At 44.2% G+C, this 125,824-nt stretch overlaps 3 protein-coding genes across 8 annotated transcripts; 1 reads left to right on the forward strand and 2 right to left on the reverse strand.

The window, feature by feature from the left end:
- Window positions 1-1,705: 1,705 nt before the first annotated feature.
- Window positions 1,706-26,442, reverse strand: LOC119172181 (cytochrome P450 3A24). 2 transcript variants are annotated; one of them, XM_075893247.1, is made up of 14 exons: window positions 25,831-26,442; window positions 23,665-23,761; window positions 22,349-22,401; window positions 21,717-21,813; window positions 20,241-20,357; window positions 16,897-16,985; window positions 14,631-14,776; window positions 11,473-11,588; window positions 7,885-8,026; window positions 4,291-4,451; window positions 3,883-3,974; window positions 3,645-3,788; window positions 2,401-2,563; window positions 1,706-1,953 (listed from the first exon to the last, which is right to left on the reverse strand). In XM_075893247.1, exons 1-14 carry the CDS (start codon window positions 25,896-25,898, stop codon window positions 1,864-1,866), a joined length of 1,575 nt encoding a protein of 524 aa, XP_075749362.1. In that variant the 5' UTR covers window positions 25,899-26,442; the 3' UTR covers window positions 1,706-1,863. The 2 variants fall into 2 exon arrangements, with proteins under 2 accessions (XP_075749362.1, XP_075749363.1); XM_075893248.1 differs by lacking the exon at window positions 25,831-26,442 and adding an exon at window positions 23,829-24,038.
- A 5,045-nt stretch (window positions 26,443-31,487) lies between these two features.
- Window positions 31,488-67,416, reverse strand: LOC119172772 (cytochrome P450 3A24). Of its 2 annotated transcripts, XM_075893252.1 has the most exons (12): window positions 66,982-67,142; window positions 50,478-50,574; window positions 47,171-47,287; window positions 45,011-45,099; window positions 40,541-40,686; window positions 40,282-40,397; window positions 39,359-39,503; window positions 37,766-37,926; window positions 36,511-36,602; window positions 36,217-36,360; window positions 35,292-35,454; window positions 31,488-31,726 (listed from the first exon to the last, which is right to left on the reverse strand). In XM_075893252.1, the coding sequence occupies exons 3-12, from the start codon at window positions 47,252-47,254 to the stop codon at window positions 31,652-31,654; spliced, it is 1,215 nt and encodes a 404-aa protein (XP_075749367.1). In that variant the 5' UTR covers window positions 47,255-47,287; window positions 50,478-50,574; window positions 66,982-67,142; the 3' UTR covers window positions 31,488-31,651. The 2 variants fall into 2 exon arrangements, with proteins under 2 accessions (XP_075749367.1, XP_075749366.1); XM_075893251.1 differs by lacking the exon at window positions 50,478-50,574 and having other exon boundaries at window positions 66,982-67,416.
- Window positions 35,309-119,886, forward strand: LOC142814489 (uncharacterized). Of its 4 annotated transcripts, XM_075893254.1 has the most exons (11): window positions 35,309-35,411; window positions 36,493-36,560; window positions 90,963-91,061; window positions 93,288-93,407; window positions 94,866-95,033; window positions 95,825-95,923; window positions 100,507-102,820; window positions 103,519-103,572; window positions 104,319-104,354; window positions 116,580-116,677; window positions 119,229-119,347. In XM_075893254.1, exons 4-7 carry the CDS (start codon window positions 93,297-93,299, stop codon window positions 100,585-100,587), a joined length of 459 nt encoding a protein of 152 aa, XP_075749369.1. In that variant the 5' UTR covers window positions 35,309-35,411; window positions 36,493-36,560; window positions 90,963-91,061; window positions 93,288-93,296; the 3' UTR covers window positions 100,588-102,820; window positions 103,519-103,572; window positions 104,319-104,354; window positions 116,580-116,677; window positions 119,229-119,347. The 4 variants fall into 4 exon arrangements, with proteins under 4 accessions (XP_075749369.1, XP_075749368.1, XP_075749370.1 ...); XM_075893253.1 differs by lacking the exons at window positions 100,507-102,820; window positions 103,519-103,572; window positions 104,319-104,354; window positions 116,580-116,677; window positions 119,229-119,347 and having other exon boundaries at window positions 95,825-96,412; XM_075893255.1 differs by lacking the exons at window positions 35,309-35,411; window positions 36,493-36,560; window positions 90,963-91,061; ... (3 more) ...; window positions 116,580-116,677; window positions 119,229-119,347 and adding exons at window positions 107,742-107,777; window positions 108,411-108,440; window positions 109,490-111,695 and having other exon boundaries at window positions 99,817-102,820.
- Window positions 119,887-125,824: the final 5,938 nt, after the last annotated feature.

Consider the following 125,824-nt stretch of genomic DNA (forward strand, 5'->3'; position numbering starts at 1 on the left):
CACATTTTTTTTTTAAAGTTGCCCCTACAGGAAGCTAATTCAGAACAGAACTTGAAAAAGTGTCGGAAACGGGATTTCAAAGCTAGCACAACAGAAAGCTATTACGAAACAGGTTTGCTTTAAAACATAATTGATTAGCTTTCACAAGACATCTGAGGTTCACTGCATCACTATATCGTGGGGATGCTACAATAACTCACTGTAGCAGTGTACATAGTGTATTATTTGCAAGTTTTAATATTTTGTGTCAAATGTCATGGCTTTAACTTTCCTTTCAGTACAATAAAAGCTCATCAATTCATATTTCACGGTAATGAAAAAAAAAACCGCTGCGGTGAAACAAATGTCGAATCTTCGAAAATATTAGGAAAATAATAAATAAGTGTCTATACTGCATAGCTTCATTTTCATTTTCGAGAAGAATACGCTAAGTAGTTGCTGTGCATAAAACCTATGCAAAAGCCGCAGTTTTTGTCAATTGCGAGCTTGTCCACAATGTGAACGCAGGTCAAAACACCACATTGTGAGCTGAAACATGCTTTAGACCTTCGCTTTATCACGTACCAAACACGCGATTATGGATCACGATCACACCTTTCTGAAAGCTCCATGTCTTTTCTGATGTAGGCAAGCGGGGCCTTACTTCCTTCGCGTGACATGTTTGCGCCGCTTTTATTTGGCGCGCTTTGAGTATTGCTAGCATTAACCTGGTTGCGGCCAAATATGACCGAATCAACAAGAGTTTGATACCACCAAACAACGAATGTCCTGGCCGGGGCCAGAAAACTCGTTTGATTCATTCTGTTTCTGAATAGATGAAGTTGCAGTCGACGAGCTTTTACTGTATCGATGCGAGGACATCTCATGATATTTCCATCCAAAAATAATAAAGTTGTTTCCATCCACCTTATTCATGACAAGACTTTACGCCAATGTCTCCGATGTTTTTCTCGTCAATTTAGAAATGCAAGTTGTTTAATTTAGCTCACCATTTTTTATTTCGGCAATCAACGTAAAGGACAGCTTTTCTATTTGCTAGCTCAGGATGTATTCTAAAGTATTCTACCTTTTTGTATGCTAAGTAATTAACTCCTTGAATGTTGATTTGTTGTATGCGTAACAATAGACATCACCTGCAAACATCCGCATAAACAAGACAGCACCCATGTGGGTGCCGTCTACATTATGCGGCACCCAGACCCCTAGCCAAGAATTTTTTTCGGGGGGCGGTGTGGAGGGCATTTGTTGAAAGCATTGACAAATCCCTCTATTTCTATTATTTTTCATTGATGAAACAGCACCCTTCATCCAAATTTCAAAGAAAGCCCCCGCAACCACACCTGGCAACGGACTTAGCGGCACCACTACTTTTTTTGCTTGTCTTCTTTTTCTTTGACGCCTACCAAATTTGCGGAAGTTACCGTATCACTATGACTACGACTAGTTGCTTTTCTCAACCTATTTATTTATTTATTATTTATTTATTTATTTATTTATTTATTTATTTATTTATTGACAACACCTCATGATATGAATACACTGAAGAAGGTGCACGTAATCATAAAAGAAGATTTTAGCACACAATACACAAACAGAAAACACTCGTGTAATGGACAGTGCCAAGGTTCTTTTTTTTTTCCAAGGAATAATGGTGGTGTCCGCCGTCAGATGTGGTTTCAATGAAAGAGTTTCAAGTCCTAGAAAGTTCTGAGGCAACATTGTGTATTTACACAAATATCGTTATAAACGGAGCTAGGCCAGCTTTTAGAGCAGATTTGTATACTGGCCTTCACCCGCTGAAAGGCCGTTATTGTAGCATAGAAGCGCTCAAAACGTATCCACCACAGAGGAATGTGTCTTTCGTCAGGTGGAATTGTCCAACCTCTTCCGTATTCCTACGAAAGCACCCTCAATCCTCAGAGTGCCGAGGCTTTGTTTGATCTGCAGAGGAACCTGTAAATAAAGAAGGCGTTTAATGTAGAGTTTCATTGCATACTGTTTCTATTTCCTCGGTAAATATGAAAGATCTGGAATGGGTAGGGAAACGATGTCTAGTTTTAGCAAAAATCCGACAGGAATCACTTCATTTCATCTGGTCACTGCCGCTTGCAACCGTCTTGCGCTCCATGGCGCACCACAGCTGGAGCTATGCAACATGTCCAGTTAATCTTCAGCAGAAATTATGAATATTTATTGAATATTGAATAACATACACAAAGTGCTAAAAACAGGCACGCAATGCGTTATTGACAAACACTTGTTGCAAACGAAAGAAAACTAAAGGCATCCATACTCCTTACAAAGTACTTTTTAATTTACTTCCAACATATTGGGCTACATGCTGCCAAATAGTAGTAAAATTTGCTGGAAAATGGCACGAAAAAGAAAAATAATTATCACCTTTGTCTTATTGGTGGGCACAAATTGTACCACGTGTACAGAGTGCAGAAGGCACAGTTTGATTGACTGCAAAGCCAAGCGCATGCCAATGCAGTTTCTCGGCCCGGCTCCAAAAGGAAGGTATGTGTATGGACGAATAGATTCAACGTTGCAGTCATTAAACCTGCAAGCAGAGTATATAAACGGTAGTCAGGCGATCGGCTCTAAATAGTGTTAAACGAAAATTTTTTTCCGAATACTTTCACTTCTACGTTGTCACAAAAGCTGCTTTTTTTTCTATGTGAATCAGTTCAGCTCCAGTATCAAAGTGCATCGGCAATGCAAGGAAGGTGAGAACACCTCAGCAAATAAACAAAAATGGACCAAGATGATGAAAATAATTTTAACGTGCAGCACAGCAACGGCCGTTTCGTAGGCTAGAAATGACGGTAAAAATTATGAAAACGATTGTGAAACGTGGATGCTGGAAACTTGCAATAAACAGGCCAACTGCGAAAGCTTTCCTGAATCTAGGCATGTTTGACCTCGTTGCGAAACCACAAAAAATGTAAACTCTACTGTGGGATGCGAGAGACCTCAACTCCTGCGCCTAATTCTACCATCAGTATCCATTCATAAATAGAAGTTTCACTATACTGTTTGTGAACCCAAGCTCCTACCGAACTCTTAGTAAACAAACCATGTGCATTTACTTATCCTTCAATGTGGACACAACGCAGGCGAGTTGTCATATACATTCACGCAGTTGTTACATGTGTCCAATACGTCTTCCTTTCTTTTGTTTATTCTTTTTCACCGAGAGGTAGTGTGGCAAGTCACGCAAGTGCAGCTTGTTGACCTCCACATCGCTACTTTTTCTGTTCCCCTCCTCCTCCTTCTGAAAACATCCTGTTATGCGACAACGCATTGTTTATTTTCTCCGGTATGTCTGCTAAGACATACCGGAGAAAATCAAGGTCCAATCTCATCTTCTAATTTCGAATAGACACTTCTACATGTGACGTCATAATTTTCTAAATATATTTTTTGTAATTTGGCACCAAGTGCTCAACAAAATTTTCTAAAATGTGGTATGTTCCAGCTTCTTAGTCATTGTTTCACATTTTAGAAATTGACCTCTCTTCCGAAATCACTCTCTCATCTCGATGCTTACCCACTCAGAAAGCATTCAATCCTGGCTGAGCTTTTCTTCCCGATGTATTCTGTTTTTTCTATAAATTGATTAGTATGACACAGTATATTACCTATCTGGATTGAACTGTTCGGGTTCTGCAAACACTTCCGGGTCGTGGTGCATGGCGTAGATTGGCACAACCACAGAAGAGCCCTTCGGAATCCTGATGCCTGTGTCTGCTAAGACGTAGTCCTGGGAAGCGATGCGCTGAGTTCTGGAATTAGATACACAGGGGGCTTTCCAGAACAGAACTGCCCAATTAGACTGTTCTATTGCAAATGAATACAGTCGCGTGAGACCCTCGTCACCTTGGAACGGCGGGGAGCATGCGCAGCGCTTCTGACACGACGCAATGCAGGTACTTTAACTTGGAAACAACGTCAAGGCTTGGTTCCGGTCCCTGCTCGAAAGAAATGATGAATCAACTCGTGATTTTACAAAGTAATGACACCAAAGTTACCGGATGAAGAAACTTGATAACAAGATACCTGCATTTTTTTAATTTATTCTTTTTGTAGGCAAAGAACAAAATCTGCTGAACAGGAAGTGTTTACCAGGTACCACATAGATAATTCACGTCAAAAAGTGCATTTAGTAGCTACCCGCCATCTACACGATTGACTATATCGAAGCGTTTCGTTCATCCAACGTCTAATACAATCCATTTTTTTTACGAATTGCGATTTTTCGTTTCTGTGACGAATCTTCCAACTTACATGTATCTGGAAACATTCATCGGCTTCTCTTCTGAGCTTTTTTTGCACTTCCGAATTAAGCGCAAGGTAGTATATGGCACCGGCCAAAGTTGACGATGTCGTGTCTTGACCGGCAAGGAAAAACACCAAGCACTGTGCCAGGGCCTCATCTTCGGTGAGAGCTGCGTGAGAAAATACTGACATGATATAGCTGCCACGTACGTGTCACTTGAGCGGCATATATCTCCAAAAACTTGTGCATGACCTGCCACATCGTATCGAAAAAACGCAGAAATTCAGGGGAAGTTGAAGCTTCAAGTTGTGAAAAATTGCTATACTGGCAGTGTCGCTGAGGCCAAAATTTTGATGATGGGTCTGCTCTTAAAAAGACACTAAAAGGAAACGATCTGGTTTATATTATTAACTGTACTCTGAGAACTCTAGTGTCACGAGTTTGACTGTCATAAGCTTATTATTACCGGAGAAAATCAAGGTCCAATCTCATCTTCTAATTTCGAATAGACACTGCTACATGTGACGTCATAATTTTCTAAATATATTTTTTGTAATTTGGTGCCAAGTACTCAACAAAATTTTCTAAAATGTGGTATGTCATTTTTATGTCATCCACAGATAACAATGTACTTCATTTTTTTTACTGCAAACTGCATAAGACCAATTATAGCCGCTGTTTAAATCTGCGACGTCACGATGTTTGGTGCAGCAATCTCAAGCTGGTGTCTCCATCGCGAGTTTTCTTGTTTACACTTAGTATTGCGCTTGGGGATCGTGTGATTGTTCCTTACCGATACGTGAAAAGTCGTTTTTCTTTTTAGTCCCCTTAAACATGCAGTAAAGATGAAAACCGCTTGCCAGAACGTCTACTCCAGTTCAGTTTTTCATCTGCCACATCACACTGGCACTAAATAAAAATTGCAGTTAATAATAAAGATACAGTTATTAAGGGAACATTTTTCACAGAATTTATCACAGTCTATGTCAGTGTCATAGCTGCTGAGTGGAGGACCATTAGCAATGCATTTCGGGGCCATTACCTCAGCGTGCTACCAGATACCCCAACGTTCTGCACTCCTTCATTCCTAGCAAGCCACTTGTGAACAAACTTTTTTTTCTGTTTGCTCTAGTGATGTTCCATCTATCAATGTCAAATTTCTGGTACAGGTTTTCTAACTACCACGAAACGAGCCGGCCGATCAAAGACATTATTACGAACAATTTTACTGCAGTAACAATTATCTGGACACTCCCGGCTGGATTTTGTCGCCAGTGTCGGTGTCCCTCACCGTATATGTACACCCATCTATATATTTGAAAACGCAAGAAAGAAAACTAATTCAGAAAAAGGAATACGGCGCGCAGAATCTAATGTGGGACCTCTGAAGGGTGCATGCAAGGCCTAAACTACCGAGCCACAAAGGAACACCTCCTTCAACATTCAAACGGCAAGCTATTTATATTTACCACTTATTGCTGCTCACGGAAATACTGGTGGGAACTATCATGTTTTCAGAATTACCAGCAAGATAGCAAGATGGTGCAATGAGCACGCATCACACATCATCAAGACGCAGTGGCAGCGCTCTCATCCCCCACGCGTACTTTGCCCCGTAGAGAAGAAGCAGAGTGGACGTTAACGCGCGCGCTAATTTTGCGGTGGGGCAATTGTATGTCTTGGCTGGGCTTGAGCTTTCACCGTAACGATCATATTGCGGTTACCAGGCGCACAAATGTCACTGCAATCATTGCAGTCTCCGCTTACGAAAAGTAAACTTTTCAGACGCAGCGAAGTAACAACTGAGACGCTTATTCGTGTTCACCTGTAACTGTGACTACGTTTCGTGCTTCATTTGTGCGGGAGAAACGCGGGGCACGTTTTAATCTGCTGGCCATTTTGCACGTGAACCTTGAATTCGTTGCTATCGTGTTCATTGCTTCGCCTTCGTGTCAAGGCTGTGGTTTTTATGTCACTCCGTCAGAAATTCATCAAGAGCACTGCTCATGAGGTCGCATCAATTTTTGAAGAACTGTGCATGGAACCCACAGCCTGTGAACTCAGTCTTGCTCCGAGTCTTTTGCGCGTACGAGACAAAATCGGAACAGAACGCCACTGGGCTGGCTAAAGTACATTATCAAAGCGAAAAAAAACTGGCCCAAAAAGTGGCGCATACAGAGGGGGGACGGTGTGGGCTATCACCCCCCCCCCCATGTCTAGCTGTGTCGCCAGCCTCACCTCCTCTCTTCAGCGCTTTCCGACCACCTCCTATTGCCAAATACAATAAATGAGTCCGACCACTGTAAGCCCACATTAACAATACATTTGCTTTGATGGAGTATTGTGCTACTAAAAGAAAAGGTCTAACTGCACCCTTCTTTTCTGTGTTACTTCAAACTACCACCCTTCCCCCCTCCCCTAAAATTAGAGGCTGGATCCGCCCCTGGCTGCAAGGTAGCATTTGCGGGAGCGGAAAGGTTATGACACGTGGTGCTATTTTTATCCCGAGCACACAGAGGCCGAGAGTGCCGAGCACATTCTATATTCCAAATCAGGGTTGTCCAGCAGATAGCACTTGAACAGAACAGCTTCTTCTGGGAAACTGCGACAAATATACATTTGTTCACGACTTCAGAACAAAGAAAGTCAAAAAAGTGAACAATAAAAGGTTATCGTGTACATAGCCACATGCCAATAAGCAATACACAAGGGTTCCTCCAAGATATGGCCTTTCTGATAAGCCAACAGCAAGGTGGGCTGCTTTCCACCGTTTCTGCTGCAAATGGAATGTGCTTGGTAATCTCGCTATCAGCATGCTCCTGAACAGCAGCGCCATGTGTCACAATATTGCAGCTTCAACCCCCATTCAAATGTTCTGATCTTTTTCTGTTCAGAGCGTCCTTCTTACTTGTACGTAGGAGCATGTCTATGACTCTGCGGTACAGAGCACAGCCATGAGCAAGCGCCGTTTATCCTTTGACAATGTACTGTTTTAACAAATATAATATCCACATTTCGAATAAACACTCCACGGAGCACTTCCATGAATACGAGTTTGCATTGCTGGGCTGTTTGCGATTCTACCATTAAAATGACACAACCAGGAAAGACATAAATTACAGATCGCAATCAGTATGGCGACTACCTGTCAGCCCCAGAGCATGGATGTTTAATTTACAGTGTTGAAGATCAGCAGTTACTTAAAATGTATTTGGAAGTGTCATCTTGCTCTTCGTTGCTATTTTACAAGTATTTCCGGTAGATCTGTCAGTCGCCGCCTGCATTCACAATATAATAGATCTCGGTGAGAAAAAGAACAGCTTTTAGCCTAATCAGATAAAAGTAAATTTAATTTAAGAATTTGATAGACATCTACGTTTTTTTTTGTATGTATGAGTGTTAACTAAATCAAAATACTTTTGCGAACAGGTGGCACCGCTTAGCAACAGTAGAACGAACTGAAAACATAATAAATCCGTGCAAAACTTCTGCAGCAATTAATTCGCAGCTGTGTGCAGGTTCCTGCATTCATTGTTTTGCCATTACAGAGGCGTCAGAAAGTGTCACTAAATTAATTGATTGAGACGGACTTGCAGCCTTACCATTCGACAAGGACTTAGCTTCTGACTTCGCTTCGGATCCCATGTCGAACAACTTGCTCTCCGTGTCGAGTGAACTTGCAGCGGCTGTTGTGAAACGACCTTGCTTCGCTTCTATCATGAGTTGCAGAAAGTCTTCTATACGCTGAAATAATATGAGTACGGGTATTAAGAGTTTGTGGCGGTGAGATAAACTCGGCGCATTTGAGGTGCTTAAGTAGTTGGTTGTTCATAATGTTGAAGTATATACTGAACTATATTTAAGTCAGTAGTTTTTTGGTTTGTAATGTTGAAATGTATTGAAATATCTTATATATACGGTGAGGGTCAACAGTTTAGATACCACGAAAACAAATAATAAGCTTAATATTTCAGCTGATTATGCAGGCTGTATTGAATTTCTTTTTCTAGCCTATTATAAAAACACGCTAGAAGCATGTTTTCCACCGTTTCTACTGAATACAACCATAGATTGTCGGGAAATTGGAACTTTTCTGAGACTCATAGCGACTTCTAGACGTTTCTTTCCTGCTGTACGTTACAAACAGTGACATAAAAGTTACTAAAGTATATCTTTTTTAGCCCTCACTAAATAATGTAAAACATATACGCCTTAAGCATACTTCTTCGAAAGAGAGAGAATGAAATTTCATTTTGTTCACTGGCTCCTACACAAGGAGGGGAGTGACCACATACATTAGGTAGCCATAGGCCACGATTATATTCTCATTCTGTTCACCAGTTGTAGCTGGTCCTCTGCACTTACGCTTGTCAGCTGCACTTCTCACAAGTTAACTTTTCCATAGGAATGTGTTCTTCGAGTGATAAGCACTCTCATGCCAATTTCACTGTAGATGATTCTATTCATTATACTGGACCGTAACCACCTCAGAGAGAGAGAGAGAGATCAAAACATTCATTTTGAAACCAAAGTATGGGTGTGATGTCTAGGGTGAGCCTTTACTGAACTCCCCTAAAATGGTTAGCATATGGTCACAGGATTGTCCACGATGATGAGGTTTTTGTGACCAGTTTCACAACCCAGGCCTTCTAAGCAAGCATGTTCAAGCGTAGTGATTGGCGTTTTGGCATATTGGCTCTGGGGCAGTGCCAGTATGTGTAGAGTCGTTATGGAACTGCACACTTGGCAATTTAGTGTACTCGGCGCATGTTGTATTCTGTGCAATGTAACGTCATTAGGCAGACAGTGTGTTTGTGCTTCGCTTAAAAGCGAGGTTCCCTTTCTATAAAAAGCTTCAGGTAGTCTAGAAAGTTTTTTTTGGGCTATTCAGAGGGATTACCACCAGGGTGGTTTATTCAAATTGGGTAAAAGACGGGAGGACACACTCGAATCGTAAGTTCTATTCTGCTGTATTACGCTACAGGAAAACTAAAGATAGAAAGAAGGTCGTAGAAGAACTGGCAGGCATGCGTAAAATAAGTAGAGGGAGATAATGAATTGGGGAATTATTGCCCTAAACAGGCCACTGTGATGCGCAATTTTGATACTGCATTTTTACTTGTTGCGAAGGCAGTATATTGAGGTGTAATCCAGCCCGTGTCCTTCGTACAATGTGCCACTCTGCGAGAGATGGCAGTTGTAAATGAATAGCCTAAATAACCACTAAATTATTTCAGATAATTATTTTATTCTAAAAAAGTCACAGCTTTGCCGCAAAAGCAAAGCGAGGAACGCAATAGCAACAAAGTGAAAGGTCACGCGCAAAATTGTAAGCAGATCGAAATGTGCCCCGCGTTTCTCATGCACAAAGGACGCATTAAATGTACGCACAGATACAGAATAACTCTAATAAGCGTTTCAGTTGTTACTTCGCTGTGTCTGAAAAGCGTGCCCTTTTTTGTAAACAGAGGCTGTGCAACGATTGCAGTGACCTTTGTGCGTCTGGTAACTACAACAGAATCGTTCTGACAAAACTCAGAGGCTAGCCAAGACGTACGATTCTCCCCACTGTAAGATAAGGGCTCGCAATCGAGCGAGCACCCCCTCATTTTCTTGGCGGGCTAAAGTATGCGCGAGAGATGATAGCCACCGCGCGCTCACTGCGCCATTTCGCTGATATTGCTGAAAACACGATAGTCCATCCCCCCACCCCCACCCCATCGAGATGCCCGCCAACAGCGGTATCGTAATTACTCGAATCTAACGCGCACCTTTTTACCGGTTAAGCGAGTTCATAAATCGCATGCGCGTTAAAATCGAGTACGAAAAAAAAAATGAAAACGGTCATTCCCTAGCCATTGGCATTTTCAAAATGGCCGCCCCCTACGTGCGTCGGCATGGCGCGGCAGCCATTTCTGCCTATGTGTTTCCCATGTGCGGCACTTCGTACGTGTACTGTGAAGTTTGTCATCTTGTAGTGCATTAGCGTCGACGGCATGGAAGGGCAGACTCCAAAAACTCGAGTGCACCACGATGCCACTTTTAAAAGAAAAGTCATCACGTGTGCAGAAACGGACGGAAATCGGGCCACATCGCGGTCGTTCCGAGTTCCGGAAACGTGCGTGCGAGACTGGCAGAAACAAAAGCAGAAGATTGTGTAGGTGTTCTGTGAGATTGTCGACAGAAAAGCTTTACGCAAAGGCTTCAGTAGACCACAGCAAGGTCGGTTTTCGCAAATTGAAGAGCTGCTCGGCGAGTATGTGTTTGAGAAGCGAGTGGCCCCTGACGACAAAACTGCTCCAAGTGCGGGCTATGCAGTTAGCCTTAGAAAAAGGGCTAATGCGGAGCCAGTTGAAAGCGAGCAGGTGCTGGCTAACTAACTTTATGAAGAGGAAAGGATTTTCCCTCCGAAAGCGAACGGGCATATGCGAAACGCTTCTGGAGGAGTACGATGAAAAGCTTCACAGTTTTTAGAGGTTCGTCCTAAACTTGCAGCACAGCAAGGCTACTTGCTTGGGCAAATCGGGAATGCCAATCAGACGCCTCTTTACTTCGACATGCCTGCCACCACAACCCTCGAGAAGGAGGCGAAGCAAGTTCGCGTGCTGACATCGATCCACCGTAAAACTACAGTGACGGCAATGCTCTGTTACACGTCAGATGGGCACAAGCTTCCGCCGTACCTCATATTTAAATGGAAGACACTCCCGAAAGGAGTCGTTTTTTCAAGTGGTGTCATCGTGCGGGCCAACGAGAAAAATGGGTGCGCGTAGCAATCGATGTCTTGTTTTTCTTTTTTTTTTTTTTTTGTCGTGGAAACCGGGTGCCCGTTAGAATTGAGGGCACGGTAGAATCGAGTAAATACGGTAAGTGGTAGTTATGAATAGCTTGCCATTTGAACGTTGAAGGAGGTACCTCTCGGTGGCTCAGTGGTTAACGCCACGCATTCGGGTCACGGAAGTCCCCCGTTTGATTTCGCGCGTCGAAGTTTTTTTGCTGGGATTTTTTTCTTTTTTGTGTTTTCTTATATATAGATACGTATACATGTACAGTGCATGACATCGACGCCGGCATCCACGTCGACGCCGGAATACAGTTGAGAGTGTCCATATAATTTCTGTCGCAAAAAAAAAGAAATGGAGCATTGCCAACAATACAGAACATGTAGGTTGCTAAGATATGCAACTCACTCTGTTGTTTTTGTTTCTTTCATCCATAATTTGCTGGAACAACTCTCTGAAGTAATTGTAGCGCATGGTAGTCTTCACTTTAATGTTGAGGCTCTCAAGCAGGCCTGGGAAAAGCACTGGAATGAAGTTTAGTAGACTGTTAGTCATCAATCAAGTGTAATGTATGAAGGTATTCTCTTCCTTTAAAATTTTGTTTTTGTATGTCCTTCAGAACGCACTACAGTACGCTGTGGGCCACTCCCACATTGAAATATGGATATAATCGTAAAGTTATTTGTCTCTCAAACGTTTTCTGAAGTACTTACAAGTAATAATCAAATGACCTCACTATGACAGTTCATTTTATCACAAATATATTGCCGCAAAAAGCTTTTGCATCGTTCAAGTGCGATTCATTTTTCGCCCGGTTCAAGCGCGTTTTCTGTCATTTCGCCTCGGCAAGTGCGCCGGCAGCTGCACAGCAGGAAACGACAAACAAGTGAGGAGTTTGAGCTATTCTTGTTTAGTTCTTTCTTTGGATAGTCTTTCTTGGTATAATTCGACACAGAAATATTGGTCTGTGCGTGTATGTGTCTGTGTGTGTGTATTTTTGCTTATCTGTCTGTCAACTGTTTCCACCACCGAACGATAGTGTAACCTTATGCTGAATGATCACCCATCTCGGTTTCGTGGCTGTGTTCATGCTAGTGAAAATAAGACAGATTTAGTTGCATGTCTGCAGGAGCGGCACGGACGCAGCCTGCCATTGCAAATGGCCAGCAGGCTGCGTCCATACAGCTGCTATGGATGCGCAACTAAATCTGTCTATTGTGAATCAAAAAGAAAATCTTGCGCTGCAGTGGGTGCAACATCAATACGTGCACGTTGGGAGTGTCACTTCACTGCTAAAATACATAGATACATAATTTCATAGACTACAGTGCACAGAGCTTCATATTATTGTTGTATGAAACTCTATGCCACAGTGATTATTACGCAGCGCTAGCAATGTGACGCAATGAACGAAAAAGAGCGCTTCCATCGCTCCACTAAAGGTACATAGCGTTGCCATTTCAGTACCTTTGCGTTCCAGAAAAACTTTCCTGTTTCAAACTACTCCTACAGATGGCACGCAGTGTAGGGAGCCTTCATTTGCACATGTCTCTCGTTTTTTAGGGTCGTGACAAGTTCGATCATCATTGCTTTCGACACGCTAAAACGGCCGCCATACTTCAGAGGTCGCGATGTTGGTTTTCAGATGTTGCTCATTTACAGTGATGGTTGCATGGTTTCAACGAGAAGAGGGTGAATTTTTTTATATAGCAAGTTCTGAAAGGTGGAGAGTCGTTTTTCGAAGTTAGCTGCCTTTTGTACAACAGAAAAAAATCACAGCATATTCAAGGAGTGAACGATGATGAGTGGAGTGAATTGTCTGCCAGTCCGTGCTTCCGTCCATCCGTTTGTTATTGCTCCCATCCTTCAATACATCCGTCCGTGCGCCTGTCTAGCTGTCCATCCGTCCGTCTGTATGTCTGATTGTGCGGACAGCTTTTCCATCAGCTAGAGCAAGTAGGAAAGCAGAACAGTCTTCGAATGGTTTTGCTTTGCAGCGCGCAGCACCGTGGCATTTACACTGCAAAGTTATTGTAGGGACGCTTAGCGCGAGGATGGTGTCGTAGCAGAAGCTAGGTCTACGGTGTAGTCAAACGCAGCTCATACCGCAGCTTGCACACCCACTCCTACATGCAGCTGGTGCAGTGCAGCATAGCAAGAACGCTTGGCCACGGAACAAACTAGGCACTTGTTGTCATAAAAACAGGGACGTAAAACATTGTGTTTTAGCAGCTAACTGCAATATGATGGGTCAAAGGCTGACACCAACCTCAGAAACGCGGACGCGCGCACATGTCTCACCAAAGCAGTTCCTACTCGCCAATTTTCTCGCACAGAACATCAAACAAATCTTTGATTCTCCTTCTCCAGACAGAAGAGTATTGTCTTTTGGTGACCTTTGCCAGCAAAGCATGCAAATACGCAGCCTTCTATTCTTTCTTTGAATTCGTCGGCTCACATACTGTTTGACCACAAACGTGCTAATGTTGATACTGTGTACTTTCGGCACATTACAGAGCGCAGCGCTGGCATATGGCGACCATTGAGTTTCCTTAAATTAACTAAAGAGGACTCCGGCACTGCGATCGCTCAGCGGCCATGGGAATGATGGGTTGTACACCGCTTTGCCTAGTCTTTGTACTTGTGGGTGGCGGGTTGCACTTGTCGCTTTGATTATTGATGTGTTCCGATTTTGTTTTGAAAAAAAAGAAAGAACCGTCTTGAACATATAGTGACCCGATTTGAAATGGTAAGCCTAAAGGAACAAGGTGATGAATAGCAACCACTGACCATTTTCTGATTTTTGTTTCGTGTAAAAATAGCTCGAAGCCAAATGAAAGCACACAAAGCCAGAAGTACGAAGATGAGACAAATCCGTGGACTATCCATAATTCCCGAGCTCGCTGAAGTGCTGTACGTTGGAGCTACCATAGACGCTAGCGCCAAAGTTCCCTCTAGTGTATATTTAGGGAACTCTATGATGGCGACAACCTGTGACGACTGCGATAACTATGCAGCAAACGATTTCTCATATCAGCCAATGACGATGTCCACCAACTTATGACGTAGTCGGGCTTGACGAGAGAAGAGGGAGCGATTTGTAAGTGTCTTCAAAAAGTTATTGCAAATTCCTTGCCCTGCACAGCCTTGCATATAGGGTTCTCGTGCTCGTAGAAACCTCGAGTACTCATCAGCAGTGTTTTCTGACCACTTTCAAAAAGTGTCCAGAGCCTCTTTAAGCATAGCATACGGAGAAAGTAAACTGAAGGCGCTCCTACAAGAATGGAAGGCAAACTTAGTCGGTGAACTCCACTGAAGACACCATTGACAAGCTGCCTTTTGCGCTGCGAGAACAAGCGAGGAAATCTATATCACGCAGCAATATATAATCAGGAGATAAGGGAAGCTTTGTGATGTCAAGTGAAGGCAGCTTGAGTGTACGTATTATTTGTGAGTGTGTATGGGATCATAGTCATCATCCCACGTCTGGAGAAGCAAGCCAGGTGATAAACCAGGTGAACATCTCTTAGAAATGCGTTAAAAAATGTTGTCTGAAGGCTTCTTACTTGAAATTATCTGCGTAGGACTGAAGTCCATCTTGAATGCCTTCTCGGACGCCATCACAAACTGGTTAGCTGCGTTAGCTTGTGAATCAAGCTGGGTCCCGAAGGCACATCGAGCAATAACATCAAGTGCATAATGGCCGTAAAACCTGCGTGTGATCAGAAATATAAAAATGCTAACTGGAAACACGTGCCATCACGCTTTCAATTTTAACCCACAAATACACAACTCCGTATTTATATATCGCATATTTTATAATGCTGGAATAAAATTTCTACTGTTATTGAATATAGCTTTGATCATTGAAAGCTTTGGCATTTATTCTTGCAGTTTTCACCATTGAAGTCTTGCGTTTTAAACTAGCTAATATTATTCAAAAGAATTGCAGTTAGTCTACGCTCTTTTGCAGTATTTCTCAGTAAATGTCATTTGCAGTCACTTATTGATTTTTACCCGTATTTGTCAACACGCTGGTGGAAGATGATCAGAAAAGATGACAAATTTACGTAGTAACAGCATGATAGTTGGTTGACTGAAATTTTTGGTGATCAAGAAAGTGTGCAAACTAGACTATGCCCAAAGAGTGTGATCACAGACTATGCCCACAGACTGCACATAGACTATTATAACCCCAATAGTCTATATACGTACATAGTGCCTCTAATTAATTTTTCGTATCTGTGTGTGTATCTTGCACATTACCACCACAATGTTGGGATAGCCGGCTCTAACCTAGCCTACCATACCATATTGTTTGCCAAATATGAATAACAAAAAAAGTGTACAAGCAGGACCTGTATTTACAAAAAATGAAACTTATGACGAAGCTTTGCAAAGATGTTTAGCTATCATTCATCATCATCATCATCATAATCAGCCTGACTACGTCCCCTGCAGGACAAAGGCCTCTCCCGTGTTCCGCCAGTCAACTGGGTCCTGTGCTTGCTGCTGCCAATTTATACCCGCAAACTTCTTAATCTGCCCGTCTAACCTTCAGTCTCTCCCTAACCCACTTGCCTTCTCTAGGAATTTAGTTAGTTACCCTTAATGACCAGTGGTTATCCTTCCTACGTGCGACATGCCTGGCCAATGTTCATTTCCTCTTCTTGATTTCAACTATGATATCCTTAACCCCAGTTTGTTCCCTAATCCACTCTGCTCTCTTCTTGTTTCTTAAGGTTACACCTACCATTTTCTTTTAGATTTCTCGCTGCGTCGTCCTCAATTTAAGCTGAACCCTCTTTGTAAATCTCCAGGTTTCTGCTCCGTAGCTAAGTACCGGCAAGATGCAGCTGTTATATACCTTCCTCTTGAGAGATAGTGGCAATCTACCTGTCATGATTTGAGAGTGCTTGCCAAATGTGCTCCACCCGACCTTCTAGTTACTTCAGTCTCGTGGTTCTGCTCCACGGTTATTAGGTTAGGCATAATATGAATGTATCTTAGATCTCATTATTGTTGTTTAACAAAGATAACAAGCCGTTAAGGGCCGTTCCATGCGCTGGTTGCCCAGCCGCAACGCACATGCCAGGACAGCAGCCGCACCCAAGGAAGGGGGGGACAAATGAGCGAATGGGCGACTCTCTTTCACCCTCCACTTGGGCACGGCAGGTGTGCCGGCATGTGCGTTGCAGATAGGTGGCTAGCGCATGGAATGGCCCAAAGTGTGCATTTCTTTCTATCGTTATGTTAGACCTACTATGATCGAAAACGGCTACCAATGGCTAGCAGCAGTTGCGATCTCGACTGTTTTTTTTTTTTTTTTTTCAGTTCTTGCCCCCCAGTCTCAACATTCTGAAGGATTACAGGAGCATTGAACTTTAGATTTCTGAAGTTGATGCGTAAGACATAACGAGAAAAACCTGTATGCGTATGTATCGTTTAGTAGACCAATCAAAATGAAGCATTTATATGAAGGTTTGCTCGAAGTTGCAAGTGTGTAGCACATTGACAAACATTGTGAAGATAATTATAGTCTGAGATAAATATATATCACAGTGATAAGGTTGCAAAACTCAAGTGATGGCAGCGTCTGCATCTTCCTTGCCCTTTCCTCTCACTAACGCTAGCTACTAAGTTTTCGTGCACAAGCTACACAAAGCCTCAGAGTTCTTTCAAGTATTGAGGCTTAGAGATGCCATTGTGATTAACTTGCGCAAGTATGCGCACACATCATGCACTTTCTATGAGTATATTGATGGATGATGTAGCGGCTGTAGTGGGCTAGCTAGTTTTACACCCGCTTGGTGGTAATCGGATACTGCTTACCTTTTCATGTCGTCGTCCCTCGCCTCCTCTGCGGCTGCACTGAGGTGCTCGCAGGTGATCTTCACGCAATCTTGGATTAACGCATGCATCTGCATTAAGTATAGATAGGAAGTGCACTGCTCACAGAACTATTCTGCTGCTCGAGCTTCAAATATTTTATTGTGATGCTAGGTGCTTCTTGTTAGTAGAGCCACATTTCAAGCAGCCTGAGCAAGGTTGTGGGATGTATCTTTGTCCACTGCTAGAGCTGTATTTTCAAGCTTTGCGAGTCAGTTTGCAGCCATTTCCAGCGTAAAAATAGCGTGTGGCAGGGCTAGCTACTCTAGCTTCAATATTTTAATAAACATATCACTGTTCTTGAAATCAGTGTCCCTCACTCTGGGGCATCCAGCTTTCTCTTTCTTCACAATTAATAGAAGGTGCAGAAATTTCACAGGATTCAGTGATGTCTGAGTTACAGATACTTGTAGCGACAATTCATTCTATACCCTCGTTTTCCCATTCTGACTGATTATATTTGCTATAGGCAGCAAGCATTTGCTGGTAAAGTGGGTGTTTGGGCCAGTTGCTACGATATACTTCGTCTAAAAATGGTCTTCTTTTACTGTTCATCAGTCTTTGGCCCTCGTTTCATGTGAAGTAAAGCCTGCTTCCAGTCATTTTGTATGTACTAACATAGCGCTTTTTCGTCTTTCCTTAGCTTAAAGTTGCAGAGCAATGATGATACCATAACTGTGATGTATTTAAATGATACAGAGCAATATCGTACGCTCTATACTAATGCGTGACATAAACAAACCTAACCATATGACCTGGGACATCGTAAGCACATGTGCTCTCCACTTTACAAAGAATATAACGTAAACCACGCTTACACTCTTCTAATATCTTTTTGCATACTGCGTCAATTCAGCATGCTTGTTTCTGATGAGCTATGCAAAACACGCTCTTTTGACTAATGCTTCTGTGTAAGAGAGGACAATCTTTTGTACATATTACAAATCTCAAACATTCTCTACTATAATTTATGCATTTCCTGATTTTAGGAAAAGTGCATTTTGAACCAGAAGTTTCATTGGCACACTGAAAACAGATATTCAGAATTATTTTTTACTTACGAAACAGCAGTAAAGAGCGACGGCTTCGTAAACTTTCAAGTACTTACACTCAACATGTGTTATACTTGACCAGTAATTTCTCGTTCACAATAATGTACGATTATTGTACCCTTCATCAAAGATTACAGTGCACTTGTCACATGCATAAATTATCAGCAAGTGACGATTCGGTAGAATTGTACAACCTTGCGGGGGTATGCTAAACCAGCATTGATGACGGCTAGCTATGCATACACTAAATTTGTATCGCTTGTATTTCTGTCCCTCATCGTTTTATTACCCTTAATCTTGCAGACTTTGTAGCTTCAGAATTCTAAGCCAAAAAACTTGAGCCATGGTCATGAGTGTCGATGGCGCAGAAGGCAACAAAGTCATTGCTAGTGTGCAGGACAGCCTGAAAAAATCTCCTCAAAGCGTAATGTTTCCCTCCAAGTGCGCGTGCCATCTCTTTATCTCTTTCATGCTCTCGCTCTCCCACTCTGTTCCGTTTCATCTGCTTTCTGCCTTTGCCGTTTCATTTATGTCAACAAGAAATGGCAAACTAGAAATGTAGCTCACTAAAGAAAAATTGGCAAATCCCACGTACAGTGGGAATCGATGACATGCGAAGCACGAATGATAATTGAGAAATGTTGATATGTCACTTTAAAATCAGCATAACGTTACGAGGTGGAGGTAAATGATGCCGTACATGACTTCCATGTAATGCTTGTCATATTTAGATGTGTCGCTTACTTTTGTAATCTATTCACGTCACGTGATGCCAAATTTAGTATATGTGGAGCTAGCGAAATGGCCACGAGCACGCTATGTTGTCATGTTCTTACATCACACGCGTCTTAGGATTATCATGTTTGCACCAGTCATATATTTCGTCATTCAATGACGTCACATAACACCATATTTGGTATAGCTAGCAAAACAGCTGCGAGCGCATCATGAATGGCCCAATATACTCCAATGTAGCATTCACACGCACGCTCGCTGGTCACAGCGACACACCGACACGCGAGCCCTCTATAGTATGATGCCAGGCGCGACCAGCGTCCATCGCCGTGGCCCGACAGCAGCCGGCGCGAAATGCGACATGCTGCATTTCGAACCGACGCATTACCCAGACAACACTGCGTCTCCCTGTTTTCGTCACGGAGGGACACCGGACGCGCATGCGTCAAAGCATCACAGCGCAGTGCGTGCCATATATGGCAGGACCGGCGCCTGGCGTGGCAACGCCGGGGTGACGCGACGAAATGAACGCCGGTGAGCACAAAACCGTGTCACGTTGAAATATGTTGGCGCCTTGACTGTGGCATGTAGTCATGTTCTCACATGACAGCCATCTCATGATTATCATGAATGCACCGGTCACATACATTCACCATCCATTGGGGGCACGTAATACCAAATTTGGCATAAGTGAAGCTAGCAAAACGGCCGCGAGCGCATCATCAGCGTGACATGTAGTCATGTTGATACATGATACGCATGTCGTGATTATCATGTTTGGATGTGTCATTTACCTCTGTCGTCCGTTCGCATCGCATAATACCGAGTTTGGTACATGTGAAGCTAGCGAAACGGCCACGAGCGCATCATGAGCATAGCATGTTGTTACATGACACACATCTCATGATTATCATGTTTGCACAAGTCACATACCTTCGTCATCCATTCACGTACTGTAATAGCAAATTTGGTATATATGATGCTAGCGAAACGGCCACGAGCGCATCATGAGCGTGGCAGTAGTCATGTTGTTACATGACAAGCATGTCATGACTTTTATGTTAGGGTTTGTCGCTTGTGTTCGCTATGCAATCATGCCATACCATACCAGTTTTGCAACATGCCAAGTGAACAAAACCAGCGCAAGAGCTGCAGGACCATGAAATGTAAATCATGACATACATGTCATGATTTTGATGTTATGACTAGTCAAATATGTTCTTCATACAGTCATGTTATTCCATACCACGTTTGGTATTGACACCTCTATCGAAATGGCCAGGAGAGCTAAAAGTCGTAGGCGGCTAGACAGACAGACAGACAGACAGACAGACAGACAGACAGACATACAGACAGACAGACACAGACAGACAAACAGACAGACAGACAGATAGACAGATACGCTCAGTCGCCGAAGCTGGCTAAGAAATGCTTTGCATTTAAAATCCTGTCCATACTTGACTCTCATCTTTCTTCTTATATATGATAGAATCGACATACCTTTCGCAGTTTTCCCGTCGTGAATGCTGGGCTAGACGCTGGTCGTATTCTTCTCCAGCGATCCAGGCGGGCAAACACCATCATGTTATTAAGGATAGGGTCCGCGAAATTCATTTCCTGTGAGAGAGAAAAAATGCTCTCTAATAGCAAAGGGTTGGCATACATATTGTAAAGTTGTCGAACGCAGCTTTACAAAAAAGGCAGCGCAGTGAACTGTAACAACAGCAGCGAACTTTGGACCCTGGTTAAAGATTAACAAAGCATCCAAGCAGTTTAAAGCGGTGCTGTTTTGCAAAACCCCTTTAGTGTTTTGGGAGCAATAGGCACTGGGTTGTTACCGAGGAATGTGCCCGACTGACTCCACAGGATCAAGTTACGAAATGGTCTTTAGAAACAGTGGTGACCACTTGATTTTCTATGGCAGCCTCTGACACAACAAAGTTCTCAAACTCTAATGGTAGTGTCAGGTTATTAATAATATTTTCGCGTTTTGTTGCGGCTACTTTAACAAGATTCGGTTGAGATATCGGCAGTCATGTAGGCACTGCGTAATCAGTACGTCCATGAAGTATATATAAACACACTGCAATAAATCTGTAAAGGACCCACAGCCAGTCCTCCATGAAAAAAGCGACAGAATGCCAGTAAAGAATGGTGTAAGGCAGGGAGACACAATCTCTGCAATGCTATTCACCGTCTGTTTACAGGAGCTTTTAAGGACCCTATTTGAGAACACCACAAAAAAGTACTGTCCGCGAATAAGCAAGTCCACAGAACACGACAAAACAAAACATAAATATAAATCTACCGTAATAAGTTTCGAAAAATGGCAGCATATCCACAGAGTGAATGATGATCAGTGGGGCGAAGCTTCGGAGGGTTTTATCAGTAAACCGTGAATCTTCTGTATGTATGTATTGTGGGCATTTAGTATACCAATCCTCTTCATCTGTACATTATCATCATTATCATGTGTTGCTCATGCATCCTCATCGTTGTCATGTAGCATCATCATCTAGGTTCGTTCATCTCAGCCGTCGGCTGCCAGTTCTTCGGGCCTAATAAAGGTCTTCCAAACCAAGACTTCACAATATGTACGTATGTATGCATGTATGTATGTATGTATGTATGTATGTATGTATGTATGTATGTATGTATATATATATGTATGTATGTATGCATGTATGTATGTATGTATGCATGTCTGTTCGCACCTGCTGAGAGAGTCATGGAACTAAGCGGTCACGTACCAAGACAGACATGCATGTACAGAACCACAGCATAAGGAGCTTCGCCCCCAAAATTTGTCCAGCACCAGTTCTTTTGTGATCTTCTAACCAAGGTAAAAGCATGTTATGAACTTTATTAGCATCCCCCTAATTAAGTTTACCAAAACAGCTGGACAACTTGAAGCACCGTGACCGTTACATTCAAGACGAAGTAGTAATGAAGGGCTTATAAGTTCTCACTCCTCACCAATCTGTTTGGCAATAAATTGAAATCCTTGACGAGCACTTGCTTCACTAGTTCTGGCTCCGCTACCATCAGGGCTGGTTTGGTCCCTTCGAAGTACCTAAAAATAAAAGGTAAAGCATATAATGTATGTATCACATATAGTGTCCGCATACAGGAGTGCTAAAGTCGTCCAGACTCTCAGAAAGCGATAGCGGATGAAAAAAAACTATACTTCATTGTAACAGCCCTGCTAATAGTTGTTGATGCTTTTTGTTTACACATGGCAGACAAAGTACAACTTTCTTTTAGTGTCTGCACTGCGATGCTTACCAGCAGACAGGAGTGCCGTCTGCTGGTAGATGATCCTCCTGTCACAGATGCCAAACTGCTTTCACCACAGATGCCAAATTAGATTAATTCCGAAACGCATGTGTATTCACATTCGAATCGATTTTCCGTTACCAATACTAACTCAGCACAATGCGCTAGTGTTCATGCGTCACTGCACGTTGTACTGCCAAGCTCGATAGCCTCCATGCCCATTCTGACGCACGTGGGCAGTCGCGCAAGCTCAAATTAAGACTTACTGTCCAACGTCGTGGCATAGTATGGCGTCGTTGCACAACTATATGCGTAATGGAGACAACACTCACCCGAAAAGTCTCCCATATTTCTGGCACCTCTCTTGATCCGCCAAGCATAGTGGCTGCGTTGTTAAGAGAAACTTGATGCATTCGCATATTCTGCACAAATTGCTTCATTATAAACAAGCCTGTTAAAGCTGCAGCTGGTCGTACACGGACATAAAGAAAAAAAATGCCTGATGCGATTCATGTTATGTCACGTTGCGTAGGGCTGTAAAAGTTGCCAGTTAATTCATACGAGAACCAAGTTTCTTCAGCATCAAGTTTTTTTTTTTTTCAATCCTGGGACTAATTCTTTTCTTCAAGATGGCATAATGTAGTTTACAATACGGTCTCACATTGGGTGCTTTTATTTTTAATTCTGGGAATAGTACTTTTTTTCAAATGACATAATTTAGTGTAGACTACGACTTACCATTTGGTACTGATGTCACTTAAACAAATGTTTACATAGATACGTCAATATTATTATTTATTTTCCGGATTGGCAAGCACGATATAAAGAAGAGATTATAGATTAGTGTTGAATTAATCAATACACTTATATTTGATACGTGCAGTTGCAAATGATATGAGAAGAAGCCCTGAAATGACCTATACTAAAATTCATAGTGTCTATGCGTATTTGCCAAGCACAACAATGTCTGTAAACGTAAATGTTTAAGTGTAGCAGTAATGTACATCTTTCAAAAAAGAATGTAAGATTGGTCTCTGCACATGACGGGTCATCGTATCCGAAACAGAAACTCTGTTTCCCTTTCACATTGCCCATGTACTGCAGAAATGAGTTGTTCACATTGTTGGCTGCCATCTCACTCATAAAACAATCTTGAACATTTTAAACATACTGCACATAACTTTCCCTAAGGAATATGTGCCTAATATATTTTTAAGGCAAATCAAACATGTGGAAAAAAATTAAGACTGTTCCTCAATCGCAAGTAAGCAAGAGCTTTGCCACTGAGGTTTAAGCGTAAAAAAAGTCCAGGTTGATAAAAAAGATGTTTTGATAAGGACTCGTGTTCATATTTAATTTATTACTGATGGTTCTCGGAGCAGTGGTTCCATCCATGGGGAACTTTTAAATTACTTTTTCTCTTTTTAAATGATATGCTGGTGTTTTTACACTACGTTAACTTAAGCCCCGCAACAGTAGGACGTTACAGCAGATGGCATCGTATATACGGCTCACACAAAAAAAAAAGAATATATCTTTAACTGCCTCTTTTACTCATTTGAAACATTTCAGAATGTGTTCTCATATCTTCAACATTACTCCCTCAGGCGTAGTTTGGTCAGGTTACGTCGATATTTAAACCACTTACCTTCGTAAGTACTTTGATGAGAGGGCGGATTATCAGTGACAAGTTTTCATGCGGAACGTCCTGTTTGGCCCAGTAGTTGCGATTCCTTGTTATGTATCTGTATGCAGGAAAAGGAAAGATAACGAAAATAGAGTAATGTGTCGTATACATATCATGTGAGTTACCTGTTGTCAATACGAGAGGAGAACTTGAGACCTCTGTCGTTGCAAGAGGCATGTAGTGACACACACAGTTATAAAACCTGATGCATATTACTCAGCTGGCTCGGTCATCCTAAGCTCACTTCTAGCTTCGCTCATCAAAACACTTCTTCAATCACTCTCACATAGAGGAAACCCACATAAACATCAGTGTGTGCACGATCCGTGAAGAGTTTCACACAGCACAAAATATAAGTTTACGCTATTGGAGAAAACTTGCGACAACGTGCAGCTCGAACTCGTTCTACTGGTGGATTAATAAAAATAATTTCGGTAGGCTTATGTGCGAAAAGCACAATCTGATTAAGAGGCAGGTCGTAGCGGAAGGCTGTGCAAATTTTGGCAATCGGAATCACTTGCGGTGACGTCGCAAAGTACACGGGCATCTAGCCTTTAGCCTACATCGAAATGTAACCACGGGGTCGTGACGGAATCCACGACCTTTGAGTCACCGGCCGAGCGCCGTTGCTACGGTATCATTGCAGTGGACCCTACTGACGTATTTAGTATTGTTCACAAGTACCAATTGGATATTATAGCAAAATAGCCAATTTTATTTATTTATTGATCTATTGATTTTTTAACCTATAAGTACTGTGCTTGACGCCCATCGGAGCATCCCTCAAGTTTCTACAGTACAAAATAAAATTAAATTGAACCTGCAGTGGCTTGTTTATATAGAAAACAGATGGGTGAACTTTCACCTAATAAATAAGTGGTTTTACTTGAAAGCTTACTAAATTTGTTTGAATGGAAATTGTTGGTATGGCCTTATCAAGCCGTAATAATAATTAGCAGTCTAATAGCTTAAAAATAAACTTAGCAGCTGATGTAACATTTACATATAAATGCTTTGTATCTTATTCGAAGTGATGCATAACTCAGCTTGTTTGTAGAGCATTGTTTGAGTTTCAACTTATGGCAAGATCAAATCTTTTTCCCTTTCTCTGCTTCCGCAGCTCTGTTCTCATCGTGTTGTCCGTCTACAAAAAATAGCTGTATTGTATATTCTTAGTTTTATCAACAGACTTTTATAGGGCGACTAGCAAACAAAAAGAGATCGCAAATTGCGTGGGCACTTCTGTATCATGCTTCATAATTCGTGTATTGTTTAGGCATCTGAAATCGAAGTATGCCTGTATGCAAGCTGGGTTAATCAAGGTGTATACATGACTCAATACTGTTTGTTGAAAGCTATCTGCTGCTGGTGGATCGCACGGTGACGACACTTCAATGTTCCTCACATGAAATATACGTGCTTATAGCTTAACAAATAAATCCGTGAATTATAGACAACATTCAATAGACAACGCACTGCGATTGTGCCTTCGGACACACTCGTGCTATCGCACAATGAGTATTATCCGGCTCGACATAGAGTTCTATACATTTAAGCGCTTTACTAGCGATCCAAAGAGCCTGGCACAATGCACTACGTTGGTACTTACTTCTCGTTCACAGGAAAGAGAAGAGAGGCGCTTTTCACTGCTGTCACGATTACTGCTATTCCACTTATGAAACTAGCATTAATAATGAAAAATTAAATAAAGTTCGAGATAAAAACAAACGAAAGCTGTCGATAGTCGTTTTGATAATATCCCGATTTATATTCGTTCTACGAACGTAATTCAATTCACTATGCTTTCCGTAAGAGAATATAAACTTTGTCTCTTCCGCAGGAGCCTGTTTGATTGATTGAATTTGATTAAATTAGTTCCTGTCTAATTTGTCGATGTCCTTCGCGGAGGTTATCTTGAGTCACACTTCTGAAAAGAAAATTTTACTATTTTTCTTAGTTGCTTCACGAGTTCAGCGGTCAAACAACTTCTAGTCGATAACGTTCACACCACCTTATTCATAATTTTATTCATTTATAGTTTACGCTGAAAAGGTTCGCCGAAGCTATAGCGTGAGCAGTATCATGCCAGCACACTATCCAAACGATAGATAAAATGCTTATACTTACAAGTAAAGCAGCACGAAGGCCGTCACCAGAAAAACGACCCAATCCGGCAAGCCGAATAAGAACGCCATCTCCGCGAGACTGTGTTACGGGAACTAAATCCGTCCAAGGCTGAGGTAGAAATATGAGGCAGTTTGTAGATCAGCACCACACACACGTCGCGCTCAAGTTCGGGGGACCACGAAGGGAGAACACAACAGCGACGACCGTTATCCGTGCCATTGTTGAGGCTCGCTAATCACGCCCGTTTCCCGGCACTACAGATACCACTGCGTTCGCTCGGCTTCGTTGCACCGGCTCGCGTAATGCCGACACTGAATCCGAATGGCGCGCCGAGCGCACGCTTCGTCTCTCGGACGTATCTGAATGCGAGTCTCAAACACGGCGACAGTCAGTGGGATGGGAGCTGTGCGGGCTGCCAACGCAGCGCTCGACAACAGCTGAAACGGGCGCGGGCGCACGGGAACGAGAGTTGGGAGCAGCAAAGGCTGCGAAGTGATAGGTAACTCTAAGGGGTACAAGACCTAATTGGAGCTTCGAGAACGTTGCTCGTAACTGCGAAGACGCAGGGGATGAGTGCACACACAGAACACCTACCAGTTGTGCATAGAGAGAGAGAGAAAAAAAAACAGCAAAAGAAGCAGTCGGAAGAGGAGGAGAATGTTTTGTTCCTCCTCCAGCGTCAAAACAGGCTCCTTCTTTCAACGTAAGGCTGCAGGAAATTGTACCTCTTTCCCTGGACACTCTTTACCATCCGCTCAGCCTCCCTCTCCATCTATGAACTTGAAGGGCAAAAGCACCATAAACGGAAGCGGCTCATTTACTCTCCGCCCGCTGCACGTGGTGGTGCTGCCCGCTGTCGACGTGTTGCGTTTACGTGCACGAGTGCTCAAGGCCGCCGGTAGATCTGAAGGATCATGGCTGCTGCGTTGCCTCTGGCTCGTAGGTGACGGATATTTCACCGGTAGGCTTGCTGCTACAGCCTGGCCTCAGCATACTTGTCACGGAATCATCGTGACGAGTTTAGCACGTACACGGTTTTGAGGTAAATAAACGAAACTGTCATTCACGGCAGTGGCGTACGAACTCTTTCGCAGAGGGGAGCAAATCTATCTCACTCGTCAGCTGGGATATATATATATATATATATATATATATATATATATATATATATATATATATATATATATATATATATATATATATACACTTTAAAAATATGCCGGTACACGTAATTACGACGCCACCAAATGCATGCTGCTCACCGTTGCCTGGAGTTAGACTATTTTTTGTGTTCTCAAATATTGCTTAAATAGATCTGTTTGCAAAACGTCCAAATAGATAGTTTTGAACTTTATATCTGTTACGTAGTAGTGCTTTTCTGCTGATTGAAAATGCCCGCGAAATACAAATAAATACCACGTGACAAACCCGCTCGCGCGTCTGTACGCACGATATATATATATATATATATATATATATATATATATATATATATATATATCGTGCGTATATATATATATATATATATATATATATATATATATATATATATATATATATATATATATATATAAGGGAAAGAAGTGTATACCTAAGGGCTCGTTTTTCCGTGTTTTAACACAATATTAATGAGATATAACAGACAGTAATGCCAAGGAATGTACAGGGGAAGTTATTAGAACCAATGGAATGTAAATAAGAAGAAAGAAAAGTGGATGAAAAAATTACCAACTGTGAGCAGGAAACGAACCTACGACCTTCGAATTACGCGTTCGATGCTCTAACCACTGAGCTATCACAGCGGCCCTCCCTCCATCCACTTTTTTGGGTTTATCTGTGAATTTAGAAGTAGGAGCGACAGTCAGCGCCATCTATAAGCCAAACAACGAGTGTGAAAACACTCTTATGCGCATGTTTGGCGTCACGTAGCACGTGAACTTATTATGAGCGGGCAGCTGATTAATTGTCCCTCTTATACAACCTAAACACACCAAGTCTGCCAGTACGAGACCCTCGTTCAATGAAATAAGGGAAAGAAGTGTATACCTAAGGGCTCGTTTTTCCGTGTTTTAACACAATATTAATGAGATATAACAGACAGTAATGCCAAGGAATGTACAGGGGAAGTTATTAGAACCAATGGAATGTAAATAAGAAGAAAGAAGAAAGAAAAGTGGATGAAAAAATTACCAACTGTGAGCAACCGCTCACAGTTGGTAATTTTTTCATCCACTTTTCTTTCTTCTTATTTACATTCCATTGGTTCTAATAACTTCCCCTGTACATTCCTTGGCATTACTGTCTGTTATATCTCATTAATATATATATATATATATATATATATATATATATATATATATATATATATATATATATATATATATATATATATATATATATATATATATATATATATATATATATATATATATATATATATATATATTCGTAGATACCACGAAGTTTAATCACAGTTTAAGAGGCCGAGGAACGGCGCCCTTAGCTCCATTTCCGCGTTCCGCGTCAAATATGCGACGCTCATCTTGCTATTACGCCTCCTTCTCTGATTATGTTTTGGCGGTTAACATCAACAAATACCGCAACAGTTTGTTTCATAGATTTATCACGGATGTTAGTCATCGGGATGGAGATGTACCAAGTGTCAACGAGGATACATCCACGTTGAACGGGGCTATAGCTTCAAAATACCAAAACATACATTCGGCAAACCCTTCGTTTTCAATGTACAGTAAACATTTAGTTACCCCTGTAGAGGCGCCTTTTACTTTAGTGTTATATGCTGATTCCTCTGATGGAGGGATTAACCATGTTTTTTCAGGGAATCATTGCTGTTTTATTTTTTCATAAGTACAACATTTTCTTGCATATATTCAGGCATGTATGTATTATAATTTGCTTTATTTGCTAATAGCCTGAGCTTTCTATCTGGAGCATGCAAATAATAATCATATTGCTATTTTTATATTGCTGTTATTAACCTATTATCAACTTCTCAACCCTTTAAAAATGTATGACTCGAGGTATATAGGGGCATAGTACATTGTTTACACTCTATGTATTTGTATTAGAATTTCTCAACAAGCCCCCAGGTACCTGCATAAATATGCTAATACAAACGGTGTAAACAAATTTTTTCTTAAAAAAAATCTGGGTGATTATAAAATTAAAGTATCCCTCATTGCTTCCTTTCGAAATTGTCGTTAGCTGTATATGATTGGCGTAAACAGTCTTTGTCAGGCACAAAGCACCAGCTTGTTAGGCGAGGCAAGAAACAACACAAAAGTGACCCATCGTGTGGTGACCACTTATGCACGGCCACGTAAAAAATGAGAAAATAAACTATTATTGATACGGTTTATTGTTTGCCAATCGCTCTTCAGCATTTAAAACTTTCTGGGTGCCACAAAATCGTCTGCTTGTTGCATGACGTCACGAAGCCGGAGAGCATCTCCTTCTAAACGTAATTCAAGTAGACCAGCTGCCAATCACCTAAGCAGTGGCTACATATGGCAGCTGGTGAGATGAATTATGAGTTTAATAAATTATTTCCACTAGCAGCATAACGCTGTTAAGTAGTTTGTGCGCGTATACGTCTCTGGGAGCTCATACTTGCTCTATGTAATTTGAGCTGTAAAGGACAAATCAAGTAGAGTGAAAACAAACTAGCCCGACTCTTAACTGAGCCTCACGCTAGTTCACCTTCTCCCATGGTCCGGTGGGGCAAGCCTAAAAACTGAGCTTCCTACTGAGCTCGAGTTCACTGCTTTATTCGTGGCCACATTTCAAGCTGTCGCAATGACTCCAAGTTACCATAAGCAAGGCTTATCAGGTTTATCATAGACTAAAGCGGAAACAATTTTTGGCATTTCAGTACGAAAAAAAAAAACGATTGGTCAAACTCATCGGCTAGCAACTGCTCCGACAGAGCAGCGGTGATGATATATTTTTTTCGAGAAAAATTATTTTCCGGAAGCAGCAAATGCTTTGACCAGTTTATAAAAACTTTGCCCTTTCTCATACCTAACTGCATGAACAAGTCACAGCAGAATCAAGGCATGAAAATGTGATGTATTGTTATAGGGCTGGACCGTAAAGTGCCTACAAGTAAAATCATCACAGCGGAAATGTTGGCGAAATTTCGCAATGTTGTAACATTGCCTCGTAACAATTTCATTCTCCCCTAACAACATAAGTGAGTGATTACTGTTGCGACGGAAAACTTCGCCTTACTTGTTGGTTTTCCCAGCGTGCAGTCAAGAGTGACCACTGCCGAAATGGGGGGGGGGGGGGGGGAGTGAGGGCTGAGCTCCACCTTGCCCCCCCCCCCCCCCCTGGCTGATATGCCTATGATTCACGGCTTAGGCGATCACGGCAAACACGCTAACGTTCGGGCTCGAATTATCTAAAGGTGCTGAACACATCGGTAAAAAAACTTAAGGCGTGCATACATATATAGGTTATATGATTGATCGTAGTTAGCTCGCGTCGATCGCTCCACTCATATTAAAGGCAGGTGGCTTCTTTCAATGATCACTCACCTAGGCTGCAGCAATAATATAGACTGTCTTATTGACGAGCTAAAATATGGTAATAATAATTAGTTGTGACATAAAGCTTGTGGATATATTGGTTAACTAATTCGTGTTTGATTTTGTCACCCCGAACGTCACGCAACGTTCAGCCTAATTTGTCATTTTTTACCTCTTAGCTATTCCTTATTCGTGCATTCTTCTGACTATAAATTAGTTATCATTACCAGTTTACTACAAATTAACCTTGCTATAGCAGAGATGAACTGCCATTGTGTAGGGGCACCTAATGTTTATTATTAGTAGGCTGCAGTAAATACGCATATAAACTAGTGCGACTAAACTCTCAAATAATGAACGTGTCCAAGGCTACTTATGACATGTCGCTCTTCACTGCCGACGCCGGCCGCTGATATCAGAAAGAGTAGCTACTTATTACCACGACGTGTGTGTGACACCGCGACCCTGCTGAACTTCCGCTGGTCTTGGCTTCCTATGCACCCACCCGACGCCGTCTCTCGGAGTTTCCGATTCGCCACTGCGCTATGGCTGTTGAATAGGAAAGCTGAGCGCCTCAGTTCCTGAAAGAAGAGATGCATCGCAACAACAACAAAAAAAGAAGTTTCAGGCTTCCGTGTTGCTTTAGGACAATTGTGTTAACGTGTCACTGCAGTTCAGCGCACTAACGTCACTGCAGTTCAGCACACTAAGTTTTTTGTTTTTTTTTTCAGCACACGTCTTCGACGTCTTATCTAGCTGCTTTTCTTTGTGGAATCTAATTGCTACTCTATCGCACACAGAGTACAATTTGCGTCATACTGAACTTGCATAGGAGTTAAATTGACTCCCCAGAAAAGTGGACGTACAATGCAATCAACACAGTTACAAACTTTAGTTATGCCGTACCCTAAACTGTTTGGCAGCATGTCATGCCTCATTCTCCAGTTATCTTCTCCGCAGCACACTGCACAAAAACTGAATATCAAGGGCGCCAAGGCCTTGTTCCATGTATATGTGTATGGGGTCGATACACACATATACGATCGAGCGTGTACGTTATGCGCATTTGAAGTAAAAGTTCTAAATCAGAGAAGATTAAGAGGTATCTTGGTTGTCAGTCGATCATTTATTTCGTGCCAGAAAAGTGCAAGAATGATGTCAGTCTCTCGTTTGTTTATAGGAACATGGTGCATCCGCTGTTGTGTCTTGAGTGGGGGGGGGGGGGAGAATGTGAAAAAGAAAACGAATACAAGCGTCAAAACTCAGACGTCTCATCTTTTGATGATTCCGACGGTGACCTTCTTGGGTTTGAGGATTCCTATTCCTTTGACGAATTCAAGACGTTCCTAAGAAAAGGAGAAAATAAAAAGTTGAATAATTAGCAGCGCTCATATTGAACCTGTAGATTATCAATGTGTGGAAGCGGCGTCGGTACATTATGAACACATTGCGTAAACTCTATACTATGTGATATATTAAACACATTCTACTCTCGTTAACCCACATCTATCACAATCTAGCATGAAACCAATGGACAGTTAAAAACTTTTTTTTGCCAGTCAATTTGCCTAACAACGCACCGCATAAGTTTGAAAGGACACTTTAGGTTGGGAGAACGTTTTGGATCAGATTAGCATGCGACCGACTCCATTCGCAAAGTGTAGCAGTTGTAACAGCCATAGTAGATATTGGAGGTACCTCACTATATAACTTACACATATACTTCTTTTTTACACGGCGTAACAGAGTGTGGAAAAGTGACAACATTAATGAGGCCAGAAAAGATCCCTGCAACACTTTTTGAGCATGATCAGAAAACGTCGCTTATCGGTAGTCGAACAACCCAAGAACTCGCAAGCCAAGTATAATATAGCGCAGCACGCGTCCTGGACTTCATAATGAATTCTCAATAAGCTTAAAATTGTCTTTTCTTTACTCGACAAATAACGCTACGGGCTCAAAAATCACTGCGACACAGGCCAGCTATCAGCCATTGGCTGATTTGAGCATGGTGTGCTCAGTAATTGGTGGGGCCGCCGCGGGAGGCCGCGACTTGTCCACGCGTGCGCGCTCGATCACACTGACGAGCTGCGCAGTAAAAAAAAAAAAAAAAGAACAAAAAAAATGTCAAGGTCCCAAGACACGCATGACGTTTCTTTTTTTTCTTTCCGGTGCCCTTTTTTTTCTGCTTAGCTCCCAGCGCTTTCGTCGGGACGAGAAATTGCAATGGCAGCGTGCGAGAAATCTTTGTAACTCTGCTCGTACTGAACGGATTTAAAATTACTTTTTTGCGGTGGCAAATTCACGAAACAATAAGCTTCCTTGTTGAAATAATTCCATGACTATTTAAACAAAAGCGTTGCGGGGCCCCTTTAAGTCAGCGCTTCGCTATACTTGCCCGCCGGTGGAGGAAAGTGCGGTTTAAAAGCAAGAAGGTGGAGAGCAAGAACTGATAAAAAATAGATCGGTAGCCACACTTATGGGTGATCCTTGAAACAAGACACTCGCCTGGTTTATCTTTCTGCATTTCTTTCCTCTACCTCCTCCCGAGTCCGGCTTATTGTAAGAAGTATTCTCGTGGTACATCGAATCAACCCCATGTTGGGTTTTTCAAACGTGTAGATTACACGCATTTCCTGGAGACATGGGAGCGTACCACTACAGAAAGTGGACAACTGTTACAAAATCGTAACAGAGTTATAGAGCAAGTGATGGCTGGTTTGAGAACTACCCCGTCCCGATGTGCATCGGCGACTGTCCGGTGCAAGTGCACGATTTGCGCAACGCGCAAAATTATGACTATTTGTGCACTGCGTGAGCTTACATATATAAACAAATCGTAGATGCTTTTGCTTGTGTCTATACAAGAACAATACTCAGTGTAATGCCTTGAGATGGAAGTGCAGTTTTGTGAGAAAAACGGAGTGTTACCTCACGTTTTGTTCCAGCCATGTCCCATTACACTTTCATGCAACGTTCGTATACGCACAGGGTAGCCAGCCGTTCTGAGAACTGGCTAACCTCCCTGTCCTTCCTCTTTCAATCCTCCCTCTATCCTTCGTATACGCGTTTCTCCGTACAATACGTTGGTAGCATGTTATCTCAGGAGCTTCTTCCACTGGGGAGAAATTTCCTGCACCCCTCCTGATGGTGTGTTGGTTTGAGAGTTTAGCAGCTAAGCACGAGAAAGCCACGATGGCTGATGGCTTTTCGGTGAGTGACTTTATGCATAGGTGCCGGCGTCTTTGTATAAGTGGTGATGGGAAACTTTATTCATGCGAAGGTCCTAAAGAAGCACCCAGACCTGCGTGTCGCGAATGAGTCGTTCCCTCCGAATGTTCATGGTCGTGGCCGACATCGTCGTTCCAGAGCACTATTAAATAAAGTAAGAATAGGCTCTCTGCAGATGCGAGTACGATTACACTGTCAAGGACGTATTGACAGTAGGTCATGTGCGGCCTGTAGCTCCTGGGAATCACTTGACCATCTTATAGTGCACTTTCCAGCATTTTCTACGCAGCGGGCTTTGCTTGTTAAGGAATATTAATTCCTGAGACATAAGTACGCGACCATAGACGATTACCTCTTCTTGAGAGGTTGTGTTTCTCGATAGTACGTGCGTGCGTGTGTTTACTTAAGCTTGTGTAAACTTTCTTCGTTTCTTTTTTCGCTTTCCTCTTTTATTTCCTCTTTCTCCCTTCCTTCCTCCCGAAAGAGTAAGCAGGCGTTGTGCCTCTCGCCTAGGTGGCAGTTGTCAGACTGCTTTCTCCCTCTTTTTTCTGTTTCCTTGTTTAGTCATGTATCTAAATTAAGTAAATAAATAAATAAGGTGAACATTTAAGAAAAAATAAAAAAGTCACAGCTATGCCACGAAGGTGAAGCAATGAACGCGATAGCAACAAACTGGAAGGCCACGCACAAATGGCAAGCAGATCGAAACGTGCCCCGCGTTTCTCACGCCTTAAGAATGCACGAAACGTACTCATGGGCCCAGATTAGCGCAAATAAGCGTCTCAGTTGTTACTTCGCTGTGTCTGAAAAGCGCGCCCTTTTCGCAAACGGAGGCTGTGCAACGATTGCAGTGACATTTGTGCACCCGGTAGCTACAACAGAATTGTTCCGACGAAACTTAAAGGCCAGCCAAGACGTACAATTCTCCCCACTGCAAGATAAGGGTTGTCGATCGAGCTTACACACCCTTATTCTCTAGTATACGTGTGAGAGATGAGAGCCACCGCGCGCTCACTGCACCATCTTGCCGATAATGCTGAAAACACGATACCCCCCCCCCCCCCCCCCCCGAGATGTCCGCCAACAGCGTTAAGTGGTAGATATGAATAGCTTGCCGTTTGAACGAAGGAGGTATACCTCTCGGTGCTCAGTGGTTAACACCTCGCATTCACGACGCGGAGGTCCTGAGTTCGATACCGCACGCCGGAGTATTTTTTTTTCTGAGGTTTACTTTCTTTCCTTCGTTTTCATATATATAGATACGTATGCATATACGGTACATGACATCGACGCCGGTGGTGGAATCCAGCCGAGAATGTCCATATAATTTCTATTGCAATAAAAGAAGTTGTGTGGGAGTCTTTCAGGCTGCCGGTTGTGGTGTCCAGACCATAGTTGCGGCGTCCTCTGCCCAGCTCACCAGCCGATGTTGGAGCATGGCGCAGAATCTCTGGTACTTAAAACTAAACCATAGTCCCTCACAGTGGCGTTCTTTAGGATAATTGTGTAATTCCGACGCTTTTAAATTTGACGTTCAACGTTTAAAGGAAATATGCGGCATGAAACACACATACCGGAGTTTGCACGTGCCCTGCTCATCGAATGAGTTATCTTCCGCCAGTTATAGCGATGATTTAACGAGCTTTTGGAAGGTGTGATTTACAGTTAATTCATACTAACCTTTGCATTTTCAGCCGGTGCAAACTGCACAGTGTGCACAGAATGAAGAAGGCACAACTTCATGATCTGCAAAGCCATGCGCATGCCGATGCAGTTGCGAGGACCCGCTCCGAAAGGCAGGTAAGTGTAAGGTCGTATAGAAGCAGCGTTTTCTGGGCTGAATCTGAAAAAAATAAATGGAGGCTATGTATGCTACGAGTCTATCAAAGGGAGAGTCACAAAGTGGAGGAGGTTGACACGCGTACCGACGACCCATATAAACGCAGAGTATTCTACTTCAGTAAGGTCAGCCTTTTTGCAAAGGTCGTAAGTTTGTCCCCGCTGGCTGCGGCTTGCGTGTTGTTCACTTCAATTCAATTTTCATTTTCATCCCATACGACTATGCTTCACACAAAAAAAAATGTTACATTGGATTTCTTTGGTTTCCTTATGTGTTGTCCTCGTATGGCTATGTAGACCACTACAGCGCTATTTAATATATAGGCAGTTAGGTCTTTTCAGGAGCAGCCTGTCATCTTTTGATTTGCTTATCTTTGTCCGTGAGGTGAAGCGTTCGTCGTAAAGCACCTTTCACCATGGTGAGTCAATAACGGTGACAAAAACGAGTCGTTTTTTTTTTCATGGGTTTACGAAATATACGACACATCGGTTCGGTTCATATCGGACCTATACCCGATTATCGAGCGGTTCTGTGACACCTGCTGCCACCACTGCTTCAAGGCAGTTCTTCGAAACTTCTGTATAGGCTCATATTACCGGCACGTGTTTAGTCGCGTTTTTCTGTCTACATTAGCGTCTCTGTTCAGTCACATTCTTTTTTAAGCTTGTATAAAGAACCGCATATAAAATATTTAGTAGAGGCGTGCCCTTAACCCTTGTATCAGCTTTACGGCTGATGGTCTGTCATGCTTCGCACATCCGTTACCTCTCGGGAATGAATTTGTCAGGATCGGGAAAGAACTCTGGGTCATGGTGCATGGCGTAGATAGGAACCGTGACAATGCTCTCTTTGGGAACCCTGATTCCTGTGACACCCATAACGTAGTCCTTGGACGCAGTCCTGTCAAGTCTGAAAATGAAACGAACAATCAAAGTGAAATCAGGCATTACGGCACGTAAGGCGGAACGTATTTTCCACATATTTGACTGCGCTATTGTAAGAAAAAAGACGATGTTTCATTAGTTTTGCACATATTCGCAGGAAACGTAGGTAACCCACCGTGGAGCCGGCGGATACAGCCTCATGGTCTCCGAGACGACACAATTCAGGTAAGGCAGTCTAGAGATGACGTCGAAACTTGGATTCTGACCCTGCATGTATAAAAAGACACACAGTGAAGCGTCAATACTCACAGCCTGTCATACAGCCGCAAGGCTTTTATCAAGAAATGTACGGAAGGCTCGTTTTGGGCATTATGGTATTGCAGCAAGGTATGTGACCAGGCTATAGCGCGTATTCCATGGTGACTTGAACAGTGCGTGAGACCGGAGTAGATATCTAGGTCATTTAACCGGATGAACGTAAGGTTATTTGGGGAAGTAACTATAGATATACACTGGTTGCTTCGCTTGATGTCTTTTCGTTTTCATGGGGGGGGGGGGGGGGGATGGTTACTTTTGTGTTTCCTGGTTTACTTGCCAAGTCTGCCGTAATGCGCAAATGAATGAGGGGTGATCACGTGCGATGACCTGTTTTCTTTTTTTACGTGCTCCGTGTTAATACATTTCAGTTGCAAGTCAGCGCCTGTTGTAGTCGGTTCCTTGTCCGTTTGTGTCTCACGCGCTGTTCACGCCACCCGGTTGTGGTATTGCATGGTTTCTATCCATGAAGGAGATCCACGTTTGGAGGTCTAGTTTAGTCACATGCTCAAGCGCTCCAGCAAGGCACGTGTGTTATATTACTCACGAGCAGATGCGACCGCAGTTACACGTACAAATGAGCGCGCTCACGTGAGAACACGTGCACCCGCGGTCACGTGTCTGGAGCACGCGAGGAGCCGGTTTTCGCTCTGTGGGGCTAAACCTGGAGGCAGTCTCGGGCTCTGAGGTGCTGTATCAGAAGCATGTGTGGCCTAGCTGTCAGGCTGACCACGTCAGAGCCCGAAACTTCCTCGACGTTGTGCCCCGAGGTGCGAAAACTGGCTCCTCGCGCGATCTACACAAACGTGACCGCGGCTGTGTAGAGAGTATTGACATGTACAAGCCTACGCTCCAAAAAAAAAAAAAAAATGAGCATATGTGACTCTTTTCCGGTGTATCCCCGACGTGCCTCATATGGAACTCTCTTTAAAGACGCAGTTTGACGCTCTTTAGGGGTCACTATGCTCTCTCCTGAGAGTCATGTGACCCTCAAGGGAGTCGACGTGCCTCTCCGTGGGAAGTCGTGTACGTGGCACGTCAGGACTACACCCAAAAGGAGCCACACATACTCCTTTTTCTTTAGGATGTGCTACATATGTCTATATGCAACTCACATGGACTGTGAAGCATTCATCCGCCTCTATGCGAAGCTTTTCCTGAGCTTCGGGATTAAGCGCCAGTAGGTAGGCAGCGCAGGCGAGTACTGTTGAAAGGCCGTCGTGGGCGGCGACAAAGAACTGCACGCATTGAGCCAGCGCTTCGTCTTCGGACAATGCTGCGAAGCAAGTTTACGGTGTCTGAGAAACGGACATAAAACGCCACATAACGAAAGTTTTCAGTTATTTTACGCAACGGAAAGTTGTGAAAAAAAAGAAATAGTATTGTCGATTTGGTTTTGCGTATACAAACGTGATTGTACTCCGCGTTCACATTTCGTACGCCGTGATATCATTGGAAATAAATTAACTCCTAGAGTTGCAGGTACGTTGTATTGTGGATTCACTATCTTGCTCAGTGGCTCAGCTGTAAAAATATAAATAAAAATAGAGCAGGTGTGACTTTCCAACAAACGTTAGTTTGAATGTATGTGTCACTGTGATCTCTCTCTTTCACTTTTTTTGTCTTCAATTTTCACAGGACACTATTTTAATTCACTCATCAGTCATAAATGAGTATTTCAACGCTGATAAAAAGACTCTCTACTGTAATTTCCCAGATAAATGAAATTGTTTACGTTTATTCTGTACTTTAGACAAGATCAGCCTCTAAAACAGCAACCAACCCATGAAACGAATTTCGAACTCATTTTGTGCGTATAGTACCTGTCGGCATCAGTGTGGCTATTTTTATTTTACTTGTTGTTTGTTGTTGTTGTTGTTGTTGTTGTTGTTGTTGTTGTTGTTGTTGTTGTTGTTGTTGTTGTTGTTGTTGTTGTTGTTGTTGTTGCAACGGTCGTTTGTTTTGCACTCTCGGTGTAAAAACAGGTTTAGTGTGGTCTCTTATCAGATCATAAACGTACCGGCACGCAAATTATCGACCATAAAGTTAAACATTATGAGGCACGAGAACGTGCCGTAATACAGACCCGTAGACAGGGCACTCCCGTCATGCATGGTATAGTTCACCGGCTAAGGGCCTGCGTCGTCAAGATCGAAGACCCACGTGTGATTACTGGTCCGTACACGGTTATGTTTAGTTGGGGGCTAACATGAGTGCCCGGGAACTAAAATTTGTGTGCAATATACAACAATCGCGTGCGATCAGGCCTTATCCGTTGTTTCCAACTAAGATGAGTCCCCTGAACAGGTCCTGGCTTTGGCCCGTTAAATCCGGAATTTTTTAACGACACTCGACAACGCAACGCCGAATTTCCGCAGAATATCAGGGTGCTGATATAGCGGCCATTCAGTCGAAAAATATAAGTTTGCCAGTTACGAAGTTTGTCCTCCTCGGTAGCGGTGCGGTTACGGTACACGGCTGTCGGTCCGATGGTCCCGAATTCGATCCCCTCCGTGGTGGTCGCATTCTCGATGGAGGCAACATGCTAGAGGCGCTATGTTAGTGCACGTTGAAAAACACCGGATAGTCAAAATTTTCTAAGCCCCCCCCCCCCCCCCCTAAGATTGTCCCTCGTAATCACATCGGGATTTTGTGACGTGAATCCCCAGATATTATTATGCTGCGAATTTTCGGCATTGCGAACTCACCTCTTGTAACAAACTTTACGCTGTTCTTAACGTCAGAATCAAGGTCGAATATTTCCGTGCACTCTTTTCCGGGCGCAGTTTCCCCCGAGTCGATGAGAGTTCCTTCCTGGGCATCCATCATGAGTTGCAAGAAGTCTTCGTGGCGCTGAGAAAGAAATTTACGCTTTGTTTACAGTCATGTGACGTTAATTTTCTTCTGCGTTCTTTTTTTATTTTAGAACAAATCTGCACAAGTTGCACGTCACGTTGACTTAATAATGCAGGAATTTGAGTATTTTGAGCCTAATTTTTAAATTTCAACACACGCCCACATGAACGCACGTACACAATGTCGTCGTTGCAGTGTTCAGAGCTAATGAAATTCAGTAATATAGTAGCTCAGTTTTTTCACTAGACTAACTACTATGAGATCAAATTATCGCGAACCCATACTAACCAGATCTTGTAAAACTTGCAACTCAAGGCCTAAATACTGCCTATATCTGTGATTTTCGAAAGCGAACAACTCAATTAAGCACAACATTGAAATTAATTGATCGCCACGTTAAAACGAACAGATGTTAATGTACAGAAGTGTCTTATATTTACAGCACTAACAGACATTGTTAAAAAAAACTTATGCGAGCGCATGAACATTAGTCGATATACAAAAATTGTTGTAGGCCCGTGTGCTCAGATTTTGGTGCACGTTAAAGAACCCCAGGTGTTCGAAATTTCCAGAGCCCTCCACTACGGTGTCTCTCAGAATCATATGGTGGTTTTGGGACATTAAACCCCATATATCAATCAATCGATAAACAGAAGTGAAGGCTCAACCATACGAGAATAATTGGTGAATCAATGCGGTAATGTGGGCGCAAGGCATCGGATAACGCCGCGGCTCTTTCAAGGCGTGATTAAGCCACCCTGAAATGTATACTTACTCGCTGCTGCTGTCTTCTTTCTTTAATAATTGCTCTGCAGACCTCCTTGAAATACCGAAATGGTTCAGGGTTTAGAAGTTTAGCCCTCAACACTTTTACTAATCCCGGGCACAGGACTGAAAAATGGAAGCAAATGAAGCTAACTAAAGATGAAAGGGCGTAGCACATAAGTTTGGGCTTACATTTGAGATAGCTATAGATGCACTAACATTTCTTATTAGTAAACGTTAACACGCGTAGAGGATATATTTGCGCTTACCAAATAATATCACCGCCAAATTTATTCCGCCAGAGAATGCTTTCGAAGCATTTGTCACAAACTCGCTGTCTGCATCTGTGTGCGACTCAAGCTCGGTGCCGAATGCGCACTTCGCTATCACGTCCAGTGCGTAATGGCCATAAAACCTTAGAAAGAAAAAAAAACGTGATTTATTTTTATGCAACAGAATTCAAAATTGTAAAGCGCTCATGTAGCCGACAAACAAAATGCGTTTGTCATTGTACTGCATTGAATGGTGGACGCGTAACTTGGAACCTTCACTATAGTGAAACTTGCGGGTGGGTTTAAGTGTATATTTTTTCATTTTATTGTATCTGTACCTTCGCCTTCTTGTAGCAACGGAATGAACAGCCCCAAAGCAAACCGATAGGTTTGCAAACGACTGCTCCGACCTATATATTGAGTATTTCACCACCTTATTATTCTGTATTCATGAGTTGGAAAACTGAGCAATATCAATGGGGCAGCGCGCATGAAATGAAAACAAAATGGTATTTTTTTTACTGATTTGGTTGTATACGTCAGCAATGTGAGCACCTAATGTTGCCTGACGAATCAGAGGAGCTACCTGTCTTCTCAAAATGCAGTAAAACCAAGAATGCGGGCATATTAGGCCCTTAATTGAATCGAATGCCTTCCAATGACGACAGTAACATGAAGTTTGTGAAGAGGGTCCAACGATTAAAAGCAGGGTTCACATCCACAAAATAATTATCTATAGGAGAAATTTAGCAAGAAAAAAACACACAAGCCAACACAAGGACATCTTACGCATTATTATCGAGTGCGAGTGAGCGAACAGAAGGAGATTACAGGACGTTACGAACAAAAAAGTATCGTGAATTCGGCAACATACGTGAAAGCAGGTCATGCAACTATAACAGATGCGAAAAAAGACATCATGTGTACTAATTCATAACATCATTGCAAGTACCCGGTAAATGTTCACTCCCTCATACAGTTGCCACAGCAGACAGAGAGAGAGAAAATTGAGAGAAAGGCAGGGAGGTCAACCAGCATAGTAGAATTCGATTTGCTGCCCTGAACTAAGCGGAGAGGAAATGGGGGAGAAAGATGAAAAGGAAAGCGGAGAGGAAAATAGACGCACGAAAAAAAATTGACCCCGTATCTGCATGTCTCACTGCAAATGTAGTCAAAATTTGTGAGTCTTTCGTCTGGAGAGAGTGAACAAAACGTTTATTTGATGTTCTGCGCGAGAAAATTAGTGAATAAGATTCAGGTAAGCGCTGTGTGAGACTTGAGCGCCATCTGGCAGTAATCTTGGAAAATGAAAGGATGGCCTCCGATATAGCGAGCGCGTGGCGTACGCGCGCCTCTTGGAGGCCATAACTTGTAGAATGCAAGGTAGCTGGTAGGTGGCAGCACCGTATCGTCTTAGCAACTCATGAATCTAATTAGACTCTTTGAGCTAGAGCTTGCTAAGACGCGTGACAAGTCACCCCGGAAAAGAAGACACAAAACCAAAAGTTGGTGGGATGAGGAAGTTAAGAGAGCCGTAGCAAAACGCCAGGAAGCCTCTAGGGAACACAGACATGCTAAGCAGCGGGGTGAACCGACAGATGATGTTGAAAGAAAATGGGCAACCTTTCTAAGCTGTAGAAGGGATGCATCCCTTCTGATCAATGAAAAGATTAGAAGGAAGGGAGCTCAGTGGCTGGCAGAAGTACATAAAAAAGATAGAAAAGCAGCTGCGAAATTTTGGAACCATCTAAACTCCCTAAGAAATGAGACGAGCCTAGAGCAGAGTTTTATAACTACAGCCCAAGGTGCTAGGCTAGAAGGGGACGAAGCTATTGAATATATAAGAACAAAAGTGACAGAAAAATTTCAACAAAGAAGTACTTTATGCACCACAATAGATAAGGACGAATCAAGTGGTGCAATGGCTCCATTTTCACAACAAGAGTGGGAAAGGGCTGAGAAAAGGGTTCCTAGTAGTACATCAACAGGCCCAGACGGCATTCCAATTAGGCTGATAAAGACATTAGGTCCGAAGTCTAAGCAGGCTTTGAGAGAGGCAGTGAGCACAATAATAATCGATGGTGAAGTTCCCGATGGATGGAAACTTAGCAGGATGAGCATGATCTATAAAGGAAAGGGGGACAAAACTGACATAAACAACTACCGTCCTATAACAGTGACATCAGTGGTCTACAGGCTGGCGATGCAGATTATAAAGGAAAGACTGCAGGCGTGGATAGAGGATGAGGGGGTGCTGGGGGAACTGCAGAATGGGTTTCGGAAACATAGGAGGTTGGAAGACAATCTGTTCTCACTGACGCAGTGCATCGAAATAGCAGAAAAGGAACACAGGCCCCTGTGGCTAGCATTTTTGGATATCAAGGGAGCGTACGATAGCGTGGTTCAAGAGGAATTGTGGGGAATACTGGACACACTAGGCGTGGAACATGTAGTCACTAATCTTTTAAAGGGTATCTATAAAGGTAACAAGGTAGTTATAAAGTGGGAAAAACAGGTATCCAAGCCTGCAGAGGTAAAACGGGGGCTTAGGCAGGGGTGCCCCCTGTCACCCTTATTATTCATGATGTACCTACAAGGATTAGAGGCAAAATTAGAGGGAAGTGGACTGGGCTTCAACCTCTCTTTAGTCAAACAAGAAAAACTTATTGATCAGGCACTACCAGCATTAATGTACGCAGATGATATAGTGCTAATGGCCAACAACAAGGAAGATTTGCAGAGATTGATGGACATCTGCGGTAATGAGGGAGATAGGCTAGATTTTAGATTCAGTAAGGAAAAATCAGCAGTCATGATTTTCAATGACAACGAAGGTAGTGAGCTTAGAATACAGGAGGTCACGCTAGAAATAACAGATAAATACAAATACCTGGGCGTATGGATAAGCAATGGGACCGAGTATCTGAGGGAACACGAAATATACGTGACGACTAAAGGTAACAGGAATGCAGCAGTCATGAAAAATTGGGCACTGTGGAATTACAATAGGTATGATGTTGTGAGAGTAATATGGAAAGGGGTCATGGTTCCTGGGCTGACGTTCGGCAATGCGGTCTTGTGCATGAGATCAGAAGTTCAAGCAAGATTAGAAATTAAGCAACGTGGAATAGGTAGGCTTGCTTTAGGAGCTCACGGGAATACACCAAATCAGGGAGTACAAGGTGATATGGGATGGACATCATTTGAGGGCAGAGAAGCTAGCAGCAAGATAAAATTTGAGAAGCGATTGAGAGAAATGGGGGAAGAGCGTTGGGCTAGGAAGGTTTTCAGGTACTTGTACATGAAGAATGTCGATACAAAATGGAGGAAGCGAACCAGGAAGTTGACTGGTAAATACTTAGAAAACAGCAGGTGGCCAAACCAAAAAGAACTATCGGTTAAGAAGAAAGTGAAGGAAACGGAGACTGACATGTGGAGAATGGGCATGATTAAGAAGTCCGCACTAGAGGTCTATCGAACTTTTAAGCAGGAAATTGCCAAGGAAAGGATCTATGATAATACTCGGGGTAGTTCTCTACTGTTTGAGGCCAGAACGGGAGTACTGTGAACCAAGACATATCGGGCCAAATACGAAGGGGTAGACACAGTATGCAGTGCGTGTGAAGAGGAAGAAGAAACTGCCGAACACTTGATAATGTTCTGTAAAGGGCTTCACCCTATAGTTCAGGATGATGGCGCAGAGTTTTTCAAAGCACTGGGGTTTAGGGACCGGGAGGGCAAAATAAACTTTAAGCGGGTAGACTTAACTAGAAGGAGGTTATCTGATTGGTGGCTAAAGTCAAGGCACGAGTGAAAATTAAACTCTTCACTGCAAAGTACGAATCTTCAAACTCTTTTTTAAGGAAAAAAAATAAATATAGTTTTTGGTTCATTAGGTATTACGGCTTGGTGGCGCTAGCCACCGCCCGATCTAAAGGGTACAGCCATATCCATCCATCCATCCAGCCAGCAAACACCCGCCTTTTAGTGCGTAGCGTCGCATCTATGGCGCAGCGTAAAAATATGAACTTGTTGATATTGTGCCTCAGGTATGCACAATATTTAATTTTTAATCGACAGTGCGCACAAGTATGAAAGCAAAAACCAGATCAACATTCGCGGGCGTTGCGAAAGTGGTTGAACTTTAGCCTAGCTGAAGCGTTTGGTCGACAGAAAGGCAAGTCAAAAGACAGGCATCAATGTTTGCGTTGAATTATCCCAAGAAAGACTATCGTCTTCTGAAATTGACAATAGCGAAGGCGCTATGACCTATTTAGTATGCTACTGCGATGCGAAAATTCAATAAGGCCTTGAGTGAACTTCTGTGCGAAGGCAGATCGTGTCGGCATTCGAAAACTGACTATTCTGATAAGGGTCTGTCGTCAAGGTGGGCTAACGCAACAGTTTAAGTATGATATATGGTGTTTCAAGTTTTGCGAAATTCCACGAAGCTAACTTATCCTTTACCGCTTGACATCCACGTCTTTCTCCTTCTCAGCGACTTTCCTAAGGTGCTCTGATGTGGCTTTGGCACACCCCTGAATCAAGTCATTCATCTGAAAAATTAAAAATAAAAGGAGCGCTCAGAATTGGATTTGTTACTACTACGGACACTCATATTTAAAAAAAATGCCATTTAAATGCAGCATACAACTGCAACAGTTCAGCACTCTGCATTTCATCTTTCTTTTCGTAGTCGCTTAAGCAGCATATCAAAGTTGAGTACCTTAATGTTCACAACACCTCAAAGTTTAGCGTCCTTAGGATTCGAAGGTTTAAGTTCAGCATAAATCGACCGGTCTGTAATGGCATTGTTGTCCGCAGCTTTTCTTTCACCTATATAGCTTTTAAAATCAATAAGACTTATATGTGATTTCAAGGCGGTGACGTTAACGAGCTCGTTTCGATGTGATTTCGGTGTCGGCGTCAGCGGTTGTGCGCATAAATCGGCGTGATCTATGAGCCAAAATTTCAATATAGATGCAAATAAATAATTAATATAAATGTCCAAGTGAAAATTCAGCCGAGGCCTTCTGCATGGATAGCAGGCGGTCTAACTCGGAGCCACGCCAGTGCTTCTAGATGGACGAAATTCGCGGAGGCCTCCGCTATGCGGTGTCCCTCGTATAGCCTTAGCCGTGTTGTGAAATGTGGGATGTCAAACCATGAAAACTAACCTATAATATCAAATGTTCGGAGAACGGCGTGATATTTGTCATACTAGTTTGACTTAGGGTTACTTATAGATATAATTTAATAACCTCGGAAAAACGTAACGTTGATTTCACACTGAAAGCTGCACCTATTCTAGAATTTGAGGCTGTGTAAAAGAGCATTTCGTTAAGTCTTCGATAGTGTAACACGTGACATATAACTGCTGTAAACAAGAAGAAAAGAAAACGAAGAAACATTGTAGGGCAAGATGGTTGCCATTATACTCTATGCTGTGGCACTTTAAAGGATGTGCACGGCTTAATTGCGTGTACATAACAACCGTTGTTAATGCTTATGAATGACAAACAGCTTGCCTGAAGGGCCTGCAGGTATGGTATACGTATACCTTGTGTTGCTCGGGTTTTTTTTTGCTTTTTTTGTATTTTATTGCACTTACCAGACAGCACAGAAATATTGTAACCCTTCCTCTCTTTGAGTTTAGTTTGAGTTTATTCAGCCATGATGGGACAAGTAGATGAAGATACACTGTATACGTAGTTTGGTGCAAAGGAAAAAGTGCATTGAAGAGCTTGAGTGGCCTATTCACCCAGAAAACAAATCAAAATCACAAGATTACAATAATTAAAAAAATTACAGGTAGCGGAAGGCGACAACATAACAAGAACGCGCATGGGGCCCATGATGGCAATTGAAAAAAAAAACTCTGAAATACGTACAAAATATTCATAACAAAGGAATGTGTGAACGAATAAAAATATGCATAACTATCACAAAAATCAGCCAGTATTCATGAACAACACAATCAGCACGTTGAATTGAATACGTCCAAATTAACCCCCTCATCCCTGGATTTTCGTTTTGGTCAAATACATTTTGTGCTTGTTTTTTGTTGTTGTTAGGACTTCAGAAGACCAAAAATGATGGTGCAAGAATTTCTCGAATAATTAACATGGTGTCAAATAAGTTAACTAGGGCTCAGTGATTAGAAACAAAATTGGCAGCTTTATCTCTACTAATAATTAGTGTACACAAAAAGCGAATCAACGTCTTGTCAGCCTCATACTCATTAAAACAGCTTCGATACGACGTCCCGAAAATCACGCTTATCCGCCTCACCTTACACGCTTCGGCTTTACCGAAGACTTCACTCACGCTTTTTTTTTCTGTGGCTGCTACCTCTGCAAACGTGCCGAAATATGGATATCAATTGCAGTGGGGATCATCGAAGAACTACTTTCGCAAGAATGAGCACTATTGGTAACGTTTCCGAGATGGTAGGAGAAACGTTGTGAGGTGGTGTCAATTGACACCGCCAGAGCCGAAAGGGTTAACATGCGCTTCGATAGTGCGTGCTGCATTTCAGGGAAAAAAACGAGAAGCATTTCCAATGCTCTCTAGAGTTTGAAAATGTGCACTGACTCTGGAGTATGTCTTGAGGCCCTCCCCACTTACCCTGCGCATTTTCGCTGTCGTGAAGGCAGGACTTGACGAGGGCCTTATCTTTCTCCAGAGGTCGACGGGTGCTGTAGCCATCATGTTGTCCAGAATCGGATCGAAAAAGTCGATCAGCTGTAGCCAGATGAGAAAACATTGTTCCTCAGTAGTATACGTTTTCTTATTCTGGCAGTGATGTTCGTGTATACAGCCGTCAGCGCGCATATCTCGAACACTTTGGCGCGTGGCCTCGCCCCGCTTCGACTGACGCCGTCGCCGCCAAGCATTGGACACTGTGTGTTTGTCGTAGCCAACGACAGAGGGAGCGTGGGTCAATTTCACTAATAAATTCATGTTTCACTTTCGCGTGGCAAGTGAGTAGAATATCTTCACTTGCCAGGTCCATTTTAGGGACGTTTCACTCGTGGCCACATTGCCTCACGAGAGCCCATAAAATTTGTCATCGCATTTTTTACATAGGCGCGTGGCCTGTTGCACATAATGGTTCAGTGCAGGGATAAGAACACGTCAAGAAAATTCAAGGGCGCGCGTGAAAACGCAGTGCCTGGCAAAACGAGGGGCAAAAAACCTGCCAAGTTAGTGTACTCGACACGCTGGTCAGTAAGATGTGAAAGGAAATCGCGCAAGAGAAACTGAGCCAAGCTACATCCACAGCCGCTGGATGAACCTGCCTTTAGTATTGTATATGTATTTATTTATTCTTATACTAATTTTAAATGCTTTTTGTTTTGTTCCTTTTCATGAACTGTACGTACCCCTGAGCGTAGTTTTCTTCATGCACGTTAGAATTTCTGTTTAATGCACAAACAATGCCTGCTGTGCATTTGAATGTATATTAGGATATATTAGAATTGTCGTGAGAACGAACAATGTAACACATGAATGTCTTTTGTGTATGTATGATTTTTTTTCAGAAATAAAATTCTTTTAAACACACGGTGCACTCTCTCATCCAGTGGCTGTGCTATACATCTATCGTTACGGCAAACATACTGTGTCCAACACTTGGTGGCAAGGCGTCAGTCGAAGCAGCTCGAGCCCATGCAACGGAGCTTTCTAGTTGAGCGTGCTGATGGCTGTACACAAGATAACGTAACAATACCAATTTCATACATTACATACGGCTCCTTTGGACATGCCACATGTAATGCACATCGTGGTTTTTCTGCTGTTTTGATATATTCACCGTTGTGTTCATAGAAAACTGCGGATGCTTTAGAAGATGTGCCGACGAAGGCGGCCACAGAACGTAGTTTACGAGCATCTTTAACCTATGATTTAAATTTCAGCGACAGATAAACATTTCAATGCATGCATCCGGCCCTTCAGGTGCTCATTAGATTATGCGTACTACTCTCTGCATTAGCTCTCTTCTCCAAAAATTTTTGAAAAAATCCTGTAGGGGCCATTTTACATCACCTCACAATAATTCACGTTATCGTAACTAACGGATCAGCACACGCGCGCTTTGGTGACCGAGTTCTCTGCCTACGTTTCTGTGCAGCCCAAAAGGTGCTAGCACGTTAACACTATCATACAAGAATACCTAGTTTCATTACGCGTGGCTCGCATTGATGTATTGTTTATTTTTTATTTTATCCACCATTTTCCTTGCGAGCAAGAGCGTGTTGATTCATAAAATTAGTATTCATATAATAAATTACCCATTTCTGGTACAATAAAATTTCGGACAGATATAGCATTCTGACCAAGTAAGCTTTTAACGCAAGCCCACTGGTGCCCATGTGTTTTCAGGCACCTGGTCAAGGGGCCTAGCAAGCCAACACGAGACAGCTATACAAGCGGGTTAATACTACCTAACAGTATATGCTTGACTTGACCTACTTTTCTAGCGACCTCAGCTCTCATTTATTAATCAAGCAACGAAAGCTTTGAGAGTGCGGGAAAGTCGAAATGCGATGCAAACACTGAGACCTGTTCTCGAAATTTTGACTCTTTTCTAAAGAAATATTGTCTAAACTTTCTTCGTTTAAAACCAATACAGGACGCTGTCACATCATGTTGCACATCATCATAGGCCCTCCCCAAAGTTAATATGACTGAGAACGGCAAGTGCACCTACGCCAAAATTAATATTTTCTTTTTCTTTTTTTATATTTTTATGCTGAAGGGAGGGGGGTGGAGTGGGTATTGCGATTGATGCGTGATTCTGCGCAGCATATTCGTCCAAAACGTTTTTAACACAAGTTTATTCAATCTAGCTTTAGTATCACGTTCATGTTCACACTGAAATACATTCGCTAAGGCGATAGCGTTAGATAGCCCGTTCCGCAGAAATTCCGGCCTCATCGATTGATTGGTGTGTGGGGCTTAACGTCCCAGAACTACCATATGACTATGAGAGACGCCGTAGAGAAGGGCTCCAGAAATTTTGACCACCTGGAGTTCTTTAACGTACACCCAAATCTGAGCACACGGGCCTACAGCATTTTCGCCTCCATCAAAAATGCAGCTGTCACTGCCGGGATTCAATCCCGCGACCGGTGGGTCAGCAGACGAATATACCAGAGCCACATGACCATGGCGGTAGGTAGGGCAGAAAGCCCGGCGTCGGCGTCGTTGGTTGTGATTGAAAAAATTATTTTATGCGTGACGGAAAAATCGAGAACAGCGCAAATACCATATAATAAAATAATTTGAAGTCAGAGTGGGAATCGAACCCGGTTCGTCTGCGTGGAAAGCGGATAGTCTACCACACGGCCGCGAGTCTGCTCGTGAACATATTGAAAATAACTTCCAGTGCGTGGAAATGCGGTGAAAGTGACACGTGCTTCACAGACGCGTCCTGAATAATGCAACATAAAATATTTTCGTAAGAATGCGTGTTACAAGCACCCGTTGCAATCAGGCGTAAGAACATATGATTATCATAATGACTTCATAATTTAAAGATGGTAACCCACTACAAAACTTACACACGCTACGGCACCTGTTTCCTTAAAGCCCCGCAGTGTATGCATAGCAAGTTCGAAAAGGTTTCATGCACTAAGGGCTTGAATTACGTACTACAAACAGAAGATCGATATAGCGTTCAACTCCTAAAGGTGGCACTTTCGCCGTCGACCTTCCATAACGACCACATTCGCCGTCGACCTTCCCACATTCGCCGTCCACATTCCCACATAACGCCGTCGACCTTCCACATTCGACGGCGAATAACCCACATTCGCCGTCGACCTTCCATAACGAAAGTACAGTTAGGCCGAAAATAAGTAAAACGCGCCATTTTATGTTCACTAAGACAGAGATGTGCGAATCGTTTTGTTGGCGTAAAGCAACCTACCTTGAACAGAAAGCTGATCGCTGGCCCAAACAGCAGAGAAAACTTCTCGTGGATCAGGTTTTGTTTCTTCCAGTAGTTGCTGTTTCTTGCCGCATACCTGCCAGATTATTTGAAGATAACCGTATATAAGCTTATTCGTATAAAATGAAGAGTTAAACAGTATACTACCACTTTCAATGGAAGTTGTGCCAGTTCCAAACTAATATAGCCTTTCTTTACAACCCAAGTGCAACGACAAGGACGAAGTGCATTGATTCCATTGACACTCATTTCAGAGAAAATGCAATTAAATATGCAAGGCTATTCTGCACTTGAGTGTGTGTGCGTGTTGTAATGGCGAAGCATGATCGAGGCTTCTTCGTCCACTTTTGTGTCCTTCAGGAAGAAATGAGTGGATGTGAGACACCAAAAAAGGTTTAAGAAAAGACAAATATCAATCATAATTGTGACTTACCAGTATTGAATGCGTATATATATATATATATATATATATATATATATATATATATATATATTGTTTTAACAACTCGTCATTGTTCATTCCATAGAGATTGGGGAATTTTTTCCTCTGTCCTTAGTATTTTTTATCATTTTTATCTCTTTTTTTTCTTCTTTACTTTTACATCACTCTTACCCCAGCCCCAGTAGAGGGAAGAAAACCAAAATATTTCTCCGGGTCAACCTCCCTGCATTACATCTTACTTTTCTCTTTATTTCTCCCTCACAATCAAATGTAATGAACCTATGCGCTTCATGAAGGCCTCTTAGTTTGGTTTTTACTGCGTAGACTGAGTTTCCTTCTTTAGCAAATAGACTGAAATTTTGAACACCAAGGTGATGGCGCCAAAAAGGAATCCGCTGCGAGGAAAATTCGTAATGCCCCCGTTTTTACAATTCTTCGAAGCGGCGTCGACTTGACAGTGAATGCCCGTTCGCGCACGTGAACGTATCTTATACTTATCCGCATACTAGCGAAAATAGCTAGCACTGGGTTTATAGCGTACGCAAATTCTCACTGAATGTTGGTTAAGCGATGAGCAATGTCACCTAATATTGCCTAAAAAAGTTCATGGTGTGAAATGTTCCTGGGATGTGCTAAATTATTGCGAGTGTTCTACCGTGTCAGCTAAACGATGCTTATGGTAAGCTAGAATTTCTTTAATGCTAAGAGTTGCATAACTGTGGCTTATATCGGTTTGTATCACTTTTGGCTCACACCCACAGCTCTTCACTCACCACCCATCCACTGGGGAAATGGGCCGAAAATTCGGTAACTGGGATGCAATATTTAAAATGTAGAAAAGTGGGTGATTTTCTCCTCTTGTTGGACATCAGTATTTCTGGTAACAAATATTATTTGACAACAAAAAGTTGGAGGACGAGTTTATTTTGAGCGAATAATAAAAAAATTATTGATACTGCTACAGGGTTATATTCTATATGTTGTCGTAAAGGCCACTTCGTGATGATCTCGCATATTCCTATACAGCAAGGAGAGGTGATTCTGTATGTTTTTTTTTTCATAGTTGTCTTAGCACCAAATGACACTCTTGTTTTTTTTTTTCAATAACTTCCAGTTTATGTAAAAAAAAAGAATACCGTACCTTGAACTGTAGGGGCACGGCTAAAGACATATGCAGTGTAGATTAAGAAATGCTCCGTGCCAAGTCTGAAGACCTTGCTTCTTTTGTTTTCTTTCTGCTTCCTTTCTTTTTTCTCTTTTGTCTGTCTTTTTTGTATCCACCTATTTATATTTGACACTTTCTTTCTACCTTGTTTCCAACTTTCTTTCTCTTTTTTTATTTAATCATTTTTCTGTTTTTCTTTCTCTTCCAGCTGTTCTTAATTTCTAGTTCTTGATAATTGTTCAGCAAACTGGGAGCGCAGAAGTTTTCATTTCACTGAACAATAATGAATTACCAACTATCCCACCTTTACATCCTATTGCAATGCATTTCTAGTTCTTTTTTTCTCATTATTATATAGTATGTTCTACTCTCCATTTTTTCCAATTCCCTCCACCTCTGTTCTCCTGTCCACACTCTAGTTATACGTCACTATACAAGGCTATGATGAACGTTCGCCCCGCGTGCCTGGATAGCCGAGATTTCACCATGTTTTTTTTTTTTTTATACACAGTGTCCCGATTATCGTGCAGTGCAATTTAAAAGGGGAAAAAAGAATGGCGTTATGCGGAGGAAATCTAGCACATCTTTTCCCCAGAGCACTGCAGTAGCCGCTAATAATTTTTGTTAATGACAAATAATTATTAGTAATAATCATATTTGTAACTTAAAAAGCACTCACCTATTCATCTAAATGTCATTGAGGCCAATGTACACGTTTAAAACGACATCTGCTTGTGCTACTTGCAACAACACACTAATTGCATGCTATTTCTTTAGGGGCGAAGCTCCTTATGGCATGGCTTGTGCGTACCCCGTTGTCCTTGTGCGTAACAGCCGGTGACACATACCCGATAGAGTGGTTATGTGCCAGAGAAAATATTGGGTGTGTGCCACAAGGAAAGGAGAGAGACGATCGCGCGATTACAATCGCGATGAAAAGATGCGAGATGGTGGTACTTGGAATGTTCTCTAGATGGACGGACGGACGGATGGACGCATGGATGGACAGACAGGCAAGCAGACGGACGAATGGATGGACGCGCGGATGAATGAATGGATGCACGGACGAATGCAGAGACGGGCGCATGGACGGACGGATGAATGCACAGACGGACGGACGAATGAATGGACGCATGTACAGATGGACGGATGCAAGGATGGACGCACGGATGAACGGAAGCGCGGGCGGATTGACGGACTTTTCACCCCACTCATTGTCATTACTCTGTGGAATGAATGAATGAATGAATGAATGAATGAATGAATGAATGAATGAATTCATGAAAGAATGAATGAATAATAAAACTTTATTTCCGTATCCAGCATGTCCGTGGTCCGGGCTAGACCACTCAGGAAGGTACCAGGAGACCTTGTCTCCGTACAGCCTCTCTGGCCTGTTGGATAACCCATTTTTGGTCTTCGACCTCCGAGCTGAGCAGCACTAGCCGCCGCCACTCCCGGAGGGCAATGGGAGAACATGTTGATAAGTTGGGGCATTCCCATAATATATGTTTATAAGGTGTCCTTTCTGTTACACATAGTTTGTATTTATTGTCCGAGTATAAGCGGGGATTGCTCTTGTGGAGTTGCGAGGGTTTCGGTAGGATTTCGTCTGCAGCTGTCGGTATTCCGGTGCTTCTTGCCTGTTTAGACTCGGGTGAGGTGCAGGAAAGGCACGCCTTTCTTCTCTGTAGTGTTGCATGTATTTTGTGTAGCTTATGAATCGGTCTTTGTGTCTACGTCAGTGGTGCCAGGGATGATCACCGAGCGGTGCCATTGGGTTGCGTGGCGGGTTAATTCTCGTGACAACCCATGAGCCAGCTCGATATGCTGTGATTTTTTTCAGGGGCGAAGCTCCTTATAACGGCACCCGTTCGACCCCCGTAGTATGTAACAAGTATGACATTTTGACCTCCAAGGGGGTGCTGGTGAGAGACTTCTTCTGTGCGTTGTTGAACAATAAAAAATAGTGCTCAATGTACATGTCAATGGCTGCTAATGGGGAATGAGAGACAGGAGCATTCGGCTTTTAGTCAACGCGCACGCTGTGATCCCCATTAGCAGCCATTTGCATGTACATTGAGCACTATAGGACAAGAAAGGGTTGCTACATTATACTCGCTGGGTGTAACCTCCTTATTTTTAGACTGGTTTAGCGAGCGTTGAGCGGCAGGGCCATGAATACAATGAACTAGTATATACCATGAACTCGAGGTGGTTAAAGGTGGGAAGTGGACCCGAAGCGCAAGCCGTAAGAAAGTGTGCGTGTGCCACCTCTCGTTTAGTCCTTGGAATGTCCGCTGGATGGCGGTGCTTCTATATAGGGAATATATGATGAAAAGATGCGAGATGGTGGTACTTGGAGTGTTGAATAGATGGACGAACGGACACACAGACAGATGCATGGATGGACGCATGAACGGACGCAGGGGCGGCTGCATGGACGAACGCAGGGACGGACGCACGAACAGACGCATGCACGGACGGGCTGATGGACGCATGGACGGTCACACTGACGGACGCATGGACGGACGGAAGCAAGAACGAATGGACGGACGAATTCTTCGCCCCACTCTCCATCATTTACTCCGTGGATATGCTGCCATTTTTTTTTTCAGAGAGCAATTCAGTCAAGGGCGGCTTAGCTTTCGCTTGACTTGACGCTTTGCCTGACTGAAATCAACAGTACCTTCAACCAGTAGTCGGCCTTAGCCCAACACTAGTGTCCCACCACTCGTTGAAGACAACGCTTCTCCTTTATTCAATAAATAAAAAATAACAAAGACGAAATAACCATTAGGTTGTCTAAAAACCATGCCCAATCACGAAAAATTCACGTGATACCCCTCTGCTGTGCGACGCATTCCCTCGAGTTCCCCCCGTGGTAAGATGCTTGTGGCTTTTTGCGTCAGCGTCACATCTATGTTGCAGGGAGCTTAGCCCAGAGATGGTGGCGATGGCGATGGTGGTGTGCCGGTCTAAGGAGCTTCTCTCTTATAATCAAAGAAAAAGAAAAGAAGAACGCTGGGCACACATAGGGCACGCGTGGCTTCACACACCATCATGTGCGAGAGACGCAGAGTGGTCACTCTCCACGCCGCAGTTCAAAAGCAAAAGTCGCAGTTTCACCGCAAATGTGAAGCAATGAATGCAATGACAAATTGTAATGTTACACGAAGTGAAGCTGGCTTTCACTTTTGGACCCGATCTCATGAAATTCTACAAAACGCCAGAGTAAGAAAATTTCGCTGCTCCAGAGACACTTTTCACAGTCTTTTCTCTATTGATGACATAGCACCTAGAAGCACCCGCTGAAAGCCACCGAGATAGCGGTATAGCGCACGCTCCTAGGATGGCGACCACACTCCTAAAATCAATATTTACGGTTGCTCTTTGAGAAACCTGCCCCCGCCCCCCTCTCACGTTTTTTTTTTTTTCGTGCTCGTTAAAGACGAGCGGGGTGTTTCCTCTCTGCTTGAGCGTTCGACAGAATGGTCGGTCTAACAGGTGGGGGAATCTTATCGCTTGTGCCTAGCCAGAGATAAGAGATCGGCTTCCTTGTTTGATCTCTGTTTCAGCCGCAATCGTCACCCCCACTCGCGTGCTTGTGCCCGTGGGTAGAACGTACGATGCGCCGGTGGGTCGTATTAACTGGACATCAGAATACGGGACGTAACGGCGACGACAACGGTGACGGCGAAAACCCGTCGAGGCTGTCTGTATAATTGCTACCACAATAGCAAAAAGTGTCTAAGAGCATCGGATTCAGCATAGTCGAAATTGGCAGCTTGCTACTAAAACCCTGATGAAACATATGTTAGGGCTTGTTTTTCGTGTACCTCTTTTGCGAACGTACGTCTTTCTGCTGCAGCAGCATGGTGCAAGTGTGCTGCTTGTTTCTCCTCGAGTATCATTCCGATTTCTCATTATCGCACTGATTGCTTTGGCCTTGCGGCGATACCATAGGTCGGCGAACCCCCTCATGAGCCGACTCCTTCGGACTCACTCAGACTCAGATCGAGCCGTGAGTATGAGTCTGACTGAGTTAACGGGTAAGTAATGTTCTGTTGACATTGAGTCATATTCCGGAAAACGTCAGAAAAACTTAGGTGAGTCTGAGTAAGTACAAACCACAAGATATATTTTTTGGTGAGTCTGAGTGAGTTCCACTTACGTTAGCCGACCAATGGTCTTGTTTACTCGCCTTCAGCACTGCTATGAGCCTTACCTGTATTCGTGCTTACACTCGTGTCTACCCTCAAGTGTTCCAAAGCACTATCGTTTATGCACAATTTCAATATTTAAAAATCTGAGGTGAAAACTACGTGAGGTAGTGCCTTGTACCTGCCCCACCCCCCACCCCCCACCCACACCTACCCTTCCGGGGAAGTTCCTGATGAATATCTCCAGAGTTGTCATCTCTTTCAAGAAAAATGACCTTGCTGGCTTGGATCCACTCATAACTCTTATTCGCTGGTACTCTATCAGAAGGGGCCAAAAAGAGGATCGATTACGTGATATAAGTTGGTAAAGAGCATTCACATCGTGATCGAAAAAGCTGATTGTATACTTAGGGACTCATGAATCGACTCACTCAGACTTAGAATGAGCTTTGAGTCTGAGTCTGAGTAGTTCCGGAACAGTAAGTAATATTAGGGGCGAAGCTCCTTAAGGCGCGGGTCGTGCGTGTCCTGTATTTAGGAGCCAGCTCTAGTTTTAGTCCTTGGAATCTCCGCTGGTTGGCGATAATTGTATATCATGAATATATGATGAAAAGATGCGAGATAGCGTTACTAGGATTGTTCTAGATCGACGGACTTGCGGATGGACGGATGAATGGTCAGACAGACAAACCAACAGACACACAGATGGAGAGACACAGGCGGACAGGTGGATGGACAGATGGACACCCATACAGACAGAAGGACGGATGGACGGATGGACGGATGGACACACAGACAGATAGATGGACGGATGGATGGATGGACAAACAGCACGGAGAAATGGACGGAAGCATGGACGGACGGACACATTGACGGATAGATGGACGGATCCATGGATGGACAGACAGACGTAAGCACGGACGGACAGATGAACGGAAGCATGGACGGACGGATGGACGCAAGCACGGATGAACAGACGGACGAACTGACGGACTGATGGAAGCACGGACAGACGGAAGCTTCGCCCCACTCATCATCATTCACTCCATGGATATGCTGTGATTTTTTTTTGCGAGTTTGAATTAAGTCCGGCTGAAGAAAATTTTCGTGAGCGTCAGTCCGGCTGAGTCCGGCTCATGAAAAAGTTGGTGGGTCTGAGTCCGAGTGAGTCCAAAGCACAAAATATGTGTCATAAGTGAGTCGGAGTGACCTCCACAGTTTTGCCGAGCCATGGGCCGAACTGCGACGTTGTTCCACTGTCACAAAAGGTAGCTCTCCGATACGCTCCGCAAGCGATTCTTGTTGCCGAGGAGCAATGATTAAAAAAAACTGAGAACATGTAGTCGCCTTCTTCACATTGAAAATTAAAGTTCAACGCCGTAGAAAACAACTCCAGGCAATCACTAAGAGGCTTACTAAGGAAAAGATATGCTGAGCCACAATTACGCAGCGTAAGCAAGACGAAACTGGCTGCACCTTAGAGGCTACTTTTGGTGAAGGCCCTTTGCAGCGTGCGCGTGGAATATGTGCACATGTAAACGCTTTTTTCTATTCTGTCTGGTAACGTTGTAGTACCGAGTACTCTAAATCGTTAAGCCTTTTTTCTAAAAAACTTTGGATACGAAGAAAATACCAACAAGATGCTTATTTAGGGATGGCTTACTGCTCTCCCATAGTTGAGTACCAAGTTCTAAAAATCGTTAAACATTTTTTTAACTCACTCACAGGACTGCTCACGCTCTCCCATAGTAGAGTACCAAGTACTCTAAATCGTTCACCACTTTCAGGTGCGACGCTCCTTAAAGCGGCACCCATTCGTCCCTCGTCGTTGTGCGTAACCAGTCTTACGCTTCGACCTGCAAGGTGGTGCCGGTGGGAGATTTCTCCTGTGCGTTGCTGAACAATGAAAAATTCGCAGCGTGCGCGTTAGCTAAAAGCCGAATTCTCCTGTCTCTCATTCCCAATTAGCAGCCATTGGCATGTACATTGATCACTATCTGACAAGAAAGGGTTCCTAGGTTATACTCGCTGGGCGCAACCTCCTTAATTTTAAAAAGCTTAAACGAGCGTTGGGCCGCAGTGCCATGAATACAGTAAACTAGTATGTACCATAAACTCGAGGTGGTTAAAGGTGGGAAGTAGACAAAAAGCGCAAGCCGTAAGAAAGTGTGCGCGTGCCACCTCTAATTTAGTCCCTGGAATGTCCGATGGATGGCAATGCTTCTATATGCGGAATATATGATGAAAAGATGCGAGATGGTGGTACTTGGAGTGTTGACTAGATGGATGAACAGACACACAGACAGATGCATGGACGAACGCACGGATGGCTGCACGGATGGATGGACGGATGGACAGACGCAGGGGCGAATGCATGGGAGAACGCAGGGAAGGACGCAGGGATGGACGTGAGGACGTACGAACATACGCACGCACGGACGGGCGGATGGACGCACGAATGGTCACACAGACGTACGCGTGGACGAACGGAAGCAAGAACGAATGGACGAACAGATGCTTCGCCCCACTCTCCATCATTCACGCCGTAAATATGCTGCAATTTTTTTATAGACACTCTGGAATTACGAGTATTATGCCCACGGGACGACTATATCGTCGCCTATAGTAGAGTGCCAAGTACTCTAAATTATAAACCACTTTTAGGGGCGAAGCTTTTTAAAACGGCGCCCGTTCGTTTCTCGTCGTAGTAGGTAACATGTCTTACACTTTGACCTGCATGGTGGTGCCGGTGGGAGATTTCTCCTGTGCGTTGTTGAACAATAGAACATTCGCAGCATGTGTGTACTCAGATTTGGGTGCACATTAAAGAACCCCAGGTGGTCGAAATTTCCGGAGCCCTCCACTACGGCGTCTCTCATAATCATATGGTGGTTTTGGGACGTTAAACACTACATATCAATCAATCATTCGCAGCGTGCACGTTATTTAAAAGCCGAATTTTCCTGTTTCTCATTCCCCATTAGCAGCCATAGGCATGTACATTGAGCACTGACAAGAAAGGGTTGCTACATTATAATCGCTGGGAGTAACCTCTTTGGTTTTAGAAAGGTTTGGCGAGCGTTGGAACGTAGTGCCATGAATACAGTGAACTAGTATATATCATGAACTCGAGGTGGTTAAAGGTGGGAAGTAGACACGAAGCGCAACCGTAAGAAGGTGTGCCTGTGCCGCATCTTGTTTAGTCCTTGGAATGTCCTCTGGATGGCGATGTTTCTATATGCGGAATATACGATGAAAAGATGCGACATGGTGGTACTTGGAGTGTTGACTAGATGGACGAACGGCCACTCAGGTATATGCATGGACGGACGCAAGAATGGCTGCACGAACGGATGGACGCATGGACGGACGCAGGGGCGGATACATGGACGGACGCACGGATGGACGTGTGGACGCACGAACAGACGGACGCATGGACGGACGGACGCTTCGCCCCACTCTCCATCATTCACCCCGTAGATATGCTGCCATTTTTTTTCTAAACATGGTGTAATGACATAGAGAAAAAATATACTATATATAGAGTGGCCACTGGAGCCTTTTTGCGGCCCAGTAAGAAAGGGTCCGACCAACCGCTAGATGGCGTACCCATGCGCGCTTTATATCCTTTGTTAAGACTCGTAATAGCCTGCTGAGGAGGACATTGAATACCCAAGTTTGGAATCATTTTTTTTTTTTGCAAAAAAGAAACTTTAACCATTTAGCAATTTTTCATATCTGCCTTACATCATGCCCGTCTGAGGACATTTAATGCTTTACAACATAAAACACTAAGGTATTGCTAGAAAGTGTTGTATTTTTGCATTTGTTTTGCACAAGGAGGCACATTCATGTGCTTTAGATGTACTGTACATGTATTCCCTTTGCGAAAGCATGGGTGTGTAGTATACTGGTAAACACACTCACTTTCAGAGCATGAGGCTACGGGTCCAAGTCCCAGCGTCGGAAAGAAAAACTTTTGTTATTTTATTTATGCTGAAGACATTATCGTGTCTGACCAACCACTCGTGGCGCTGAACGCAGCGCAGTGGCTGGGTCACAGAGCCCCACGGGAGTGTCCGCTTTATAACGTGGCCTAATCATCACAGGACCGCTTTATACTCTCCCATGGTAGAATACCTCGTGCTCTGTATGATTATTAACTGCTTTTTCTAAACACGTCGTTTTAGGCTCTCCCATAATAATTTACTGAGTAATCTAAATGATTACATAATTTGATAAACATCAATGAATTGAACAGTTGAGTACGAAGTACTCGCAATAGTTCCACACTTTTTTAACATTTTCCCTCTATGTAACTTCACTTTATACCCATCGGTACAATGCGCTCCCATAGTTGAGTAGGAAGTACTTGAAGTTATTAAAGAATTTTTTTGAACACGTTTTCCAGGACTTCAACTACGCAAGGATTGACCCAAGAGTTACGCGCATCGTTCGGCAACGTGGTTATAGCTGATAGCGATCGCCTCAAAGAGCATCAGCGTCGTCATTGCAGTGAATCTTACTACAGGGACTTCGCGCTCGCGTGTCAAAGAAGGACGCTTCACTTTTAATCCAACCAAAATATTCGCATCGCCCACCTTGGATACAACTCATCCCCCGTTATGCGTCCAAGGCAACAGGAGCTCGTTGAACGATATGAAATAATTGTGTGCTATTGGCTGCATACAAGTGTGGCAGCTTAGGCTAGTTGGTATGACATGACGATAGTTATAGCGTGAGAACAGAACGACGACACAGAGACATGAAGGACACGAAGAACACGAGCGCTAACACCTTCCGGTCATTGCGACATAACAAGTACCGCAGGAAAGGGGGGTCCTGTAGAGAACTTCCCGGGAACATTCCGCATACCTGTTTCTATGCTGAACTCTGAATTAAGTCGATGACTGCATTTTCAGGGGGTTTGTAGATTTGGTGAGGCTGAATAATTTGAACGGTGCAGAGAACAGTACACGAACTCCCACTCGTTTTCCTATTTTCTTGAGCCTGTGTGATATCTGTTGTTTGTATTGAACCACGGCTATCCTTTCACGCGCTGTATCCGTGTTGCTCAGATCCTGCCGCTGCCTCTGCTCTTCCGCGTGTCCTTCTTGTCTCGGCGTCGTCATTCTGTTCTCGCGCTATAACTACTGTCATATCGGCTGCAGTTCAGCGCTGTAGACGTGCACCGTGTGCGCACCCTGAAGTGCTCAGGCACGCACGCAGAGCTCTGTCTCGTCCACTTGGCTCGCCTGACCACTCACTAAACCATACCACACCATGCATCTGCTGCTCCTACTTGTGACTTCCAGGCGTTCACTCAGCACTTTCAGTCAATGACCCAATCTGTTCAGTTATGCGGGACCCGTTTCTTCGCATCTCCTGCTCAAAGACTTAACACACGACTCCAGCATAGCATATGGCGTTCTCCCATGACCGCTATCGGATGACGAAGTGAAGGATGCGTTAGACGCAATGAAAAGAAAGGTTCAGCTCTCGGGCCTGAAGGGAGTTTTATGTGCAGTTCTGGCCTATCATTGGTCAATTTATGTCACTCGTCATTTGTAAGTGTCCCCGAGATCTTACCTTTCAAAGCTCTTTCCACAAAGGCCGTATTACATTAGTCCCTAAGAAAAAAAAAGAACAATGTCCATGCGACCACTCCCCTTCCTAATGCATATTAGAAGCCATTGGCCAACATCGTGCACCGAATCAGTCCATCTCTTCCATCATTAATCGCTCGCCACCAGGTTTGTACCATTCTGGGCTGAGAAACATGCACCCATGGACGGCTAACGCGCGACATATCTCAATAAATCACTGCCCGATGTGTCCAATGGATCTTGGTTTTATACATCAGGAGAAGGCTTATAATTTCATAAAACATGGCTACCTACTAAATGTTCTACATGTATTAGGATTCCCGGATATGTTAATTCATCTCGTTCGCGGCATATATACGAATTCAGAAAGTACCCTTTACGTAGATTCCCGTGAGAGTCAACCCTTTGAAATCTAATGAGGGGTCCGTGAAAAGTGTCCCTCTCCCCAGTTCTATTTATTCTTGCATTAGAATCCTTCTTAATAGCCTTAGAACGTGACCCACAGATTCTAGACTTGACGCTACCTGGTAAGACGCAAGTAAAGCTGACTGCATATGCAGATGATATTACTCCATATGTAAATAATTAACAGTCACTGCAATATGCCTTACTTTTCTTCATTTCGGCATGATCTCAGGTGCAATGTTAAACTTTTAGCAAGCTCAACGGTCGTAGCATCACGTCGCCTTTAGAGAGGTCTCCTAAGATTGCAATACTCAGCATCACTTTCAGTACACTTGGTGTGCATGACAGCATCTGGTGATGCATTGTACGAACTCTTCAAATGTAAACGCTGCCAAACACTTCTAGTTTCCCATCTTTGAACACTGGTACTTATTTGAATAGGTTTACCCAGAAAAATTTTGGTACCTTCTAAATGCGAAGCATTTCTCAGCGAACTTCGGCGACTTTGAGCGTATCTATCTATCTATCTATCTATCTATCTATCTATCTATCTATCTATCTATCTATCTATCTATCTATCTATCTATCTATCTATCTATCTATCTATCTATCTATCTATCTATCTATCTATCTATCTAATCTACGACTTCCAGCTCTCCTGACCATTTCGATAATGGTATCAATACCAAACTTGGTATGGCATAACATGACTGTATGATGAGCTTAAGTGGCTAGTCATAACATGAAAATCATGACATGTATGTCATGAATGTAATGATTTACATTTCATGGCCTTACTGCTTTTGCGGTGGTTTCGTTCACATGACATGTTGCAAAACTGGTATGGTAAGACAAGACTGCATGACGAGCACAAGCGACAGATTCTAACAAGAAAATCATAACATGCGTGTCATGTAACAACATGACTACATGCCACATTCATGATGCGCTCGTGGCCATTTCCTAGCTTCGCATATACCAAATTTGGTAACACGAGACATGAATGGATTACGAAGGCACGTGACTGGTGCAAACATGATAATCATGAGATGCGTGTCATGGTAAAAACATGACTACATGCCACACTCATGATGCGCTCGCGGCCGTTTCGCTAGCTTCACATATGCCAAATTTGATGTTACGTGACGCCAATGGACGACAAAGTTATATGACTGTTGTAGACATGATAATCATAACATGCATGTCATGTAACAACATGACAACATAGCACGCTCATTGTGCGCTCACGGCCGTTTCACTAGCTGTACATATACCGAATTTCATATAACGTGACGTGAATAGACAACGAAGGTAAATACGACCAAACATGATAATCATGGCATTCGTTTCATGCACGGCATAATTTACCTCCGCCTCGTAACATTGGGCTAATTTTAAAGTGGCATGTCAACAATCCCCACTCATGTTTCGCATATCATCGATTCCCACTGTACGTGGGATCTGCGAATTTTTTTTTATACTGTAAAACCCCCGATCAGCGTCTGCAAGAAAGTGCAAAGCTTCGTCAGTTCGTTTTTCTGTTCTGGAGAATTGTTATCTCGTCCGAATTTGGCTCCACCACGAGATCGAGGCGGATTTGCATCCCCGGCGTTTCTGTCGTGTATTCTGCCTTCGGCGTCCGCACTTTGCTGCTAATACGAAGCAGTGATGGTACGCCCGTTCACCACCTGAAACCATTACTACGTTTCATGGTGCCAGCTAGCCAAAAAAACCATGGTCGCAAATCAACTGAATTAACTTCTTTTTATCGGTCCCTTCCGGCACTTCACCGACGTCTGGAGGCTACGTGCTCAGAGATAGAGGTCATTGAATCCAAAATGCTGGACACAATGGCCGCCCTTATGTGACCCTGGGGGCCCCAGCATTGTCAATCTCTAATGAACCAACCATAGGAACGAATAACTGTAGCTGCGTTGCCAGACCATCTCCGTGACTTTGTTTGGCGGTTGGGCACGGGCTTGCTCCCCACTCGAGATCAGTTGCATCGTTGGCCAGTAGTGGGAATCTTTACGTGCCCTAACTGCACTGCGGTTGAAACCGTCATACGAACCTTGAATGCGTGGTGGCACGCGTCTCTTGGCACGCTGTTCATGCACGTTTCCGTGGACAGGGTGTAAGAACATTCGTGTCTAACGGCCGATTTTCGCGCGGGTGCTTCTCGACGCTTTTAATAGTTGCCGTCACGGATTTCGCGAGGCTGTTCAGCCTTTGGCAAAATAAATGCGAGGCCACGGCTGTGAGTTGCCGCCGGCGTTCTTTGTGGCCGATATTCGGAAGAATGAAACGAGATGTTCTCGTGTTTCTCTCAGAGGAGCTTTTTTCCAGTTGCTGCGGCATTTGGTTATGCCTCAATGCGGCAATGTTCCATACGAAAGGGTATTTTGCCACGCACTATATGATGCATTATAACGCATCATATATTGCGTGGCAGAAGCGTAGGATTGCGCCCGGCGTCAAAAGAAGTGAATTCAGCATCGGGTGTGCCTCTTAAAGGCCCACTCATTACAAAGCGCTCGGGCATTTAATGATAATGAGCAGCGAAACCATCAACAAAGCCAACAGTTGCGTAAGTTTGCGTGCTGCGCCTTACTGATGCGTAGTGCGCCCTTCGCTGATTCGCAAAAGGAACAATTATACGGCTCAGAGTGCGCTTAACACTGTGCTTGCAATAGGCATTCAATGGTACTTTGAAACAGCAAATGTTACGAGAGCAATCATTTGTTTCCTTACGGCACTTCTGAGACAAGCACCGAGAACCGAAGTAGGCTAGAGAAGTTCAGGAGGCCCGACTGCGCTAACGCAATCTATCCTTGAAGGCGAAGCTTAAGCATTCTCCAATTTTTTTTACAAGACCGAATGTATTCAAACTTTCCGTTGCTCTGGGAAAGCCCTTCAAGACGTGGTCATCCGCGTCGAGTCGTGTGTTTGGCGTCGGATCGTTTATTTTGTCGATACTTGCTCCATGCAGCTAAAATAATCCGCAAAAGCCTACAAAAGTCCATCCGGGAGCGCCACCTCACCGCTTCGTTGAAGTTTCTAGAGACTCACTTGTACAGGGCGCGTTCTCACCGTTCTTGAGTGGAACTGCAAAGTATTGGCACAGAACACAGACTAAATAGTCAGGGTGTTTAGCATCGTTAGCGCAGCACCAGAGCTAATATTGTTGTTCCGTCTGCTCGCTTGACATACGGCTAGGCACCGCCACGGTAGTCCTGTTTCAGTGTTAGGTGAGGCTCACCGAACACAGGTTACACCACCGTTTATTTCTTGCTCTCCGGGTAAAGAGCTAGTAAGAAGCAGAAAATTCGGCTAGAAGCGGATGGTTCGGGCTGTATGGAGGCTGCCATGCTGCTGTACGTCATCGTGGTTAGGGTGGCTATTACGGTCACCAGTGGGTAATCGCTGCAATGTTTTAGAAAATGTGAAGTGTATACGTGAAGGACCTGACGCGCCACATATCGCTTCAACGCGTCACGCAAGAAGCACCGCTACAACCTCTGTATCTCGTTCATAACGAAACATTTACGACCGGAACTTTATTATATGCTGCGCAAGGAGACCGCCTGTGTACTCCTCGTAACTTTAGCAGTGCTGCTGGTTGGTTTGGCGATAGAGTACGCTCACAGGACTGAAATTGCGTTACATCGCGTAACATCTATATAGTCACGTGACTAAAAATGACCTAGCATAACGTGCTAGGTTGTTGCATGGCTGAATTCACGTAACACGCAAAAACAAGCCACTGAGCTAGAACTCAAAAGATCAGGTAACATCTAGTCAAGGAGTTGAGTTCCTTAAAAACCCGTAACAAGTAGCCACTTAAATAAAACTCACAAGTGACTGTAAATCACGTACCACGTAACTAGTCACATCATTAGAACCGTAACGTCATGAAACTCAGGACGAAAAATCAGGTAACATCTAGTTACGTCACTGAAAAATCATGGAACAGACACCTGACTGAAATCATGCCAGTGACGTGCGCGTTAAGTACCACGTGACAGCGTGTCCCGTGACTAAAATCCCAACATAGAGTAACAGGCAGTCATGTGGCATATCTAACCAAGTCTAGCCATACATAGTACTACTAGCGAAAACCAAGCATCTCTAGTCAAAGTTGACATAATTAGCAAAACTAAGCTATAAAAAACGAGTTAAATAATGAAGCTAGTTAAATAATAAAGACCCATGGAGGAGACTAGTTATTAAAAAAAAGCGGCGAGCTACGCTGCCATAGGTCAAATGCTACATCCGCTGATTCTTCTAGCCTCGTTGTTCTTGGGCACTTCTTTTAAAAATAAATGAATTTTTAATAAAATCCTAGGGCAATCAGCCTCCGGTCGTTTTTGTTCACGAACTCTATGTCGAAGCAAAAAAAAAACGAATTAACTCTTTAATTATTGGCTTGAGGGCACTTGTTTATATGGGAAAGTAGTAGTGCGTCATGAAATATGGCATATTAATTATTGCTTTTTGAAATCATGAAAGTTTCACGTAATTTGAAACCTACGTAGTCGAAATTCAATGCCGATATCAAAACAGGCTGCGCATTGCCAGCACAGAAGTAGTCATTCTGCACCTCTCGTTGGCACGATGCCTCGTGGATCAGCCCATAGATGCATACGACAACACGACGTCGAAGCGTATGGTTATGAGGCTTTCGCCTTAAGAACATACTTACAGGTAAAGCAGAACACCGGCAGTCACAGCCAGAACCACCCACTCCGGCAGGTGTGCAAACTCCAATTTCCCGCTTTCAACGATGCTGCGCCTAGATATGCGAGTACACTTGCAGGTCGCGTGCGAAGAGCGTCGCTTACTAGCCGAGAGCACCCGAGGGCGCGAAAAGGAAAACCAACTTGCTTTCTCCTAACACTGCACAATAGCCTCTTTTCCAGAACGGCTTTCTCTCTTATCTCAAGTTGCTTGACACTTTAGTCTGTGTGTTAGTGTCACGGATAAACACGGGACAGAGAAAAGCAGTGAGGGAGAAAAGTTGCTACTGGTGATACTGGAGTGCGCCAGAAAACCATCAGGAGCTATGAGCCAGTTGGTGTGGCTATGAACTCTCCGCGCGCGACGCGGGTGCACGTCCTTGACGGAAAGGAGCGTGCAATATAGCGTCAGAGGAAGACGGCGAGCATCCTGTTTGACACAATCATGTTTTATTATTTTTATTTTTCTTCAAACCACGTGCCGCTGGGATTCGTACGTAACGCCCAGTATCGTGTTTACGTTCTCCCGAACGCATGTACAATGTGGCCTGTATTCAAGAGTTCGTTTCTCACCTTTACGGCGCTATTGATCGGTCCCTTGTCATGTACAAGGACCAGTAACATGAATCGCGTCATCTCTAGGTTGTGCGTGTGAATCCATGTGCCTTGTTTGCGTACACTTTTGTGCGCGCTCCGCCATAGAGAGAGAGGCCACTCTGCTGTGCCGCTTATGGTCAAGAGTGACTTTCACGGAGTCAAATTTGTTTCGGATAGGGATGGCCGACGCCACTGTTTACGACGCGGGCGTTACCGAAAAGACACTGCAACATATCTTATGTGACTGTCCTCAATACGCTCTACAGAGACAATCGCTCACCACTCCCTCATCTCGACAACAGAACAATGACACTAGAAACTATTTTTCAGTGTCATGCGCAAAAGTCATGGAGAACTCAAGCAACCAAGTCATTGTTAAAATTCCTAAGGACAACAGGCTCTTAATGAAGTCATATACAGCACAAGACTGCTGCGGCAGCGATGACGTTTGTGCGTGTGTGTGTGTGTGTGTGTGTGTGTGTGTGTGTGTGTGTGTGTGTGTGTGTGTGTGTGTGTGTGTGTGTGTGTGTGTGTGTTTCCCCTCTATTATTACTTTTCGTTCAATCTTCTTGATCCCTTCCCCAGTGGAGGCTAGCATACCATTTATGCCAAACTGGTTAACATTCCTTCCTTTCCTCAGCCTCACTTTGTTTCCATCCTTCCGTGGTACTTAAGGATGCCATACCAAAGAGCCCAAATCGCAACTCTAACTATTCAGAGTTGCGATTTCCACCCGTTAACTGTTAGTGCGCTGGTTTGAGCTTGGTTGAGAAGAAAAACGCTTGCATACGCACATACCCACGCATTCATCCATGCACACGTAGACACATCACAGAAGACACGCGTACGCACGTTCACATGCCAACTAACGTGAGCACATACATGCAAACATGCACTCAATACTTAGAAGCACTGGGTTCCGTTCAGGTTAAAATGTGTTGGTTTATACTTAAGAAAATTTCGTAATGCGGCGCTTGCTTTATTAAATGTCGATAAACATTGTTATACAAGACGAAAATGGTCATATGGCCTACGTCTACATTTTAGATCCACACACGGTGAAGACGGTCATGACTGCCCCCAGAACCACGCAAAAGCTCTGTGAATAAAAGAGGAGAGACAGAAAAACATTAGATATTCAAATATTGCACTAATGCTTGTCATCGTTGCCCAAAACGCGACCATGGGAATTGAGAATATCAAAATAAGTTGTACTGTACGCATATTCGACCAAACGTTTAAAAGCCAGAGAGTATTATTTAAGGTTTACGTAAGGCACTATTTTCTCTAATAATAAGCAAATATATCTAATCAAACCCTACCCGAAACAATATGTTAATGCGCTGAGCTCATTTTTCATGCTGTAATGGGCCTGGTGACGTTCCCGTGATTAACGAAAGTAGCGTTGTTATAGGCCGAGCTTTAAAAGGAAGCTTAAACCTGGCTAAATACGCCCGTAAATCAATTACAGTTCTTAAAGGGAGACAAAACAATAAAAAACACATCGCGTCAGACTGTATTTAAAAACTTTTTTCCTCGAACAATGAATTCATCACTCAGAACGATAAAAAAGTTTATTCGGGAGAGAAAATTAGAAATTCTGAATAATTATAGCGCATGGCACTCTGTCGTGCGCATGCCGTTCCTTTTACATGGAATTAGAGCAGACTGATTTCATGAAGAATAGTGGGGATCAACGTAGAGATACGTCGATCCATCTATTCTAGAGGGTATATTGCAGTGCGTCCGTGAAATTTTGCAGGACCAGGATTGCGTAAGTGACGCATTGGCACACAGAAGTGTTCGATGTGACTCATTCCTTGATCCAAGTGCACTTAATGTTTCATAATGCTAATTAACCTCTGTAAGAACATATTATGTCATGCACATCAGTTCTGTCTCATAATACGGTCGTTACTCCCAACTCAGTTGCAGTCACAGCCTTACTCTATGTTTACTATATCCTTATATATTAATATACTGCATTATTTTAGAACACTCTTTTAGGATAGCTCGCGTGGGTAAGGTTACATTAAATTTTATCGTCGTAGCGCATCGTACAAAGACGAAAAAATGAACACCGTCACTCACTCACTCACTCACACACACACGCACACACACACACACACGCACACACGCACACACACACACACGCACTTGTGCGTCATGTTTTTGTGCTCTTAAACATGTGTAGTGTCAATAGCACTTCCGCTCGTATAATGACGCGACAACGAGGACAACGCACAATTCTAGCTTGCAAGTTCTGCACTTTGCAGAGACCAGTATTATGCGAGAAATTAATGCAAGCATAATGTTAATGTGCACCTAACGAAGCGCAGAGTGCTGGGTTTGCCGGCATACGTAATGCAGGCAGGGGCACGAGTGCGAAATTTTGAGAAGTACGTACTCCAATGGCGATGCTCATGATGCCGTCGTAGCCCTTGGAAAAGACACCGACGCCACTGGCTAGAAATAAGAAGGCGCCCACGCCGTAGTAGAGCACCGACTGTGGAAGACAGCACGCAGGCCTTGTTAAGTGGCCACATTCGGTGTACGACTACAATACAGCAAGACATCGTGCAGGATGTGTGCCTGACAATGCTGGCTGTAATCAATATTGCTCTTCAGAGTTGTTCGTTTCTACGTAACAGTGCAAGGCCCTTGGTAGTAAGGTATTTTAGCAATCAGCTTGTTCACGCATTGTTAACGAGACGCCTGTCGTCCGGTGGACGCACTGTCACTGGAAATGAGGAGCGCTACCCTAATGCCTTATCGCATGCGTACCGTACTTCCCTAACTTGATAAAAAACAACCCTATAGTGTGAGCACTGCCAACCGGTATAAATTTTTTTTAACTGGCTGCGTATCTACCTGGTTTGCTGTAAACGTCGTTGTCAGGTCTCATCCTGACTGTTGTCAGGTCTCATCCAGGGCCACCCGTGATTCTGTTCTCGTACCACTTCCGTTCTGCCAGGTGGCCGCGCCATATCGTCGGCAGAGGGCTCTTTCGTGCTTAGTGTCGCATATTCAGCGGAGCCTCATTCATGAACACTAGGCTCTTTAAAATAACATTTCTATGTAATTTGTAGTAAAGGAACGCACCATATAATACCTACTTATTGATTTTGCGCCCGAGATATGCGTAATATTTGCTTTTTTATCGCCAATGTTCTCAAGTATGAACGCAGCCACCAGTTTGAGCGTTCATCGAGTGCTTCAACTTTGCTCGGGTGGCTAGACCATGTGACAGACAGACGCATTTCCAGCCCTATCCCCTTTGAAAGCATCGCTTATCATTTTGATATACTGAAGAGTTAGGAAGCTTGCTTTCCCGAAATAGAAGGAAACGAAAATGAGGATAAGGATATGTCATTTGTAAAATAACCGTAATAACGCAAGTATTCAAAGCATCTGATTGCTAGAGAAAGAAGGCTTTTGAGCTATGTTAGTCAGAAGCACACGAAACTGAGCACGAAACTAAACTACCATCTCTATAACCGGCTTTCAAAGTTGGTATTAGGATTCGTAGTTAAATTTCGCGATTAATCTCAAAACGGCGTGAAGCTTTGGAAAATGCAAACTCCACACTGCATTATTAGCTTGTCCTTTGAAAACTAAACTGCCAAAAAACTGCCTAGAAGGACCAACTACACAGTTCGTCCCAAGCATAATTTACGACGCGCCCATTGCAAGGCGAAGATCTCTCCCATATTTTGCCAATCAACCCAGTCTTACGTTTGCTGCAGCCACATTATTCCCGCCAACTTCATCTCATATGCCTACCTAACTATGCTTCCCCTCGCCTGTTTGCCGTCTCTTCTAAATTGGGATCCAGTCTGTTACTTTCAATAAACAGTGGTTATCTTGTCTTCTTTCTACATTCCCCTCGTTTCAAGGGCTCAAACCCCTCAAATCTCCCAAAATCTTTCATTTTCGGTTGCTTTTATATACACGCACGCGTACAATATCACGCACATGTACACACAAAATACAATTGACCACCGCCCCACACACACACACAAAAAAAAAATCTGGTTACGCCCATGACATACCCATTTTGTCTTCTTGATTTTGACTGAGATGACCTCGGTAAATGTTTGTTCTTTAACTCACTCTGCTCTCTTTTTGTCCCTTACCGCTACGCTGTTCATTTTACTTTCAATGACTCGCTACGTAATCCTCATTAAAATGCATTATCACAGTGAGTTTACTTCGCATGCTCAAGGTCGCCGTATTCAAGGCAAGCAAAGTTCATTGATTTAATTTCTTTTGGTGAGCAGTATATAATAATCCAGAATCTACACGGATAAGGTCAGCTTGTGCTTTATTGGGGACAAGAAGGTACAGACGAGTATCAGTAACTTATCCTAAAATAAAATTTGCCTTGCATTCAAGGCTTATGAAAGAAATCTAGTTACTCAAAGACTCACTTTGAGCACTCTCTGATCCGAAAAAGTTGCCGCGTTAAACTCGTTAAGCGTGTGAAGAAAACGCTCCTTTTAAACCGCCAAACGCCCACAGCTTATCATAGTCCCAGTAAGATGGCAGCCACAGCCGCCATCTTACGGTGGGCACGGCTTCATTCCTGGGCAATCATCTCCACACCAGCAATTATTTTTTTTAACCTCATTGATCGGGGAACTGCAATAAATGAGTAGGCAGTGTACGGTAGGGCATCGTCAACCAGGTGGTCTGGAAACATTAAGCTGGTGACGGTGATGGGTCTGAACCATAGAGTTTCCTGTAAATACACTAGAGGGAACTCTGGCGCTAGTGTCTATGGGAGCTGTAATGCATGATGTCTCGGCAAGCATGGGAATTATGCGTAGTACACGGATTTGTATATTGTTCGTACTTGTGGCGCCATTTGTGTTTGCATTGCTTAGAGCTGCTTTGTCACGAAACAAAAATCAGCAAATGTTCAGGGATGGCGCTTCACCAACCTAATCTTTCAGGTTTACCGTTTCAAATCTGGTCACGAAGTTCGAAAGGGTTCGCTCACAGCAATAAATAAACACAGCAATAAAGAAAGCCACAAGTGCTATTCAAGGCCCGCAGGTACGAAGACTAGGCAAATCCATGTACTAACCATCACTCCCATGGTTATTGAACGATCGCAGTGCCAGAGTACCATCTAGTTAATTTTAGAAAACTGCATGATCTGGTCGGCGCAATCAATACCCCACCAATTCAACTACAATTGCGACGTTGTGTGCGTGTTATTGTTGTACGTGGTGTCTGAAGATGTTTTGGAAATCTAACTCCCGAGCCTAACTCGCCCGCTGAGCATGAATAGCCTACCTCCTCCTGAACGCTTGGTGCCCTCTAATAATGCCACAGCGATGTTCAGACCCCTTCTCCAGCTTAATGTTGCCAGGCCACCTGGATGACGGCTCCCTACTGGTACAGTCAGCGTAGCATAGCTTGTCGGACCTTAAGTCGTGGAAACTGCTTACAAAGACCGTGGTGGTGCTGTCGAGAGAGCTGAAAAGGCTGTGCACCGCCAGGTAGAGGCCCACGAGACTGTAGGTGAAGCTCAGGTGGCCCAGCCACATGTAGATGCCGTCGTGGTTTGCCGACGCCAACACCATTACGAACAGCGTCGCAGAGAAGCACTACAGGAGACGAAAAGACGATCCGCAGCGAAATAGCGGAACAAGCGCGTGCGGACAAAACATTCGCGCAGGACGAATCGTATCCTAACACTTAGCACTTGATCACAAAGGCCAAAGGAATCGCGGCATACAAAATATACACCATTTTGAAACAGAGACTCCAATCGACAGCCAAGACAAAAAAGCGTTGAGCAGGGCTGGTTGCTCTATGTCTGATGGGAACTAGTTGTGCCATTATAGATGCTTAAACGATTGACTGATTTTGTGCCGGAGACTGAGAGCACTGACTGTCAATCTAACGCGCGTATTGGCGAACGTGCGCAGTGGTTATCGCTTAGACGGCGACTTGCGCACGAGACACGTCATGTTAGCCAGGTTTTAGGAACTAAACGATGACGGTAATCCTTGTCTCTTATCATAAGTAATCCCTGTGTTTTTCATCACCGAGTTATCTGCTAAGCTAATATCATTACTATTCTGAAGAAAACTTAATACATTACTAAGTGGTCCACAAAATAAAGCGCCATGTAAGATACATGACATCCTAACGAGTGCCACTGCGATGAAATAAATGTTAACTCCACAGCGCTCATTATTCAGGCACTCTAACGAGAACTACATATTAGCGTCAAATGCGTTTACCTACTCAAAAACTACTCATAAAAGCGTGTAATCAAACCGCTTCAAAGGTACTGGTTGTAAAAACGTGCTTCCTGTCATTTAAGCTTCGCTTTGAATAATTCTACTGGATATAATTTTTAAACGGAGGCTCATGGGCTGCAATAATTTATTTAGTTAGACAATTTACACACCAAATCACGTCTCACCGTGACAACAGTAGAGGCAATACCCCTTCTCGAGCAGAAGTAGTCGAGGTTGAGTTCCAAGCCTCCCTGCAAGTAATTCAGGAGGTATCAGTCACTCAAAACACGACACTGACAAAATAAATCTTCTTTTTTTCAGTTAAAGGTCAAATATTTGAGCGCTTAATTTCTTCCGGGCTAGCACAGATTCATCACTTAGGCTGTTCTTATGAGGATGATTTCTCATCCACTAGAACTCACTCACGTACTCACTCACCCACTCACCTGCCCCTTCATAGATAGACTCTCACGTTGCTTATCAGTAGTGGCTACTAATTTACTTTTCAGTAACTTCTTAATACCTGCGATCTACATTTTACACTCAGTAACAGTTGCCTGTTACTGAGTGTAAAAACCGTACATTGCAATATCCAAACCTCACCTTTGCGTTACTTCACTTTCATCGGTGATCACTGCTGAGCTGACTCAGTCATTCACAACCACCAACATTCGTTTACACATATTGATGTCCACTCATACTAGTGTCAGCGTACGCGAGTTATTTTATAATGCGTGAAGTAACAGCTCATGTACGAAAAAAAATAGGCAATGAAGTATGACTAATATTATTCAAAATACAATATTCCTTTCGGGCGCATGTATGATATACCTCAAGTCGGTCCCTGTAATAAGAACAAACTACCCACTACAACGCATGTATTGATACTATAATGAACATTACAAAAAAATTACTCGACATTTCTTCTAGTGTTCTCGCTTTTTCTCGTTTTTTTTAATTTTTTGCTGCTTTATAGCATTTGGGAATCAAATTTCTCTGGCACAGAGCTCTGTGCCAGCGAAAACGGTGGTTTGGCTTTGTGAACCTGAACCGAACACTGCCAACTGTATTAGAAGCATTGAGGCGCGAAATATAATTTTTCGCCCATATTGTGCCCTGTTATATGAGTTCCCTGTTACAGTTCGCGATTCAGTCGAGATTGATTATTCTAAACAACTGGTTGAATTGTTTGCACACCGAGTTTTCTAGGATGCTAACCTAAATAAATTGGTGTTAATAATGCTTAAACAATTACGTGTACGTACAAGTATTGGTGAAATAGTTAAAGCATCTTTTTTCATATCATGTTTTAACTTTTTGTTCTAAATGTTACCGTGGGTGCAATGAGGAATAGAAGCAAAGTGGTAACAAAAATATTATTTGTGCACTAAGACGCCCAAATTCGCACTGTAAGCCAGAAAAGGCTGAAGCCTTCTCCGTCTCGCAAAATCTCATTAAATTCAGGAGTATAAAATTATAAACAAGCGAGGTTTCAGCTCACCTTGCCCATTGTCAACGCGTTGATTATCACCTTAAATAAGACTTCTTTGTCTTTTCCCCAGCAACAGCGACTGATGAAGTATTCACCTATAGGTATGACCGCTAGCTCATTAAGCATGTATAATTATTCCATTCTTTGTTCTTTAGCATAAACTTCCCCTTTTTTCATATGTATTTCTTTTAAATATTTTGTCAACCTGTTCGTGTCCCATCCTTCAGCGCCACCGGGTGGATGGCATAATCATCATCAAGTAGAGATGATGCCCCTGTTCTCGCACTTTTTTACTTTTTCTTGCAAATATACTACAAATTTAAATTTGTATATGCATTTCTATGTTTTGTGATTGTACATGCTTTTTTTCTTTCTCTTTTATAACATTATTGAGAACTAATTCATTGTGAATATTATGTCTAAAGAAAAAAAACTAGCCCTTAAAGTTTTCACTTCTTTCCTTTTTTATGACAAATGTTGCTTGTAGTTACTCAGCTCGTTTTTTGTTCAGTTAGCCAATATCTACGTGCGTATGTGTACGATGCTCAAGAGACAAAGGCTGTGTAAGCTGCTATTTCTGTAGTTTTTTTACGCGGATCATTTGTTGTCTTATCCAGACAACAGGACCTTAAGCTTCACAGATTGGACCACGTCTTCGCAAATTCCGCTTTTCCAAAGCAGCAATATATATATATATATATATATATATATATATATATATATATATATATATATATATATATATATATATATATATATATATATATATATATATATATATATTGCCGTGAACCATGCATTGGGTTTGTTTATTTGTGTTTTGTTTTTTCGGCCTGGCTGCGCCGGCCTGTGCTATCACCGTTTTCACAGCGTTTCGAACAAACGCTACCACAGCGTTTCGAACGTTTCGAACTAACGCTATCGAACAACGCTTCAGGCGTTGTTCGATAGAAACAACGCTTCAAGCGTTGTTTGTTAGAAACGCTGTTCGAACGAACAGCGTTTCTAACAAACGCTAGCACGGCGTTCCCGATACAATTCGACTATTCGAGAAATCCTCGCGCCGAGGGATATAAATTCCCGCACAGCCGATGCCGCGTCATTCGATCGCCGACGCTCACTAGCGTGCCCGTCGTTTTGCTGGCCGCTGCTTCGCCGCCTGTGTATTTTTTTCAGTTGTTAGGGGAGCACAGGTTCGATCCAATAAACTTATTTTCCTCATAGACAACTGCGTCGTCCTTTGCTGCGTGACATTTGGTGGAGGTGCGGGGTAGCAGGGTGACGTGATCGTCGGCGATCCTTACAGCAGCACGGTGTCCGAGGTTCGGCTGCAGCGTCGTAGAGTGATCGGAAGAAAACGTTATTGACCTGGTCTGTAGATCAATTATTGCGCCATTGTCCGTCAAAAAGTCCATTTCGAGAATTACGTCGCGGGAGCAGTTAGGCAAAATGACGAACTCCGAAGGGTACGTAGTAGACGTGGTCGGCCTCTCCGCAGAGGTAGCACAGCGGACGATTATCTGGCGTTCGCCACACCTCGGTCTTTCTGGGCGCCTGGTTTCGGGTTACAGGGGGTCGGGCGGGCGACATTGGGCGGCGGTACGGCGGGGCCTCTTGATAACGGGTTGGGACGGGTCGGGGTCGACGAGCAGCAGCGGAGTAGGTCATCGCTTGTGGTTCGCAAGATGCTTCCGACGGCGTGGAATTCCCCAGTGCTTGCTGAACCTCCTCGCGGACGACGTCAGTGAGGGAGGCGACTTGGGGCTGCGGCGTCTTTGGGAACAATTTCCTCAGTTCCTCGCGAACGACGGCGCGGATGGTCTCCCGCAAGTCCTCCGTCGCCAATCCAGGGGCGTTTACTGGGTTCACCGAAAGGGTGTTGAGTGGTCTATCGTATTGCCGCGCACGCATATCCAAGGTCCTCGCGATCATCGAAGCCTCGGTGACGAACTCAGCGACGGTCTTAGGGGGGTTGCGGATGAGTCCAGCGAAGAGCTCTTGTTTAGCTCCCCGCATCAGAAAGCGCACCTTCTTCTCTTCTGCCATTTCGGGGTCAGCTCTCCGGAACAGCATCTTCATCTCCTCAGCGAACAGTACAACACCTTCGTTAGGGTGTTGCATTCGCGTCTCCAACAAAAGGGCGGCTCATTCTTTCCGCACAACCGTAGCGTGAGGAATTCGCTCTTAAAGACAGTTCAGTCGGTTAGGGAGCCTTCAAAGGTTCTCAAACCACGTTCGAGCTGCATCCTCCAAATAGAAGAAGACATGACGAAACGTTTCTTCGTCATCCCACCTGTTAAAGATGCGGATGCGCTCCAGCTTCTCCAGCCACTCTTCCGGGTCTTTACCAGGAGATCCTCGGAATGATGGGGGCTCACGAGGTTGTTGCAGAACGACGGGAGGGTTGGTAGTGCTGGTCATGGTGCCTGCGTTGATCATCGTGGTTTTTACGTATTCTTTCTTTTTTTTTATCCGTGAGCAGTCCAAACTCTGGCTGGAGGCCTTGCTGTCGGCGGCTGACACGAATTGGGCGTGCTTGTCGGCTTGGCAATGGCTTAGGGTTCATGTACCCCGCACCTCCACCAGATGTCACGCTGTGTTGACTCGCCAATTTGAAGGACCCCTCTGGCCGTCTTGGGTGGTGGAGCTTGCGCCCGCAAGAGTTTGACGTTACAATATTCTACAAATCAGGCAGGAAACACTCCGACGCCGACTGCCTGTCCCGCGCCCCCGTCGACCCACCACCACAGGACTCCGATGAAGACAGCGCGTTCTTCGGAGTCGTGACAGAGAGCGACCTAGCCACCCAGCAGCGTGCCGACCCTGACCTCCGTGCCATGATCGATTACCTCGAAGGACGCAACGTCGCCGTGCCTAGGGCGTTCAAGCGCAACTTACCAGCATTCAGCCTCAAAAACTCCATCCTAGTGAAGAAGAATTTCAACCCCGGAACGAGAACGAATTATCTACTTGTCATCCCCGCAGACCTTCGTGACGAAATTTTGGAAGCGTGCCACGGCAACCCGTCTTCCGGACATCTCGGAACAACTCGCACGATTACAAAAATCAAGGCGAAATACTTCTGGCCCCGCCTTACATCCGATGTCACCCACTACGTCCGGAACTGCCATGACTGCCAGCGACGAAAAACACCACCGACGAGACCAGCCGGACTTCTGCAGCCGATCGCCGTCCCAACGAGGCCCTTCCAACAGATCGGAATGGACCTTCTGGGCCCGTTCCCTACATCCCGATCCGCGAACAAATGGATTGTCGTAGCGACAGACTACATGAAGCGCTACGCAGAGACCACCGCTCTTCCTAGGGGAACTGCACAAGAAGTTGCAAAGTTCTTTATTAACCGAATTGTGCTGCGACATGGAGCCCCTGAGGTCCTAATCACGGACCGCGGAACGACCTTCACTGCGGAGCTCATGCAAGGACTCTTACGCTACAGCAACACAGATCACCGAAGAACGATGGCGTACCACCCCCCAACGAATGGACTAACGGAACGGCTCAATAAGACAATCGCGGATATGCTGTCTATGTACGTCGACGTTGAACATAAGACGTGGGACGAAGTCCTCCCGTACGTCACGTTTGCGTACAACACGGCTATCCAAGAAACCACGCAGATGACACCGTTCGAGCTCGTCTACGGAAGACGGCCGACTACGATGCTCGACGCCATGCTTCCGCACGTAGAAGACGACGACCTCAACGCCGACGTCCAAGGATACCTCCAACGTGCGGAGGAGGCCCACCAGCTCGCTCGAGCTCGAATAACGGACCAGCAACTGGTGGATGCCGGACGCTACAATCTCCGACGCCGAGACGCCGAGTACCATCCTGGAGATCGTGTGTGGGTTTGGACTCCCATTCGACGACGTGGACTCAGTGAGAAACTTCTACGACGCTATTTCGGACCCTACCAGATTGTACGACGTGTTGGCGAACTCACGTACGAAGTGATCCCCGATGGGGACTCCCGTACATCACGACGACGCACACGGCCCGAAGTCGTCCATGTGGTTCGCTTAAAACCTTTCTACGGACGATGACGAACTTTTAATTTGTGTGGACTGTACCTTATGCTAGCATCGGGTCGATGCACTCTTAGAGGGGGAATAATGCCGCGAACCATGCATTGGGTTTGTTTATTTGTGTTTTGTTTTTTTCGGCTTGGCTGCGCCGTCCTGTGCTATCGCCATTTTCACAGCGTTTCGAACGAACGCTACCACAGCGTTTCGAACAAACGCTATCGAACAACGCTTCAGGCATTGTTCCATAGAAACAACGCTTCAAGCGTTGTTTGTTCGAAACGCTGTTCGAACGAACAGCGTTTCTAACAAACGCTATCACGGCGTTCCCGATACAATTCGACTATTCGAGAAACCCTCGCGCCGAGGGATATAAATTCCCGCACAGCCGATGCCGCGTCATTCGATCGCCGACGCTCACTAGCGCGCCCGTCGTTTTGTTGGCCGCCGCTTCACCGCCTGTGTATTTTTTTCAGTTGTTAGGGGAGCACAGGTTCGCTCCAAAAAACTTGTTTTCCTCATAGACAACTGCGTCGTCCTTTGCTGCGTGACAATATATATATATATATATATATATATATATATATATATATATATATATATATATATATATATATATATATATATATATATATATATATATATATATATATATATATATATATATATATATATATATATATATATATATATATATATATGTGTGTGTGTGTGTGTATATATATATATCTTGTAAGATGGCGTCCAGTACCCTTAAGACTCTTCTTTATTGTCTCGAGTATGTGCCCCACAACCTAAACTGGAGTGGTGATGATGAGTATGTACAGATGAAAAGATGGAACGAGTAATGATTCTCACACTTATTTTCCCCGCGCACTTGATCGGCCGACCCGGCCGAGACTTCGGCGGGAAAGGTACGGCGAACAAAAGGTTTAAGGCGTGAAACGTGAACTATCTCGGATGCACGGTCACGACGTTCCGAGGAACCCTCGACGGGTGTGACAAGGTAATTGACAGGAGAGGTTCGTTCACTAACAATGTAAGGTCCAAGAAAGCGTGACTGAAACTTTTCACACAATCCGGGTGTACGAACAAGCGTCCAAAGTAGTACTTCATCTCCAGGACAAAAGGTAACATCTCGACGAAAGCTGTCATGTCGTTGCTTGCGGTCTAGTGTACTGGCCTCCGTGTTGAGTTGAGCACGTTGCCGTGCGTCAGCGAGCCTGGAGACGAAATTTTCTGGCGTAGTCGTGGACGTTTTTGTCGTCACATTGAAGAAAGAAGCGTCAATAGTGAATGTCGGCGCACGACCATAGACGAGGAAGAAAGGTGAATACCCGGTGGTTCGTTGAACAGCGGTGTTGTGTGCAAACGTTACGAACGGCAAGATTTTGTCCCAGTTATCGTGGTTCGGTCCGATGTACATGGATATCATGTCGATTAGAGTCCGGTGGAATCGCTCTGTCAGGCCATTTGTCTGCGGGTGGTAAGCGGATGTGGTCTTATGAACTGTGCCACAAGTTTTTAGAATTTCGACAAGAATTGTCGACATGAAGGCCTTGCCCCGGTCACTCAACAACGTGCGAGGTACACCATGACGTAACACAATGGCTTCTAAATAGAAGGCGGCAACGTCTGAGGCCGAGCTAGTGCGTAGACGAGCGGTCTCCGCGTACCGCGTGAGGTGGTCGACGGCTGTGACGATCTAGCGGTGGCCCGCTGGCGTTACGGGAAGTGGTCCGACGAGGTCTATTCCTACAACGACAAAAAATGTATCGGGACATAGAATTGGTTGTAATAATCCAGCAGGAGCAGAAGTTGGTCGTTTCCGGCGTTGACACAGTGCACAAGAAGCGACATAATTAGCCACAAAGGTAGAAAGACCAGGCCAGAAGAAACGGCTCCTAACGCGGTTGTAGGTCTTCTGAAATCCCAAGTGTCCAACTGATAGGTTGTCGTGCAATACTTCGAGAACTTGTTTTCGCAGTGAACGGGGAAGTACTGGCACCCACTGATGCCCATCCGCATTGTAAGTATAGCGCTGCAGGACATTGTTGTCTAGCTTGAACTGCCGTAGCTGACGACGTAGTCTGGCATTAGGTGGAGAAGGCGAGTCATTCAAGTACCCGATGATGCGGTTACAGTATGGGTCGTCACGTTGGCATGCGGCAAACTGAGCGCTGATGTTTAAAGATAGTGGCCCAGCAACTGCCAGGGGTGATAACGTGAGTGCAGAGGAAGCCGCTTGATCACCTGAGGGTCATTGAGGATGCGTGGTTGTAGATGAAAGTGGCAAAGAGCAGCGAGAAAGAGCGTCGGCATTCTGATGTTGTTTGCCAGACCTGTACACAACGTCAAAAGTGTACTCTTGCAAACGGAGTATTTAGCGACCGAGTCGCCCAGACAAATTCTTCAGCGAGGACAACCAGCATAGGGCATGGTGGTCGGTAATGACAGTGAAGTGGCGTCCATACAGATAAGGTCGAAACTTCTGGATGGCCCAAACGACAGTAAGACATTCCTGCTCTGTTATCGAGTAGTTCTGCTCTGCAGGTGTTAGTGCGCGGCTGGCATACGCAACTACTCGCTCACGTGAAGTGCCGTCATGCTGGAGAAGGACGGCACCGATTCCGTGGCCGCTGGCATCTGTGTGAAGGAAAGTGGGTGCGCTCTCATCGAAGTGACGGAGGACGGAGTCTGATGTCAAAGCACGTTTGAGGGCTTGGAAAGCACACTCGCACTCGTCAGTCCAAGTGGAGGCCGTTCCTGACGTCAGAAGCTTGTGTAACGGCCCCGCGATGGCAGCAAAGTGATTGATAAAGCGGCGGAAGTAAGACGCTAGACCCACGAAACTTCGCAATTGGTTTTGATATCCCGGACGTGGAAAATTAATTACGGCAGCAACCTTGTCGGGGTCGGGTCGAACGCCATCTTTGCTGACAAGGTGACCCAATACTTTGATGCTCCTGCTGGCGAAGTGGCACTTCTTCGTATTGAGCTGAAGCCCAGCGTTCGAAATGCACGTAAGAACTTCGTCCAAACGCTTAAGGTGCCGAGTAAAACTAGAAGAATAAATTACGATGTCGTCCAAATAGCAAAAGCAGGTTTCCACTTTAGACGACGTAAGACAGTATCTATCATGCGCTCGAATGTTGCTGGAGCGTTGCATAAGCCAAAAGGCATGACGTTGAACTCGTAAAGCCCATCAGGCGTTGCAAACGCTGTTTTCTCCTTGTCTGCTTCGCGCATAGGTATTTGCCAATACCCGGATCGAAGGTCAAGGCTGGAGAAATGTTCCGCGCCTTGTAAGGAGTCCTGGGCATCATCTATGCATGGCAACGGATATACATCTTTTTTCGTTATATTATTTAGCGCTCTGTAATCAACGCAAAAGCTGACAGAGCCATCCTTTTTCCGGACCAACACCACAGGAGACGACCAAGAGCTGGATGAAGGTCGAATAATGTCCCGTTTGAGCATGTCGGCGACGTTTTCCTCAATCATTTGCCGTTCCGCCGAAGACAGACGGTATGGGCGGCGGCGCACAATGGAGCTGCCTTCGGTTTCGATGCTGTGCTCTGCAACAGATGTGCGGCCCAAAACTTTGGAATGTACGTCGAACGAACAGCTGTGCTTTTGGAGAAGGTCTAAGAGGTCTCTCTTTTGCTCAGCAGTGAGGTGAGGACTTATGGTAGCATTTAAAGCAGCAGTAGTTGCCTTGGTATCGGTTGTAGCAGACGAAGGCGGTGATTTTGCGTGAAGAGGAACCAGCGAAAAAGGCTCACTGTCAGCGAAGCAACTCACAGCAGTGCCCTGGGACAGCATCACTGGCGATGAAGTTGGGTTCAAGGCGGTGACCAGACCTTACCGTCGTTAAACCACACAAGGCCGGGTGCAGTGGTAAGCCCCGCAGGTTTGGAGGGAACTGATGGAGAAATGAACACGTCACCGTTAACTATAGTATCCGAAGCAATCGTGAGAATTCGTTCATCTCCTGGCGAAATAAAACAATCCACGGCAGCAACGAAACGGAAGCTGTATGGATCGACATCAGATGAAGTCTCAGTAGCTGACATATGAATTACTCACTGACGACACGATATGAAAGCTGATGCCGAAGGAAGGAAGTCCCATCCTAAAATGACTGTGTGAGTGCACAAAGTACAAGAAACTGAATGTGGTGAAGGATGCCATCTATGAAAACGCGGACTGTACAAACACTTGAAGGCTGAATAGGGACTCCATCTGCACAACGAAGGGGAGGGCCATCGTATGGCGTCCTAACTTTTTTCAAGTGGGCACAAAAGTCTGCACGAATTACGGAAAGTGATGCATCTGTGTCTACTAGTGCCTCTGTCTGTATACCTTCAACATACACCAATAAAACATTTGATGGGCGGTCTGGAGGAGTTTGACGCAGTTCGAAAGATGCAGCTTTCCCTCCCGAAGATGCACTGTTTAGTTTTCCAGTTGGCGGTCGGGAATCGAAGTAGAACGTCGAAGGGGAGAGGAGGAACGCCGCATCGGTGAAGGTGAGCGGCGACGGGAGAAACGGGAACTGCCAACTCAGGCAAAGTTCTGCGCAGACGGCGACCGGCGTGTGCTGTTCTGATACTGTCGGGGATAGGGTGGTCCAGTTGGGTAGAAGTCGTCCCGTTCATAGTCACCGTAGCCTCGTCTTTCGTCTTCTTGACGGCGTCGGCAATACCTTAAAATATGACCACGGATGCCGCAATAAAAGCAAGTCGGTCGTGTAGTGCGCCAGGTGTTGTAAGGCTGGGAAGATGGTCGCGGTGCGAGCGAGTTGAGCGAGCCATGCACATCGGGCACTGGTAGCTGCATTGGGCTGTGCTGGGGTGCAGGTGTCCTAGCAGCAACTTGAGCATAAGTTGACATGGCCACAGGATAAGAACTCGGAACAGGTGTGACAGTCATCGAAGCCAGGCTTTGGTGGGGCGCTGGCGTCGTTGCAGCACCGTGAGCATAACTTGGCATGGGCACGGGATCTGAGCACGGAACTGGTGTGCCTGTGATCAAGGCCAGTCCCTCCCTCACGACGTCGTGTAAACTAGCAGCAGGTGGCGTCGTTCGAATATCAAGGTGGCGAGGTGAAGCCTGTGCATGAAGTTCCTCGCGGATGATAGAGCGGATCAATGAACACAGCTCTGTGGTGTCGTGACTCGAGCTGAGATCAGGCATATCAGGTTGCATCCGAGTGGTTTGAAGCTCCTCGAGGCGCTGACAGGTAGCTACAACATCGGCGACGGTCTGGGGATTCTGCACCACAAGCGCGTTAAAAGCGACCGTCGCAATGCCTTTCAGCAGCTGGCGCACGCGGTCGTTTTCCGCCATATGGTTGTCGATGCGGCGGCAAAGGGCGAGAACATCTTCAATGTAAGAAGTGTAAGACTCGCCAGGGCGTTGAAAACATGCACCAAGCCTTTTCTTGGCAATATCCGAGCGCACTGACGGGTTGGCGAAAATCTGGCGGAGCTGGCGCATAAAGGCGGGCCATGTCAAAAAATCGGTAGCGTGGTTTAAAAACCACGTTTTTGCGACGCTGCTCAAGTAGAAAGCAATGTGGGTGAGTTTTGCAGGCTCATCCCAGTTGTTGATGGCACTCACGCGGCCATACTCCTCGAGCCAGTCTTCCACGCTGGGCTGGTCGGCTTGCGACATTACCGCACCCAGGACGTTTAAGCGGCGGCCTGAACGGAGCTCCAGGGATGTGTTGTAGAAGACGCTAGGGTTGTGCGAGAGCGCGAGAGGACGCGGGAATCAGGCAGCACTCTCCACCACTTGTAAGATGGCGTCCAGTACCCTCAAGACTCTTCTTTATTGTCTCGAGTATGTGCCCCACAACCTAAACTGGAGTGGTGATGATGAGTATGTACAGATGAAAAGATGGAACGAGTAATGATGCTCACAATATATATATATGAGATATAACAGACAGTAATGCCAAGGAATGTACACGGGAAGTTATTAGAACCAATGGAATGTAAATAAGAAGAAAGAAGAAAGAAAAGTGGATGAAAAAATTACCAGCTGTGAGCAGGTAATTTTTTCATCCACTTTTCTTTCTTCTTTCTTCTTATTTACATTCCATTGGTTCTAATAACTTCCCCTGTACATTCCTTGGCATTACTGTCTGTTATATCTCATTAATATTGTGTTAAAACACGGAAATACGAGCCCTTAGGTATACACTTCTCTTCCTTATTATATATATATATATATATATATATATATATATATATATATATATATATATATATATATATATATATATATATATATATATATATATATATATATATATATATATATATATATATATTAGTTATAAACTTCGAGAATAGTGCAGTATAGGAAACAAAACAATAAAATATTTATTTAATCCTAACAGTTTCGGCTGGTGGACCAGCCTTCTTCGGAGGATGTAAGTGAAATGATACAAGTTCCCGTAGCAGAGGGTCACCCTCACAGTTTAAAGACCCTCCAAAAAAAGAGAGAGAGAAAAAGACAAGCGGGCGAACGAGGTAGCAACAGACAACAAGAAGCAGAAGAAGGAGAGGAACTAGAAAGGAGCGACGGAGAGCCGCCGGAAACGAGCGGGTAATTCTGGCATTGTTGCTGCGTATAGGTAAGACGCGCCGCCAGCGGAGGCGACCAAGAAAAACGGAAAAATGTGGAACATGTTGCCGCTTACTCGCATCTCACACATGGATCGAGTTTAAGTTCACGTGGTTCGGCGGCTGGCCCGTGGCATCGGGCCACACACACACACACACACAAGAAGCATACGACCCGCTCCAGCTTTCGGAATATAATGGCCACGTTGGAAAGCTAATGTGCCCTCTCCCCCTCCCTCCACCTGCCCTCTCTTGCAGAAAAATGTACAACCAGTCATACTGAAAATAAATAAATGGGTATTCTTGTAAAGGATGAAAATATATAAAAATAAATAATACTAAAAAGTACTCAGAAATGAAAATAAAGTTTAATAATACTAACACAATCCGTTCGGTTTACGTAGCATCGAATTCGTTTAGTTTCGCTATATTGACTAACTTGCGTGTGCGACTTCACGTATGTATAAATAAATTAATTGAGTAATTCAATTTCTGTGTTTCACGAAACGTCGCGGAGACACGTCAGTCGCCCAGGGCTCTCGTTGATTCCGTGGGTAAGTGATCTGAATTTCTTTATAAAGTATGACTCCCGCTGTTCGCGCTCCCGTGTGTTCTGGAAGCCGGATTGTAGGAGTATGACACTTACGCGTTCGAAAGAGTGACCAGGAAGATTGATATGTTTGGAGAACGGCAAATTGGGGAGGCCCTTTACGTGTGCCCTGTGGTTGTTGAAACGCAAACGGAACGCGGTTTCCGTGTGTCCAATATATTCCTGTTTGCACACCTCGCAGCGAATTTTGTATACCACATTGGCTGAGTCACAGTTAAGGTCGTCTTTAATTTTGTACACATAGTCTGAACAGGAGGCTTCGGCCGTATCTGTGGTCACCATGTGTGTGCACACCCTGCAGCGAGGTTTCCCGCACGGTCTACAGCCCTGATGGTGGTCGGATTTGTGTGTTTTCGCCCTGACCAGTAAGTCTCTCAGGTTTTTATTTCTTCGGTAAACCACCTTGGGCGGAGTCTGAAAAATGGCAGAGAGGCGACTACTCTGTTTAAGTATGTTGAAGTGGCGGTTTAGTATAGAATTCACCCGAGGGGCGGCGGCGCAGTATGTGAGGATTAAATTTGCCCCTGAAGTTATATCATCTTTATTCCCACCTTTTTCTCCCATTGTTGATTCTCGGTCCAAAGAGCGAGCGCGCTCAATTGCATTGTCAATTATTTTTTCGGGGTACTTTTGACGCAAGAAGGCTGTTCTCAATTCCTGTGCGTGGGTGTCAAATTGCGTGATTTCAGAGCAAATTCTTCTGTATCTGTGGGCTTGAGAGTAAGGAACACCTGTTTTGCAGTGATGGGGGTGACTGCTATGGAAATGCAGATACTGTTGGCGGTCTGTTGGTTTTTTATACAGGGAAGTAGATATGGTGGTGCCACTGAGTGATACAGTGACATCCAGAAAGTGAACACTCTTCTGCGAATACGTGTGCGTGAATGTTATCGAAGGATGCACGGAGTTGAAACCGGAAATGAATTTGGAAAGATTATGTTCACTATCGGCCCACACGAAGAATATATCATCGAGGAAGCGTCGGTAAAATATAGGTTTGATTGGAGAATTTTCGAGGAAAGGAATCTCTAAAGAGGCCATGAAAATATTTGCGTAATTTGGGGCCATTTTGGTTCCCATGGCAGTTCCGTTTACTTGCAGATAATGATTTTGGTCGAATTCAAAGTTATTATGTTTAAGTACCAGATTTAGGAGCACCTCTAAAGCGCTTTCGTCGAATTCACTCGTCGATTTACTTTTTCCATAGGCGGCGACTGTGGCGGCGATTCCTTCGGTGTGGGGAATGTTTGTGTACAGTGATGAGACATCCATGGTGACCAAATAGCAATCTAGAGGTACCACAAGTTTTGAGACTTCAAAACTTGTGGTACCTCTAGATTGCTATTTGGTCACCATGGATGTCTCATCACTGTACACAAACATTCCCCACACCGAAGGAATCGCCGCCACAGTCGCCGCCTATGGAAAAAGTAAATCGACGAGTGAATTCGACGAAAGCGCTTTAGAGGTGCTCCTAAATCTGGTACTTAAACATAATAACTTTGAATTCGACCAAAATCATTATCTGCAAGTAAACGGAACTGCCATGGGAACCAAAATGGCCCCAAATTACGCAAATATTTTCATGGCCTCTTTAGAGATTCCTTTCCTCGAAAATTCTCCAATCAAACCTATATTTTTACCGACGCTTCCTCGATGATATATTCTTCGTGTGGGCCGATAGTGAACATAATCTTTCCAAATTCATTTCCGGTTTCAACTCCGTGCATCCTTCGATAACATTCACGCACACGTATTCGCAGAAGAGTGTTCACTTTCTGGATGTCACTGTATCACTCAGTGGCACCACCATATCTACTTCCCTGTATAAAAAACCAACAGACCGCCAACAGTATCTGCATTTCCATAGCAGTCACCCCCATCACTGCAAAACAGGTGTTCCTTACTCTCAAGCCCACAGATACAGAAGAATTTGCTCTGAAATCACGCAATTTGACACCCACGCACAGGAATTGAGAACAGCCTTCTTGCGTCAAAAGTACCCCGAAAAAATAATTGACAATGCAATTGAGCGCGCTCGCTCTTTGGACCGAGAATCAACAATGGGAGAAAAAGGTGGGAATAAAGATGATATAACTTCAGGGGCAAATTTAATCCTCACATACTGCGCCGCCGCCCCTCGGGTGAATTCTATACTAAACCGCCACTTCAACATACTTAAACAGAGTAGTCGCCTCTCTGCCATTTTTCAGACTCCGCCCAAGGTGGTTTACCGAAGAAATAAAAACCTGAGAGACTTACTGGTCAGGGCGAAAACACACAAATCCGACCACCATCAGGTCTGTAGACCGTGCGGGAAACCTCGCTGCAGGGTGTGCACACACATGGTGACCACAGATACGGCCGAAGCCTCCTGTTCAGACTATGTGTACAAAATTAAAGACGACCTTAACTGTGACTCAGCCAATGTGGTATACAAAATTCGCTGCGAGGTGTGCAAACAGGAATATATTGGACACACGGAAACCGCGTTCCGTTTGCGTTTCAACAACCACAGGGCACACGTAAAGGGCCTCCCCAATTTGCCGTTCTCCAAACATATCAATCTTCCTGGTCACTCTTTCGAACGCGTAAGTGTCATACTCCTACAATCCGGCTTCCAGAACACACGGGAGCGCGAACAGCGGGAGTCATACTTTATAAAGAAATTCAGATCACTTACCCACGGAATCAACGAGAGCCCTGGGCGACTGACGTGTCTCCGCGACGTTTCGTGAAACACAGAAATTGAATTACTCAATTAATTTATTTATACATACGTGAAGTCGCACACGCAAGTTAGTCAATATAGCGAAACTAAACGAATTCGATGCTACGTAAACCGAACGGATTGTGTTAGTATTATTAAACTTTATTTTCATTTCTGAGTACTTTTTAGTATTATTTATTTTTATATATTTTCATCCTTTACAAGAATACCCATTTATTTATTTTCAGTATGACTGGTTGTACATTTTTCTGCAAGAGAGGGCAGGTGGAGGGAGGGGGAGAGGGCACATTAGCTTTCCAACGTGGCCATTATATTCCGAAAGCTGGAGCGGGTCGTATGCTTCTTGTGTGTGTGTGTGTGTGTGGCCCGATGCCACGGGCCAGCCGCCGAACCACGTGAACTTAAACTCGATCCATGTGTGAGATGCGAGTAAGCGGCAACATGTTCCACATTTTTCCGTTTTTCTTGGTCGCCTCCGCTGGCGGCGCGTCTTACCTATACGCAGCAACAATGCCAGAATTACCCGCTCGTTTCCGGCGGCTCTCCGTCGCTCCTTTCTAGTTCCTCTCCTTCTTCTGCTTCTTGTTGTCTGTTGCTACCTCGTTCGCCCGCTTGTCTTTTTCTCTCTCTCTTTTTTTGGATGGTCTTTAAACTGTGAGGGTGACCCTCTGCTACGGGAACTTGTATCATTTCACTTACATCCTCCGAAGAAGGCTGGTCCACCAGCCGAAACTGTTAGGATTAAATAAATATTTTATTGTTTTGTTTCCTATACTGCACTATTCTCGAAGTTTATAACTTTTATTACGGTAGCCGGAAGAAACTCTGATCATCTATTTCATCTATATATATATATATATATATATATATATATATATATATATATATATATATATATATATATATATATATATATATATATATATATATATATATATATATATATATATATATATATATATACCGAAAGCCGGGGATACCGAGATGCAAACCCGATACCTACAGTTCGATTTCCCCAAATGGAAGACATTTCTTAAATACATCAAAAGAAATAGGTGCATTTAAATATTTCTTCTATAAATTTATTTCATGTTTGTAAACAGCGATATGCGCTGTCGACACACTGAGGTGCTTTTAGCGATGTTCGAAATCTCTTTACCGCTCTCTAGGATCACGTGACAACTGTGACAGCAGCTGCGAAGCGGCTTGCAAGAATCGGGGAGCCTTCCGAAGCCTCACGAAAAAAATAATCCTTCAGACTGGCCCTGTTTTTAGCTTATCCGAACAAAAGTTTTTTAATAGCATAAGCATGGACGAGTGCGATTTAGCAGTCACAAACATCTTATTTTGTGTGATGCTTGAGATATGAGTTCTATATACGTATGTTTTAATCGCATGATTCCTGAAGAATGTGCCTTTACTTGTAATTTTATTTTGTTTTCTTAATTGTCGATTTTCCCATTTCATAAATTTCATTAATTACATCTACTCTATCCATCGATTCCCATCACTTAGCTAGGGTGTTCCAAGCGTTCTTTGTTTACCATCATCATCATTATCTCTATTGCCATTACCTTTACAGAGCGTGCGCCGCTCGACCACTGAAGACGAAGACAGTGAGTGTGAGGCTGGGTAAGACAAGCTCCTGAAGTCTTTCCGCTTGCGTGCAAATACCAGAAAGGTAAGCATATCGTTAAACTTGAGCAGCATATATAGCCATAATCAGAACGCGTTCTGTTATGGCAAACACTGAATCAGTCACAAAAGAAAACTGATAATCTCTGTGGTTGAATGGACCCTGACATGACAGTTATAGTGGTAGGGAAATCCGACTGAGATTTTCACACACAGCCTTCCGCATTTGGCGGAATTTATTTGCTTAATTTCATAAAATCGGGGGCATCAATGCTGGCACCAATCTTTTGCAAACTAACAGTCAAATAGAAAAATGAAAGACGGTGAATGATACAGAAGTTTTCATAAAAATAAAAAAACGCGGATAAGACGGAGAAGTATTGAAAAAATGAATAATTTATTAATGCGTTGATAGTGAAGCATGAGCAATATTATGTTGACAGATGAAAGCAGCTGGGTGGTTCCACTCGGTATGTATGTTAAATAATAAAGGAAAACGTAATGACCATAAAGAAAATGCTTGCATCATTTTCTACTGTGATAGACATGATACGAAGTAAACGTAATTGCGGCAGCAGTTCATGTTTCATATAACGCCGCTGTAACGAAGTGAGAAATAAACAAAGGCGTGAGTTGTAGCTTATGGTTCTCAGGTTGGACATTAAAGTTGGTTCCTCCTCCTCCAGGTTTGAATATTATGGCACTTATTTCATTTACCCTGTAAAGTCAGTACCTGAGTGTCTACTTATGAGTGTGCAAGCACAAAACAATTTAATAAAATTCAGGGGCGTAAGCAGATATTTTTTTAAGGTGGTAGAGGAGGCACCACTTATCTTGAGTGAGAGCCTGACAGATAGATGTGGTTGGGTGTCATTTTGGGCTGTATATTGTCACGGCGTCGAGACGTGAACCAGGAGAGCAGACTGTATGGTAACTTGTGGCTGTATGGTATGAAACTTGTGGCTGGTAAAAGGTAACTCACATTACAGCGATAACCACTGGCGCTGATAGCGGTGAACAGAGCGTCAGCCGTCGATCGACTGACAAGCGGGGAAGCGCGTCTGCATTTATACATTGGCCGTCAAATATTCTAGCGTTATCACTAGCAGTCACGTAAGTTCCAAAATTATCTACAATGGTCGGCGCGGTTTGCGCTGAACATTACTTGCAGTGCAGCGGGGTGATAACAAAACTCGATGAATAAATGTGGGAATATACCATGGCAAAAAAATATTTCGAGGAGGGGGGGGGGGGGCACAGGTTCGGTAGGCTACTTCCTGGCTACGCCATAACAGAAGCGAAGGATGCTCACTCTGCTGTGCATTGAGTCAATGAAATGTGTTAATGGTAAGTATGTATTTGAGTCACTTCAGGTATTTTTATATCGTGCTTAGCAACGGCTATCAGTATTTATTTTATTGTTGTAGGCTACAATAAGCAATTCTCATCACTATAGTTACATATATTTTCTTAGGGATAAAGACTTGTCTCAGCAAGTGGATCTCTGCCAGCTGGCGCCCTCTTGCACATGAAAACTTTCTGATTTTATCGCCTGGTATTTTGCATTTTCTACAGGGTTTTTTTTTCATTCTTGGCACGCATTGTGTGGCTGTAATATACCACCAGTCGTTCGACCTCAATTTAGGTGACCTATACAGCTCAATATATTGTGTATTCTATAATACAGGCAGTCTCGTCTACTCTTCCATCGCCTATGCATGTGCCGTGGCTAACACCCTTGCCTTTCTGGTTATAAAAACATTCATTACATCTGACATTGAGGTCTCATTACATGCACCCGTATAATGAGACGAGACGTCGTCGGAAATTCTTGACAGTATTGAATAACGAAAATTGGCAATACGAAAAATGTTTGTTGTGCTTTTTCCCCGTATGTGACAGTACAGTCAACGATTTTCCTTGCAACTGAAAGTAGGCTGGAAAGAACATTAAATTCTTTTCTGCCTATAATTAGGTTTTACTTCCTAAATGTGGGGGTGCCGGGCACGTGACCATCAAACAGCCTTTATATGCCCCAAAGGGGCTCATTTGTTTAGTGTGTGCATGGTCTTTGGTTCAGCAAGTTCCAGATGGGACGCGAACACAAGTGTACACATGAGTGAATCACAATCTCGTTCTTATTTTCACGTACGTACACATTCAGCCATATAGACCGCATATATTAGCATCCCTGAAATATTTTCACAGATCCCTCACAGCTAAGCATTTAAGGGCATCATTCTGAGCAATCTTCTTCGATGCTTTGTTGCAGGGCCAAGTTATGGCAGAGACGCCTCAGGCAGCACTGAAAGAAGCCAAGCGACAAAGCAACTTGAGTGTGAACCCAAAGTATACGGTCACCTGGCACGGCTTCTTAAACATTGGTGAAGTAGTGAGTGTCGTCATTCTATCGTTCTATAGTCGAAGAAAACAGCATGCAATCTGTACGAGCTAACGCAACTGAGTTGGCCGACTCAAACGAGCTAATACGCTGAAGGGTGACCGCTTCGAACACGCGTAAATAATATCTATTCTGTCGTTCATGCTGTAGAATGATGTTCATCCCGAGTCACCTTAAAAATTTTCTTTGGTTACAATGAGTTATTGAGCGATACAACTTGAACAAAATGTAATGAAAACTAATACTTTGTAGCTCCAGGTTTGTAAAAACACTCTGGAGTCCCCTACTACTGTGCGCGTCATAATTGTACCATAGTTTTAGCACGTAAATCTCAAGAATTCAAAACTTTGTTGGGACACGCTATTCGTCATAATGATGCCTCTTCACTCGTTTTGTTGTTGTGCTTAAAAAAGTGTTCAGAATGCATTCTTTTGTACACCCAAAACAAATTTGAAAATTTTTTTTTCTTACTCCTACGTGAGGCAATCTTTTACGTCCAATTTTCCACCGTTGCACTGTTAGGTGGGCGCTGGTTTTATGGGGATGAAAAAGGGTTGAACCCTAATCTTCTCCCACTAAAAAAAAGTCGGTCAAGTCCAAAAGAAACCATGCTTCGCAATGTAGGCAACACTGAAAATTAAACGATGAGATGCTGCTCACGACGTCTGACATTTGGCCTCTCCCTTTCAGATATGCAGATATTCAATAAAAGGTTATTGGGATGCACACAGTGGTTCTCAGCGGTCATAACCATAAAACTGTACTTTAAACAAAGGGAAACAAGTCAGAATGTTTTGAAGCTGTGGGGCAGGCGTGGCACCACTCGTAGATGATTACGGAGGAGTGGGAGGGGGGGGGGTCATCTGTCTTTCTTCCTCACTTCCTTTTTTTTTATTATAAAATAATAGTTGGGGTTTAACGTACCAAAACCACCATATGATTATGAGAAGCCGTAATGGGGGAGCTCCGGAAATTTCGACCAGCTGGGGTTCTTTAACGTGCACTTAACTGTAAGCACATAGTCTCGAGCATTTTGGCCTCCACCTAACATGCAGCTGCCACAGCCCGATTTCGAACCCGCTACCTGCGGGTCAGCAGGGAAGCCTTTGGGTGCACGTTAAAGAACCCCAAGTGGTCTAAATTTCCGGAGCCCTCCACCACGGCGTCTCTCATAATCATACAGTGGTTTTGGGACGTTAAACCCCACATATCAATCAATCAATCAATCAATCAGCAGTGAAGCACCATAACCATTAGACCACCGTGGCGCTCCCGCCCCTTTTTTTTTTCGCATGCTTATGGCCCACCTGTCTTCCTTACCCGACAGATGTCGAGTGCTCGTTTAGATTCAAATCCACATGCGAAGTTACCGGAGCAATGCTTAACGTTGCAGAGTGAATTGTCTAAGCGACGGACTTGACCGAGCTGCCGGACCGAACTTCTTCGCAGGGCACGGCCATGGTGGCCCTGGTGGCCGTCATGCTGTCTTCCAACGAGACCACGGCTGCCGAGCTGATGGTGGTGTCGTCGTTCGCCTACGGCTACGTCTCGATCATGATGCTGGCGGGCGGCATTGTGTCCCCTTACACGCAAGCACTTCTGCCGCTCTCGCTATATGTGAGTCCAAAAACTACCTGACTGCCGGAATCACTCGGCGTAGTTGCCTGGATCTTAGAAACAGCACGAGAAAGGTGAACGTGTTTGCCATGGAGATCGGTCGAGGACGGTCGAGTGGTCGTTGGCCAAAAAGCAGAGAGAAAGAACAGACACACAATAACATAAAGAGCAAGAATACTCTACGGTAAAGCGCACAAAGTTAAATCAAAATATTTAATTCGGGTATGCAGGGCACTAGGCTGAATTGGAAAACAAGCTTGCTGGTTTACAGTTCGCCGTGCCGTTCTAGAGCGGACGCTCCACAATTCATCCGTTCATTCATCTCTCAATGCATCCTGCGGCTGAACACGTGTGCTGGCCGCAAGGAAGAAAGTCTAATTTGGGAATGAAGAGAACGCAATCCTGTTGCGGTGATCAGATTAGCCTGAAGAAACTTTAGACGAAATGTCAAGACTTTTTATGACGTTGATATTTTTTTTCAATTAAGCCCGCATCGAATAATAGAATTGAAGAAGTCCAATGTGCGTAACACCGTCATTGCTCTTTTACTGTGATGTTTTGTGACGATGCTTGGTGTTGCCGTTTCTGTACTCGCCGTGTGCAATGCCTGCGCACCGTTCACTTATGTGCGCTCTATACCACCGTATGGTAAAACGAACGCCGATATTCAAATTGATCTGCCGTTGTTTTTTGTGTTTTACAACTTTGCTGGGAAGTCGTACTTAGCGACGCCACTTGGACATTGTTAACAGCGTGCCTCTGGCACATTCTGTTGCATCGTCATGTTACAGTTCCTGCTGTACCACCTCATTGGCAGCGGCTTCCTCTTGCTCAGTGGCGGCTGGCTCATGGGCGTGGCCAACGGCGAATTCCTCATGCAGGTTGCCGCTGTGAGTGCGTCCGTGGAGACATCGTCATGTTTTCCAGATAGACGCTCTTGTACACTTCGGTTTCGTGCTGGTGAACCAAAGGTCGCGTGTGCGATTCCGGCCTTAGCGCATTTTCGGTGAAGGCGAAACCGTTCAGGCCCGTGTGCTGTGCGATGTCAGCGCACGTCGAAGAACACCAGATGGTCAAAGTTTTCGGAGCCCTGCACAACGACGTCTTTCGTAATCATATCGTGGTTTTGGGACGTAAGACCCCAGATATTATAACAATCTTGAATACTTAATGTGCGAGACATCAAGCAGTGTTTTTTCATGGGACGAAATTTTTCTGTCATGTTGATATGACCAACTGTGTGTGCGAAAGCGTCCAGTGTTATGCTCAACATGATCAGTGAACCTTTTATTTCAAGCACAAGTGTGACATATGGTGACTACGTGTTCAATATATCAGCTTTAGAACACAACCATTGATGCTAACATATGCAGTCTATATTGCTATCCTTTCGCAAACTTTTATTTTTTATTTATTTATTTATTTATTTATTTATTTATTTATTTATTTATTTATTTGTTTATGTATTTATTTATTTATTTATTTATTTGAAGCGTTAAAACACTTTTGGGGAAACCAACTCAGACAGTTGGCTTAAGCATGGATTTGCGTAATGTTTCATTTGGCAGTCAAGACTTGTCCTGTGTAGTTTTCCTTCCTTGTCTCTCAGTTTTTTTCTTTTTTTTCTGCACTTCTTATTATTATGCATCCATACCAACAAACCCAGCTCACTACTCTGAGATTGTTAACCGTGTAGTTGAGTATATCAGTGGAAGGAGATTGAATGGGGTCAATGTTTTTGTATATAACAGTAGCTGGCCTACAGACATAAGCCAACTAAGGCCAATGCACTTTCAGTTACTCAGTAAACTCTATATATTATTCAGACATTATGTGGTTGCAACACCTTGCACTTTAAGAGACGGTATGTATGAGCTACACCTTTCTTCCGCGAATTCCGAATGTCCAGGTATATATAACTCTCGTTAAAGAAACAACTACTTTTGTGTCCCACTACACACCGACGAGTGTACAAGAATTTCCAAAGAGAGTGCTCGTAACCCTTTGAAGATAGTCATATGCATGAAAAGAAAAAGAATACTCACACGATAGAAGTCAAAGCAGAGCTGTCAACCGTAGGTTAATTACTTTACTTGTAGGGTATTTTCAGAATTTTGAGGCACTCGTAGGGTAGTATAGGGTGGTAATACGATTTTCTTACTAGGTTTAGGGTAATTTCCACCTTCCGCTAGTCATCTGTTTTAAAAAAGTATCAACGATTGGCGTGTGATTTCTGAGGATGACATTCTTAAACAGATTCGGAAAGTAAATCGTTCTATGAATCAAATTGGAACTGTTGCAATTTGTGTTCTGCCACAGAATACAGAGCACGAAGTCACACTCGACCACATCTGGCTGCCCCGGCCGCGAGATTACAAAGGCGAGCGGATAGAGCCACCCAGAATGCACCGCGGGCCAGCGCTCTTGGAGGCTATGTATTTCCGCCGGCCTAACTGTGTCATCGCGCTGTCGCTCCCCGCACTTTCGTATAGTGTTGCAGCAGCCTAGCGGGGGGTCGCGCTCGCGGAAGGAAGCCCTGCCAAGGCATATGGCCCTGCAATCGGATGCTCGCGAAGTAATCGTGTACGGCTCGTCTGACCGAACGTGCTGCGCTGAGTTAGATACTCGTGAATAAAGCGTGTGCCCCCACCTCTCACTATCGCAAAGCCGCGTTATTCAGGACGCAATAAAGCCGAGTCGCCACCACGCCTGTTGCCAAGTGCTCGGAAGGAAGCCCTGCGCCGAGTAGGATACTCGCGAAAGAAGCGTGTGCGCCCACCTCCCACTGAACCACGACCGGCTTTATAAATTTATAAAGCCGGTCGTGCACTGAACGAACGCCCTACGCCGAGTTGGATACTCATGAAGAAAGCGTGTGCCCCACCTTTCACTGCCGAGTCTCAAAGCCGCGCCGTTCAGGATGCATTGAAGCCGAGTCGACTGACTACGCCTGATTCACCTAGGCCTGCTGCGAAAAACGCCACACCGGGGATTACTGCACTCCACTTGGTGAGTTTTTGGCGATTCTCAGCATGCTGTTATTGAAAGCGAGTTTCCGATGCTGTCGTTTTGAATAAGGCTACGAACTGTGCTCGGGCAGCAAGGACAGAAATGTAGTGGTGATACATGCGTGCGATCGTAAAATCCTTGAAAGCCTGCGCGCAAAACTTTGTCGTGCGTCACTACCACAATGTCGAAACTAAAAGTAAAGTATGCAGCCTCAAGACATTGTCTTTAGTCGAACTAATTTGAGACAAGAGAATTAAACTTATCGGATGTTTTTTTTTTTTTCGTGGCTTCACTGCAATACGGCCCCGTGTTCAGGTGAAGGCAAGTTAGACTCGCAGTTATCCTCGCCCGTTCGTGGTTGTCGCTTTTTTTTTTCGCCCCCCTGTGTTCCAAAGTGTATACTAATGAATTGTAAAGTCTTATTGCATCTTATAATCCTTGCACAAATCAGGCAGTCACATGAAGGGATGTTTATTTGAACAGGTACATGCGTAAGGACTGGCTCTCACCTATGCAAGGTTGGATGATGAGGGGTCTAAGCAAGCAATGATCCTGTGATACTTCGAATGGCATTTCACCAGCAAAGCGTTGTTTTTAAATGATTCAAAAATAAAACAAGGTGCAATTGCAAGATCCTGGGTGACTTTTATGGTCTCACAGTTTCCTAAAAGTAACTCTGGCACTGCCGTCGTTTAGTTGCCATGGGAATGATGGTACTTCACAGATTTGCCTAGTTTTCGTGTTTGCAGGCTTCCCATGCACTTGTGGCTGTGTTTATAGCTATGCATTGATTTTAAACCTTTGCTAAACTTTGTCTTGTGGCAAAGCGAATTCTGGCCACACGGAGCTAAAAGAACGAACATTAGACACATTCGTGTACTAACCATCCCTGCCATGCTAGCTGAAGTGCTGTGCGTTTCAGCTGCCACAGACACTAGCATCAAAGTTCTCTATGTTTCATTCAGAGCATGGTCTATGCTTTAGAACATCCTCCAGTGTATCTCTATGCATGGTCTGCACTCCTGCTTTTATTTCAATTTCATGTGACGGCTATGTGGCACTAGTGGCCAGGTATGTTTTTTTTTTTTTTTACTTGCCATCAAGTTTGCATGACTGCTTGTTTGACAAGGGCGGGTTGTAGAAAAAAAAGAGAAAAACATCATGTCGAGGTGCTCGGTCGCATATTATAACGTTGCGCGTGCCCTCACAGCTTCACCGCATTACACATGCATGCTGCACTGAAGCGCCAAAAAAGAAAAGAAAACACGGGCGCTTTTTTCTGCAGGACGCACCAGAAAAATTTTGTTTTTGTTCGAACCTTACTTGCGCCGATAGGCAATATTTAATCAGCGGCGTTCTTTTGCCTTAGCGATGACGTATTAGCTTGTCCGTGTAATATATCAAGGAGGCGTTGAATATATGAACGGGCGAGGCCGGAAGCTTTACTTTTTTTAAGCCGCACAATGGTGTTTGGAAGGTCTTCGTGTGGCATAGCACGTTCCTATTCATAATGCGTAGCTTATAAGTCAGTGCTGAGCATCAGCTAAAGCTAATTAACCCTGAAGTGACGACCGCGACGTAGCGGAGTGTGAGTTTTCCGAAACCCCCTTTCTGACCAGCGACGAGGCAAGGCTTGCACAAGTACGTGATCGCGTCGTTTTGTGTTGATTGCATACGACTTAGTAAACATCCAAACTTACATCGTTGATAACGGGCCGGCAAAACGTTGGGCAGAGCGAGGAGCGCAGCGCAGCGGCGATACAAGGCGCGCGCACTGCTTGAAACATGAACCGATTGCGAGATGTCAATCGTAGAGGGTTTTCCTTTTCTTGATCACGTCGTTCCAGTGCCCACTTGCGTCATGAACGAGCCGGCTTTCGGTTGCGAGAGGCGACAGGTGGGCGCACACGATTTCTTCGCGAGTATCCAACTCAACTCGCCGCAGGTCCAAAAGCCTTGAGGGGTTTCCTTTGCGAGCAAGGCGGCCCCCCCGCTAGCTGCAGCAGCAGCCTCCGGCAACACTATACGAAAGTGCGGGGAGCGACAGCGCGATGACACAATTAGGCCGGTGGAAATGCATAGCCTTCAAGAGCGCTGGCCCGCGGTGCATTGTGGGTGGCTTTATCCGCTCGCCTTTGTAATCTCGCTGCCCGGCCCCCACTCAGATCAAAAAGTTGTCCGCCCCCCCCCCCTTCCCCAAAAAAAAAAAAATTGGCTACGCCCCTGGTTCACGTTGGACAAGCGCTTGGTGTAATAGGCAGCAAACAGCGGTTTAGAATGTGTTCTCCAAGGCACCTTCGCAATCACTCTAAGCTGATTCTCCTGCACATCTAAAGCAGCTTTCTGGTTTCAGTCTGTGCTGCACTGCCCCACATGAAAGCGTACTCAGTGCTCTCACAAACATTAAAAGAGGGGATCGCGTTGCGCAACCGGTCACATTTGTTTGTTTGTTTTTATTTGGCAGGGCGCTGGAATCGGCTGCGGGGTGATGCACTTCCTGCACGGTCTGTACACCTTCGCGACGGTTTTCAATCAGCCCGAGTGACTGGTGGCATCACCCAGGCACCAAACGAGTTTAGTGATAAAGTCTCGCTAATAAGCTCTTCATTCACGTGTCCTCGACGCTTTCAGTGCAGGATCTTCGTCGGAATTAAACATTTGTTGCGGAGAACACAAGCGCACAGGTTATGTGGACATCGCGTGACTGCAACTGTATCAATCGTGTGTGTATTATTCTTGAGTGTCTCTTGAGTGAACGGTGGGATAGCTGCCGTTTTGGCTCAGTAGGTAGAGCATCGGACGCATTATTCGAAAGTCGCTGCTTCGGTTCCTCTCTAAGGGAAACTATCTTTTCGTCCACTTTTCTTTCTTCACTGTTAAATAAAAAACTTCCGGTAACATACAGTGTACTTTAATTTGCATGATTGTCTGTTCGATTTCATTATTATTCTGTCTAACAAAAAAAAAACAACGAGCCCTTAAAATATACACTTCTTTCCTCGGTCATAAAGTGTCATTCATCACCGTCCGCGCGTTCGTGTAAGGCCAGCTGTGAACGCTAGCAGTGCCCACGGTAGCATGCATGCACGGTAACCTTCTCGACTCTATGCCTGAGCACTCTTCTTCACTTATGTTTATATACTTGGGTTACAGTGGAACTCTTAGATTTTCCCTATCAGTTTTAAACCGACGCTGGAGGCGGAAACCTGTGATTCGCAACTTGAAAGAAATCCTGACAATGATTCAAGTACAGAAATATTTCTCGCTATATCTTCTTTCAAACTTTCACCATCTATTTTTATTGCATTCAGGAAGCGTATGCACGTTCGCTGGAGTACATGCGTATTATTCCAGAAAACTTTGTCTAGTGTATAATGGGCAACACGAACAAATGCCCTAACTGGGCGACGATACACAATCCCGTGACTGTGGCATGCACTCCCGGACAGTCCACGACGCTCATTGTGACAATCTCCGCTTCTGGCAGTCCGTGACCATACCAGGAACGTTTAATCGAAGAGACCCAGTGTTTTATTTTTCTTGCATCTCGACAATAATCGTGCTTGCTATGATGATGATAGCTCATTACTGCTGCCATGCACTGGCCATGCGGGACTATTTGTGTACTCCATGCACGCTGGTCTGCATGTGCATTTATGATGTGTTTTTTTTACAGCGAAAGCTATTATAAGATCACAACTCGGGTCACGCGCAGTTGTCCGCCGCCGCCGGTGTCCGTAACCACATCGCGTTAAATTAGAAAAACAAAACCTTGCACCAATGACGCAGTGGGGCTCCAACCCGGTTGCGGTGGGTTCCAGCCCAGTATTTTACCACTCAGCCACAGCAGTGCTTGGGATTTGTTGGCAAACATGCCTTAGGCAGGCTAGATGCCTGGAAAGCAATCAAGTTAATACGACTTATAGAACGTCTTAAAACAGCGAAAGAACAACCAGTCGTCACAAAACGCGAATAGCGTAACGAGTGGGTCGTCCAATGCTCCAACCCATTACGAAAGCTTGTTCTTGTTCCCCTATTAACTGTGGCGCATACCCGCTTTAGCCATGATTCCTCATCGTTGTTAGCCACTGCATGAACAATTGGCACACAATTCCTTGCAAGTGTTTAGCGGATGTCATGCTTCTCCGAATATGACGAAAAATTGCCTACTACCAAAAAAAAATTATGAATAATGCCCGAGTGGGTATCAAGTACGTGTACTTGCACTAGTTGCCCAATGAGTGTTTTGAATGGCTCTGAAAGGCTGCTCTTCTAGCTTTGGCTGTGACTGTGCTGCGCCTTCCGCGCAGGCCTGGCGTTTTTTTATTATTATTATTATTACTGTGGCTGCATTTAAAGCCGCCTGACAATCACATGTCCAACACAGAGTTACCACTCTCCCAATTCTCGACCAATCTGCTTGAGTGGGTTGTTGCGGTATTCTTGTGAGCAGCATCATCACCACCCATAGGCTCCCCCTTGAATACCAATGTTACTTAGTAACAACCCGGATATAATGGTCATTGTACAACATCAATGACCTTTATATCGTGTTTACAACTTTTACTTCTCTTATTAACGACTGTTAAAACGGCGACCACTCCACTCTTGGCCACCATTTACAAGCGATTTTTGGTCAACCACTGGCGTCGTGCACAGCCTCATCGCCATCGCCTTCCCGTTTCCGCACGTTACCTTGAGGTGACATCCGGTACTCTGCCAGCCTATCTACGAGCTGCGGTTTGACTTTCGACGAATCGCACACATGGCTGGGAACCGTAAGTGACCTAAGCTGAGTGAATCTTCTGCATGCTATGTGAACGTTCAATTTACGAAATTTCGTTTAATTTACGAAATAATTTACGAAAAGCACACAAGAATGATAATCGCATTGAATCACTCACGTAACGTCAGTCGTTTCACAGTATACCACAGAACGTTTTAACATTGTCTCCAAGCTTACGCGAAAAATGTGCAGCACATAAAAAATATCAGCCTAGTCAAGCTGTTTTACCACCAGCTTTTAGCCCATGGTACCTCCGAGAACTCTCGAATATTTTCTTGAAGTAAATCTGTATCTGATTGTATTGTATCAAATTGCATTGTACTGTGCTATACTGTATTGCATTGTATCGTATTGTACTGTATATTGTCTTATATATCGGCTGTTAAAAACATTGTTGAAGCATAGACCGTGCAATTGCTCGGGAAGGCCCACGAAGCGATGCGCGATTGGGTTTAATGGAGAAAAACTGAATTAGAACCAACGGGAATGATCTGGTAGCGACGCTTTCTCGGTAATGTACTATAAAGTGTCAACTGAAATTAACCACACTCTTCAAAGCACATAAGAAAGCATCATATGGCTTACTAAGCAATTTAAGCGGAGTGGGCTTGTTTAGGTGAAGCTACGAATCGTGCAACAGCGTGTTCTTGTAATGCTGAACCTTATCTCTCTCTCTCTCTCTTTTCACAGAGAACCTTTACAACCAAGATCCCCAGTACAATCAAGCCTACGCAGCCACAGATCGTAAGCCCGCTTGCTCACAGCGTGTAATCCTTTCGAGTAATGCATGCTTCTTCCGGTAAACTTCGACACACTATATACTGGTTTACGTGTATTCATTTGCATAATAAGCAGCGAGAGTATATATAAAGAACTGCAGTGCTATCAACAGCCGGAGATCCTGAGTCGGGCAAAAGTTATTCGCGTATCTCAAGCTGGGAATTCCACAGGATGTGCTTCTCGTTATACCCCATAACGTTCAATCTTGATTTGCGCAGGTTTTTTTTTAGCAATCAGAATCAAAACAAATCAAAGCAGGTATGTTATCACGAGTGGTTAAGCCGGCGAATCACCGCATGTGCCAAGGTCATCGCCTGTAAACTGTTTACGGAAGGAAATTCAGCGTAGACGTACGCTCATGGCTTAGTTTGGTTGAATAAAGAAGTCCACCTGTAAACGCAAAATATTTCCGAACGTCTCCGAAAACAAAAAGGTAGCCCCTGCTCACCCTACATGTACCTTTCTAAGCTATTTCTTTCTCAAGCATTTTTTTTGTTTACTAGAACGTCTGGCTAATATGTGCCCCTATGGGTTGAATCTAACTCTCCAATCAGCATACTTTACTAAAGTATTTTCCTTCAGGACGTTTCCTTTGAAGGATTGGGTCTTCCTAACTAGTCCTAATTAGTCTCAAGATCTATCAATAGAGGATAGTCATGCGACTGAAAAGTTTTATTTATTTATTTAGTTATTTTCATTTTTAATTGCAGCTGGTAACTACTACGATAACTCGGCTTTCCAGGAAGGTGAGCACATTCACACCTCTTGGTTTTCTTGTTTGCCTTCTGTCGTACTTTGTAACTGAGGCGCCGTGTATACTCAGACTCTTGCGTGGAGAACTCCAAAAAGATTCCTGCTATGTCAGGGCAGGCAAGCTGTAGAGCAATGAACATTAAAAGACGCTACAACTACCTTCGCACCGTCACTGTTGGTCAACCGTTTTTTTTTTTCGGTAGCAACAAACAGCCAACATTTCGTATCAACTCAGCGTTATCCTCATGTTTCTTTTTTCATATAACCGTTGCTACCGCAGCGAAATTGTAAAACAATCAGTGCTATTTTAAAGTTCTGAAGGAATATATTCAACAGAATAGAGAAAGAGAATACTGCGTTATCGAAATGTCTTGATGGCGAAACTCTCCGCATGCTTTGGTCATGGCCCGTGAGAAGTGATCTTTTGCTGCATGGTGCATATGGTCGTAAAAGTCAACCGGTTCCAATACGCAGTTATACAATCGTGTCCTGAAAAAAAAAATAATGCAAGAACTTTTGCAAGCAAGTGCTTGTATACACTACAGGGGTGGGATCAGTATTAGGAAAGTATACTCTTTATCTCTTTCCCGAATCAGACGCATGCCTGTTGCCCGAAGTGTCCCGCTTAATATGGCCACTCTTTATTTCGACGTTTGCATTCGGAGAAACGGTTTCTTAATGAAAACTAACTTTTTGAGAAGACATTCAGGGGTATAATCAGGAGGCCCAATGTATGTATCACGTTTGCTACGCTGAGTTTGGTATACGCTTATAATGTTGTAAGTTTGGGAAACTTAACAAAAAACCATTAGTAGTGTTTACTCCATGGTCGTTACTTTTCACTAGTGAATCTAGTTCAGCGAAGGCAGTTTATAACAAAGTACAATACTCATGACATTTATTTCGCTGTAAGGCATAACGCTTCATTATTTTTTTTCTACAGGGTATACTCACGGGTGGGTTTTGATTCCGTCACATTGGGCTGTAGCCTGGTCGTCCTGCATATTTAGGTAAACGAACAGTGCTACAGTGTAGACGCATAACCATGAATATGTCTTAGTTGGTGCATTCGATGTTTCATGAGTTTGTGAATTCACGTCGAGCTGTACAAAAATGGGGAAAAAAGTCATTGAACAGTTCAAGGGGGCGGCGTCTATGTGTCTGACGTAAAACTATGTATAAAAGCGGTCTTCGTGCTGAGAAATGAACGGGAGCAAGCTGGTTTAATGTTCCTTGATGTTCACGATTCGCATTCTTGACACATCTTCATTCACATTTTATGGCCTTGGAGGGCTGCGGTGAATGTAGGGGGGGGGGGGGGTGTAGAGACACGGCAATGAATGAAAGAAAAAACGAAAACAAAAAGACAATAGGATCCCCAAAATGGCAGTCCTGATGGGCGTCTTGTGAGTTGACGTTCTGGCTGTCACGTCCAAGACTGAGCGTGATGCCAACAGCTGGAGCCTTGGAATTGCTCAGGTAGTCGAGCAACGATTGCCATGGCTCGTTGGCGGCAGCGCCGGTGATGCGCCTGGTTTGTGCCTCGAATGAAGTTGGGCGCCATTACAGTGGGATTGTGGCAATGACCCGTTGCCTGGTTACACAGGGACCGGGTGCTTGCCAGAAGCTCGTCGGCGGTGGCGCCAGTGATGCGCCCGAGTCGTGCGCAGGCTTGGGATGAAGTCGGGCGCCATTGCAGTGGGATTGTGGCAATGACTCGTTGCCTGGTTCCAGAGTACAACAGACAGTCCTAGATGAGGTGCGCCAGGTCCGCTCGTGTGCATGTTGCAGTGACTGCAGATGCCAATATTCGGGTAGTCCAGGTCTTGATCTCTGCGAAAATGCTGCACGAGGAAGGCGGTAAGAGAGTTCCCGTCTGTACATGCCGCAACAGTACTTGTTGCCGGTGTGTATCAGCGCTTGAAGGAAGTGGAAGTATGTTCAATGAGTTGGATACATCTAGTAGATAGCTTCGCCGGTAGCGCTTTGCTTGGGCTATTGCCTCCATCGAATTGTGCCAATCGCTGTGTTCAGTTTTTTCTGATGTGCTGCGTAATATGTGTTCGGGTGGTTTTGACTGCGCGGATAGTAGCATCGCGCGCGCCAGTCGATGTGCCCGTTCATTTCTTTGTATACCTGCGTGGCCCTGAATTCAGCGTAAATGCAAATCATGTCTTCATTTCTGCAGACGACGCACGTAAAAAACGCAGTCGTTGAACAACAGGCGTGATAGTGCGAGTGTGCTTGCAAGCGCGAAATGCCCCATGGGAGTCAGTAAATGCAATGTAGGGAAGTTTCTTGTCACTTGCCAACTTCTGAATGGTAGACTCAGAATGTTTGGCAAAATAGAGGATGGCATATTGTTCATCCATGAATGAGTGAACAATGTTACGCGCTATATGCAGTTTGGTTCCCCTTTCGGTGGTTGCTGTTGTCGCCCGACGGATGCTTCCACGTACACCGCTTGGCAGGAGCTATGAGGGTGGTTGTCACTGCGTATCTCCTGCGTGTATTTCTTGTGGCTTCGGACGTGGGCCCGCCTCCTTGCTGAATGTTCGCTTCCCATGCTCTTCGGAAGAAGTTTGGGGTCTGCAATTTGTGTGTGCTTCCAAGGGGCAGATATGTGGGGTAGCACAGGAAGATTAGATACGCCATGCCCAAGTTTATTCAAGGTCACTCTCCCTGCATACCTAGACTGAAGTCTCGTGACCTACGTCTTCTCGTGCATAGACATATGGTCAGCGCTGTCTCCCAAATCAGAGTAGCTTCTCAGTGCAGGGAGGGGCATGTATTTTGGCAAACCTGTGATTACTCCCCTCGTTATTGAGGTGCTCCGAAGTATGCAGCTGTTTTCGGGTGATGCAGGGGGTGATAGAAGACGTCATACATGATACGAGAATGTAAGAGTGCCTGCACAAAGTGCCATATTTCTTTCTCTCCCATGCCCCTCTTACGCTTGGCGATTCTGCAAAGAACTTGAGTGACCTGTTTTGTAGCCTTTACAGTTTATTTAAACCATGTTGTTGATATGCGCTGTTCGTCCAAGAACATTCCGAGGATACGAATGACACGCTTCCTGAGGACCGCTTCCTGACGACCGCTACCCGACCGATGGAAAGATGGACGCTGGCGTATATCCGCTTTAGGGGCAATACTCCTTTTTGTTAAATTGAGCTGAAATATTGAGCTGCGACTGAAATTACAGTCGTTGGAAATTGCATGTAACCGACCATACCGCGCTGCCACATTTGCAAGAAAATAATGAATACTGCTGAGCAGATTTTTTTTTTTTATGCAGGGACTGTTCAAATTCAAATGTGGTACTGCTTAACAACGAATCATAAATCAACTAATTACTGATAAGTTATGTTCGTTTTCAGGCGTCGGAGATGCGTCGTATTACGACTACAACGCCGGTAAGGAACGTACGGAAGCTAAGGGCATTACTGTGCGGATAAACTGAATGTTTACTTGTTCACAGTATTGCTGTTTCTGTTGTATTTATTTTCTTCATATTTTATAAAGCACTTGTCATCTTTATCATATAACAACTCCTTGAGTCTCCGCAAAAACACGGATTCGTCTATGCGCAATGATTAGGAAAAAGGACATTGGAGTTATCGTATCGTACGCAGACTTTTCGAAGAATAATAACAAAAGCAACATAAGTCTTTTTTTTTAATTTTTTACAAGATATAAGGATTCTGGAAAAAAGACAGACATTTCACTTTTTTTGGCTTTTGTCAAAAATACATATTAACTCCCTCGTGATGTCTTCAGAGAGTCGTGGAAGCTGCGATTCTCCCGAAAAATAGTTAACGTAGCTCTCTCTATGGAGAAATATATCTTAGAGATACCTATGCGAAAAAAAATGAGTCAAATGGCTAGCTTTTTTCTATTAGAGTGTACAGTAGTGTATAAGCTATTTTTATAGCATTATATCTGCTATGCAGTAAACAGTTAAGTGGGGTCCAGTGAACTACTCCCGCATTTAATTTGTCACTGTGTATGTTGTCATCATCAATTTCTTGTTTTATTTCTCCTCAAAGCTCCTTACGACGCCCAAGGGCTTTGGGATGGTAAGAATCCTTCGCCAAAACCGTTCAACGAGATGTCGCGCGTAGCAGCGTTCTCACTTTGGTCTCGCAACTAAATCCTGCTTCCAAGAACAGAAATGCAACGAGTTAAAGCTCAGTGGCAGAACTCTGTCGGTCAGCAGATGGTTTTGTGCAAGTTAGTTCTTATAGTATAGCTTTCGCTTTCGCGGAATCACGCGGTACGCACTGCTGGTAACCAAATTTACGACAAACTCAGCTGTAATATATTAACGCATGCTACCATTGATGAGCGAGCCACTGTGGCTCATACTCGTTTTGGGCTGAGAAGAAGAGAACATTTTCATTCCTCTGGTTTAGGTCGGCTCCTGGCTGTTAGTCTTCTTTTGCTCGTGACAATATCATTCTTCTGTAGGAACTGTTCTATTTGGCGAGTTACTTAGACTGTTGTACGTGGCATCAGTAGTGTCTACCGCTGCGGCAAGCCTCTAAGCTGATATGTCATCACTGCTTTGCATGGACGTGGCTGCATATATCTTGCCACATGGAGCACGTTTTTAGGATCACTATGCGACGCGGTTATCTATGGTGCCGTTCAAAATAGAATTGCGAGCGCCGGCCAATCTGAAAATACTTCGGAAACGCGCCCCTCAAAGTCTGCAAACGCGAATGTACACTTTGTTGCCAGTGCTTGGCGGCAAGCTTGGCGAAACTTTTACTCAACCGCTGCCTCCAAGACCACATCGACGCCATTCCCTGCGCGCTTGCGATCACAAAGATCATCGCTCAACGCGTCTTAAAAGCAGTGGTATTATTGATGCCTGGTCACTTCGGTGTCCCCGGAAAGGTTACGAAGTAGCATTTTGCAAGGCACCATCTGCGATTGGTTATTCGGCAAATCGTCACCGAAATTCTCTGCCGGCTTTCTACAGATGCCTTCTGAAGTTATAAGCAGGAAACAGCAGTAACGAAAAAAAAATGGCAGCACTTTCCAATCATACCTTCACAATATGTTGCACCGACTGGCCATATTGAACTTATAATTGTGGTTTCTCATTCATGGTTTCTCGCAGTAGTGGCGCCGGCACCTCCTCCGTCGCTTGGTAAGTTCAGCGTCTACGCCAGTCATACGCAGGTCGCATGCTAGTGGCCCGCGGACATCTTGGTAGTGACCCGGCTGCACATGGCCGTCTGCGTCTATTTTACTTTTTTTATTTCTTTATAATTACGATCAGGAGCTCCACATTCATGACTGATCTCAAGAACTTATTTCGTGTCACGCCATACGATCACCGTGTGTTAAATCATTGATGACTTGATTGATATGTCTGTTTTAACGTCCCGAAACCACCATGTAATTATGAGACATGCAGTAGTGGAGAGCTCCGGAAATGTCGACCACCTGGGGTTTTTAACGTGCACCCAAATCTGAACACACGGGCCTACAGCATTTTCACCTCCATCGAAAATGCAGCCGCCGCAGCCGGGATTTGATCTCGCGACCAACGTGTCAGCAGCTCTGTACCTTAGCCACTAGACCACCACGGCGGGGTAGCTTCTTAATTTCGACACTTAATATAACTCTCTGCCTTCCGCGACTGCGTTTCCCATTTGTCGATAATCATTCTGTTGCCCTAACCGTGCACCGGTTGCCTGCCTTGCGCATGCCGTGATCAGCCCAGGTCCAGGTCCCGTACTAACAAGACTGGTGATGCTTGTTCGCGCCTCATATTGGAAAAGCGCAGGGCAGAAGGACGCAGAGACAAAACAATATGGCTTGTCGCAATGTACTTCGTGACTACCATGGGCGACAGCTAGAATTTTCGTATTCGCATACAACAATAAATAAAATAAAAGGGGGTGCGGTGGACACGTGCTTGTCGTAAGGAAATTGTTTCGTGACTCGACTTAGTGACCTATTGGCGACTTTTTGAAAGCACGTTTGGAAGGCTATAATTTTCTGGCTTAGTTGTTGCATTGTTGCGTTTGTTCACGCAGCCTTGGCTACCATTACTGCGCACGCTCAAGCGAACTATTACCCCTGCGCATTGTAAACGTTGTCTGAGCGCAGTGTTTCAATTGAATGATAGTTATGTGGGGTTTCACGTCCCAAAACCAGCATATGATTATGAGAGACGGCGTAGAGGAGGGCTCCGGAAATTTTGACCACCTGGGGCGCAATGTTTCAAGCAACGCCCGTATGCGATCACGAGCGTGGCTTTTCTAAGCCGAATGTGCGCGCGATGGTTCAGTGTGTGCTAAATAACTCTTCGTTAGGCGCATTCCTACAGAAACAACTCACGTTAGCTGTCAAAAAGAAAATTGTTTTTGCCAATAGAGAAGGCATGTTACTCGTGTTTGAGCGATACATTCAGCCGATAATCGTTACGCTGCACATATTCCTCCACCATATCAGGTTCTAGCTCGAAGATTTAAATATCCAAAGATACGCAAATAAAATAGCTATCTACAAACGAACATGTAGACACTTCGTATATATATTTTACCCACCACCGACCAAAGAAAGCTGTTTTTGGCTGAAAATCGCGAATCTGGTGTGCTTTGGTGTGTGCTTTGAGTGTTTCTCTTGTCAGTAAGAATCATGATTCGTGTCATATATAATACTTACACATTTTTTTCTTGCTTGGTTGCGCATCTTGCGTACGTTTTATTTCCTTCCCAGCCGATGTTAAAGCATCGCAATACGGCAAGTGAATATTTTTTTCACGTATCTTTAGCATGCGTCAGCGACTGGCCTATCACATAACATTGCGTTTCGAGTTAAACACATACAGATAAACAAACTTCATTATGACACTTGTTTTTTTGGTTGTAAACACTTTGCTGTTAACGAAATAAAAGGTGTTGGGAGCCGATGTTAACACGTCTGCTAAATAACTTCCGCTGCTACTGTAAGCATGTGAAATCTACAAATAATGAAACCAGCGAAAAGATGCACAGGACGTTTTAGAGCGTATACCTGTTCCGCGTCTGTTCTTGCGTTTAGTGGCGTCGTTGCCGTCCCTGTCATCGTCGGTGGCGTTATCGATAGACATGAAAAAGTAACTGACGATACACGAAGAAAGACATAAAATGAGAGAGGAATACCCCGGATCGAATGGGACTTGAGTGCGAGTCTTCTGCGCTGGTGCTCGAAACTGCATGTCTTGTAGAAAAACTCTACACAGGTGTCACGTCGAGCAAGGCAACGTGTAAGGGACACGTTTAAAGGGGCTCTGAAACACTTCAAGTAACCATGGAAAGAATTCACTGAAAGAGCTTATTGCCTTACGAATTCAACGCCGCAACAATTTTAAGGATTCGTCCAGTGCGAGTGGAGTTACAAAGATTTGTTCATGCTGCAATTGCATTCTCTCTTTTCTCGTCGCGACGAAAGCGCTGGAAGCTAAGCAGAAAGCAATGACATGGGCAAAGAAACTACGTCACCCACGCCTCCCGACCATGAGCACTCTCTTAGGGGTGAAGCTCCTTATGGCGTGGATTGTGCGTACTCGTTGCGGGTAACTGCCCCTCGTGAATTCTTGAACCGGCCATAGAGGGTGTTACTTGTACTATACGCTGAAAAAGGCAAATGGTAGGACACTCGAGAGCGTTACTTGAAGAAAAGAAGGATTGCCATCACACGTACGGAAAGAGAGAGAGAGACGATCGCGTGACTACGATCTCATGCTCTTCGGCAGCGCCGTACGTCAGGGGGCGCTCTATAGTACAATAAAAGTGCTCTTTTGTGGCTCGAACGCATTCAGAGGCTCGGCGACGGAGAATGGACAAGGCTGCCGAGTGGCGTGCGTGCAGGACAGCGGCGGCTCGCGCTCGAAGAAGGGACCCCGACGTGCGAGCGCGCGAGGCCGAAGCGCACCGTGAGGACCTTGCAGTACGACCACGGGAAGCCGAAGCGGCGTGTGGACCCAGCTTTGCCCCACTCTCCATCATTCACCCTGTGGATATGCTGTCATTTTTTTTCTTTTCTTTCTTCGAATGCGCGGCTTTTTCAGTGTGATCGCGCACGCGTGGACAAGTTGCGGCCTCCCGTGGCGATCTCTGTAACGGCCGAGCATGCTTAGTTCAAATCAGCCAATGGCAGATAGATGGGCTTGCTACGTGCGATTTTTGAGCGTCTTCTGTCACTTGTCGAGAGAAGAGAAAGCAATTTTTAGCTGACCTTGATCATTTATTTTGAGTTCCAAGCTGCGTGCTGCGCTATATTATTTGGCTCGTGTGTCGTAGGCAGCCTCTACTATCGAGCGTTTGCTGACCATGCTCGAAAAGCGTTGCAGCTAGGGCCAATTAAAGGGACGTTGATTGTTGATATAGTGGTCCAGAAACCTTGTAGCGTTACTTTTATGCGAAGGGAGAGCTTATTGTGAAATAAAATCACGTTTTAGTAGTCCGCATCGGGTTAGCGCACTTCAAATTACCTGCCTCAAGCGGAACGTGCCACGTCACTGTTGTCGTGCACAACATTGCCTGGCTTCACTGCGCGGCCGCCGACAATAGTAACAGCAGAATAAAATTATCTGGAGCTGCAGTAGCAACAACGGTCATTGAACAATTTCCTAATATCATAGAGTTTCTTAATAAAAACTAGAGGGAACTCTGGCGCTATAGTGTCTATGGGAGCTGCAACGCACGGTGTTTCAGCGAGCATGGGAATGATGGATATAGTACACGGATTTGTCTAACCTTCGTACTTCTGGCTCCGTGTGTGTTCGTGCGGCTTGAAGCTGTTTTCTCACGAAACAAAGCCCGGCAAATGTTCAGCTGTTGTGCTTCAACACCTTATTCTTTTAGGCTTGTCACTTCAAATTGGGTCACGAAGTTCAAAAAGTTTCGTTCTTTTCTTTAAAACGAAACCGTAATCAGCAATAAACGAAGCCGCAAGTACGATTCGCCGCCCGCAAGTACGAAGACTAGGCAAATGTGTGTACTACCCATCATTCCCATCACGGAGGAAGGAAAGGTAGGAGAGGCCCTGACGTCACTCGTTGTGAAGCCGCGATGAAGCTGGAAGTCGGCCATATTGACTGGGCAAATTCTCCTTTCTTTTTTACATATGAATGCGAAGCAGAAGGTGCGACTCCCTCTCTGTCTCAGAAAGCACGTGGCCTGCGCGCCGCGTGCGCCGGTGCTATCCGAAACCAACGGAACGGATTTCAACACGCTGTCCTGCCGCGATACGGTTGACGAAATCGCTGCGTATGGGTGTTGTACTCTTGCACTGCCGGCGTTTTACGATAAACACGGCAAGTTGCACGTTAAGCTTTTTTTATTTGTGTGTTCTTTGTGAAAATAAAGATGATATTTCGGACATTGCCGCGCGACGAACCAGGCACCGAAATTTGTACAGCTTCTTTCAGATCACTTTTTCCCCCTTTTGCGCTTCTTTTTAGGCTTTACGAAATTTTCGGTCAGGCTGTGGGCTAGATACAGTTTTGACAGACGCTGCAAATTCGGAGTACGTATATGCGCGCTCGTTCCGTGGTTTCTAGTTCAGACACCTGGTTACAACCAGCACCGGAGGAAAATCGCGTAGCTAACAATGCGGCACAAAGAATGGACGCTGTCGAACACCTGCAGTACGCCATGGTTAGGTGCGAGGCCCATGAAAACGCGCACACCACCGCTGGACCGCCTGAACGGTGCCGCACCGCACTACAACAATAACAAAACGCCGCCATTGTGCCCAGTGAATATGGCCGCTGTGACGTAATTTCCGCCACATTTTTTTACGCCTTGTGTCGGCTAGGCATGCCCTCTCCTACCTTTCCTTCCTCCGTGATTCCCATGGTCGCTGAACGATCGCAGCGCCAGAGTGCCCTCTAGTTAATTTTAGGGAACTATATGCCTGATAGGGCCTCCACGATGGCAGACGTGCTTCGTTTCACCGGGCCCCGCTAGATGACACGGCCTATTCAGGTTAACCAGGTGAAAATTGAATCTTCGAACCACTCGCGCCGTTAACGTAGTAACGTCCGACGGCTCTTTTTTCCTTGAATCAAACAGAAACGAACAAGGATCATTTTATTGCGTCTCTTGATGTACGGAAGGTTGTTTATTTAGTGCTGCCAGTTCAATTACAAGTGATTATTTGTGCGGTACCACGTCCTACGCGCAGCGCGTGTGTTTTCGTGCGTTTACCTTAATTTTTCGCTTAGGAGGACACTGCGCTATTGATAATATTGTCGCATTAGAGGTCATACATTGAGGCTGCATGTGCTCTGATGTTAATTGTTATTTGGCTTTAGTGTCCCTTTAACATATATGTATTTTAGCGTGGCATAAGAGTAAAATAACGTTCGACAATCACACAATGCTGATTTGGCAACGACTGTGTGATTTATGTTTCCCATACATTGCAAACTTTACTCGGCCAAAATTATTCATCGTCACCAGCCACACGCAGCATCAGCCCAGTGCACACGACGCCTTAGCGGGTACCTCGCTTATCCGCAGAACCACGAATAATGGCGTAGGGGGCACTGCCCTATATCACACAAATTATGATATCTGGCACACTCAATACCTTGTGTAAAACTTGAACCTTAACACACAGTTGGCCTTGTCCCAACACAAAGCGGCGCTTAGAATTCGCATTAAGCACTGTCGTGATCGTCTGTGAATTTTTTGTCGCTTTATTCCTTACGCTTGTATATTAGTGTATATGTGCACCCGTTGGAGCTTTAGTCAGCGCCGCTAAACGAATATGGCTTCATTTTTTTTTTTTTGAACGAACTAGCAGCTGACAAGTCCTCGCATGTTGCCTAACGACTTCCACTTTATTCATGTCTTCTGTAATTCATAACTACTACGCTTCAAGTTAAAAAATGCCGCCATATCCACGAAGTGAATGATGATGAGTGGGCGAAGCTCCGGAGGTAAACCTGGTAAACCATGAATGCTCCGTACATTTTGCCCACTCGATTTTATTGCAACGCTCCCCCTAGCGTACGTCGCCGCACTATATCGAACGATGACACGCGCCATATGTGGCATCATTCCTATTTTATAACACCTCGCATCTTTCATAATCAACTACACGTACCGCCGTCTAGTTTATAACATCTTGCATCTTTTGGACGGACGGACGGACGGACGGACGGACGGATGGATGGATGGATGGATGGATGGATGGATGGATGGATGGATGGACGGACGGACGGATGGACGGATGGATATGGCTGTACCCTTTAGATCGGGCGGTGGCTAGCGTAATACTTAGAACTGAACGAGAGGTGGCTACATACAGGGGACGCACAGCCCACGCTAAGGCTTAAGGAGCTTCGCTCCTAAAAATCTGTTAATACTTCCTCCCTCCTTCTTCTCCCGGCTTCTATGTTTTTTTTTTCGCTTCCTTCTTTGTGTCTCGGCTTCATACAGTTTCTTCGAAAAAAAAAACTGATTTTGGTGACAGTTTTTACTACCACTTTCGTTCAGTGACCTCATAACTGCATGATGGCGTAAGTGTGTTGGTTTAAACCGACGTCACGTTGAGTGTTGACTTCTCTTCAGAACACTTTCTTCCTGTTCAAGTTTTGTGACTGTGGAAAATAGCACTGTCTTCAGCCTGTCGAGACACCGCCACATGCCCCGACGAACGCCGTTCCGCGTTCTAATTGCACATTCAGTCTATTTCAGTGTTATTTTGCCCCGAAACTAGTTATGTCACATCAGTGTGAATGTTATATATGAAAGAAAAAGTAAACGTTGTCTAGGAGGTGGTTAACACCTACATGTCTCTCTTTCTCATTGCAATTTTTTTTCAACCATTGACAAATTGCGCGGTGACTACCAGTTTGATGGCAGGCTCACTATATAAAAAAAAAATTGCGCCATTTCACTGTGGCAGAGGAACATACATACCTTACGATGGGTTACTTCATTTAAAAAAAGGGGGCTTTATTGTGCCACGCTTTAATGAAGAAACAACGTCGGGACACGGTTTAATGAGATATTTACTTCACTTCTCTCAACATTAAATATATAAACTATTGTCCAAACTGTCTGCCTTTTACAGGTGCCGAAAAACTCCCGTAAGCATGCCTCCAGGCATCAGTTATCCAACCGTTTACTGCAAGATGGGGGGCATTTTCATTTTTCTTGATTGCTTAGCGCCTTCATACATTTGCCGTACCTTTGTTTCAGGCCTCGCACTGCGTTTACGGATTGGACCATTATTTGCGTCATGTTATTTCTGACTTTCACATGCATAGCCGCGGCGGCCCTCTTCATAATGGCCGCGCGTAAGTACATTCTTATTCACCCCTATAGTTTACGGAGCTATGTGGAGTACGCGTCGGTTGACGTTATTACTGTCGAAAAATCCTCGCGCGAGCATTGCTATAGACTTGAATATAAATAAAATTTTAGCGACAACCAGGATAGTCAAACGTCGGGTTAAATGTGCATGGGGTAAGAATCTACGGCGGGAGCACCATGCAACTATTGAAACTGTCATGACTGGATAACCAAACGCTGGTTCGTTTTCTACAACATTGGAATTTTTCAGGCCGAATGCTTATTCGCCTCATGAAACACAAAAAGCGATCGTCGATGCTGATGATGATTGATATGTGGGGTTTAACGTCCCAGAGCCACATGATTATGAGAGACGCTGTAGTGGAGTATTCAGAAAATTTCTACACCTGAGATTTTTTAACGTGAACTCCAATCTGAGCACACGGGCCTACATTTCCGCCTCCAATGTATCGGAAATGCAGCCGCCGCAGCCGGGATACGATCCCACGACCTTCGGGTCAGCAGCCGAGTACCTTTGCCACTAGACCACCGCGGCGAAGCGATCGTCGATGCCGTTAACTCGAGTGATGCAAAAAAAAATCCACGTGCTGACGTCACCCAGTGACGTCATCGTAACATCACGGGCCAACAAAGTTTGTGATGACGTCGTGACGTCACTATGACGCCATAAGGGCATCAGATAACGTCGTCGCTTGGTTATAAGTGGGCCGATCACGAGGGCTCTGTAAACTTGCGTCATGCAAAAATTGTTTCCTGTGCCTCCGATCCTAGAGGCTATGCATAATCACGTCGGGTGCGGAAAGTTTTTGGGCGGTATCAATACAATCGACTGAGAAAAAAGAGAAAGGTGGCTTTTGTCTTGTAGCCGTCTGAGGCAAATGTATAATTAACGGTGTGACTTCTCCTTATAATGGGGCTCTCCTTTGTGACGAAAAATTGTACCGCATAACCAAAAACGACACCAAGTTCATGAATCTGTCGTTTTAGCAAAACCTGACTTCTACTGCCTAGGCGTCTCTATATGGAGACACAATACATAGTTTAGTGCTACAAGCAATCGTGATAATGAATAGAGAAACTTTATCACGGAGCCGAATGGTAAAATATCCATCAACCAACAATACTAAGAAGAATCCCCCATCCATAACTTAGCCAGAATTTTTTTCCGGGTACGTCTGATAATGTTTGTAAATTTCGTGCATGCATTCTTATGTCGGCATGTACCCGTGAGACACGTGAAAAGTGAAAAAAAAAACATTTTTGGAGAAGAGGGGGAGAGAATAGAACCTGCCAATCCCTCCTCCCCCACTCTACTCTTTAGCTACGCCAGTACTGACATTAATGCAAAACAAAAGTAACTGTCAGGTATTTAATACTACGCGTCTCGAACCATTTGACCAGTCACTCCGTTTCACTGTGATTATTTAGCGTTTTTTTCTTACCTCGCAAAGCGTATGAGTATACTACAATTTTGAGGTACCAAATTTTTTTCTTCAAAAAGACACCTATTAAGCAAGAAAATGTGAAAAAAGAGACCTGTTGTTGCTTCCATACAATCATTTAAGGGTAAAGATTACAACGCATCGGGTCGAAGATAATCTTGTTGCGCCAATGCGACCAAAGTTTGGCCGCATTGGCTCAAATTGATTTTGAGGAAGGAAGAGACAAATGCTTCGAAATTCGTGACGCCACGCTGACTTTCGAGAGCATGCAGGGCGGTTGCGAAAAATTCAGAAGCACAATCATGACCGAATTCATTTTGCCTTTTACAAGAAGCCCATGGTGGTGAAATTAACGACGAGGGATAATAACTGAAGGATGAAATAACGAGAATAATAAAATTGGGAGAGAGGTGAACAGAAAGAAATACAAATAAAGTACATAAGAGAGAAATAAATAGAGGAAGAAAGGAAACTTGCAAAACCTGGCAAAACAGTAAATCCGGGACTACATAAGTGCCCATCCGCTTTACTGCTTATCACTGCACCTATAGTGTGCAAGCAACGTTAATTTTTCCTCTTTTTATTTTCCTCAACAGAAGTTTTGTATATAAACTTTTGAAGCACTGAAAGACAAAATTCACATCTGTCGGCAGTGTTTTTGCCATACTTACTTAAGTCACAGCTGTGGACACATTTGTCCCCCCTCAAAAGAGAATTTTTGTCGTAGCTTTGTATTTTTCTCTTTGCACTTGTGAAACTACGTGGAATAAGATTTTGCAAAGTGCATTTTTCTTTCCTTCTTTACATCTTGTCCTGGGTGGTGGTGTTGCGGTTACTGTGCTCGGCTGCTGATCTGAAGGTCGTGGGTTCGATAACGGCCGCGGTGGTCGCATTCCGACGGAGGCGGAATGATAAAAGTTCGTGTACTGTACCGTGTACGTTAAAGAACACCACCTGGTCAAAATTTCCGGAGCCCTCCACTACGGCATCTTTCCTAATCATGTCATGGTTTCAGGACGTAAAACCCTATAGACATTATTTTGATTCCCTACATTTCGGTTCGACAGTGACGAGGTCGATTGTTCTATTTTAGGCACGGACGGCACCACGACGACGGAAGAAGGCGATGGCAATGATACGGCAAGCACACGGCTCGAGAGGATGGTTCCCACGGTGATGCGAAACACTCAACATCTTTGACGCCACCCTAAGAAGATCGCTCCGAAAGAATGGAGTGCTGCTACTGTATAGAGACTCCATCAAATTCAACGTGCCGTCGCACGCCTTTTCTTTCTCTTACTTAAGCTGTGATTTCACTGGAATTATGGAACCGCGTACGTGTGGTCTTGTGTTCGCAGTCTCCCGGTCGTCTTTCCCGCAACCATTATTGCTAAACTCGCGAGCTTCAATACTCTGACGAGCCGGTATTGCTCGCCTTATTTTTTTTTATTTTCGCTGATAGCACAGTGGGGCGAGTTTGGCGTCAAATCACTGAACTATACTTTGGAGATCTGCGCGTCAAATCGTTAAAACCCTCTTATTTGCTAGGCTTCTCACTACATTCTAAACGTTAATGTACACGCTATGGTATTCTACTTAAGCTGACGATTTTGCCGCAAATACGAGATCTCTATTTTCTGAAGCGCATTCAGCCACATTGCTCATTGAGAAAAACGTGTCGATGCATGTGTGACGTGCAAAGCCTGATGACAGCAATAAATCGGAACAGATGTCTGCCGTTTCATCACATATCTTTTAAAGCGAGGGGTTTTTAGTGCAACATGTATATAATATTTATTGGTCTGTTCTGTTTCACCAGGTACAGTTCTCCATTGTATAGGGGGTAGGGGAGGTGCAGTAAATTAAAAAGGTATACCAACAATACCAAGAGTAGTAATTGACACAAAAGTGAATTTTAAGCAAATTTATCAAGTGCATACAAAAACATTTTAGTGAAAGGTCAGAGGCAGGCACGCAGAGGATAATGCATATTAATAGTAAACAGAAATACTCAGAAAATACTTCATATCAGGGCAGTTATTGTGTATTGTGTTCTCAGTTACAACAAAAACACCATAAAGAAGTTATCAGGGCCTGCTTTTCGTGAGGTATGCGGGCCACTTGTGTGAGTTCTCGTTTGGTTGTGAAAGAAATGAATGTCGTAGCGGTTGAACACTGAAAAAATGGACGTAGAAGTTGTGATGCCTAGATATTATGGGGGGGGGGGGGGGGGAGAGAATCTGGGATCTTCAGCTTTGCCTTTAAGAGTTGAACGCAATAGCGATGTCCAGTCCCTATAGTGCGTACTTCAGTCTCTCAGTGAATTCCTTTTATTGTATGATGTCACTCGGGAACTTTAAATTGTGGATGTAATAGATAAAGCCGAAAAGTTGCTTGCGCCAGTGAAGCTTTTGCCTATGACTGCATTCTGTGTAATGGGTAGCATGCGTTCAACCACCGGAAGTTGTGCACTTGAAGTGTTTTCGAACTTGCTATGCACCCAATATTGTTTTAATGGAACACATCTGTGCCTTTTGCAATGGGTTTAAACCGTAAAGTCGCTATGATGAGCACACGTTCTGACGCCCGATCACCTGTACCACGCAGTATCAATGTGATATTGCATGGTTTATGGTGAAGCCTGTTACAGGGAGCATGTGCTGTAAAGCACGACTTATTGTCGCTGCATTTCCAAGCAGAGGAAGTTATTTCCCCTGTGCTTGCAAGCATACGCGGGGCTGTGTGACATATCTGCTTGCAACGGAAACTGCCTGGGTTCAATACTAATTTGTACCCAGAACTTTTTACCATTTATTTTATTGAGGTCTTTCTCAATTTTCCCTCACGCACAAGATCATTTTTCAATGACAGCGAAATACACCGAAACTAACGCCAACGCCGGAATTTTCGCAAAACGAACACGTGTTTGACGATGGCAAAGCTTTTATGTCTGAGCGCCTTGAAAAAGCTGGGCCACCATCCACTCGTTGCGCTATTCACGTGGTGCGACGCATGTGTATTACGCCTGTATATAGACGTCTTCCGCGAGGAGGGCAAGCCGCCGCTGAGTCGTCGTTTTCCTCGCTTGCGCCGCACGCGACATAAACCACCTGCTTTGTGTCCGAGAGCCGTTCGGTTCCTTGGATGACTCACTGATCCCTGATCTCTACTAGGGGGAGCTGCATGGCGCATCGAGTGGATGCGCCCCTCGACTACGCGTGGGACTATTGTAATCCGGACTACGCGTGGGAATATTGTAATAGAACAGAAGGCAGCAGAAAGGGGGGTGGTATTGGGGCATTCATTCATAAAAGTACAGACTGACAAAGGGTCAAGCAGGAGTGCAAGGAACATTTATGGCTAAAAGGGAAAGTGGCAGGTCAAATGACACTCCTTGGTTTCGTGTACTTGTGACGGGAGCAAAGGCCAGAGAGGAAAACCAGGCAATGGTAGAGTGTATATCAAAGGACATTCAGGAGTTAGGAAGAGAGTGCGAGATAATTATACTAGGAGACATGAATGCGCACATAGAAGATATAGATGGGTATACCGACCCGACAGGCAAAATGATCATGGATATGTGTGAAAGGCTTGATTTGATCATTTGCAACAGTACCGAGAAGTGTGAAGGGCAAATAACATGGGAGGTGGGAAGGCTTCAGTCGACGATAGATTATGCACTGATGTCACATAGGATGCATGATAAGCTCAGGGGAATGCACATAGATGAAGGTGGCTTCAGAAGTCTGGTTAGCGATCACAAACGTATCAAGCTAAGTTTTGGAAGAGCAGTGAAAGTGGGAAGGAGACAAGATGAGCAACTACAGAAAAATTTTATCCAGAAAGGCAAATTGAAATAGCCACTAAACAAATTGAGAAAGTAATCACGGAGGATAATAAGACAGTGTGGACATACACGAATCTAATTAGACTCTTTGAGCTAGAGCTTGCTAAGACGCGTGACAAGTCACCCCGGAAAAGAAGACACAAACCCAAAAGTTGGTGGGATGAGGAAGTTAGGAGAGCCATAGCAAAACGTCAGGAAGCCTCTAGGGAACACAGACATGCTAAGCAGCGGGGGGAACCGACAGATGATGTTGAAAGAAAATGGGCAACCTTTCTAAGCTGTAAAAGGGATGCATCCCTCCTGATCAATGAAAAGGTTAGAAGGAAGGGAGCTCAGTGGCTGGCAGAAGTACATAAAAAAGATAGAATGGCAGCTGCGAAATTTTGGAACCATCTAAACTCCCTAGGAAATGAGACGACCCTAGAGCAGAGTTTTATAACTACAGCCCAAGGTGCTAGGCTAGAAGGGGACGAAGCTATTGAATATATAAGAACAAGGGTGACAGAAAAATTTCAACAAAGAAGCACTTTATGCACCACAATAGACAAGGACGAATCAAGTGGTGCAATGGCTCCATTTTCACAACAAGAGTGGGAAAGGGCTGAGAAAAGGGTTCCTAGTAGTACATCAACAGGCCCAGATGGCATTCCAATTAGGCTGATAAAGACATTAGGTCCGAAGTCTAAGCAGGCTTTGAGAGAGGCAGTGAGCACAATAATAATCGATGGTGAAGTTCCCGATGGATGGAAACTTAGTAGGATGAGCATGATCTATAAAGGAAAGGGGGATAAAGCTGACATAAACAACTACCGTCCTATAACAGTGACATCAGTGGTCTACAGGCTGGCGATGCAGATTATAAAGGAAAGACTGCAGGCGTGGATAGAGGATGAGGGGGTGCTGGGGGAACTGCAGAATGGGTTTCGGAAACACAGGAGGTTGGAAGACAATCTGTTCTCACTGACGCAGTGCATCGAAATAGCAGAAAAGGAACACAGGCCCCTGTGGCTAGCATTTTTGGATATCAAGGGAGCGTACGATAGCGTGGTTCAAGAGGAAGTGTGGGGAATACTGGACACACTAGGCGTGGAACATGTAGTCACTAATCTTTTAAAGGGTATCTATAAAGGTAACAAGGTAGTTATAAAGTGGGAAAAACAGGTATCCAAGCCTGCAGAGGTAAAACGGGGGCTTAGGCAGGGGTGCCCCCTGTCACCCTTATTATTCATGATGTACCTACAAGGATTAGAGGCAAAATTAGAGGGAAGTGGACTGGGCTTCAACCTCTCTTTAGTCAAACAAGGAAAACTTATTGATCAGGCACTACCAGCATTAATGTACGCAGATGATATAGTGCTAATGGCCAACAACAAGGAAGATTTGCAGATATTGATGGACATCTGCGGTAATGAGGAAGATAGGTTAGATTTTAGATTCAGTAAGGAAAAATCAGGAGTCATGATTTTCAATTACAACGAAGGTAGTGAGCTTAGAATACAGGAGGCACGCTAGAGATAAAAGCTAAATACAAATATCTGGGCGTGTGGATAAGCAATGGGACCGAGTATCTGAGGGAACACGAAATATACGTGACGACTAAAGGTAACAGGAATGCAGCAGTGATGAAAAATAGGGCACTGTGGAATTACAATAGGTATGATGTTGTGAGAGGAATATGGAAAGGGGTCATGGTTCCTGGGCTGACGTTCGGCAATGCGGTCTTGTGCATGAGATCAGAAGTTTAGGCAAGATTAGAAATTAAGCAACGTGGAATAGGCAGGCTTGCTTTAGGAGCTCACGGGAATACACCAAATCAGGGAGTACAAAGTGATATGGGATGGACATCATTTGAGGGCAGGGAAGCTAGCAGCAAGATAAAATTTGAGAAGCGATTGAGAGAAATGGGGGAAGAGCGTTGGGCTAGGAAGGTTTTCAGCTTCTTGTACATGAAGAATGTCGATACAAAATGGAGGAAGCGAACCAGGAAGTTGACTGGTAAATACTTAGAAAACAGCAGGTGGCCAAACCAAAAAGAACTATCGGTTAAGAAGAAAGTGAAGGAAACGGAGACTGACATGTGGAGAATGGGCATGATTAAGAAGTGCGCACTAGAGATCTATCGAACTTTTAAGCAGGAAATGGCCAAGGAAAGGATCTATGATAATACTCGGGGTAGTTCTCTACTGTTTGAGGCCAGGACGGGAGTACTGCGAACCAAGACATATCGGGCCAAATACGAAGGGGTAGACACAGTATGCAGTGCGTGTGGAGAGGAAGAGGAAACTGCCGAACACTTGATAATGTTCTGTAAAGGGCTTCACCCTATAGTTCAGGATGATGGCGCAGAGTTTTTCAAAGCACTGGGGTTTAGGGACCGGGAGGGCAAAATAGACTTTAAGCGGGTAGACTTAACTAGAAGGAGGTTATCTGATTGGTGGCTAAAGTCAAGGCACGAGTGAAAATTAAACTCTTCACTGCAAAGTACGAATCCTCAAACTCACTTTTTAAGGGAAAAAAAATAAATATAGTTTTTGGTTCATTAGGTATTACGGCTTGGTAGCGCTAGCCACCGCCCGATCTAAAGGGTACAGCCATATCCATCCATCCATCCAGTGCGCGCGGTTGAAGCCACCGGAAGGCGCCGTTGGTGTCCCGGAAGCCACCGCCATGAACAGTCACCTCCTGTGGGCGCGAGGGCTTTTTCTCTTCTTTTTAATGAAATGCTGGCCTGTAGATAGAACTTTGCGAATCGGCCGGAAATGTCGACGAGAAGACATTTTACGCATAAGTACATCAAAATTATATTCTTTTTTGCGCATTCTGCGAGAAAATGATGGTATTTCACCGCATATTTTCTATGGAGGTGCGTTGAAGCTGTTTGGTTTTTTGATATGCAGGTTCCCACGCTCGAGGGTTTAAATATACGACAAGCGGGTCAGTAACTTAAAGAGGAACAACTGAACGCCGTCTCCAGGAAGCAGACTTTGCAGTGATCATTTTGCAGAGTGATGTTTAGTTCCAGAAACTCACCTTCGAAACGATCTCATCCCAACGTTGTTTTCTTTCCCGGATCACTCACAAAAGATAAACCTTCGCGCTCCGGGCTACCATTGCACTCATTCCTTTTTTAAATGCGAAGCATTTCTTAGCGAACTTCGGCGATTTTGAGTGCATTTATCTTGATCTATCTATCTATCTATCTATCTATCTATCTATCTATCTATCTATCTATATATCTATCTATCTATCTATCTATCTATCTATCTATCTATGACTTTTAGCTCTCCTGACCGTTTGGATAATGGTATCGACACCAAATTTGGTATGGCATAACATGACTGTTTGAAAAACATATTTGACCTGTCATAACATGAAAATCATGACATATATGTCATCAATGTCATGATTTACATTTCATAGTCCTGCAGATCTTGCGGTGGTTTCGTTCACATGGCATGTTGCAAAACTGGTGTGGTATAACATGATTGCATGGCGAACACAAGCGACGGACCCTAACATGAAAATCATGACATGCGTGTCATGTAACAACAAGACTACGTGCCACGCTCGTGATACGCTCACGGTCGTTTAAGCTAGCGTCACATATATCAAATTTGGTATTACAGTACGTGACTGGATGACGAAGGTATGTGACTGATGCAAACATAGTAATCGTGAGATGCGTGTCATGTAACAACATGACTACAGGCCGCGCTCATGATGCGTTGGCGGCCGTTTTACTAGCTTCACTTATACCAAGTTTGGTATTACGGGACGTGAGTGGATGACGAAGGTATGATACTGGTGCAAACATGATAATCATGAGATGCGTGTCATGTAAA

Source organism: Rhipicephalus microplus, chromosome 4, assembly GCF_043290135.1.
Source record: "Rhipicephalus microplus isolate Deutch F79 chromosome 4, USDA_Rmic, whole genome shotgun sequence".
In the NCBI taxonomy this organism is placed as follows: domain Eukaryota; kingdom Metazoa; phylum Arthropoda; class Arachnida; order Ixodida; family Ixodidae; genus Rhipicephalus; species Rhipicephalus microplus.

What these genes read in the sequence shown, in the direction of transcription:
- LOC119172181 (XM_075893247.1), bottom strand. Translation starts at nt 25,898, where the DNA reads ATGGCGTTCTTATTCGGCTTGCCGGATTGGGTCGTTTTTCTGGTGACG. An exon ending in ATTTATTGCCAAACAGATTG is followed by an intron (nt 20,358 to 21,716) that starts GTGAGGAGTGAG and finishes TCTCTCTCACAG; the next exon opens with GAAATGAATTTCGCGGACCC. An exon ending in CGACGGGAAAACTGCGAAAG is followed by an intron (nt 16,986 to 20,240) that starts GTATGTCGATTC and finishes TACTTAATGCAG; the next exon opens with ATGCATGCGTTAATCCAAGA.
- LOC119172772 (XM_075893251.1), bottom strand. Translation starts at nt 47,254, where the DNA reads ATGATGGCTACAGCACCCGTCGACCTCTGGAGAAAGATAAGGCCCTCG. An exon ending in AAAGAAGACAGCAGCAGCGA is followed by an intron (nt 39,504 to 40,281) that starts GTAAGTATACAT and finishes TTTCTTTCTCAG; the next exon opens with CGCCACGAAGACTTCTTGCA. An exon ending in CTGTATCCGCCGGCTCCACG is followed by an intron (nt 36,361 to 36,510) that starts GTGGGTTACCTA and finishes TTTCATTTTCAG; the next exon opens with ACTTGACAGGACTGCGTCCA.
- LOC142814489 (XM_075893253.1), top strand. Translation starts at nt 93,297, where the DNA reads ATGGCAGAGACGCCTCAGGCAGCACTGAAAGAAGCCAAGCGACAAAGC. An exon ending in TCTTAAACATTGGTGAAGTA is followed by an intron (nt 93,408 to 94,865) that starts GTGAGTGTCGTC and finishes ACTTCTTCGCAG; the next exon opens with GGCACGGCCATGGTGGCCCT. An exon ending in TTCTGCCGCTCTCGCTATAT is followed by an intron (nt 95,034 to 95,824) that starts GTGAGTCCAAAA and finishes GTCATGTTACAG; the next exon opens with TTCCTGCTGTACCACCTCAT.